Source organism: Pezoporus wallicus, unplaced genomic scaffold (assembly GCF_028554395.1).
Source record: "Pezoporus wallicus isolate ANWC-B61680 ecotype Strahan unplaced genomic scaffold, APGP_CSIRO_Pwel_v1 scaffold_3294, whole genome shotgun sequence".
In the NCBI taxonomy this organism is placed as follows: Eukaryota; Metazoa; Chordata; class Aves; order Psittaciformes; family Psittacidae; genus Pezoporus; species Pezoporus wallicus.
The window spans coordinates 8,861,195-9,005,373 of NW_026635478.1; the positions used below are offsets into that span (position 1 = coordinate 8,861,195).

At 42.0% G+C, this 144,179-nt stretch overlaps 1 protein-coding gene across 8 annotated transcripts; it reads right to left on the reverse strand.

The window, feature by feature from the left end:
• Window positions 1–9,255: 9,255 nt before the first annotated feature.
• PRR5 (proline rich 5) lies at window positions 9,256–102,671 on the reverse strand. 8 transcript variants are annotated; one of them, XM_057427050.1, is made up of 10 exons: window positions 102,539–102,671; window positions 79,799–79,935; window positions 64,452–64,565; window positions 53,841–53,921; window positions 47,363–47,411; window positions 46,597–46,654; window positions 40,114–40,205; window positions 37,795–37,935; window positions 13,272–13,410; window positions 9,256–10,624 (listed from the first exon to the last, which is right to left on the reverse strand). In XM_057427050.1, the coding sequence occupies exons 3-10, from the start codon at window positions 64,553–64,555 to the stop codon at window positions 10,074–10,076; spliced, it is 1,215 nt and encodes a 404-aa protein (XP_057283033.1). In that variant the 5' UTR covers window positions 64,556–64,565; window positions 79,799–79,935; window positions 102,539–102,671; the 3' UTR covers window positions 9,256–10,073. The 8 variants fall into 8 exon arrangements, with proteins under 8 accessions (XP_057283033.1, XP_057282994.1, XP_057283016.1 ...); XM_057427011.1 differs by having other exon boundaries at window positions 64,452–64,711; XM_057427033.1 differs by lacking the exon at window positions 102,539–102,671 and adding an exon at window positions 102,475–102,535 and having other exon boundaries at window positions 64,452–64,711.
• Window positions 102,672–144,179: the final 41,508 nt, after the last annotated feature.

Below are 144,179 nucleotides of genomic sequence, written 5' to 3' on the forward strand. Positions count from 1 at the left end.
ACAAGCTGTGGCAGGTCAGGTCTGGGGAAGCTCCCCCTAAGACTTCAGAGGAAACCTACTGGTGGACCTAGACAGTGATGGTAGAGGTTCCTGCCTTGCAGAGTACCTGAGGCAGAGTTGCTGTGTGGGAACGCAGGTCCAAATCTGTAGAAGGGTCATCTGATCTCTCTGCAGAAATGGATCTTGTAGTTACCGAGCTTTGGCAGCCCTGTGGCAGTGCCCCAGTCTCAGGCTGCTGGCTCCTGAGCTGGGGCATCATGAAGACATCAGCAACTCCAGGCACACCTAGGGTTAGAAAGCTGATGTATGGTATGAAAGCAAGACAGCTATTGCAAGAGCCATTTGCTCCAGCTCATTAAAAAGACCTTCTACATCCCAGCTCTCCACATGTCAGGAAATGGCCCTGCTGTGCTGGCTGTGATGGGCAGCCTGAACTCTGCCTTTCTGCTGCTATCCTGCTATCCATCTTCTCACCAATGTCTTTCAAACGATCAATTAGTTCTTCAAGTTGCTCAAGCTTCTCACCTTCACCATGAGATGAGAGACCATGGAAGGGGTGTTCTGAAATGCCACACAGCACCTTTTGCCCAGCTCATCCCCATACTGTGTGTGGCTGAGTATGCCACAGGAACCAGGTCCCAAGGAAATAAAAGGGTGCTAAGGTTGTCAGGTTTCTCAGTTCCCATCAGCTCTCAAATCATAGAATCATAAAATGGTTTACGTTGGAAGGGACCTTAAATCTCATCTTGTTCCAACCTCCCTGACATGGGCAGGGACACCTTCCACTCGACCAGGCTGCCCAAAGCCCCGTCCAATCTGTGGATGGGGCAGACACAGCTTCTCTGGCCAGCCTGTTCCATCCAGTACCTCACCACCCTCAAAATAAAGACATGAGTTTGATCAAAGACTGATCATTTTATAGCAAGCTCAGCATGTTTCTGCTGTTCTCTTAGAGGGACTTTGGAAAGTGAGAACACAGGGCATTTATATAAAGAGCTGTCTCCTCTGCTCTCAGATGCTACATTGGTTTCAGATGCATTTATTTGGAGCAATGGTGCAGTCCAGTGGCCAGTTGGGATAGTAGCACAATAATATTGTACAAGCTCTTAACCACTGCAAAACCAGGAAGCACCTAAAGTGAGCTGTGATACCACTAAGCCTGCAGAGAAGCAATGATGCATATCGATCAGCAATCTTAAGATGTACAGGAGATCCATGTCTCTTGGTAAGGCTCAGGAACAAGCTATTGGAATCAATAAATGGAGCTGTTGTTCTTTAGAGGCAGTAAGGCCCATCCTCAGAAAACTGTACAACCCTCACTTACACTTTTTCCTGAATACTATTTCCCTGTGGTGCCAAGCACAGGTGCTGTGCATGCTGACACCAGGACATAGAAACCCTGCAGGAATAGGCTGTAGAAAACCTTAGTCTGAAGGCTGACTGTTACACAGCCAGTTGTGAGAAAGGATCTCCCCTCTGAGAATTGCCTTTAGACTCCTGAACTGGGAAACATTGGCTTGTGGCAGTGATCTGAAAAAACCTTGCACTGTGCACCCCTCCTGAAAAACCTCTTCTGGAAGGGGGAGCATTTATGCTGAGTAGACTACTTACTCTGTGTAGTTTTTACACATGCTTTGGTCTGGAGAAGAGAGGGGAGGAGGTGCTGCTGGAGGAAGCTGTTCACCACTTCTGACCATGTAAGGGAGAAATCGTCTTCTGCAAGTCAGGCTACAATACAAGTACCTTCAAGGAGCTGCTCAGCTTGGTGCATCTCCTTGCCATCTTCACCTCCCTCATCAACAGGCTTCTTGGTCATACCAAAAGGAGCCTAAGAATTAGATCTTGAAGCCCAGGAAGTGTGTTCTGGTGTTTTCCTTTGTAGCTTGTAGAGTCAACAAGATTGGCCTGAGAGGCAACAGCAATTAGGTTAATGAGGGGAAAGTGAAATTCCAAGGTAAAGAGTAAACAGCATCGTCATTTTAAGTCAGTGCTGTTTACAGTTATGTTTCCCTTCTTAAACACACAGCCTAGCCACTGGCACATCTCCTTACATGAACCCAGTGGACAGCTTTCGTCAGAGTATCACAATGAGCTGGCTGGCAGGGCTACTGCACAAAAGAAGAAATAAAAGAGTATAGCCATCTGTATTGGAAAGACAGAGGAATAATCCTGGCATGTGCCAAGAGCAGAAAAGCAGGAATTCGTGTTTGATTTAAAACATCCTCTGGGAAAAACAAACCAGTAAAAAACCCACCCACCACACACATAAATCGCTAAGATCTACTCTAACCAGTAAGAGGGAAAAAATATGACAGTTTCAAGAGTAAGGGGAGGAAAAACCCAAACTTATATCTTTTTATGTATGAGACTGTTTAACAGTGACTAGGTGCTATATTTGAATACTCCTACAACCTGAACCAAGACTGACACGTTCACTGTGTTTAAAATGAAGCATTTGAACTGCAGCCTTATCAGCCAAGAACCCCCCCATACAGAGCATTTAAGGAACAGCTCTTGGAAGATGCAAAAGGTAGGACATCAAACTAGTTCTTCAACATGAGCAAATCAAGTGAGTCTTGCTGACAAAAAGTTGGATTCACTTGGCTCTGCACAGTAACCACGTGCTTGGTCCTTTGGGACTGCACATGCAAACATGATGTGCAGCTTCTTCCCTGCTAAGCATGGCATCAGATTTTCTGTTTCTTCATTTGCCAATTCCAGACTGACAGGGCAAGCTCCTCAGCTGCTCTGAATGCTTGCAGTTTCTGGTTGCAGAATGGTGCTCCATGGATGAGCTTAAAGTATCCGGATGGATCTATACAGTACAGATGCATCTATAGTATCTTTCAGGGCTTGACACATGCAAGACCAGTTCCAAAATATTGGAGCAGTTTGTAGATAACCAACAATTACTTGCCTTTAGAAGTCAAAGAAAAAGAGGAGGCAGGTGGACTAGCGCTGCCACAGATATGTTTGTCTGTGTCTAGATCTGACAGAGTAAAACTCCAGATGCCACCTTGGGTCTTGGCAACCAAATGCCATTTTCTGCATAAATAGAGTCCTTGGTGTTTGACCCAAGGGGGGGAGAAGTCAATCTGGAAAAGAACTAATGTCCCAAGCTTGTTTTTCCTTGGCGATGTTCATCATGTCCCAGGGAGTGCAGCTGATCACCTTCCCCCCAGCAGCAGCTGGAGAGTTGCAGGAAGGTTTGTCCAATAAAGCCTTTTCTTCCTCCTCTCAGTCAGCCTGCCCTGGTAATCTGGATCTTTCTTCACTTGAGTACTGCCTGGTTTGCCAGCAGTACGATGTACTCGACTGCCACCGCTCCTCACTCTGGGAGCGGGTGACACAAAAGGCAGTTAAAAATAATTTTAAAAGCAGTTTTACCAAAGATTGGGAACATTTGTGTGGCAAATCAGAACTGAAACTGAACGAGTGAAACTGAAAACACTTTCCACTCTTACCCTGACAAACGCCTCCCCTCACAAGCCTTACAAAATTCTCTGCTCAGAGCTGTGCACAGCCTTTTTCTTCAGAATAATTTCTGTTCTCTCCTCCCCCAGAGAGGCTTGAACAAGGCTTAAGAATAGTGAAATCACAAAGCTGCTGGCACACAGGTGAGGAGAGATCTTTGCTGAATTTGAAGTCAGCTCAGTTTTGCCTTTAAATAGGTTACATCTTTTGCCTGCACTCACATGACATTCTGCTCCCAATTTTTAGGTGCAGCATTTCCATTTCTACTATTACTACTCTATCTTACTGTGCAAAGAAGTTGCCTGTGGATACCCCAAGAGGTTACCAACTTCTTCAGCTTTCTGCAGTGTGTTACCATCCAAGATGACTGCATACCTATGAGGTTTAAGAATGAAGTAGCTTAATAATTCACAGCAAATAATAGAGTATTTATGAAGGACAGACATTGTCACAGAGAACTAGGGAATGCAAGTACCATACCTGTATTTTAGTATAACCCTGAGGGTATCATCCAAACGCTTACAAACTAGCAACCTTTACATCTGTATCTAGGAAAAAAACAGTTCAAGTGATCATGAACTGCTTTTCCACAAAACTATCGCAAGTGGGAAGATAAATTTTCCTCTTTGGAAATCAAGCCTAATGCCTTCCAGTTTTTTGATTGAAAGAGATGGATGAAGTGTGAAGGAGAGGTATTTGCTCCTGAGGATTACTAAGTATATTCAGGACAGAACATGAAGCATTTCACAGGGATCTAAAATATTTAGAGTAATGGGCAGTAAGAAGCTTGATGCTGATAAGAACAAAGTAACAAAGGCTGAGGGGAAAAACCCCACAAGGTGCTCAAAGCTCAGAGTATTAGAGGTAACATCAGCTGAAGAAACAGCCTAGTGTAATTGTAAACATGTCAGCAAAGATTGCTGCTGAGGAGAAAAGCCAAACAAGGCATGTAGGCAGATAGGGAATGGATCATAAATAAGAATTAATTATCATGTATAGACCTAAATCAGTGATACAGCTATATTAAAAAATATGATTGCAACAAAGTTAAATACACAAGAATTAGGGTTGTATTGCTAATATTTGTTCAAACATTCTGTAATACACTGCCTCCTCTCCTCTTGTCATGCATGCTTTATCACAAAACCTTCAAGCAACAGACAATCCACTCAGCAATTTAAAATGTAGGAAAGACGGATAAGAACATTATCCCCATGTTCTGAAGAGATATAGAGCTATTATGTGACTTAAATCTATGCAAAAAGCCTGTGGAGGACATGGAATTAAGCCATCTCAGTTTCTGAGTTACAGCGCACCAACCTGATCCCAAGACTGATCTTCACTGTAAAGACACCAGTGCCTTAAGAACTCCCTTCAAATCCTGACTTCCAAACCCACAGTTCAGAGGGCTAGGACTTATTTTAGAAGTCACAGAATAATTAGGAACTAAATATATTCTGAAACAGTTAGCAACCTGAGGGTGAAAATGCTGATGCAGACCCTCAGCAACAGAAATACAACTTTAGCCTCCAATACCTAATTTTATGAAGGTAACTAGCAAAAACCTCTGGGAGGTTATTACCCCAGCAGTCCCATGGCTGTTCACACACCCAGTTTTCCCTTCCCTCTCTCCTCTGGCTTTGGCAGGGCATCCTGGCAGTTCCTCACTCAGGTAGGCAATGCTGCTATAAGGAGGCAAGCAGCCAACTTGCTAATCCAATTATGCAACACAAGACCTGAGGGGTGCACCCTTTGTGAATGAATAAGCTATTTTCATTATTTAATTACCAGTCAAGTTAGTTGCCTGAAGAATACTAAAATGCCAGTGTAATTATGACATTAAGATACTCAGTCAAAGCAAGCTCCTTTCTGCTGATCACCCCAAAAAGTGGCTTCTGAGAGTGATACACAGGAGTAAGCAGCAGCTTTAAACCACATATGTGATTCAGGGAGATGATGCATTAGCTTGACTCTGATGAAACCAGTGAGTTTAAACATCAGTTTTGATGGAGCAACTAGGCCAACATACAGCATGTGGAAGAGTTCACGTCCACTTGTTTGCAGTATCCTGGGGCCATAAAAAATATTTGAACCACTGTCTGGGCCTTCTCTCAATAGCTTGAGGAGTTCAATCAGTTGGTATAATCTCCATCCCTCAGAGATAACTATTCTGTCTGATTTTGCCAGAAAACAGACAAGAGCCTGACGTCCTTCAGGCCATACATAGGGACCAGGAGCCACACTGGATGACTACAGCAGCTGTTCCCTGGCAGCTCTTCTCTGCATCATGCTCCTGGGAAGGGTAGGCTGGCAAGTGAGCCACAGCAGCCCAAAAAACCCCAGGTGGTCTGTGGTTTCCTGAGGCCTGCTGCCAGTTAAGGCGAACTGTCTTGAGCAGCTCTAATCCAAGTTTGATTTTAGGGAACACAATGGCACCGCTGCTTTCTTGGCACTTTCCACCCTGTGCCCAGCTCAAGATGCTGGTCTGCTCTTCCAGCCTCAAGCACCTTCTCCTCCCTTTGTACAGGAAGAGTAGTCTAGGAACTTCCAAACCACTCAGCACAGCAATCTGCTGCTGTTGCTACCACAGCATGTGAAGACAAAGGGATGTTAGAAAGCTCTTCAAGGCGAAATATACTTATTCCCCCTCTTAGAAGCAGATTTTCCTTTGTGCAAAAAAGACTCCAATTGTAAAGCTAGCATTTTATTCTCCTGGAGAGCATGGTAGCAAGGATTTCTGTATTATTAAGATAGCTGCATATGTTATTTGCAGCAGTGCCAGCTCAACCGATATCTGGCTTTTCCCTCCCCACCTCCAAATTTTGATACTTTGAGAAAAGTTCTAGCATGACAGTCACACCTCTGCAGACCAGAGCTCAAAAAAAAAACCACTAAGAGCTTTCCGACATCTTTATTTCCAAGGTGTTCTCACAGCATATTATCCTAATAAAGAGGTAATCCATGCATCTCTAACCAGAACATGAGAGGTATCCAGTATTTTCGTATTGTCATATGTCGACATGGTGGCCCTAGGAGAACACAGCCCATAGTCTCTGTCACCACAGCTTAGTGCTTCAGATGGTATGGGCTTGTGCATTTATTTTAGTCAAAAAGCACTACCAAAACCAGCCTGCCAGGAGCTAATTGAATAATGTAAAGTCATTTTCCCCCTTTCTTAGGAAAAAAAGCCCTGTATTTGGGCAGCACTATTTGCAGCCAATTATTCCGTTATCTGCAGTTGTGCTCCAGGGAGCTGTATTACACAGAGCTCAGAAGCTGTTCATTAGGTTAGTCTCCCAGTTCCTTTTGCTTGCATAATGCTCACCCTGCAGTGCCATATGACAGGAGCTTTAAGTGCTATCTGTTGCTCTGTATTATCTCTCGTAGGATTTTGGAAGCCATCCCAACCAGGAAAATTGCAGAGAGCTTTTGATTTTTTTTGGATTAGAATACAAAATGCCACAGTTTATCATAACAAAGAAAGGGTGGAGAGGAATAACTGGCATACAGAGAATGGAATAACTAGCATACAGAGAATGCCCCTTAGCAACAAAGCTTGAGTACCACTGGTGAATTGGAACACTTCATGTAGCAGTATTTGAAAGCTGAAAGCCATCACTTCATAAATATATTTTGGCAAGAACCTGCGCTATTCTTTGACCCACATATTTGTAATGACTTCATGATTTGCCTCTTAGACCACCACATCTGGGACCTGCCTGCATTGGGATTACTAATAGATGAATCACAAATCAGGTTAGTCTCATGTCTGTGCAGAATTTAAGTCACTGAACACTGGGCTTTGATTGCCTGCACACTCCTGGCTCAGCATCACTCGCATGATTGGTCCTCCCAGGGCCAGGTCTGATTACACCACTCCACACCTTGCACATTCACACACATGAGCTCTTGCAGCTACAAACCAGACATACCTCAAAGCACAGAGGTAAAGCACAGCTGCACTTGCATCTGCCTACGGAGAACACATTGCCCCAAGTCATGCTACTTCTTGGGGAACAAGATGATGAGAAACATCATCTCTGAGGACAATGGAGATGGTGGCTTTCACAGGCATCAGATAGACCATCACACCCAGTTTTTCAATTTACAGTTGTATCTGCCTACATATTTTAATATAAACTTGAGGGACAGACAAAATGCCACCCTATCACCATTGCAGTAAGGAACTTAACTCTTGACTTCAGAATTTTAGGCTCTTCATAAGCAACCCCACCAAGATAATAACATTTTCTTTAATTAAAAAAGACCCCTGAAACTTCAGCTGCAACCGCTAAGTTGGAATTCATTTGCTCCTTCCTTAGCATTACCCCAGTATGGGAACTTTAGCATAGCAGACAAAACACTTGTGATACCACATTTGCCAGCAAAGACAAGCTTAGTTCAGCAAGCTCTAAACCACAGCAAGAGCAGAGCTCAGCCTGCTCCATTACACCATCATCAGGTTAACTTACTTTAAGCCAATTTAAAGCCTCTTCATCCCCCAAAATACAAGCCTTTTACTTCAGCTCAGCAGCCCTCACAGGACATCTCAACATCAAGTAATGAATCCTAACAGGTCCGAACCCAACTTCCTTAAATACTCATTTAACCCTATCATAGCTGGTAGTCACAGTTCTGTGGGTGGGGTGAGGCAGGACTAGGTTTGATTTGGTTTTGATTTGCTTTTCTGCCCTTCTCCAGTGCAGTCCTGGACCTTGGTCGGTATCTTTTGAAGGGTTTACATGCTGCTGCTGCTGCTGTTGCTCCTGAAAGGTTACAGAAGATTTTTCTGCTGCTTGAGCTTTGACCCAAAAGAGCCCACTTAAGGGATGCCATGCAGGCATCCAAGCTGCTCTTGCTGAGGGCGTGTTCTGCTGCACCTGTGTTTCTGCCAGTTGCTGTTAAGTCCCTCCCCACTGACTTTGCCCCACATCCAATGGTCTCATCCAAGAGTGTTCCCCGACTGTTAGGTTTGAGACTGTTGGAACATAGAAGCAATTATCTCTGTCTGAAGGAAACTATGAAATATGACGTAACTTATGTGCCTACCTGTAGGGGAGGCTGCCCAGCTGAACATGCCAAACACAAAGAAACGAAGCAGACAATAACCCCCTGCCTCATTTACGGGGCTTCTTCCACAGCTGGCTTCTGTAGTTCTCAAATCTCTGTGTTATGGGGAGCCTGCACATCTCTCTGGAAGCTGAAATCTGCAGCAGTGAAGTAGGGTGGTTGCAAAAGATTGAGCTAACACTTTCCGAAAGATCAAGTAGCGAGGCCAAAAGAAATCAAGTATCAGAAGTGGGGCCCCGAGCCTAGAAATGTAATCAAAGCCTGCGGAAGAGTTTGGCGAATGCTGGGGTCAGCCATGCAAGTGTGGAGCAAAACTGGAGAGTCCTTGAGCATCTGAACTAAGCAGCAGGTGCTGCCAGACTGAACTGATGATGAGTCTCTGCTGAGCATCTCAGGAGTTACCACCAGACTCTTTCCTCCAGAGGAGATGCCTAGGATGGAGTGATCTGAAGGAGCTCTTTATTCACTGGAAAATCACCTAATAAAAAAATCTATAATGCATCAGGATTTCTACTTTACCCATGTATATCAATCTTCTGTAAAACCATTGACACCGCTCTTACAACAGCATGTTACTGTGAGGGAGGATCAAAGAGCTGGGAGCGCTCAGGAAGAGAAGAGCTCCAAGGTTCACAATCCCCAAATATCAATACATAATTGGCAATATATGCATTATTGTATTTCTTTAAGAATATAAATATATAATGAGAATTTCCACCAAGAGGCCATATTTTTATTTATTTAGGAAACAAGTTGAATTCTGCTGGAATTGCTCCATACAATGGATGTTCCAGGAGTTAACAGTGCACAGATTTCTTCGAAGTGCCACATTCAGAGCAAATTAACATGGTCTTAAAAGCCAGTTTCAAGACAACTCTCCCACAGACACAAGGTATTGGCTGTGAAACAGAACATGAGACATGAGGCATCGCGTGACATCAGGTAGCACATTTCTGTTTATTTGCCTTTCTTCAAGAAATCTTAACTCACCATTAGGCAAAGGAGTGCATACAAGATGTACTAGATTAAAATAGGCTTCTTTATCACTGGATTCTGTGGCATGAAGGCCCACAGCCTCTGGGCTTTTTTGTTTTTTTAAAAGGATATTTTTTTTACTTTGGCTGAGGTGTTACAGTTCAGAGAACAACCTGCCGTCTACAGGAAATCTCCTGAGAAAATTAAAAGTGAACACAGCTATTTGCTAGGCTGTTTTACTGAACAAACACTGCCAGCTGTACTAATAGCTTTTCACCAGACACTTGTCAGCTTCCGAACCCCTACGTTTATAAAGACAACAGGAAATCCAACTGCAAAGTGATGGAGACAGGGAGAAATGGCACTGAAGTTTCTTCCCTCTTGCAGCAGATTCCTGCCAGCTGTCAACTTGTGTCTGTGTACTTCAGTACAGATGTGATGACCTACAACAGAGGTTCTGCCCTAGACATACATAGCTTGCCCGTAGTCCAACTCAGTGCGCTAGTAACTTTCATATATTACATTAAACTCCGAGGTTTGTCTCCTAATGTCCTTCACATGATGCTCTGTCTGTTCACGTCCACATTGTACGCTGATGAATTGGAGCAGCCTCGGCCAAAATCAATAAAAATGCCTTCAGAATCAGAGTCAATTGACTCCAAAATCTGATCCACTATGTTCTCAGGGCTGGAAGAGGGAACTGGAATCAAGGAAGGGTCCCTGTCCAGCTCAAAAGACCTATGTGGGTCGTCCATTGAGTGGAAGTGTCCTTTCTGTTGCTCAGCTGTGCTGAGTTTGCTAGAGCATTGCACTGACCCGGTGCTGGGCCTCTCCTGGTCTCCTGACAGCGAGCTTTTCGTGGCTGTCATGGAGCTCTTGGAACCGTTGTCCATGATGGTGGTGAGGTTGGAGTACCCCTGGAGCTCCAGGCAGGAGGTCATTTCCGAAACAGAGTGCCTTCGGATGCCTGTTCCATTGGCAGCCATGCCCTCGGTTTCATACTCGGCCACTGGAGTCAGCAGCGGATTATTGTAGCTTTTCGATCGCACCACGGGGTTCTTGGCAAGGATGTCACCTGATTTTGAACGCCTGAAGAACCGCTTTTCTGTGAAGAGAGAAAGATCCAGAGTAATATTTTCAAAGCTGCCTGTTATCATGGTAGTAATAATTACCAGTGTTAAAAAGAAAAGTCATATCCCTGAGCTTTTGCTGTATGACAGACCCTTTTATAAGAGAATACATTTTCCTAGTTTAGTAGATCAATGGGCTTCAGATTTCCTAGATTTCTTTAGCATATTGAAGACCTCAAACCTGTCTTTACAAATAATAGCTGAGATTTCCTTATATTCATACATCTTCAGCAGCTGGAGTAAACCAGTAAATATTGTGGGGGACCTGACATACAATTGCAAATACTTTCTTCAGGCAAGACCAGAAAGTGCAATTCTGTTCTTATTCAGGCTGTGAAGCTCATCACTAATTTATAGTAGTTGAAATTTTAACTTTTCTACCATCTCAGGAAAATCAGGTGTCTTCAAATCTAGGGCACAAGGATTAATACAGGCATTTTTACTAAAGAACTTAGATTCAAAGCATCATTCAGAGACCACAGAATGAGAGAGCACCAAGAGTGTTTGGAGATGTTAACTGGAGGGCAGTGCCCACAGCAGCTTTTCTGGGGAGCAAACCTGCACTCAATGTGGCAGTGACTGTATGACTACTTCTGTTAGCCAAGTGGGTTCTTTCCAAAGAATGAGCAGCAGGTGGCAGCAAGTCAGCACGGAGATCCTCCACCGGTGGTTTAGGGCTGGGGTGCCCTCTAGCAGCTAGACCAAAATGATCATCATGCAAACTTACTGCAGACCTCAATGCTCAGACTCACTTGTACCACAGAAAAAAGCAGTGTGAAGAATAGGTCTCACTTTTGAAGCTTTCTTCCTACTATTCACACTTTGCCATTTCCATGAAAGGGGTACAGCTGGAGAAGGGAACCTAATTACACTCTGAAAGTCAACCACGGCCACTACATACAAATTGCCTGCTTTAAGTCAGGCTGAAACCCACACTATTTCCTTTACAAATGCCAGTCTCATCTAAAATGATGTATAAATTGGACACAAATTCCAGTTGTATGCTGTACTACTAAACCCACCAGTTTCTGTATTTAAGATTGCATTTTGCAGTTGTGTCTGCCTCAGTAGTGAAATCAACTGAGCCAAGTTCACTTTTTGGACTTTTTCTTTGTTAGGAATTTGACCTGGCAAACAGAAAAGGTTCCCTGGGGCTGTCCTGCCACAGGAACACTGGCTTTTTGCTCACACCAAGGCCTGAGTGGAAGGAAAGCCTGGGTGCGCTGGCCAGACAGGGAAGAAAAGAGGTCAGCGACCTCATCAGTCCAAAGGATGGTATGTCACAGCTTTAAATCATTCTACCAAAAGAGCGGGACAGAACAAGATGTGCTAGTTTAAATGCAGCACTTAGGCACTCCACAGTCATGTAATACTACATGTATTTTCTAACAATAAATTTCACTGGGGTTTTATTCTTTTTTTGAGTGCATTTTTTCTGCCCTAACATACAAAAGCTTGTATTCTGAAAACACCAATTTGGGCTCCTTTTAAATGCGTGTGGCCTTTTAATGGCAAGCAATGAATACAAAGTAGTAATCCCAAGCCATTTTCCATAAATAATTGGCCTCTTTTTACTCATGTAAAACTGATTTATTTCTTTAACACCAAATGCAATACAACCATTTTTCCACTCGGCTTCAAGGGAAAATCATCTACCTTATTGACCATTTCTGACAAGCAAACAGATTAAATTGACTGCACAGGAAACACACAATTGAACTTATTTTCCCCTCTGTTTTCTCTATTCAAGCAGGACATCACAGTATTTACACTGAATTACTCAGGGACTACCACATTTCCTTTTTGATTTACGCTGGTAGTGTCCCCTTGCAATTTCAACAGATTGAATTACTACATGGGATATTCAAAAAACCTTCATCTTCACCAAATCTTGCCTTCACTGAATGCTTCAGAGCTCAAAGAATCACAGAAAATAAGCTGGAAGGGACTCAAGAGGGTCCATCACTCAGCTTCTGCCACCAGGCAGGACCACGTTTCCCCACCTTGTTCCTTACAGATGCCTATGTATGTGACATGCATACAGTGCAGTGAAGATCTAACAGCCTCCAGAGGTGTTTTATGTGGCATTAGAGATTTTCCTTCCATGTAATCTGAATTTCCTCTGCTATGTGTGGTCTACTTTGTTGTTTTGTCTCCAGTGGGTTGAAGAACAGCTTATTACTCTGGAGAAAGCTTTTACATGTTGGAAGGCTTATCCGTTAGTCTTCTCTAAGACTATTTCCTGTTTTAAACAGTCTTGTATGATCTTTGAGCACTAATGCACAGGTACTACTCAGTGCTCTAGAAATGGCTTCTTGCTTCTTCTTCTCACTGTTCATAAAGCATCCTGTGTTAAAGCTCTCTCACTAAAAGGAAATGCTAAACACACTCCAGAATCAGATTCATTTATGTGCACTGTTATGATGATCCTTTGTCATTTTCTGCCTCTGTAAAGTTCCACTGTGGCTTTGCACATTGCAAAGAGCATGACCTTAGAAAAGGAGCCTGACCATATTGAGTTATTACTGGCAGTCTCCACCTGCATGGGCCCTGGCCCTGTGTGAGCCAATGTTTTGGTGAAGCCCCCTGTGCTGTGTCAGATCAAGCCTCTGTCATTCTTACCCAAGATACAGGAAGAGTGCGTGAAGGGTCCATCACTGGAATACAGACCATATGTGCCCAAGTAAGGAGAAACGACTTTCTGGATTAGGGATTCCAGTTTCAAATAATCTTCAGTCACACCTTTTGACTCGTGAACCCCCTGGAAGAGAGAAAATACCCAGATGAGCACTGTCCCCTCCAACCATCAGCATTCATTGCTCAGCAAGGCAAACGTAATGGCAGCAAGCATTTTCACTGAGTTGTATAGCAAAGGTGCACTGTGATGTGATAATGGTTTGTTACTACAGCTGATTCCTCCTACTGTAAAGGCAAGAGATGTGAGTCAAAACAGAGAGACTCACCACACAGGCACTACACAAATGCTCGGAAAGAGGCAGTAGCTATTTCTAGGACATTTAAATCCAGAAAGGTACATCCTGCTTAGTGCAAAGGCACTCAGGGAGGAAGGAGGATGTGGTCTGTGAAGGTGAATTAAAAACATCCCTGTTGTGTTTTTTTTTTTTTGTTCAGGACGACTTCCTGAAGAAACCACCGCCGAGGGCTGCACCAGCGGCTGGTACCACAGGGTGTCACTGCCATCTAAGCAATACCAACACTGGCGCTCTGAGACACCCGGAAATGCTTCTTCCAGGATATTTTCAGCAAGAAATATTTATAGTGAAGAGGCTTCTCTCTCTTTCCGCACCTCCTCCCCGGCACTTGCCATTATCCAGGCAAAAGCGACATTATAATTATCATGGTAAGATTCACCCACAGGCAACATCTTTTGTCCTTAGCTGTTAACTCCGCCCTTCCACACAAATGGGCTTACAAGGCTGCAGAGGTGACAGGAAAACCCTGTGGAACTGTAGTCTCCCTTCCACTTTTACAGCTGCAGTGCATGCTCCTGCATTGTCTCAGTACAGCCCTGTATTACTCATGTGTAGGATTGTTCTTGCAACCCCAAGTAAATTCACATTTTAGAGTGTTGCTATGTAGGCATATATTTGACATATCTTCTTCAGAATTAAGATCCTAAATGTCATACTCAGCAAGAAGTTTGCTTGAATTTAGCAGAATTTCAGATTTCATAATACGTCCCTGAATTATTGTAAAAAGAAGCAAGCTGGGATGAAAGCCTCCACGGAGCAACGTGCAGATCAGATGAGTAAAACTGCAACACTTCCTTCAGCATGTGAAAGGATCCTGATGTTCAGGGTGTATTCACTGCTCAGTATGATTCACCAACCAGTGTCTGCAGGTGACTATCAGCCTGCAACGTGTTCGTGAAAAGCCTACTTCACCTCTTGGCTGCTGTGATGCCTGAATGCTGCCTGGCGCTACTTGCTGAAAGTTTATGAATGGAAAATAAATAACGGCCAGCAGTGAATGGATGGAATTTGGATTTCAGTTCAGTGGGTTTTAAATAACGAATAACAATCCTTGGAGATGTGCTATGTCCTGCAAAACTTTGGGAGAATCACAAATATAAATACAAACACAAGGGCATATGCAGTGAATCCGAAAGCTTGCAAACACCAAAATAACAGCAGAATGATCTCACAGCTATTCAACCGATTTAAATCAGACAGAAATAACACAGGAATAATTCAGAACCCTTAGTAAGGATGCATATATTATTTCCAAGTCATTGTTGTCCTATATCAGAGAAAATGTTTTAAGTAACAGAAGGAAGGGTCTCAATTTTTATCATGTTGAAATCTGCTCCTGGGTTTTCCCTCATGTCTTGCTGGGATTTAGCCAAGATCTTTTCAGCCCTCAGAAAGGTGACATGCCTGCTACCTTACTACATATTCATGATTGCATCAAGCTCATAACCTACTGGCAAATGCCAGTATGTTAGGCCATCTGCTCCAGGCTCCCATACCAATTACATCTAGAACTAGTCTCCTAAATGTGATACATACTACTAGTGGCAAAAGCCAGTGATATTTAGCATTGTTCATGCTTACACTTCGTGGTAAGGTTTTATTTACTTTTCTGACATTAAAGTATTTTTGATACTTGTGAAATAGGATAACTAAATGTCAGCTGTGGAGAATGAAACCCTGTAAATCACTAGTACCACACTGCCCATAAAATGACTTTTACCACTAGCAGAACTACGACAGTGTATGAGTGATGAAAGTGTCCTTGCCCAGTCGTAAGGCTGATTTCCTATCAGCCTTACATGCCTGAAAAGTTCTTTTAGTTTCCCTCTTGCCTGTGACTTATCTGTTCTGGTACACAATCTTGCTTCTGTGATGAATGCTTCAAAAGCCCAAGCTGTTTTCTGCATTGACTGATGCTCAGGCAGGAATCCATGGAGGCTTTCAGCAGCTATGTTGGGTTGGGAAAGGTTCCTGGGGTGAGCTTAGAGGATGAAAACTTGACCCCCAAGGTTCAGCTGCTGCAACACTCCCATCACAGGGCACAGATTTGCCTTGTTCCCACCACTGCTGCCCTGCAGTTGCTGTGCCTGGAGAGCCCATCAGCTCAGTGCTCCTGAGGAACATCTTATTCTCTCAAAATCCCAACTCCCTAACCACTTGCATCAGCTTTTTCTTCAGCCTTGCCCTAAACCTTCAATCCTGGTCTCCCAAGAGTAGAGCTAATCTCCACCCCACTTTTCACTTCAGCCTCTTTCAGTTCCCACCTTCAAGGTGAAGAGGCTACAAAACATCACCTTTACTATGTACAGCTCCAAGTATTAACACAGTCTGCCATTAGTCTTATTCCTCAGCTCTGTGATCATCCATGGGATGCTTTTCAAAACATACTGAAAAGTCATAAAACATCTGGTGTCTGCTGGAGCCATGGTGACTTCTCTTCTGCCATTGCACCTTGGCACAGATGTGCTATATCCACCTGTGATATCCTTCCTGTGTTGGCCATTGTTCCAGGCCTTCCTGCAGGAGCCCAATGGGACGGTTCCCTTAAACCATTTTCTCAGTGCGGAGCTCCTGTGAGAGCAGGAATGTAACAAGCTGCAGACCACGTCCTGAACTTGTAAAAGAGTGTTTTTCCTGCATTCCTTTCTGCTGTGTTATTCAATGACAAACATCCTCCAGGCCTCTATTTAACCAAACACAAGTACATCCCAATAATCAGCAAGGACTTTCTCAGCTTTCCAGACCTAAACCATTCCACACCATAACACCATCACTTATTTATTAATTACTCCAGTGGAAATGGCCCAGAGGAGTGTCTCAGAGCAAGCTCAGAGCAAGCTGGGGCCACCTCTGCCTGGCTGCAGCCCCTGCCCAGGGGCAGAGTAGCACCATCACTGCATGCCACTCACAAAGCCACATGTCCCCTAATCTAGAGCCAGCTGGTCCTCGCTGCAGCTGTGTTAACATGACACGCCTGGGAAGTGTCCTGACCCAGGGGTCTGGGATGTAGGCTGTCAAAGGTTGGGTCACAGAGTGTAAGGCAGCCCCTTGCTCCTCTTCATAAGCTCTTAAGGTCATGGACCAGAAAGAAGGTAGCTGCAGGTTCACACATCAGCTCACAACAGGTTAGCTGAGATATACCAAAGGTAGTAACAATGTCAGGGGTGCTTCACAACCCTATCGAGAATGAGGGGCTTTACAATTCAGCAATTCTTCCAGTTTCACTTCTTTAGTGAAACCCAGGCATGGCTGGGCTGCCCTTGGCGCAGCTGAAGGGTGGCCAGAGCAGGGGCTTGCTGTGACACTGGCACTTCTGAACCAACTGGTAGTTGGGCATGAGGAACAGCAAGTGTCTGAAATGGTGACTGACCTGACAATTCTTGTTACCACAGCAGCATGCAAACCTCACTTCAGAGGGTACTGTAATTTAGCACCATATGAGGCTGAAGCAGGCAAGGAGCATCAAGGGAAAGGATGAACACCTCTTAAAGCAGACCAGCTGTAAGAGGGTGGGGGAAGCTTTTGCTTTGCTTTAGCTGCCAGCTCCAAGGGTGCATTTAAACTTTTCTCTCCACCAGAGGTTTCCACCCCATGCATTGTGCCATATGTAAAATCCCTTGCTCATGTGACACCATATTCAGTGGAAGGTACTTCTGGTGGAAGTTTAGTATGAAGCAAAGCATGGTTATAAATGCCTCATATATCTCTGTGTAAATATATATAGATATACATGTATAGATATCTATGAATCTATCTATATGGTTATCTACATATATTTAAAGATACATGGAGTCCTTTTTAGACCCTTTCTCAAATTTGTAAGTGATTGTGCTTAAACAGGCAAATTAGCTTCATTGTATAGCCAACTTGTGATTGCTATCCATGTCACAATAGTTTCCGAAAAACTGATGGCAAGACTTAAAAGCCACCAACAAAATAATAAAAAGTATTTTCTTGTTATTGTGGCCGCTCATGGTTCTTCACATACTTACTACTTGATGCCTGACTAGTCTGGCATGTCACTATACAGCAATAAAGCAAAAGTCAAATCTAGCAGGCTGGCTGCTTAGCTTGCACGAAGCTATATCATAATCTGGAGGAAAGAAGAAAACTTGTAATATTACCAGTAAAACAGACTCTAACCTTGCCTTTAATGCAATATTTACTCTTCAGACATGCAAAAATCTTACTTTAAAAGATAACTGTGACCTTTCATGAACCCAATTTCATTTTAGCAGTAGAGTTTCATGCTTCTCTGCAAGTATGAGATGTACCTATTAAATTCCTTTCAAAGGCCTTGCCTGACCTATTTATTTCTCAATTGAGGGACAAAATAGCTCAATATCAAATAGCTGCAAGTATCTTAGTACTTCTGGAGGAATGTAGCTGCTGGATCAAATGCTCATCTTGGTCATGCTGTTTTGAAATGCAACAACAGTCACCTCATTATCTTTGGAAGGATTATAATATAATATTATGACAAGAGTCTGCCCTACTCTCAAGGCATGGATAATGGTGATTTCAGTCCTGAATATGTGAATACCATTGCAAATGGAAAAGGTCTATGCTCAGCATGAAGAGCAGAGAAAGATTATTTCTCCGTGTAACACGGTATCCAAGTCCGTTACTTCATTAACCTGTAATTAAATCATTTAGAAACAGAATTGTATGTAGTAGTCTCAAAGCATTAAAAGGACCCTATACACTACTATTTTTGATATGTAAATCTGTACACACTCTCAGAAGGGTCTTATACCCTAAAGACTACTGAAGTAACTACTCTGTGAAGTTACTGTTCTGTCTGCTGCACTTTGGCACCAACCACATGCAAACCCCCCATTACCACGCTCAAGTATGTTGCTGGAACAAACATTCCTTGTGTTTGGGAACAAAACCCCATGAGTCAAAACTGTAAGTCATTCCAGCAAGAATGGACACACTGAACCACCCAGGTTTCCATCCCTGTTAATTAAGTCAGTTAACCACAACCTCCTTCCTACTGAGTTTTTAAAGGGCACAAGGTTTCTTATAAAAGCACAGAAGAAAGAACACATTTGTCTTTTGGCACTGAAAATAAACAAATGTGTTCAGAAGAATAGCTGGGGTTTTTGTAAACCCACATAAGGCTACAGCCTCCTTTTTCAATATATAGAACTTCTCTAAGCCTCAAAATGGTCCTAAAGCAAAGGCCACGCTAAACAGGCATTTAAGGACTTGATGAGTCCTCCTCAAGCACAACTTTAAACACTCCCTGAGGCTAAGGGGAGTTATTGATCTCCCTAGCCTTTTGAATGCTGCACAACAAAGATGAATCGCTTTGGCCATTTTTTAATGAACGTATGTTTTAACAAAAAATACTACTAAGCCATTATCAACCTCGTATCTAAGCACAGCGTACATGACTTGCAAATCTGACAGAAACTGAAACTATTTTGGTAACACTTGCCACAACTTTTCTTAAGAAGAAATACAAAAAGTTAAAAAAAAAAGTATCAAACATCCTTCATTTTACCATGGCAATGAAACAACCACAGTCATAACCCTTGATTTCTATATCATATCATTTTTTAACACCCTCTTCTCTTTACAGGGAGTGAACAGTGACAGTAGTAGGTAGAACTGCCATCGATCCAACTCGGGGTAAGATGCAAGCCTGCCTGCTGCCTCTGCCCCTCTGCACCAAGATCGGCATTGCTACACGGCCCTCAAGGCTCAAGCTCTGTCTTTTTATTCATTACCATAACTAGAGACCCTTAATTTGTGGTAAAAAAAAAAAAAAAGAAAAGAAGACACCTAAAATGTAACCGGATAGTATCAGCACTTCCAGACAAATGCTCTGAAATGACCATAAACTGGGCTGCACTGAGCCCAGCCCATCTTGAAGGAATTCAGACTGTGAGTTGCAAAGGAGTGCAGAAATTAATCATCTGCCTTCTACCACTTTTCACCTGGTGTTGGCTACTTCACTTCCTCAGGCTCTGGTAAAAAACCCAGACAAGAAGCGACCCCCAAAGACAGTCACACCACAAAAAACTGTTTAGGCTGCTGTTGGTCTGGTATGTCACTAGACAGCGCAGCTAAATTAGGATCCAGAATTGTAGGCTTCCCATGCTCCTGTGTGCAGATGTAGGACATCTTACAGAAAAGACCTGGCTTGTGAAACCCTGGCATGTGGCAGAAAGGGAGCTTGTGTATCATTTGCTGCTTATGCTTCTTTCTTCTCACCCCAAAAACTGGATGCAAAGCTGAACATCTCCTTTTTACCTGCATTAGGGAGCAAAGAGGTGGCAAACCCCCGCTGTTAACAGCCTGCCCAGGGAGATCAATAACAAAATACAGCCCTAGAAACAGTCTGTTCTTGGGCCACTGAACAGGTTGCTTCATTTTCTATCCCACTGCTCTGCGAATTACAGCCTGCTCACAAGTGCTTGCTAGCACAGTACTAAGTAGAACAAAGATGAAATTTTCTTCCCAAGTGGGAAGAGCAGGCAGCAGAACAATGGTACCTTCACCACTGCACCCAACTGTCTTGAAATCTTGGGAATTGTTGGGTTACATTGACTTAAAAATTATTTACCAAAAAATCCTGAAATGCATCACCCTCTTGATGGCAGGCAAGGCACCAGACCAGAGAACTGAGCACGTAAATCACAACAGTTGGATACAAAATTGCTACAGCTAAAACTGTCACGTCCTCTGGCCATCAGGCACACTTCAAGGGTGATGTCTCATGCAGGCCAAGAGGCAGAAATAAACCTAGCTGCTGGCTGTTCTTTTTGCTACCTACCTGCTTTCCATTGATGCTTGGCTCATGTTATTCTACTTTGGTTTTATAGCTGGATTTCCACATGGCCATCACTCTCTCATGCCTGACTCCTTTTGTTTTAACCCTCTGCTTTGTCCCTTTGACATCTGCTGTTTCATAATACCTCACATTCATCCTGATCTCCTCTTTCAGGCCCTGGGCAAGCTCTCCATCATGGTGAGCTCCTCTGCTGTATGAGCCTCCCTGTATTCATCTTTACCACAGGCTGCTTCAATTCTGCTGAGACAACTGCAAGTTGCCCCAGGTAACTCCCCAGTCATTCATCTGAAAATACTCATAACCCTCTATTAAACACCAAACTGCTTTTAACTGACCAGCAGTAACTTAGGGTTTTGGTGAGTACTTAGAAAAGGTTGTAGGTCCTCTACAGTTTACAGTTATGACTAATGTTATTACTATGTTACCCCTAGTAATATCTAGAAATGGTGCTATCACCCAGTTTCTTTTCACTTGCTTCTTTAGCACAGAGTATTATAGGACCATTTACCTAATAAATTACACATTAAAAGATATCTCCCATTTTTAAGTGTACCTAACAACTGGATGTAACTGGGAACTACTGAATGCCCACCTGCAAATGTAGGTGTGCTGAAGTATACACTGGTCATTGATCAAATGATGTAGCACTCAACTTTAGCATTGATGCTTCAGCTGATCAGCATGTCTACATGAGTAAGTATTGGTGCACAAGACTGCCTTCTACGTCAACTGACAAACTGCTGGATGGCTTTTAAATGAAAAATAAAATATAATAGAATGTGAATAAGATAAAACATAAACAAAATATCTCTTCTCTGAGGTCAGGGTGGGCAAAGGAAGCAGGACCCAAGCCCAGCACCCTGCCAGGAGTGGACATGGCACTGAGGGAGGCGCAGCATGTCTTGGTGCTTTACATGGGAGTAGCTCTACCACAGGGGACACCAAGCAGGAACAGCCATGAGCTAGATCCTGTGTTACCAACTTCTAGATTCAGGGAAGAAAGGAGTAAAATCCAGACTTCTGGATTATTTAGTTGAGTCATTTCAGCGATGATTACTCTTGGTGACTTGATGGCCAAGAACAGTGAAGTTCTCTGCCCATGTGACAGGAAGTGGTTGTATACAACTCATGGCCAAATAACACACCCTGAACCTCAGTCTGCTGGGGCATCCCTGATGGCTGGCCTCCACCCTAGTCTACCTAGAAAGGTGTGATCTACCACCTGCTGAAGCAGTCCTGACCTAGTGCTATGTGAAAGAAAACACGCTGCCAGAAGAGTTTACAGGGTCAGACCCAAATGTAAAGTGAGGTCCTGGCCTCATGTACTGCCCTGCCTTAGCCACACAGGAAAACAGCTAAGAAACATAACTACTTCCTGCTTAAAAGCAGCAGATTCCTTGGAGGAAAGGAAAACTCATTAAGAACCACATTTCTTTCTTTAACTGACAACAGGTCAGATCAATACATCTGAAAGAAACACACATGCAGTGGTGTTAAACTAACAAACACTAGATAATAATAGCTGCTCAGCTACTCCCAGGTAAAACTGAAATTAGAAGTCACAAGACATACCGCAAGGCAGACACAAAATAATATCTATAGTGAAAACACACATCATTCAGCTAACACTGCTGGTGGAGAATTGGCAAGTGCACACCCTGGTGACCACATAAACAGCAAGATCTGCTTCTTATTTTAGTCAAAGGGATAGCAGCAGCCTTGCTTGTAAGAGATCTGGAAGACAGTGTCCTTACAGGCCATCACTATCCCATTTTGGTGCATGGAGCACCTTTCACTGCATCACATCTAGCCTTCCAAAACCTGACCGACACAGAGCAATCTGGTCACAGGGCAGGCATGAAATCACTGTGGGGAGGAATTGAGGACAAAGTCCTTTCCATATGCACCACTAGTGGCACAGCATGTGCTCCTGGTTTTGATACATGTGCATATTCTGGACTGAGGTCTGCATCCCTCCATCTTGCTTTGCACATACTCAATATCTAATAGCTAACCATCTAATCTTTACTGATATTGCAATGCTCAAACACAAACCTAAGGCAGTGAAGTTATGTTACCATTTGCTTGGTTGAGAAAAGGCTTCAGGGGTGGTCCCCAGGTGTGTAAAAAATTTGTTTTCTCTACACCACTGTGGCACTTTCACTGGCCAAACCCACACAGCCTCATGCTTTGGAGGAGACCACAGTGCTGTTTAGAGCTGCTGCTCTTACTGTACCATGGAGCATCATTGTGGGAGTCACACAGTATCACAGTATGCTAGAGATTGGAAGGGACCTCGAAAGATCATCTAGTCCAATCCCCCTGCCGGAGCAGGAACACCTAGATAATGTCATTTACTCTAGCTGACATGCACAACACTCTACTGGAAAACTCGAAGCTCTTGCTTTCATAACCCCTGCAGGAATCCCCTGAGTTCCAACACAAAATCAGGAAGCCCAAGTAGGTAGAGATATTGGGCCCTTTCACCCCCAATTGCCCAACTATTCCCTGGGAGTCAGCCCTGCAAAGCGAATCCCTAGTATTATACAAATTAATTACATTTGTAGAGCAGCAGAGTAAACCCATGGAGGTATCAGATGTGATAACAGACTCTTCTCAGTCTTTGCAGTCTTGACACCGATGGTAACCCACTGCACAGAATCAGCTGTGCAGTGTCAGACCAAATGTTAACTAAATTCAACATTTTCTTGCTAACAGTGGCAGCAGGAAAAGTGCACAGACAAAAAAAGGAAATAAGGCAGGCTCAGCGCAGGCTTTCCTGTAGAATACATTTGTGCTTCTGGGAAAGAGTGATGTAAAAAACTTGCTGCATGGGACTTTGCAGTAGCCCTTACGCATAAACAGTATGCGCTAGAAATTATTTAACCAACAAGATGAAGATGGTCAATAACTGATAGAATAACTAGCTTCCAGAAATAAGGAACCAACATAACTACCGAGCCCTCTGAACAGGGGAGAAGATGGATTTCTTTCATACTTTCACTAAGTGCTTTTCTTATGTAGTTGCAGCCTTCCAGGTGAGTGCAATGCTGAACCCTTCTGCTGTCTGACAGAGAAGAACCAGACTGTTAGTAAGAATTATTCAGCTTAACTCTGAATGCTAATTGCAGTTAACTATGCTGACTGGCATCAGCTGGCAGTCCAGCCCAAACCAGCAAGGGTGGAAACTGGGCGAAAACAGGTCCATGGAGAGAGTGATGAATTTTTCCACTTATATTGATGAAATCCTGATGCTCACAGTACCACAGAATGGCTGAGGCTGGAAGGGACCTCTGGAGTCACCTGGTCCAACCCTGCTGCTCAAGCAGAGCCACCCAGAGCAGTTGCCCAGAACCATGTCCAGGTGGCTTCTGAATGTCAACAAGCATGGAGATGCCTCCAGCTCTCTGGGCAACTTATGCCAGTGCTGAGTCACCCTCACAATAAGACTGTTTCCTTATGTTCAGAAACATCCTCCTGTGTTTATTTTGTACCATTTGCTTCTGTTCCCGTCACTGAGCACCACTGAGAAGAGCTTGGCTTCATCTTTACATTCCCATTTCAGGCATTTGTTGGATTAGTAAGATCTCCCTGACCCTTCTCCAGGCTGAACAGTCCCAGCTCTCTCATAACAGATGTTCCTGTCCCTTTATCATCTTCACGCTCCTTTGTTGGTCTCTCTCCAGAATATCCATGTCTCGTACTGAGGAGCCCAGAACTGGACATACATGTGACCTCAAGAGTACTGAGGGGAAAGATCACCTCCCTTGTCTAACGCAGACCAGCGTATCATTAGCGTTTTTTACAGCAAGACCACATTGTTAGCCCACGCTCTTCTACTAGCTTCAATGGGGCTCAGCATTTCTGGAGGGCTCTCCAACTGAGAGCTTCAAGTTCCATAAAAACATTGAGGAAACTCTGGCAGCTCACTAAGAGAGATTACAAGATCAGTCGATCCATTTTGAAGAGACATCTGGGTCAAAAGAAACACCCTCCAACAAAGTAACTGGGAGCAGAAAGGGGTCAAAGGACTGGAAGTTTAATCTTCCTGCTCCTGCTTCTAGCCCACTTGTCCATGTTTGCCAGGACAGACTATTTCAGGTACTTCCTCCTGGGTTTCCCTGGTGATTCATACCACTTTCATTCCAAGCAGACAACCTGGTCATTATTTTAACCTTTAGGAAACAGAATCAAAACTGCTTCAAGCAGGATGAGATTTTGTTTTGTTCAAGCCTGTGTTGACTAAGCTGAACCTGATCTGCTTAAACTACTTGTGCCCTCTATCCTGTGGAGGGTTTCTCTGCAGCAGTCCAAAGCAGAATGAGAAAATGTGCCTGAGTTGGGGGGAAATGGAGGACACATCTTTGCAGACTGGAACAAGCTGGAAGAAAGCAGTTTCCCCTCTCACAGGGCAATCTCAGTCCAATGGAGGAGGCTAAGAATTCATAATTGACTTATTTTCAATAAACCTGTAAGACTGCACTATGTGTGCCCACAAACAGGTATATCTCACAGTGGGAGGAAATGTGAGAAGCAGGACTTGTACGTCAAATTCTCAATTGCTTTTAGGCAGAATAATCCCTGTTAGGTTAACAATTTTATACTGGTTTAGAACCACAGGAAGCTGTGCCCTATGCATTACATGTCCACTCCTAGGCACCAGTATCCTTTTTGCAAAGTAAGGACAGATGCAGCTGCACAGTTCATGGCTGTATTGTTATGAGCCCTCGGTAGTGTTGCCTCACAATGTTTTTTTCCTCTCTTTATTTTATCCTAAGTTGCTGGCACACTGGTAAAGCCTAGAATATCTGAAGGGTTAAATCGTGTCTTGTCTCATCTCTGCTTCTTGTTTTTCTCATAGCAACAACGTTCACGGGAGGGAGAGGCAGAGAAGCTTGCCATTGCCATATTGACAGAAGTCAGCACTTCAGATCCTTGTGACTGCCTCAGAAATAAAGATCTTGTCATATTCACTTTAATCTCCAGCAAGTGCCAAGTTATGTCAATGTCAGCATGAGAAGCTGCTCTGTCTCTCTCTTTTCACTGGTGGCACTGAGACACAGACAAAAGATAAGGAAGACAAAACACCCAGATGCGGTTTGTGTTCCGCTGGTGAGAGAGTTTTTCAAATGGCTTGGCTGCAGAAAGATAGCAATAGGATTTTAGTTTCCAGAAAGGATCAAAGACTACAAACAGGCTAGTCTTCCTGTGACGCACAGAAATCCAATATATTATCTCCCTTTAAACTGTTACTAGATGTTTTATATGAGACTGCAAAAGACAAAGCAGAAGATGAAGACTGAAGATAAGTAAGATATGAAATGACTAAAAGTAAGGAAGTCCCTTTGAGGACTTAAGTACTGTGCTTAAGATCCTGCAGAAGCTGAACAGCCAGTTTGCTAATAAAGATCCTACAAAATAATGGTATGCACTTTTGTCTTTCATAGTTTTAGGGCTAGAGGTTGTCTGCTTCCCAGCTAAGTGACTCCCCTGGGCACAGATGAAAGCTGCAATCATCTCAGTCAAATAAGCTAAAATGACTTTGAAATAACCCACCAAATGAATCTATGCAGAGGTAAGTGTCTCTGAAGAGCAGTTTATGGAATAAATTTGACCTGGAGTTAGTTTATCTGCATTTACAAATGCTTTACCACTGCTACATTGCAATCACAGGCAAGCACACACGTGCACAAAAGTGCTTGTGCAGCCCCATGCAGAGATCACCCTGCGAGTTACCAAATAATTAGATGTGATGTTTAATGTCCAAGAGAATAAAGCGTCTCATTTGTTTTTAGGCTCCCTCTTGAAGTTCTTGCTGATCTATACACATTAAGCTCATCTAACCTTGCTGGGGAACTGATGACTTTTAACTCTGACCATTCAAGTCTTTGACCTACTCTTGGCTCTAAGTGTTTTCTCATTTAACATTTATTATCATTTATTACAAGAAAATCCATCTTGCATCTATTTTCAGGTGGGTACTCATACAGAAAAAGGGATGGCAGAGCTCTCCCTCAGTGTATCCAGGCTCTTTTGAGGAGACACTCAAGAAAGGCTTTTGAAGAGCTGCAAACGTTAACTTGACTGCTGTTGCCTAATTGCGAGGATTTCTGATACTGCCTTTCACAGCCACACTCCCCTTTTAAATCAGTAATGAAAATTCATCCCTCAGCATCCTCTTTGCTGCCTCATCCTTTACAGGTGACTGAATCTACTCCATGAGTTTTCTTCTTTTCTGAAATACCCTTGAATAGACTGAGCAGATGTGTCAGCTCTGCCTTCTGGATTTTTAAAGTATTTGCTATTTCTGACAGCAACACCATTTTCATCACCAGCAACTCATCCCCCTGAGCCAGAAAGCAGCAGATCACCTCCAGATCACCTATTTCTCCTGGCTTAAGAAGGTGCATGGCTCAGACACCAAACAATGGCTCAGGCAACCAAACTCTCAGGACATCTGCTTGCCCTCAGCCTGCTGCTTGTGTAGGCACAAGTAATGCACCACGGTAACTGGAAAATGAGCTGTGCTTCATGGTAATTTTCATGCACAAGTAGGTAGAGCTTCCATCAGTCCCACATCACCTAAGTTTTGGAGCACAGGTGCCTGGCATCCTGGGCCTGAGGGAGCCCTCCTGGCTTGCAGCAAAAGGTTTGCTGAAAGCAACACATTTGTACAGAATGATTTAATTTCAATAAAAATGTCTTTGCCAATTCAGAATACTTGGAAAATAACTGGATCTGGAGCAGAAACCTTCTCTCAGCAACCCAAGGAGTGGATAAAAAGAAACAAAAAAATACAAGCATACAAAATCTGAGTTTGCAGGCAGAGAGCACTGAGCAGAGCACTCCCCAGTTGCAAACAGTACACAGATTAGGGATGTGATTGCAGGAGTGGCTCTGAAGGACAGACCTTCCCTCCTTTGTCCCTACCACCCACTAGGGACATGCACTCTGGCAACTCCATGCTCTGGCAAAATTCAGCAGCATTCAGCAAGTCATGGAACAACTGTGCTAGGTCTTTACGTAATGGAAGCCTGTGTGGTTGAAACCAGCAGATGCCCTGACCTACCTCCTGTTGATATGACTCTAATGCTGAAATGAAAGTCCCTTTTTTTTTCTCTCAGTGCTGGCTGGTGCTTTAATCTAATTCACAGAATATCACACAGCCAGCTTCTTAGAGCAAGCCTTCTCCTTGGTTCTGTTTTAAATGTTAACACCACAGCCACATATGTAACCATGTTCTAGAGCTTTCCAGGCAAAGCTACTACGCAATTCCTCATCTACTATACACAGGCTTTACTACAAGCTGCATTAGCTTCATACTGCCTAAACATCTGTCCTCATGACATTCAGACATTTTGAGAAACAGTGGAAATACCCTGATGCTTCTTCCAAGGTTTTATTCTCTTCATCTAAACAAGGAAACCACAAGAAAGGCTCATGAGTGATACAGGAGGAATGAAGGATTTATTTTTTTTCTTGAAGACCAACAGGCAACCTACAAGAGGGCAAGAAGGACCACACTGTCTCTAGAGGACACCTAGACCACTAAGGCAAACAACATATTATATGTCATAAAATCACTTTTAGCATAGAATCATAGAATAGTTAGGGTTGGAAAGGACCTTAAGATCATCTAGTGCCAACCCACTGCTGTGGGCAGGAACACCTCACATTAAACCATGCCTCCCAAGGCTCTGTTCAACCTGGTCTTGAACACTGCCAGGGATGGAGCATTCACAAACTCCCTGGGCAACCTATTCCAGTGCCTCACCACTGGAACTTCTTCCTTATATCCAATCTAAACTTCCATGTTTAAGTTTTAACCCGTTACCCCGTGTCCTATCACTACAGTCCCTAGTGAAGATTCCCTCTCCAGCATCCTTGTAGGCCCCCTCTAGATACTGGAAGGCTGCTATGAGGTCTCCACGCAGCCTTCTCTTCTCCAGGCTGAACAGCCCCAACTTTCTCAGCCTGTCTTCATACAGGATGTGCTCCAGTCCCCTGATCATCCTCGTGGCTCTCCTCTGGACTTGTTCCAACAGTTCCATGTCCTTTTTACGTTGAGGACACCAGAACTGCATACAATACTCCAAGTGAGGTCTCACTCAGAGCAGAGTAGAGGGGCAGGATCACCTCCTTCGACCTGCTGGCCACACTCCTTTTGATGCAGCCCAGGATACGGTTGGCTTTCTGGGCTGCATGTTTGTCTTCTTGTTTCCTCCTGTTCCCTATTTGTCTGTCCAGATACATCTACCATCTCTGGCATCAAGCTACACAAACTTTAGTGCAGAGACTATTTTCATTGTGTTTATATAGTGCACAGTGCATGAAGGCTCTTGTCTACCCACACTAGAAAGAAGGGAGGCTTGGAGATATGTGGTGGTCAGCAACAGGAGCAGCTGGCAGCTCTCAGCTCCTTAAGGAGAAGAAATGTAATTGGTTTTATGTGAGAGCCACTCCAGCAGCTGTATTTTGCAAAATACCTTTCTGACAGATTCCAGCCAGGCTAAACAATGGCTTTTCCTCTTGCCAGCATCATCTGCTTGATTGCAGCATGCTTGCTTTTAGCTTTGCATTTGAATCAAGAGCACAGCAATCCCCTGGCTAATGACTTAAAACCAGAGGATCCATTGTGAAGAGCACATGAGTGAGGAGCGGTCCCCTCTACTCACTGCACCCATGGCTTGCCCACCACAGCTCTCACCCTCCTGATGGATGGCTGCTTCTCAGCAAAACTATACCACCAAGGCCAGCTGGTTCTCTCACAGCAAAACCATGTTGTACTGGGGATGCTCGGCATGACTGCCCACACGGCTGACTTGCAGTCATGACCTGTCACATAGCTGTCACCTTGTGCTGCAGAAGTTTTTCTGCAACCACCCGGTAGCTCACCAGAAACAGGAGAAGGCTGCCAACAGATAACAGTTTAAATCAAATAAAGTAATCTGACTCCTGCTCTGTCACATGATTAACTGTTTACCTTTTAATTGCTTGTAATAATTGGGTAGTGACAAGTTAATGAATTTCACAGTATGTGTCACATATCACTGTGCCACATGGTTGTTTCTTCCACAGCTGCAGCAGAGCTAAGGCTAAGTCTGTGAAATTACTGATAGAAGACAGTTAACCCTGTCCACTCACCATGGAAGAAAGGATGCCTCTGAGAGACTCATTCAATCACCGCCCTGTCTTTTCCAGACTGCAACACACAGCCTTTTTATTTTTGGAAGAAATAAACCACAAAGCCCCTTGTACAAGTCCCCATGCCACGAGCATGGTACATGCTGTCCCTGTGGGCTCCTGGTTCTGCCACTATCAACCACAGACCAGGAGAGGAATGGCTTGGGGTAGGCTTGGGTGGCACTACAGAGCAGAAGCTTCCGTACTTTTCACAATTCTTTCCCTTTTCAGTGCACCTTCTGGGGAGAAGGCAGAGGCTAAGGCATTTTATGTAACTTGTTTTAATCACCCTGTCAGCTTAAATAGGAACACATCTTTCCATAATAATAAAATTTTATAGTACAGACAGAGAAACAGGCAAGCACCAAAACCCCAGGAGAAATCACTCCTGACTGAAAGCAAACAGCTGCCAGAGTTGCTTACAAACAATTCATACAGGAAATAATTCATTTCGCTCCTCTCTAATTACAGGGGACTCTTCCACGAAGTTGCCATTCACACCAATGTGGGCAAACCACTCAGTGCCTGCTGCTGGGGGACACCTCCTTTCTAGGGAAAGGACCTCTGGCTGTGCCCTCGTCCGTCCCCAGACCAGATGGACAGATGGCTGCCTGCCAGAGTATGTAACCAGCTCCAGCTCCCACTGCCTGGATGGCAAACTGAGCTTCACAGCATCTGCATTTCCAACAGCTGCTGCCCACATCTCCATAACTTGCTCAGGTCATCAGTGCTTCCAGGAGGACTCTGCAGTTTGGACATTGCTGAGCGATGCTTGTCAGTTGAGACTGTCTAACAGGCCAGTGGCACAGTTAGTCCTCCATGTGACTAACATGCTGCCAGTTACTAGCTTCTCTGCTGTCTTCCCTTCTGTCCCATGAGAAAAGAAGATGGTGTTGGGAGGAGAAAAGAATCAGAAGGTAATGTATGGGAAGGTAAAAGGTGACACAGAAGCCTGCAAGATGATGGAAGAAGCTGTGCTGCCAGCAAGCACTGGTGTTAAAAATGCAGTAAGCACTTCGGAGCCCCATGTCTGCCACAAGAAGGGCTCAAGGAGCTGAATAAGCACATGGGCTGCCTCTGAAATCTCCTGGTGGGAAGTTTCTCTGCTAGCTGTGTGCTCAGCCAGAAAGCTTTAGGCAGTAAGAAGATGTAGGCATGGTGGTACCTGCACAGGGGACTATCGAAACCACTCCAAACCGAGCTGCAGATCCAACTGGAAAGTGACGTTGACTCGTCTCCAAAAAACCATGGGGAAGCATATGTATGCAACACTGCAAAGAACCCTGCAGCCTTTCTGTTGGACATTACTTGTGTTTTTCTTCTTGTGAGCAGGGACAGGTGAAACCCAGCAGGAAGAACAGGAGGTGCTGCACCAGTGACCCCAACTGCAGAATCGGCTCACCTGGCTACCTGCATGGACACAGTTCAGTCACAAAGAGCAAAAAGTCCTCCCCTTTTGTGCTGGGTACCATCACTGCCATAGCTGGTGGCACCTGGGATGGCTCCCAGGTCTGTGGTCACATACGACAGCCAAGAAGTGACTTGGGATCCCATCCTGTAAAGCTCTGGGCAACTAAACAGCCACAGTTCCTCTGTGGCTTTGTCTACCTGGGGACACTCAGGAAAACGAAATTATATTCACTAAATTAAGAAGAGAAAGCTGTTTAGATAAGTTGTGCTTAGGCCTCTGATGTAGAACTGAAGTGTGATTAATTTGTCTCCCTTCCTACCCCTTTAATTCTCAGAATGAGTGTCCATACAGAGTTTTAATGAGGTTTAATTAATTGTCTTTAAAAGGTAGCTTAGATTAACTTTCTTATGTTCCCCCTGTGGACAGCCCATGAATTACAGTATTAAAGCACCATGCCTCAAAGGATTCTTGCACCGTGGGAACCTTTCCTACTCAGAGTTTTTCGATAGTCAAAATTTCTAAGCTATCTTTTATGCCAGTTTTAGTCTACTGGCTCAAATGGGTCCACAAAAGACATTTGTACAAATTAATGCAATTAAGTTAAAACCTTCCCCTCTTATTTGATAAAATCACAAGTTCTGCAGGGACATTCTAATTCAAGTTAAGAATTGTTTTACAGATTTAACTCTGGGTTGTTAAAGATTAAGGATTTGCCTACCAATGAACTTATAGTGGTTTTAATAGGCCAGTTTCATTAATGGAGGCAAATTCCAGGAGACAGACATGTATTTTAGTATAGATAACCTGGTTGAGCTGAGGTTCAACATGCATCTAACTGACTTGAGCTGAAACAACTTACACTTAGGTTGCACAAGTAAATTATTATGGGCTAAGGCAGTCTCAGGTGCCACAGGCAGCAGCTACACCAGAACCCTATGCACACCCACTCTAGCCCCAAGGCAAGTGTTGAGTAATTTGAAGGAGGACAAGACCAAAGTGCAAGACAGCAAACTGGCAGTAACTGCGGGGAACCTGATGGATCATGTCAGGGCACTCTAAACAACTGCTGCAGTGTTTGATCAACTCCATCTGAAGCCATACCTTTGGTAACCTTCATACTTAAAGTGAGGTACTCTTAAAATGCAGTGTTAATGTACACCCAAATGGAGTTTGCACAATGCAAACTGCCTCCTAAAATTATTGTGTTTAATTGACATGGACAAAGTTATGGTCATGTTCCACTGAACACCGTCTTTCTGTTAAAGAGGAGGGACAAGGCACACATTTGAATTACTACACCACAGTGTTCATGAGACTGGTTCATATGTAACAAAGCAAAACAACTACAGTATTTTTATTTTGCTTTCCTGCTTTCCCACTGCTTAAGATTAGAGAAGTGGCAACACATAGCATTGGCAAATATGATGAGAGCTAGTTTTGGAGAGCACCTGATTTCAAAATGAAATCTGTTCTTTTCACATGGCAATGCACTTCCATTGGCCTTAGTTACAAAAAGGATCCACATGAGTGGAGATATTTCAACCTCTGTGGTGCAGAAATGGAGTCTATGTTGGAACTAATACTGATAAAGCCCCTGTCAGTCAGGCTTACAAAATGGTTAAGAGCAACCACACTCACCCCCCCAACACTGCCCCTAGAGAAAACACTCTTGTGGTGAGCCATGAAATAAGTGCCAAGTGGAAGCAAAGCTAAAAGCATTACAGAGGGAAAAAACCTCTGATGTGGTTTCCTTCCTCAACTATAAGCCTACAGCTTGTGAATGGAAAACAGATAGCCACTGACTGTCACTGACTCATGTTCTTACCACTTACACCAAGGTCCCCAGCTATGGCAGGGGAATTATTCTTGATTGACAATGAAGCAAGTCAGTTACTACTTTGGTGAGTACAAACAGTGCATTTAGTGCTCCTGCCTGGCACCATTGGCCAACCAAAGTGCCAGCCAATGGTTGGTACTTGCTCCCCTTCACTGCATTCTGGCTAGTGCTGCTGTCACTGTTCTGAACTTCCTGGTCAGTTCTCAGCTTCTTGTCTCATACTCATTAACACAGCACATCCTAACCTGCTCGAGGCAATACCCCACAATGTACATGAAATAGTTCTAGCATTTTTGCTGCCTCCATGTACAAATGATTCGCAGCACCAGAAAACTAGCACAACAATGAAAACCACATGAAGAAATTAAAAATCAAATATGAGTACTCAATAGCAAAAAGGTCAAGACTGTCCTTCAAAAATCTTTTTCTTACAACAAATGAATGTTATGCCTTGTTAAAAATGGTGGCAATACAAATTCATTCCAGGATAACAAACCTGTGTCAATTTAATTATTGCAAACTCCACTTGCTGGTAGAGACAGATACTTGCTGGTACTAAGGCAGACGAAGAGAGAGGATATTGCTTAGAAGTGAGTGCTTTTTCTACAAAATACTCTTAAGGTGCAAATCTTGAGGACCAGGTTCTCAGTTTTACGTATGTCAACACAAAGCAATGAAAGACTCTTCCTTTTGCGTCAGCCAGTGTCCCAGCTTTAAGATTTCCTACCTGACTCCTTATGTGCTTATGGGGCTGATGCAAATGACACAAACAAGCCACCCTCTCACCAGAAGGAAGAAAACGCATTCATGCACAACCCAAAGGAAGTGCATGTGGTTTATGGTGATTTATTGTAATTTTTTTTTTTTAAATGTATTTTAAAATACATTTATTGGTTTCTACTTTGTCTTATAAACCAGGAATTCAGAAAAAGGTAAAGAGAAATTAAAAGCATGTTAAAACATCAGGCCTGCACTGCTTTGTTCAACCTGTGCTTCAGGTCTAAGAGACTTAGTAAGACAACCTCTCAAAAGCAACCACCAAATTCGAAAGCCTATGGCTATAAAAATTTGACCCCAGCTGACACATATTGTAGTGTTACAGCAAATCTGTTTTCCACAGGCGGGACCCTGTAGTTTTCTCATAGCAAAGGGTGTTTTGTTTTTAACCACTACCCTGCCTTCAGTTTGCTATGTGGCTGCTGTGATGGAAAACTAGAAGTCTAGATTTTGCTTTCAGCTCTTTCAATGGGTTTTTCCACCCCTTTAAAGTACAAGTAACTGAACTTATATTTAGGAATTTTTTCAGAGATAACAAATTGGTCCCACTGTGCAGTTTTATGTATTTATTTTGTCTTCTTTTACAGAGAAAGACAACAGACAAGGGAGTTCAAACAAAGCTCAGAGAAGCCAAAAAGGAAACCACAGGTTTTATTTTTCTCTTCAGAGCTTATGTTTAGTGAGGCCTCATCCCTCAGCACGAAAGATACTATGCTGTGCTCTTCTAGGGTTTTTAAATACCATGGGTTACCCAGAGAGATTCTGTGAATGCAAATAAACCTGATGGTAACTGAAAGACACAGATAAACACTCTTAAATGCTTCTCCTCCAATATTCTCAGACCTCAGGAGAGATACCTGGAGAAAAGATGTTCCGATTTCAGTGGCAAATGTCGTCTTTGACAACATCCTTTGGGAAGTAAGTCAGATTTTTTACCCTCTAGTGGTAGTTTTGCACTCTTTGGTTCGCAAAAGCACAAAGGAGAAAATTCTTTTCCAATCTCTACTTCTGTTTATCCTTCTCCCTCCAGCTTCTTAATTTCACCCAAAGAGAAAGGTCATCAAGGCAAGACCAACTACTTGGCATAGTCATGTGAGCTCTACCTAGAGCCTTGGGCAACGTGGTATAGGGTGAGGCAACCCTGCCCATGGCAGGGGAGTTGGAACTAGATGATCTTAAGGTACTTTCCAAATGAAACCATTCTATGATTCTATAATTCTTTACTCAGCCATGACTCTGCTCTTGAAGACCCTGCAACTTAAAACAGGAATATCCTGAAGGCACTTCATCTTATGTTGCCTGTAAAGCTGCCACAAAGGATTAACATTTCAGTTTGTGCATTGTAATTGGGTCAGGCTATGCTGGCCCATTTACAGTGGACAACAAAAAAGGATACAAAGAAGGAAAAAAAAAATAAGTCACCCAAACAATGAAGTTCAGGCCCTTCTATTCAGGAGGTCTTCGGCAGAGTGCAGCCCGCTGAGCAAGCAAGGAACGTGTGCAACTTGCAATAGGTCAGTAACTTCACAGGAGTCAATGAAATTACTCACATGCTGAAACCAGTAAAGCTAACACAAGCTCAGGTAAAATGTGTGCTTACTGAGTTTTGCCAAATCAGCAACTACCTCCTGAATTCAAAGTCCAAGGATTGCTGCAGCTTCCATTTCCTCTTTAAAAAAGCTTCCTTTCCACTCCATAACGAAATTGTCTTTACCTGACAAACTGACAGATCTTTTCCTGTACACTACAAGAAACTAAAACATGAGCAATACCAGATGCACCCTGCATTAGTTGCCAAATCTCTGCCACTTTAATCCAGTCTAACAGGACAGACTGGTGATTGTCAGCACGGGCCTTTGTCAACCTGTGACCTTCAGCTGACATTACAACTGCTGTCTTGAAGAACATGGCCTACTCCTTAATTAGGTAATACAGCTGCACGAGGCTCTCCAGAACAAAAATAGTTCAACTTAGCACTAAGTTCAATACTTGGTCCAGGGTCAGCATCACTAGACTCATTTTCCAGCCATAGGAGTCCAATCCAGTGTCACTGAGATTCTAATGGAAGAGATACACAAGGTAGATAGAAACAGGGATTAGACAATGCCCACACTGAGACACCATCTCCCAGTCTGGAAAGTCCCCACACATAATTCCACCATATGCTCTTTTGACAGCTGAATTGTCATCTCTTTTCCAGCACTACTCACATGTTCAGTTAAACTAAGACAAGAAAATTCCATTATTATGCCATAAATGTATAAAACCTGTTTTTGTTTAATGTGACATTTGAGCCTGGGAAAAAGCCTTTGCTCTGAAATCCAATTATTGACTAACACTGCTAAGCATGTAAACAGCTAATTCTCAGATCTTCTTTTGACCTTTTCCTGTAATTTCCATTAGATTTTAAACCACAAGTTTGGCAGAGCTATTGCCAAGAAAGGGCTTTCACCATCCCCACCACATGTAGGTAACGTATGCAGAAATAAACGCCCGGGGCAAACTCCCTTTCACTTCATTATTGATTTCCATCAGTATATCTGCAATGAGAATGGATTTGGTCTTTTACCCTAAGCAGGCATCCATCTTGTTAACACTTCTGGTTGTTGAAGAAAGCAGATGTGCAAAGCAACAGTTTCTTGTAGCACTGATCCTGCCAAATGACTCCATATCACCTCTTATGAACTTTCTAAATCAGGATGTTATTCAGTTCCCAGCTCACCACTGAATTCATTCGAAGCCGGATCCTGCCCATAGCCAACAGACTCTCCAATAAAGAAACCACAAAAAAAGCCTGTAGATCTGTTAGTAATGACACTGCTGAAGCCTGGTTTAGAATGCATCTAAGAAGGGATGAGGCCTGATAGACAACCCTCCTGGGATTAAGTTTTTTGCGATGGTGCTCTCTCTCATGTGGTGTCTCTGGTGTCTATTAACACAGCTGGGTTCACAGTTCAATTATGTGAATTCTTTGATGATTCATTATGCAGTTAAAACCATACTCCAGTTTTACCCTGAGGCTCCTCTCCTCTCTCCAGATACTAATTTCCATGAAGCTCCTAGGAATCTTAATATCTCTGATACTACTGTCATTGTGCCACAGTCAGCCAGCAGTTTCAAGAAGCATTTGGCAAGATGGAGGGTAGGGAGAAGTGAGACATGAGGCAAGATGGCAGTCCTATCATATAAGTATCTTTTTCTGAGAAAACTAGGTTCAACGCACCATTATACACACTCCAACAAGTATACTGTGATAGCAGGGGTGAAATACCGTTTCTTCACGCAGCAAAGAGAATCTTACTCCTTGCTCTATTTTCATCACTGAACTTTAGATTATCCTGTTATTTAAAACAATTTCAAACACAGAACTAATTCATATGGAAATGTAGAGCAAAGAAACATTTTAAATGTGAGAAACTATATCCTTTCATTTGCTGTAAATCAAATTGTTTATTAAAAAAATCACCAGCCAAGAAAATCTCAACTTCCTCACTTCCGAAGAATCTGCTTCTGACTTTCTCCCTTCATTCTGCCTTTCTCCCTTCATTCTGCCTCAACCTTTCTTCTCCTCAACACAAACTCATGTTTTCTTTAATTAAGCAAAAAAATCTTAAACTTGCTTTTTGCCTGGAATTCCCCATTTTGTTTCTCCTCAATACTACTACTGAAAAAAAAAACTCTAACACTTAAGACAAATAACTGTATCTGGTCTTAATGGTTTTATATCAACAGCTTTGACAGAATTTGGTTCTAGTGACCAAATATGACCATGATTCAAACATAAACTGCCTACTCCAGATGTGAAGGTTCATATCCAGAACTGCTAATGCAATAACACACATTTAATGTAAGTCACGTTATTACCACATACACTGATCTGCTTGCAAAATTTTGTATTTCAAGGCCCAAGTTTCAAAACAAGTCTTTACTCCCAGGCTCTCTGGATCTTTAGGCGTGAGATCTGAACCTCTGCAGTCTCTACTTTTAGGTATCAGGACCACAGTTAATTGCACAGAAGCTCTGTAATTCTGCGTAAGAAGTGTTCAATGAATGCGCAAAATCAGAGACTGCTTAAGAAGGCTTCAGCAATACAGTACAAAAAGATAAAGAAAACAGACTGAGAAAAGTAGCCAATTTACCTGGAGTATTAACAGCATCTGAATAATAGAAGGTGGAACTCTGGCCCGAGAACGTGATAATGCATCTTCCAACTTAATATTGAGGGTAATTATATTCCTAAAGTGCAGAAGAGCCAGCTGCCGAACTGAGGGCTCCTTCCCCTTAGAAACAGAAACAAAGCAAGACAGATTATGAGCAGCGTGAAAATGAGTTTCAATATCCACTGTCAAAATTCCTTCCTCCACTTCTGAGGGATTACAAGAATGGTAAACCTAAATGAAAAGCAAAGGAAACATACAAAGGACACAGAGCAGCCCACAAGTCTGAACAGTGAATTTGATTTGGCAGTAATGAATGTTGCACACAATGACTGAGCCTGACTGTGTGCGAAAATGGCAGGGTGCAGTGTTGGGGATTATATCTGAGCACAGGATATATATGAATATTTTGTACTTTAATGAAAAGTATCATATATGTTTGGTTTGGGGGTTGTTTTTTTTTGGGTTGGTTGTTTTTTTTTTAAAGCAGGGTTGAAAAAGAGAATTTCTATTGCTTCTAAAGATTTTTAGTACTGTCTGGTTACTGTCTTCAAATTACAATGGGAATCCCAACTCAGCCCACCTATGGATCCCCCTTTTCTCTACAGTCTGGAAGACTTCACTATAAGGCATGAGCAGAGCTAAAGTTTCATAATGCATTTTCAAAGACATCTTTTTGCAGGTCAAGAATACATTCTCATTGAAGAAAATCTCACCTGAAGAATACAATGCTAGGTCTGCCTGCAGAGATTAACACTGCATGCCTTATGAAGGGCTGTAAAACTGTTCCTGTGTCTCGCATCAAGGTTTTTACTTGGGTGTATATGGCTGTACATACATACTCTTGCCTGCAGTTATGAGTGCTGCCAGCCAAATATTAGCACTTCCGGAAAGTCTGGTACACAGCTAGTACTGACTTATCTTAGTTTGGAATAAAGAAGCCTGACCCAATTCCACTCCACCTCACCCATTCCTTTTCACTTTGTTAGCAATTTATACTGAAGGCCGCAAATTTGCTACAATTTCTAATGAATTGAATTCACAAGAGCACCAGCTGGGCTCCTGGAAGTAACCTCAGAGCATCAGGTACCCAGATCTATTTGAAATTGCATGGGATTTAAGGTTCTTACCCCCTCTAGGCTCCTTTGAAAATTCTAGCAATTATTTCCATCTCAATGGTGAGGAGACTTCTGTTGCTAAATTATTTTCAAAGGCTTCAGGAACACAACAGTGAAAAGGAGTATTTGATGCATTTTTCAGAAACATCTGACTTCTAATTTAGTCAAGTGCTTTGGAAAACCAGGTTGAGAGCCTACCCATATCTCTAGGTGTTCAAATGCCTTATATTTGAATTATGCGGAACACAAAAACTCCCATTGTGTTCTAATACCATCTTATTTCTATCATTTTTGAAGCTTCTGTTAGTGAGACACAAGTGAATGGGTGAAGTAGCCCTGCCTGTTTTTAGAGGTCTTCCCCTTCAGAATCAAATTCTGTGTAAAGCTGAAGATTTTCCACTGAATTCATGCCTGTATGATCTGCAAATAGTAATACCATTAACATTGGCACAATTGTTTTAGGCATAAAGTCCACCTGGAAAAATGGGAGAAGGTTTCTGAAGTTTCCTCAAATATGTTTAGGCACCAATCTCCTACTAAAATCCTTAGGCATATAGGAGCAACTCCAGAAGGTCACTTGTACCTATCTGGTACAAGGATTTCCTTGGGATTTAAGTGACAAACAACACTCTATGGCCATCACTAAATTAGAAGATTGATCCTTCATCTGAATCAGATCAAGTACCTATTGTGCATCTAAAATTACCAGGGTCAAATTCTGTGCTCATGTAAATTGGTCTTACTCCACTGACTATTGCTGTGCACTTGCAATAGCATAGAGTTCAATCTTGGAAATACAATTCCTTTTCAAAAATGGAGATTCTTCCAGTACAAATTCATATGCAGATATTTAAGTCAACACAGCTCCACTTACTTCACAGTGTGCATAGTAGACCTTATCATTCATAACCTTTTTTGACTTTTAGTGTCAGTTGGCAGAAGGAATCACCATCCTCTCTGCAGTCCACTTTGGTTTTCAAAGTTCCCCTTCATCTTTTTCACACAAGCACTTCAAACCTGTTTGCATAAATAACTTATTTGCATGACATGGCTATACAGAACAGCTGCACTGGGAGGTTGGCCCAAGGAGAGAGACTTAAGGATTGCATCAATCTGTTGATGAACCAGTAAGGCTGCTTTTTCCAGTTTTTCAAGATTCTATAGTGACAGAGTGAGTTTTCACCTGCACAGGATAGAAAATAGCCTGAAGCATGGGCAGGACATCACTGAAAAAAAAGTCCCAGGTTTCAGCTAAGGTATCCAGTAGTTTCTGCCCTGCAAAAAAACAAAACAAAACAGTGAACTATTTATGTTGCAATAAGTAACTGTGACAACTAAGACATGTAGGAAACAACCTGAGTATGCTACTATACACAAAGATGAATCATGTAACAGCTCCTACTAGCAGTATGGAAATAGTATTCCTTTTGTGTATCAGATCATTCAGTATTTGTGTCTTTTCAGGTGACACATCTGATGTTCTTAGTAAACTCAAAGACTTTCAGGTTAGAGCTTACTCAAATTTTCTGAGTATGAAGAACAAACAGTAATAGCCCAGGTTGCCTCCTCCTCCTCTTCTTGCAGTTAATACCTTGTGAACAAGGAGAGCAGTAGGAGGAGGACACAGCATGTTAAACATGGAAGCATTCCTGCAGAGAAATCCCTCCCCCACCACTCTCCCCTCCGTCCTCCAAGCAGCAAGGCAGCAGAGCAAACCACTCTTTGTGGAGATGCTCTACAAAGCAACCTCTTAAATCAACCCCTTAAGTTCCCTGTATCTCTGGCTACACAGAAAGTCTCACCCAAGATCTATGGAAAAAGACGGTGTGTTGAGGCTCTAGTTTTTACTGTAACTTTCAAAGGATGCAGACAAAATCTGGATTCTGGCTTCAAATCTCTGTTCCCCAGAATAGCCTGTGGGACCTTGGGCAAGCTCTTTAGCATCACTGTGTCCCTAATCCAACTGTGAATGGAGAGCAATGCCACTGCACCTCCACCAGCAAGTATTATGGAGATATATGCATCAATGATTATGAGGCATTCATAGGAGACAATATGGCTTATCAGGAAGCAAATTCAATAGCAACCAATCAATATTACTATTGGTGTCAGAATCAGATACTATTCTTAATTTCTGTATTACAGCATTACTTAGGGACTCAGCCAAGGAACATTTTGCCCAGAATTACACACATATCACAAAGAAACTATGCATGAAAGCATCTCCTACTCAAAGTTAGCCAAGTGCCAATCTTTATTATGGGATACTTGATCTCCCTGCATTTTTAAGTACATGACAAATAGCACCAGCTCTGGCCCATCTGCAACTCCTGAATTATTCCTGGGTTAATGACTTTAAGTGCTTTCAGTGACAAATGTGGATCACCATGCTATACTGCAGCTGCAGGCGTGTGAACCACGCCAAGGTCTTTGTTTCTGTACCACCAGGCAGGAGCTCTCTCTGTCCTACACACTTGCGCACAAGACTGAAAAGGGTGTTCTTGGTTTCAATTCTTTCCTAAATTTGCCTTGCATTAATTCCAGTGAAACACAGCAGGGAATCTGGTCCAAAACTGCCTAGCAACTGTAGCAGTAATAATAATAATTAATAATAATAATAATAATAATAATAAGTACCTGTGCTAGTTTTGGCTGGGATAGAGTTAATTTTCTTCGTAGTTGCTTGTATGGGGCTGTGTTTTGGGTTTGTGCTGGAAATAGTGTTGATAACACAGGGATGTTTTAGTTATAGCCCAGCAGTGCTTGCACAGAGCCAAAGCTTTTTTTTCTGCTTCTTACCCCACCAGCAAGGAGGCTGGGGGTGCACAAGAAGCTGGGAGGGGACACAGCCAGGACAGCTGACCCCCACTGACCCAAGGGATATCCCAGACCATATCACATTATGCTCAGTATACAAACCCGGGGAAAGAGAGAGAAAGGGGGGGGACATTCGGACTGATGGCATTTGCCTTCCCAAGTAACTGTTACACATGATGGAGCCTTGTTGTCCTGGGGATGGCTGAACACCTGCCTGTGACAGGAAGTGATGAATGAATTCCTTGTTTTGCTTTGCTTGTGTGCACAGCTTTTCCTTTACCTAATAAACTGTCTTTTCTCACTTTTACCTTTCCAAGTCTCTCCCCCAGACCACCAGGGGAGAGTGATTGAGTGGCTGTGGTGTGCTTAGTTGCCAGCTGGGGTTAAACCACGACAATGCTGTTGCATTATAACCTCCATACTAGTGTCTGAAATATGAAGGTGTTCCAAAAAGATAAATCTGATCATGAAGGAGAAGCCAAATCCCTGTATGCCTTGAGGGCAGTTTTAAAAAGAGTTAAATATGCTAGTTACCCATAAGCTAAGGTTAAGTGGAAACTAAGCCCTTACAAATCTGGCTGTAGATGTGGGTGTTGAACATCAGTCATTTTCAAATCTCGCTGCTAGAATTGCATGAAATCAAATTACCCTGTTGAGATAAACATGCATTTACTATCGTACATTCCTTTCATCTTGTGGCCAGCTTACTTTGTGAACTGACGGATTTCTGTACAATGGCTCAGAAAGGCTGCAGGGTGAAGTGCCTTTGCCAGGCAGGCCTTTTACAGGGGGCTCTGGAAGAATTCCTGTGGTTTGTTGATGAACATCTTTCACATGGAGGAATGTGACTTTCACTTCCACTCAAGGATATGTTTGTTTTGCCATCAGGCAAAGATCCCTACATTTACCAGAAGCATTTGCCAGATTTTAGGAACCTGAGTTACTCTAAATGCTCATTTCAGTGATGCACGATATAGTCAATTTTGTATGACATAAAAATACATGCAGTACTTTTCACAGTGCTTCTAAAAGCTGAGACTCCTGTAAGAAATACAAGAATAAAAAAAACCCACTGCAGGACAAAAACCCTCTAAAGTGTGCTCTGAAGTGATCATTTTTCACTTTTGAAAACTTCAACACCAACCGGATAGGGAAACTCAAACCCTGGGATGTGGGACAACCTGAGATTTGAGGGCAGGACTGCTGCTGCTGCCCCAGGAAGGGAGCCCTGCTCAGGATGGAAGCTCCCAAAATTTCTGTGCTCCCAACTTTGTCTTGGGTGTTTTTGGAGCCATCACTGACTACAGGATGGACTCTGCAGTGCTGCTGCCTCTGCTGCAAAGAACCCCAAATTCAGCCCTGGAAACTCACATCCATCTACAGCTCCCCAGGCAAGTTACCAAACAGCTGTCTGTCAGAAAGACCTCTGCCTCTTGCCAGTTTTAGTGAGCTCACATTTCTGAGGGTGGACATGGAAAAAACATCGTCACCTTACCAGGATTTCTGACCATATTTTAAGGGGCAACCACAAAATGATATATTAAATTAAACCCAAAATAAACATAACAGCTTGATGATTTTTTTTTATTTGCTAAACATGCTCCTACATTTGAAAACTATTTAGTGGTCTCATATTTCAGTTTTTCATCTCAGCTTTGATCTCAAACTTTAGAGATAGTATATTTTTGATTTTCAAACTAGCAAAACCAAAAGAAAAATGGGTTGGATTTTGGTAGGTCTCCCCATTTAATTTGCTGATTTGATACTTTAAACGCAGCTTCCTTTGTGATTTATACAGAGCAGCTATGAAGGCCTTGACATCCTTATAGCTCCCCTTATGCTCTGCAAGCTGGTATTTTATATAATGGAAGAATTCTGTATTCAGCTAAAGAGTGCGTACTCTTTGGGGGTATTCTTTTAATGTGAAACTTGTTGTCTTTTTGCAGTTTAGGGCTACTGTCTTCTCATCAGAAAAGCTGTGTCCCATAGCACCATCTTAATCTGACCAACTGTACTGTCAGTGATGAAAGGTCACATCTAGAATTTATAGATAGCTGAAACTAATGGAAATAGTTGTCTCTAGGATAAATATACTGCTTAAACAGCATATTTAGACTAAGTGGTATTATGACTGCAGCTTTGGAAAAGATGCACTTCTTTAAAATCGCCTCAAGACTCCCCAAAGATATTCAGGCTGTTTACATAGCAATAATTCTTCAAGATATGCCAAAACCATTTCATCCTTTGATGTTGTATAGAATCAAAAAATCATTTAGCGTGGAAAAGACCTTTAAGATCAATGAGTCCAATCGCTAATCCAGCACCGTCAAGTCCACCATTAAACCAGGTCCCTAAGCGCCACATCTACACATCTTTTACATACCTCCAGGGATGGTGATTCAACCACTTCCCTAGGCAGCTTGTTCCATGGCTTGACAACCTTTCTGGTGAAGAAATTTTTCCTAATATCCAATCTAAACCCCCCTTGGTGCAACTTGTATGCCCACATCTAGGACAAAACAGCATATTTAAGAGCACATCTAAATGCCACACAATAGCATAAGACATGAAATGAGGGTGATTGTAAAATGACACTTCGGGTGGAGGTTATCACAGAATGGTTTTGTTTGGAAGGGACTTTCAAGATCATCCAGTTCCAATTCCCCTGCCATGGCAGGGACAACTTTGACTAGGCCAGGTTGCTCAAAGCCCCATCCAGCCTGGCCTTAGATGCTTCCAGGAATGGGGCAGCCACAGTTTCTCTGGGCAACCTGTGACAGTGCCTCACCACCCTCACAGTAAAGAATTTTTTCCTAGTATCTAATCTAAATCTCCCCTCTGCCAGTTTAAAGCCATTCCGCCTTGTCCTATCCCTACATGTCCTTGTAAAAAGTCCCTCTCAGATTTCTTGTAGGCCCCCTTTAGGTACTGGAAGACCTTATATTGTTATAAGGTCTCTCGGAAGCCTTCTCTTTTTCAGGCTGAACAAGACCAACTCTCTCAGCCTGCCTTCGTAAGAGAGGTGCTTCAGCCCTCTCCTTGATGTTTACTTCCATAAGGTGACACTTAAAGAAGGTGCAGACAGACAAATGGCTCCTTGACCTGTCTGACTCCATTAGGTATACATGAATCCAGAGTAACTCTTAAAAAAACCTACAACATTATTTTGGACATAGCCAGGCACTTCAAATAACTGGGATCTTAGTGCTTAGTTTTTGTTTATTAAGAAATTTTAGTCTATTTTTCTACTTTTCCTTAATTGAGCAGGCTATAACCGAACGAGAAGGAAGTGTCCATGCTGCAGTTAGTCTTTCCTTTACTTTCTTTCTGCTCCTCTAGGCAGTCACCTCTCCTTTGATGAAAATCAATGGGAACACCAAGGCAGGACAAAAAACTGCAGGAACAAAATGATACAAACTAATCCATAGTCCCAGGAAGATAGCTGAATGCATCACACTGCCTCCAAAATAGAATCATACAATCATAGAACAGTTAGGGTTGGAAAGGACTTAAGATCATCAAGTTCCAACCCCCCTGCCATGGGCAGGGACACCTCACACTGAACCATATCACCCAAGGCCTCGTCCAACCTGGTCTTGAACACTGCCAGGGATGGAGCATTCACAACATCCCTGGGCAACCTATTCCAGTGCCTCACCACCCTAACAGGAAAGAATTTCCTCCTTATAGCCAATCTAAACTTCCATGTTTAAGTTTTAACTCACTACCCTTTGTCCTATCACTGCAGTCCCTAATGAACAGTTCATCCCCAGAATCCCTATAGGCCCCCTTCAGATACTGGAAGGCTGCTATGAGGTCTCCACGCAGCCTTCTCTTCTCCAGGCTGAGCAGCCCCAACTTTCTCAGCCTATCTTCACACAGAAGGTGCTCCAGTACCCTGATCATCCTCGTGGCCCTTCTCTGGACTATGTTCCAACAGTTCCATGCCCTTTTCATGTTGAGGATACCAGAACTGCACACAATACCCCAAGTGAGGTCTCACAAGAGCAAAGGGGCAGGATCACCTCCTATGACCTGCTGGTCACACTCCTTTTGATGCAGCCCAGGATACGGTTGGCTTTCTGGGCTGCAAGCGCACACTGCCGGCTCATGTTCATTTTCTCATCGACCAGCACCCCCAAGTCCTCCTCTGCAGGGCTGCTCTGAATCTCTTCTCTGCCCAGCCAGTAGCTATGCCTGGGATTGCTCCAACCCAGGTGTAGGACCTTGCACTTGGCATGGTTAAACTTCATGAGGTTGGCATCAGCCCACCTCACAAGCGTGTCAAGGTCCCTCTGGATGGCATTCCCTCCCTCCAGGGTATCAACCAAACCACACAGCTTGCTGTCATCGGCAAACTTGCTGAGGGTGCACTCAATCCCACTGTCCATGTCAGCGACAAAGATGTTAAACAAGACCGGTCCCAACACCAATCCCTGAGGGACACCACTCGTTACTGGTCTCCAGCTGGACCAGTAACCAGCCACTGACCACAGCAATTTGTGTGCGGCCATCCAGCCAGTTCTTTATCCACCAAGTGGTCCATCCATCAAATTGATGTCTCTCCAATTTAGAGACAAGGATGTCATGTGGGACAGTGTCGAACGCTTTGCACAAGTCCAGGTAGATGACATCAACTGCCCTAGCCCTGTCCATCAGTTCTGTAGCCCCATCATAGAAGGCCACCAAATTGGTCAGGCAGGATTGCCCCTTAGTGAAGCCATGCTGACTGTCAGCAAGCACCTTGTTGATTTTCATGTGCCTTAGCATGCCTTTGCTGCATGCTGAAAAATGCATTTGCTGAAACTCCTGCGACAGATATAGGTAGCCATGCCAAAATCCAAGTTACCTTCATAAAACCGGATCTTGTCCCTTAGGATCACCATGCCTTTTGTGAGCAGCTGATTCTGTAAAATAAAATACAGACTACCTTTACTCAATTCTGTACTTCCTTACAGCCATCACATTACACATTTTGTTCTTTCTTAACTTTTGACAGTGAAGGGGGTCTTTTGTTTTAATGATCACTCATCAAAGGACTCCTCCTGTGTCCACCTTGCTTAAATCACTTGGGACACTTGTCAAACACTAAAATAATCACCGGCTGATTTCAGGATACAGTACATATTCTGTGCAGTACAAAGTGCTTCTCAAACTTCAAATGGCTTACCTACAAAGCATGTACTGTCTTAGAGAAGCAGAAAAATACTGCTTCAACAGATGGCATGTACTTATTGCTAAATGTCTTTCCTATTAACTATACTACAAGGAACTTAACTGATTTATTCAAGAACTTACAATTTTAAGCTAAAAGAGAATGTCTGAAAGTCTACTGAAAGACAGCAATGTCATCCAGCAATACAGGACTGCATAAATCCATTCCATGGTTTGGGCTTCCACTATCTAACTAGATATACATATATATAAAATTCAAATCTCGTTAGTCCATAAATAACACAACACAGAGAAGTCAGTGAACACACAACACAGAGAAGTCAGTGAACATCTCTGAATGGTTTCAAGGATCTCCAAATCAGCATTTAGAGCGGGTGAAATGGTTTTGCTTAGTAGCATATTAGGAAATCTGATTTAAATTAAAGAAGACACATGCCTACCTGTAGATATTCAGTAAAGAAGGATCCCAGTTCTGTTTTCAATAATTGCCTGTATTAAAAGAATAAGAAAAGGCTCTGCATAATTGGCAAATTGTATTAGTTATGCACTGCATGGAAAAGGTGAGGTCACTAATAGCAAAATATTTTCATATGAACACAGAGCCTGTCAACAATGCCTAACTACAAATAGAGCAAACAGGTTCAACAATACCAAGACTCCCAACCAGCATTCTATGTGATCAAAAACATCTGCTGTGCTTTTAGATGGCTCAGTTCCACAAATACATATGAAAGAAATTAAGATTTGACAAAAAGAGGATGCTTTCCCTCTCACATCTAATCCTTTTACAAATGCTGGAATTGTTTTCCTGCTGTGCTAGGGCTTCAGTGGTGCCTGGCATTGCAGACATGGGAGAACTCCTGGTGCTCTCTGCCCATCTGTGGGTCTAGGCCAAAAACTGAGCATGTGACTTGGCTGGCATGTTCACAGCCAAAACATCCCTGTCCTGCTTGAGGCTGAAAAAAAGAGCTGTGCCAAAATATTTAGAGAGAAACCCAAAGCAGGATGACAATTCTGTGGGTTTTGTTGTGGGTGTGAAACTTGGCCAGTTTCCACTGAAAGGGTCATGATTTTCCACTCAGGAGACTCAGAACAGCTTAAGTTTCATACATTTTCAGTCAAAAAGCAGGTAGGAATTTAACAGCTTAGCTCTGCCTATTATGACTCCTTTACACTAAAACCTACAAAGCAAACTCACTGAGCAAACCAAACTCATAAGCAAAAAAATTCCCACAAACAACCCTCAAATTTGAAAACAGAATTCAATCCGATTCCCGAGCCCAATGTTTGTATCCAGATAAAACTCACTACACATTGCCAAAAAGCTGTATTAATGTCTCACACATTGGGTCCTAGATATACTTCTCTGCACTCAGGTTGCTATTTAGATGCATAAATGAGAGGTTGGACCTTATAGAAGTGTAGTCCCAGCTGGGTTTTCTAAACACATGAAAATCTGGCCTGGAGCTCCTTTGAAAACCTGACTCTATGATCACCTCAGGTCTCATGAAGAGTGGTATGAAATTCAACTTAAAATCTAAATACCTACTTCACTTTGGGTAGTTCTGTAAGTTATAGTTTCAGTAGCATGTTATAATCTATCTCTTTGGGTTATGTCTTTAACAAATAACTAATCAAGTTTTTTAAGTAGTAAATAAATACATGTGGTTTAGTTAGTCCAGCATATCCATACGCTCCATGAAAAAGTCTGCAGGAGCTGGATCTGATGTTTTTAGCACCACATGCTTCAGCACAGCCTCTTGAGATCTTCTGAAAGTTCAGGGAAAAGAGAAGAAGGTCAATCTTTCGGAGGCTGAAATACAGTATCTTATTTATTTATCTATACTGCCTCATAGCACCTTATGTAAACACTCCAGGCATAAATGAAATAGAAAATAAACAAAAGGAAGGAGTTTTTCAGATGTTCTTAAGCATCAAAATCCTTTTCAGCTAGAGACAAACTATATACGGACCAAAATTTTCAAAGCCAGCTCAGGCTTTAGCCATAGACCTTTCCACGGATGGTCATTGTATGGCTAGGCTCCTTGGCCTGCTCTTACAACATATGGGAGAGAACAAGCCCTGCAGTGCCCAGAGACTCCATCCTCAATGTTACTCACTGATAACCTCTTAGCAGGGGTTAAAACTCACTTCCCCCAAAGACTGTTAAAGTCTTAAAGCCTTAAGAGTACGTCAGCGAGTACAAGAATGTTACAGACAAATTGTAGTAATGCTCACCCAAAGTAAAAATTTACTGTCCAGGTGGTGTGATTTTTTTTCTGGATCAGAAGCAATGGCAATGAAGGTTTTTCTCACTTTTAACATAAATAATAACTATTTTTAGGGTTAAAGTAACAAGAAAGGTTTTTTTTTTCAGTTTTGAGTTTTCCTATGATAGAGACAATTTATTCCCATATATCTCTTTGTGCCACTGATTCAAAAAAAAATCTTGATACTTTATACTGACAGGTTTTGCTTAATCTTCTACCCTCTCCTCAAGCTAGCAACTCACTGAAATCTAGTCCCAGATTCCTCATTGTCTTGAACAGGCAATTTGCAAATACCTTAGCTTTTCATATTTTAGGTTCTACTGATAATTCCTGGTATTTAGGGCAGGAAATACAGAATTATGTTCTACTTGTCCAATAACTAGTCCTCTGATAAAATCCCACCACATTTTCATTTTTTCAACTGTAAGTGAACTAAACAACCCCCTTGTAGCTAATTATATGCACTGGACTGCATCACACCAACCAGTACTTAGCTACATTAGCATCTCTATTTACAGGGTAGAGGAAGAACTGACAGCACAATTAATGTGTCTTGCTTTGTGAATCCCTAATAACACAAATACTTCATGCTACTTAATTAATTTCTAGTGAAATAGTGAGGCCCTCAGGCCACATCAGAGCACTGGTGTTTGATGTCCTCTGCACCCAGATTCATCTCAGATTCATTTAAAAGAGATCCACAACAAAACTGGGTCCAAGACATTGCTTGTAATTTTGTTTTTTCAGCCTTGCAAAATTTTTCTCAACAAAAATCAGCTAGGTTGTCACCTGTCAGATCTTGGATCATTCAGATTACTGAATAATCATAGATACATGGGCACCATGATAGAATCCAGGTAAAAATCTGATTAAACCTAAATGAGATCCCTGATCAGATAGAAGACCTCACTTCAAGCACATCTGATTTTGAAGCCAGTCAAGGGCTCTTATGAAGCTTTTCTGTCATTGGTATCAGGTGTTTGCCTGAAGTTTAATAACTACATAAATTAAGATGAGAATATACATTCACACAAAATATGATAAAATAGCTCCTGAGTTTTCTGCAACCTCCTGCTGCTGCTTCTTTGGTTTATTTTGAAATTAACTCTTGCAACATTACTCAGAATAGAAAGTCTAACACTGTATAATATCTGTTAAATTAAATGAAGCAAATGCAAACATGCAATTTTACTAGATTTGAACTCTTGCTGTGAAAGAGGAAATGCCACTAAAATGTGCTTTGTTTGCATCAAATCAGTATCCTGAAACTCAGAAAAGAGGCAGCTATAAATATGTATTAGCTTAATACAGGACATCCGGCTTCCACTGTGTTTCCCTTTCCTTCTTTTTCTTCCTTGATTTACAAGTGGTGTAAATAAACACTTTGAAATGACATAAGGTACATGAAATGAAAAAGGAAAAAACACTATACAATTCCTATACAGTTATAATCACATGCACCAAGAGAAACACTGAACAGTAAGTATATGCATATAGATCTTTATTACATGACTTTTGAATCAATCCCTATTAAATCACCTAGTAAGGGCTCATAAGAAGTAATGTACAGGCCATACACTGGTGATACTCCCAGTTACTGGAGTATCTTCTCATCACTTCACTATACTTCATTAGCTTGAGCAGTTATTCAGGAGTTACAGTAATATGAGAGAGACACAAATCTCACACTGTTTTTCTGTAGTAGGGCTTCTGAGAGCTATGAAACTCCATATTTAAGGCCACTTTCTAATTCCAGAAGAGTGCAAATGGTGTCAGAAGACATTGGTGTACAAGTGGCAGCTTTTGAGAATCAAACCTAGAAAAGTAAATGGTATTGTACAATTTGTACCCACTGATATTTTCTTAAATAATTAGTGCATACATAACCAGGGTTCAAAGCCTCGAGATGTGTGTTCAGAAAAGGAAGTTATACATATTCGTTTGCATGTATGTGACATGCAATAGTTGAATATATGTGACATTCCTGAGTCAAAATGGTGATGTGCAAATATTGCAGGTTAAGCTGTTTATAAATATTTACACCTGGTCTGTGAGTCAACTTGGATATTCATGGTTTAATTATGAAAGTATCCCAGAATATACTGTAATTAAAGTGGTAAAATAAAATAACTTCTTTTATTCCTGTTATTGTTGGAAAAAAACTGTTTACCTGAACGCTTCTGCACTCAAATTCTGCCCAGCGGAAATAATGGCTATTTGTTTCTTTGCATTTATGTACTTGTGGGAAAAATGCATCTAAGGCAATCATGAGGCAAAATACACTTGTTCCAATTCTGAGGTCATGTTTATGAATCAGGTATTTTTGTATTCAATAATAACACTAACCCAAAGAAAGTTATTTTGAATTAAATAACAATAGCAGTAAGCCAGATATTTTTGGCTTGTGTCAAATCAGTATTTCTTAGTTATGCTTTGAGCTGAATTTAAGTGAGGCAAAAGGGCTTTGTATGCAAATCGTTAGGAGGCCCTAAAATGTTATTGACTGTAATCAGCAATAAAATGAAGCAAACACCAGGAATGCAGTAGCTTCTGGCAAGAGGCCATGGCTGAGCATGTGAACAGGCATACTTAAAAAATACCACTACTATGCTCTCATTTACAGACAGATCTTCTGGCTGTTGCATCCTGTTTGCTCACTCGCAGTTTTCTCAGCTTAACTTTTCTATGAATGAAGCAAGCAGGACACACATGAAAACACAAAAACAAACTCAGAATTGTCTCTTGAGAGGGTGGACAGCTTTTGGCAGTAAATTAGAAGGCTGTTCAGGCCAAGTTGGACACGAGAGGGAACAACCTCAAAGCAGCAGTAGAAAAGAACCATCCCTGAAAGCCATGCTGCATCTCTCCACTCACTCATCCCAGGACAGCTACGCTGCTGGTGCCTCATTTATGACAGCAGCTTGCTAGCTCAGTCTAAATTTCACAGTATTTTGTGCATCAGTTCAGGTAAAAGTCACCAGTCATTCCCCCAAAGTGAGTGATCAGCTGAGGTAACAAGAAAGCAGTGTTATCCTTACCCTAACAAAAAGAAATGGGTCTATCATGTGGAAGCAAAGCCTATCATAAAATGGAAAAAAAGAACAATCTATTTGTAATGTCTGTCTTCTGTTTGTTGGTTCATACAAGACTGCATTTGTCTCTGTCACATCAGCAGATAATTTTTTCTCTTCTCCCTCACCAGCAGATGAGCATCCTGAGGCAAATGCATTGGGCCAGGAAATCTCAGCCCAGAACCATCTTTTTTTGTCATTCAGATAAAGCTAAAGAATCCTAACTACACTTCCAGTAACAATGATTAACTATTATTCCAATAACTAACTTGAAATGATTGATGGATCATGCTAACTGACAGCCATCCTAGAAAAGCTATTCTTTATGTGTCACTTTCTCCCCAGAGAAGCAAGAAATAGCTGGAGAATAAGTTTCTTTTAATTTCAAAAGACAGAGAGAGCAGGAAAAAGAGAAATCACAGACTAAATGTCATTTGCCTGGATATTTCCACAAACAAAGGAACCAGACAGGGCCAGCTATTCCAGACTGAGAACCAAACAGGGAGAGATAATCCCAGAATATCTGGATATTCTATGGATATTGTCAGATTCTGGAACATGGATTGAGTGGGAATAAGCAGTAAGGGAAAGGGAATCACTGAGGCTCTTATCTGAAGACAGCTAGGAAGGTAATAAGCTGTCTGTCTTTTGGAAGTGCATATTCTTTCCTACCTTTATTCTACGGTGTTGGGCATTGGGCCAAATTTGTAAAATGAAATCTGCTACACATTGCCCTTGTCAAGGAGAGAGGGTTTAGTAAGCAACTAGAAGTGCTAGAAACGTAGTAAAAAGTGAAGTGCTGTAAATCCAGGTATCAGCTTATCTCTTGGTAAGCTTATCTTTACAATTATAATGTAAATAATTGGAATGGTAGGATTTTCAGCTTCTCTCTTGGGGGGTTTTTTTGGTTGGGGTTTTTTTTTTGGTGGGGTTTTTATTTTTATTGGTTGGTTGGTTTGGTTTTGGGTTTTTTTTTCAGTTTAGTTTTTCAGGAAGAAGAGTTCCCATTATACATCTCACTCCTATTTAGTCTGTTGCAAACGGTATCATCAAAGTATGAGAAAGAAGTAGGAACCTTAAACTGTGTTACTAAGGTCACTGTGTTGAGAAGACAGCTTTATAACACAACATATTCAGCTTGTGCAGAAGAAGCAGCTAGATGTTAGGGACCACCAGGCTTTACATCCTTTGCAGATGAAAGGGAAGGACTTCAGAGCTAGGCCTGACACCTATGGAAAGGGCATCGTTGTTGCAGCAGAATAGGGCTGCATTACTAGAGGGGGTCCCCATTTTCCTTTCCTTAATTTCAATCTGGTATGTCAAGATAGACTAAAACAATCCATCCTCCACACATCTGAGTATCTCTCTTGCAGAAGGAGGAACTCAGTTCCTACTGTGCAATGAGGTGTTGACACACACATCAGCAAAAACTATGCACTGAGGCCAAATTGACAATACTGGTTGAAACTACCACTGGGAAAAAAATCCGCTGTAATACTGCTGTAGGAGCTTTCTAGCGCAAGTGCCAGCAGACAGTTCTGTGCTAAAGACATCTTGTGTAAAGGCAAGTCTCTTACCTGACTCCTTCATTGAGGTTGTAAAGTTCATGGTCCGGGAGACCCTTACGCTGGAACACCGATATTACTCCATTGTGGATACTGAAAGAGGACATCAGGAATCATTAGCAATCAATCACATTTTAGAAGGGTATCACTTCCATAATAAGTCTAACATCTCTGCGTAGGCACTTCAAGACCTAAAGTCATAGATGACTGCAGGTACCCCATCTCAGATGCCTTAAAGGGAATTACTGCCTAGAAAATAGATGGCATCTTTAAAAATCAGTTCTTTTTTATTTGCTCCAACTTCAATATTTGCACATCTGAAACCACCAATTTCAAAAAACTTAAGCTTATTTATTTATTTTAGATACTTTAAGCATATTAAGTAAACTTCTTATATATATATTATGTTAAGTATTTTAAAGTTTATTTTTGTCCCTATGGCTCACTACAGATACAAGTAACAGCTTCACTATGAGATCGGTGATGATATTCCTGCAATTGTCGGCATATATTTGAACTATGGTTACTTGATTTCTTTGTCAACAAATCAGCATTTATCCAGGCTAGACACTGTACCTGAAGTTTAACCCACAATACAGAATCAAATTACCAGAAAGCAATCTCAAGAATGGTTAGTTCTTAAAAAAAGAATAACAAAGAAACACTGGACAATTATGAATTTTAAGTCAATTTAACCAATCTCTCATTTACTTTCAAAAATGAAACAAAAGACAATGGATAATTGGTTACAAAGACTGATTCCTATCACTGCTAAGTCATTTTTCAAAGATGCACACTCTTGCTTCAGCTAAAGGAAAGGAAAACTAAGTCTGTGCTAAAAGAACAAGTCTAGAGTTCCTAACGCAGACAGCAAGAGAGGCAGTGATATGCTCAGCATAGGCCAACCATCTGTCCTACAAAAATGTTCCCTTTTCATTTTCAATGACATTTTAAACTGTTCTGCAAGCAGGAGTTCCTTAGAGGTGATGACTTTCTTTTGCAATCAGATGCAACCAAAGACAGGATTGAAACCACAAAATTCTCTAGCTCAACAGAAAGTCACATACCCAACACTGCCTGTTTCTGGGGCACGTAGTCACCAGCCCTGTAAATTCAAGGATGCTCAATGGCAAAAGTCTTCAAGGTACTCTAGGTATCTGGCAATCCACATGCTTAACAGGGGTGCTTACCAGTCCCATGAACTCAACAAGGCTGCACCTCAAAGTGAGCATGTGCTTCAGATGAAAGTCTGAAATGCTCCTGAAATACACCTGACACAATTAGTGTGATGACACACCAGCCTAAATCACTAAGCTTAGGTCTGAGGACAGTGGTAAAGAAATGCCAGTGAAAGGTGAGACCAAACCTGTTTCCAGCATTAGTAGAAAGGAGCAGAAGCCTTACTCCCCTTCCTCAACATGGTGCCACCTTTCATAACCTCACAACTTTGACTCCAAAAGGAAAGAAGATTCATGTGGTCCCTCCATCAGCCCATCGCCACTCCTTCACTCTTGGAGCTGCCTGGGAACTTCTACCACATTTAACTATGGAATGGAAGCTCCAAAACCAGGTCTTTAAGGTTTCAGCTGGCATAGAGGAGCATCTTTCAGTGATTAAGAACGTACTGCAGGATAAGCTCAGCCTTTATTCAACATGCACACAGATGCTTCAGATTCCCGAAGATAGCACACAGCCTTCATCCACTCTACTGTTCATACTACTGCTACTCAATTTCCAGTATGCCAGCCTTTACTAAATTGACCATTCCCACTGCTGGCAGTGACAGCAAGTTACTTCATTTCTGTCTGACTCAGTTACCCCATGTGTAAAATAAAGATGATGGCACTGATCACTAAAGGTTATTTTAAGATGTATTCAAGAAAATCGTAACAATGAGTGTGATTACCAATAGCAGTATTAGATGCCATCATTGTCACTGTTTTTTCTTCTTCACTCACAATCCTATCTGCAAAGGGAAAATTGACATTTTTGGCATGTGGCTCTCCCTATTCAAGGCTGCAACTGAGGAGATGACATCTTAAGGCATATTACAAAAAAAAAAACAGGGAAGAAGTCTTCCTGCTCTGTGCCATTTCTCATTCTGTGTCTCTCATTCTGCATGCCTCCTCCCAGCCTGTACTCCACAGTAGCAAGGAACAGCAACAACAAGCCTCAGGGACACTTGGGGAGATGCATTTAGGAGCCACTGAATTAAATCTTACCCCTAGAACATCTACTGAAAATAACTTCCAAGAATGAGAAGCTACAGCATGCATATCCCTCCTGGGGATGCAGTTTTACCAGTGACTCCACAGTGTCTTTTTTCTGAGCTTTGCATCTGACCCCCCTCTGCTCACACTGCACTGGAATATGGTGCAATGAAGCAATGAACTTGGCTCCAATGAACTTTGGAGCAATGGAAAGCAAAACAGGGACCAGATTTGCCCATCCTGGAGGTACCAGGATTTGGGGTTGCCCAGTCTTGTGAAGAAGAGCTAAAGGTGGCATCTGTTTATAAGGTCTCCAGAGGGAGGAAGCCTGATTCCTCCTGGTGAATGAGCTTGGTCAGCTCTGCCTGGTGTCAGCTCCAGGGCCAGATCCAGCCACAAGCAGCTGCTCCTATTGCAAGGGGATGTCACTGCAGGCACTATGCCAGGCAGCAGTGGAGTGTGCCTGGGGACCTCAGGTGCCCACATTAAACCTTCCCAGGTCCATGGTAAGACAGCTCCTTTCAATGCTTGCTGGGAGCAGAAGACTGGGCTGGAAGGTAAACCCAATGCTATGCACTGAGAGATGTGAAATGCAGGCACACAACAATGCTGAAGAGCAAAGAGATGCACTTTTAGACAAGCTCAGTCACATTCATCTGTGGAAAAAGGAAATTAAAAGTGGCAGGTGAAGGATATGACCTGCTGAGCAGAAATGCACAGGCAGATAAAAATAGGAACCACTATCTTCTTTTTTGCTCCTTTGACAACATTTCCAAGGTGTTAAGCATTCCTTCTGCCATGGCAGTCCCTCTTTCCCTCCACACCCCCATACTCAGACATAGATACATTTGTGATCTAACCCAGATTATTTTGGCTGGTTCAAACAGACACACTCAATTTACGACAATCTGAAAATTGGCAGCTAAATGTCCCTGGTATACGGTGAAGTGATTTGGATATTTTAGTATTATGAGTAATATGTGAAGTACAATTAATGTAGTGAATAAAACAAGCAGTCTTTACACACTCTTCTGGTTCGGAAATGAACTTTGCAATGTTCCCTGCCAGCCTTCCGCAGAAAAGAATGACTAAATATCTCTTCTAAAAGCCAATGTGCTCTCTCTCCTTCTCTCTGGCACTCCTTTCTAACAAGGGGGAGGTTTTCTCTTTCCAACTTAACAGGGCCATTATTATTCCTCGAAGAAGTAAGAGAGAGCAAGCTTTTTTAACAAGAATGAAGGGGATAGGTTGTGAGCATTTACGATATTGCATGTGTAGTAGAACTGCACCTACATAAAACACCCCCACGGCGATCTTTCAATCTGCCTGGGATCTCCCTTGTAGTGAGGGACAACTTCCTTGTCTGGAAAACAAGTCTTGGCTCCGCTACATTGACTGCCTGCCTGTCTTTCCTTCCCATTGCAGACAGCAACGCTTGCACGCAGGGTGCAGGCATGCAGTCCCAGGCTGCAGGTGATGTGTGAATGCCACTGTAATCTGGCCCTCCACACTTGCTGAAGAGGCAACAAAGACGAATTGGAATAACTGCAATGCATCGGTGGCATAAACTGGTGTCAGGGTAATAAAAAACTAGATTAAATCTTCCTAGTTACCTTAAGCTAATGAAAAACACAAACCCAGCCCTTACTTAAATCAAAGTAATGCTATGGTTTCTATAATGAGCGATTGTTTAAAAGGGTTTAGTCAGAAAGGTAAAACCTTTTGGTGTAAGGAAAATCTGAGCTGCTGCTTACAAACAGAAGTTCTGCAAGATGCTTGAGGTGGGTAAATCGGCTTTATTTGTGCCTGTGACCAACCTTCACTGAGGCTTAAGTCAATAATGTATGTAATTAAACTTTCATTTTAATAGTTAACCTGAACTAAAAATGCCTTGTAAACTCCCCTCTGTAACTCTTTTACATGGAAGTTAATAATGGGTGCACTCATGCACTGATACTATGCTGAACAACTTCCCTGTAACTGCTGTGTGTGTAAATGTTTGTACATGAGCACAGCACTTCAGAGGAGATAAAAAAAAAAAAAAAAGCCCAAAAGAAACACTCCTCCCAAATCAGTTCCAGAAATGCCCCTGCTCAGTACTGAACAAGGTTCCCGTCTCCACTCAAGGACAGACCTTACACTGTATGGCCAGGGTTTGCTGGATTGTACCAACAGACACGTCTTCCACAGAAGCGCAGATGTAACCTCCTACTCCTGCAGTGCTGCACTTCCTCCTGCTTAAGAAAATGAGCAGTTTCTAATGTTTCTCCCCCCAGTATCTTCTGCTGGAACATGGCACACTGGGAAGAAATGAGCACCTGAGCAGTGCACCTTCACAGCCCCCTTCACACGGGAAGGAAATGCAAACCTCCCAGTCACGGGATTATGGTATTTCTTGAAAGCACAGAACAAGTTCATTAGCCAGCTCCTCAACTCATATGAATAAGGTAAGTTGCTATGAAGGTATTATTTAACCTGAGTCCAAGCAAAAGATATGTTGTGCAGGCAGCTTTCCATCAAAACCTATGCCACAGGTCACTCTTGGTCTGTAGACTATAGCTGGAAGAAGACACTTTGACAGACCAGGAGCAGGGGCATGAAGAAGCCTTTGAGGAGGCTTCCACAGGCCACTGAGTAGGCAGGGAAGAGACAGCATGACTAAAGCAGGCTGGCTGTAGGAAGGGAAATTAGGATTGGAAAACTGCAGATACTAGGTTTTTTTTTTGGGGGTTGCCTTTAGAATTAAGACAAAATGTCAGGCAGCTCCAGCAATGTATTGAATTTATCCATCCCACAGTGTCCACAGATTGCCAGAAGAAAACTACCTACAACCAAGAAGGCACTCAGAGCAACAAAAATCAATTCAGCAGCTTAAGAAACTTCACCTCTTTGGACGCTCATTATAGATTTGCCTGATACTCCAGAGGAGGTGGTTGCTCCAGGACTTAGTATTCAGCCGCCTGAAACATGGGGAATGGAACTCCAGCATACCCAGTGCAGACCTTCCCCACTGTTTGCCTCAGCATTAAGGGATCTGGGAGATGTAAATCCCCCGAGCACAAAGTTGGATGCTCACTGAGGGCACTCCCAGCCAACCTAACAGCATGAACAGCAAGACAAGGAAGATGAGAGTTATTATTCTGATTTCTGCATAATAGAAAACCACCGCCTATTTAGCTCAATACCACCAAAACACACATTCCTCTTGAGCATCTAATTGTACACCTGGACACCACTGGCTTCTGTGGATGGGAAGCTGGCTCCCTCTAGCACTAAAGTACCACTCAGCCTGGCTCTTCACTGACCTTTTTAAGAAGCCAAGAAGGAAAAACTGCTGTGAATAAAACACCGTTTTCTGCCAGGTCAGAATCAGTTTGTCCACAGAGTTGAGGAACAACTAAAAAGTTGAGCTCACAAGTCTCTGTCTGAATCCTGACCTTATGGTTTGCTTTGACCATGGTCATGGTCCTCCCAGCTCAGCATTTCTTGGCAAAGCAGGAGGAGCAGCCCACATTTTCATTTGTGCACAACACACAGGTAATGTAGGTTGTTTAAAACACTCACTACATTTGCATGCAAACAACAACATGCGTAAAAATATCATGGTGGTTTTTATTTTCTGTTTGCAAATTCTCCCCTTTCCAGAACTCCAGGTGAAGTCCATGAGCAAAAACAACGTTGTGTGAATAGTCACACCCTGTAAGTACTGGGTAGTTAAAGGCAACATTCTCCTTTTCAAAAGGGACTAAGTGATTTAGGCCTCGTTTCCTCTGAACAGTTATGGGAATAGCTAATTAACAATAATTAACCTGATATACTTGCATCAAAACGTCCTTGAAGGCACTCTTTTTCCAGAATAAAGCCTCATTTTTCTGAATTAGCTTAATCCGATAGGGAAGACACCATTTCCAGCACAGCTTCAGGCCAGCTGCAACTCCACAGGCTTTCCATGAGGCCCTGACCCTTTCAAAATCAGCTTGCAGCTGCTAGATCGGTTATGTTTCTGAAATTTCTACCCAAGGTAAAGCAATCTGCAGTGAGGGATAAGCTGCAATTATGCACTGGATCATACAAGTGAAAATAAGCTGGTCTGCAAAACTCCTGTCTTCAAAGAGTTTGAGAGGAATTAGTTCACTAACTTCACCAACTATAAACACTACTATTGCATATGAAGAAGTTGAGAAAGACAGGTAAAGGGACTTCCCTGAGGTGTTACTCAGAGTTAGTACATCTACAGAGTGTAGGACTAAGGACATTTTGGCTTCCAATTACACCTGCATTCAATCAAGTATGAATATGTCTGGAGGGCTATGGGGAGCAGCAATTCTCCACCACCACCACCACTTCCTATTACTGTCGAGGCTGACATGTTCCACGGTGCCGCGGTGGCTTGACCAGCTGGTAAATCCCCTTCACCCCCCAACAGCTCAGCTCTGTTTGCCCCCCATGCACACATATAGCCAAATTTTCTGAAAAGAGAGCCAAATTAAGGGTGAGGAAAAAGAATATGATCCTGACACAGGCAGAAGTACTTCAAAATATTTAGAATCATAGAACCAACTAGGTTGGAAAAGACCTTTAAGACCATCTAAATAAACACTAAATATTGGAAGAAAGAAAATTTCCAAGTAGAAATCACAGATAAATATTCTGGTCTGGAATGTTTTTTTCCACTAGAAAAGCCTCCCTGTGATCTAAAGAAACATTCATTTTTAATTAGAAGATGAAATGTGGCTCCCACGACTGTAAAACTTACTTTACAGAAAGTTGTTGTGCTTATCAAAACACTGTAAAAATTAGCCCAAACCATAAATCCATATGCCTCCTTAGATTTCCTGCTGATCTCACTAATGTCACAGGCATCTTATTCTTCACCTTTTCTTTGCTATCTCCTACTCCATGTTTCTGTGAATTTTCCCCACTTTCTTATACCAGAGAGGATGGAAGTGCCTTTGACGAGAGGCTTTGCACAGCACAACTCAGACGGTATCAGCTCCTGATTAGGCATCCTGGGCTAGCTCAGTCAGAACGAAAACCTCACAAAGGATTTTATTTGCCCTGAGAAGGGCCCCCCTGGCTTGCAAGCTCAAGATTAAAAGCCCTGGGTTTCTCAGTCCAATTGGTTTAGTCAGCATTCAGCCCTCATTTTTTTGCCTGAAGCAGAAAGGGGGGGGGGGGGAGAGAGAGAGAAAGAGAAGGAATTGAAGACAATGCTAGTGAAAAAATCTAAGCTATTTTAATCCAATGCAAATTCTGTGAGCTGTAATGAAACTGTATTGTTCCACTATGTTGCTGTTGGTTGCTAGTTAATGTGCTCTGCTGGTGTGTTGCTGTACAGATCTTTTGGGGTTCATGGGAAAGCAACCTCAGAAAAAGCTGTGATATCTAATTTGCATAGTAGCAGACAGAAGCTCACCACTGATTTCCTTTTGATCTAACAGTGTCAAGAAGCTTCACAGCAATCTAGTTTGGAGGTGAAGGAAAGGAATCGGGGAGAAAGAGACCTTCCTTGCTAGTACTGAGCGCTACGTGCCTCTTTCACACCAAACCCCGAGATTAAGCCCCTGCAGTCTGCCCTCCCCTGCTGTCAGAAAGCAGCAGGCATCCTCTGCTATAAACAGTCTGAGGGCTGAGACCGGTCTGAGCAGAGCAGAGGTGGTGGAGAGGACACTGGCAGCCAGACTGCAGCCACACACAAACCAACTGCAGGAGGGGAGCCACATATCCCATCCTCCTCAAACAAAGCCCACAGTGGCAGAGCTGCTACCTTACAGAAGACCCCACCAGAGCAAAACTCTGGCTCTGCAGCGTTCCAGCACAGTCCCCAGCAGGACAGAGGCAGCATCCTTGCTCATCCTCACTCAACTTCACATCTGAACATGGGATTGGCAGTCTCATGTGGGGCAGGGCCTGCCATGCGGTTGTGCTTTAACTCTCCCCACATCAGTTTTGGTGAATTTGGTTCAAAGCCTCTTTCAAAAGCAGATACACAAACGCCACATCCAGGCACAGCTGCTAACATTGGGCGAGAAACCAGCAGACATTCAAATATAGAACAGCTAGGCTTGGTGATAGGGAAAAGCTCTGATGGTGCATCTCGACTTCCTTGATCAGAAAGCTCTTGCGCTCGATACTGCACAGAATGAAACAGCACAGGCAATCCCTTAATTTGGAAGAACAAATGTTCCCATTAACCAAAGTACAGTATGCTAGTCCTCTCTTGGGAAGCTTTAATTTTGCAGGGTGAAAATAAAAAGCCTTCCACAGCCCAAGATTTCCAAAACCCACCAGGTATTCCTGGCGAATCAAAGTTTAGACATCCAGTTTCCAACACTGACATTGTGGTCTCACCAGGAGAGCTGAATATTGACTCCCCTCAAGATAAGACCCTGTTACACGTGCCAAGATGGGCATGCTCTGGTGATAGGCAGGAGCTACAGTGGATAACTTCTTAATACAACTAATCCAACGTCACTTAAGCCCTGGCTTTCCTGAGGATAAACTCCAGTTTTACATACTGTAGAATATCTGAGTTTCTTAAAACCAATAGAGGATACAGGCATGAAAGAATTACCCTCACTCTCTCTTCCACTCAGGACAAAGGCTTGCACTCTCAAATAAGTAATAAAGGGCCTTTGCCCATGCCCATGTTTACAAGCATGTTGCTTGTAATCTGCCATCCTTGCCATAGCTTTAAGCAACAGTTAGTGCCGCAGTACACAATGCCCACTTGACTTGCCACTGCAGGCAGCACCAACCTGCCCTGCCAGCACTCCCAAGATGTCTTGAAGGCCCATGCCACCAAACAGCAGGGATGGCTCAGCGATCCCTGCACAGGCAAAAGGCAACCCGTGGCAGGAAAGCACAGTTAGGCCTGAGTTCATACAGACCAATGACAGGATGACTTGCAGACACCTATGTCAGAAACAGGCAACAGGAGAGTTGTCTAATCATCTGGATGAAACCTGCAGATGTCTAGCTCAATAACTGTCAACTACGTCTAGCCAGAGCTATACCTGACCTGTCCAAGTAAAAAGTAAAACCCATACTCCAGCTCACTTAGGAAAACCCTCTGGTTTGACTGCCTTTAGTTCTCCCCTCTCCCATCAAGCCAGGTAACTGACCTACTCTCCATTCACATCTGTCTCCACAGCTCCCTCCCCACAAGCAAGACATAGAAATGCTAATCCATGCCAATAAAAGCTGTCAGCCCACCATCACAAAAAGGTTTTGTGGACTATATTTTGTCACCTTGGTTCACACTATGGAATATCATACACCCTGTTGTTTTACATCGGACTACGGATCAAGTGAAGTCACAACTGGCAAGAGCCAAGGTGGCCCCAGTCCAGCCTTTAATTAGCACCACCATCCAGATCTCAGGTGCAACTCCAGGTCATATAAAATGCAGATATTTGAGCAGAAACCAAGTCTCTTCTGTGACTAGTACACAGTTTCAGTGCTTGGTGTGCTGCCTGCATTCAACAACTAATTCATAATGAAAACATAAAACCATAAATTGAGTGGTGAGAGGGACAGAGAGGTGATTATTTTATAATTCTATTTTTTCCCCTCGAAGCTGAAATATCTTTAACAAATGTGTCTATAGGTCACTGTTGGTTTTCTTCCTACAGCTCTACTACCATACAACTATAAAACATTACAAATGACAGTTTCCGACCTGTGACCAAGGGGGGATGACATTCGATTTTCAAAAAGGACATAAGAATATAATTCCTAACGACTCAGACTCGTCTTTAAGAGTGTCACCAAATAGTCATTAAGATGCTTTCTGAGTATCTGTGGTAAGTGACAAAACAACAAAATGTTTGCATGTGTTTTTTTTTTTTGTTAAACAGTAATAAAATTCAAATGTATAAACACAATAAAGGAAACAATCAGGGCTTATTTCTCTCTGTCCAAAGTGTGTGTGCTTGTGTTCGCACATACACACACACATATCTGCATTAACGTAAGAAGACTGAGTAGACTTTGTCATATCTGTTTCAACAAACAGCAATATATATAGTTATGCAGATAATGTAATTTAATAGCTATGTATATTTAAACCTTTTATAACTAAAATAAACCAAATCAACCTCGAATGAGAGTATTTAGATAGACACAAAGACTATTTGTAGCAGGGCCTTTTGAAATAAGTCCTTATCCATCACAAGGAAGAGCAGGCTGAGCCATCTGCAGGAAGGGCTCTCTGCTATCAGCCTTGAAGAGGAAGGTTAAGAGCAATGGGGAGAAAAGCCGCTCCCATCTTTTACTTGAACACAAACTCTGATATGTGGAACACACAAATGCAGAAGCCTGACATACTGTAACCTTTCTGAGCTGGGGGCAAGGCAGCCTAAATAATCACAGAGAGGCTTCAGGGGAGTTGGCACATGGCGTGAGACCTTACCTGTTCCAGGTAGCGTTGGAGCAGGCCCGTCGCTGCTGGGTCCCCCGCTCATCCAAGGCTGCCTGCTCTCTCTTGCCCAGATCACTGAGGCTGGGCGAACTCATGAACTTCAACCTGCGAAGAGTCCTCATGGTCAAATGTGTGTTTGCGCGTGGCAGCTACAGATACACCATCCTGTTTACACACACACACACGCAGCTGGAGCAGCAGCAGTGGCAGCAGTGCGAGCAGTTCCCTCCGTTTGCTGTTCAAAAAAGAAACTTAAAAAAAAAAGAAGAGAGAACCAGTCTCTACGGAGCACACCTCTGCCAGCAAGAAAACAAACCTTTAATCAGATCAACTCTGACGTCATCAACTGTGGTTAATAATTTCTCCAGTCCTTTCAAAAAATAAAAGTCAAACTTCTGGCTGCTGCTGCAGCACTTGGAAGGGGCCCCTTGCAACTGCAGCTGCCCCAAGTGCGAGGGCTTGCCCTCCCCCTGTCCCTGGGCACCATGACCTGGGAATCTCGCTCAGAGCCGCGGCGGCGTGCTCCACCTGTCGTGGGAACTGCTCGGCTCCTCCAGCAGCGTGAGGGGCTCCGCGAGCATTTCTCGCCCTTTCCCTCCCTCTCTCTGCACTCGGAAATGAAACTGGAGGGCAACGGACAGGAAAAAAAAAAAAAAAAACAACACCCAAGCAACCAATACTGACGCACTGAGAGTATTGGAAAGTTTCATAACTGCTTGTGCCCTGCCACGTTACGACACTGCACACACGCGCTCTCGCTCCCTCGCTCATACATATACATAGGCACACTACCGCACTCCTGCTCTCCTGTACGCACTCAGCACAGCCTCACGGCTTGCCTGAGAGCCTGTTTCCGCTGGAAGTGTCACATAAGCCATGAGATGGGAAGCATTCGCAAGCGACACAAGTGCAGAATGAAAAGCTCTGGTTTGGGTTTTAGCATTTTGAGGAATTTTTGGTGATGCATGGAAGAGCCAGACGCTTTGTCTTTCTCTGCCTTTTTATTTTTAAATCAAGATAACAGCTGCACAACTCGGGGCATACTTGGTTTCTACAAAAGCCCCAGGTGTCTTATCTTCAAAGGAAAAATCTCTCTCTCTGACTGCAGCACTGGAGCTGAAGGATGTGCTGCTACAAGACTCTAGCCTGTGCTTAGCTCGCTGTCACTCACTTGTGGTTCTGTTTTAAATTCAGGATTGCCTGGCTCATCTGCTGGGATGTAATGCAACAAAACAGCGATTAGCTTTCTCAGAAACAAAATTGTTTGCAATAGACTGAGCCAGAGCATAAGAACTGCTCTTCTGTTGCTACTTCATTGGTCTGCAAATTAAAAGCCACAAGGGCTCCCTGCAGAGTAACCTTGCACTCACTGGAAAGGGGGCTGCAATACAGAACTTACACCTTCTTTTTTTTTTTTTCCCCACTTTCTACTTACTGTTTTCATCTGATCACCTATTGTCTAGACTCAGGCTATAATTGGATTTGTTTGTGTCCAAATAATATGGCAAAGCTTACATTACAGGAGAACTGAATTTCTCACAGCAAGATCTGCCCTGTGTGCCCTATGTGCATCATTTACTGATACATCTTAGTGAAAACTGATTCCTCTCACTACTCACCCAAACCCACCTAAATTTACTGCATATAAATATTTACTTCCAAAATTTATAATTGGTATTACCTTCACTGGAACCAGCTGCAGAACCACCTAGGAACTAGATGCATTTTAACCTTCAGCGGCAGTAGTTTTACCCAGCCCCTTGGATTAGCATCATATTGATTGTCCTTCCCACATCAAAACCCTCAAATACACAAATAAGCATCACAGTAGATGGCACATAGATACCACTTCACTTTGGAAGGGACCTGCAGATCCACATCTAACCTATGCACAAAGACATCACTATCCCTGGTCTCTTCCAGATGTTTAAATCCCTCAAACAAACAAACAACAATCCACTATGTATACAGCAGCAAAAGGAAAACAAACATAACAATATATGGCTGTATTCTAAGGAATGAGACAGCTTCTACAGCATACAAATCAGCACCCAAAAATAGATACAGCAGAACACTGCTTTGTTCAAATCGGATGAAGGGCACTCCATTTCTGAGGATAATACAGCCAAGGAGAACAAGGGAGCACAACTGGGTCTGAGCTTCTGCTGCGTGCTCAGATAAACGTGTGTCTAGCCTGTTAAGTGAAACAACTAGCTAGATAAACCTGTGGCAATATAATTCCATCTAGCTTCATTTTCCAGCTAGCTCAGTTGCTTCTCTGCTTCTTAGTTACTGCAAACTCACAAAATATTATTGAGACCTCACAAAATATTATTATACTGGATTAAAACCTTGGAATTTTTAACTCCTTGATCTCTCAGCAGCACCAGAGATGGTACAAACCATACCCTCATGATATCTCTATGTCAGCAGCTATGTAATAATATTTCATCTGCTTTTTTTCCTAAAATCCTCCACTAGCTACTTGACTGAACTAAATGAGCTGCTGTATCAACCTTGGATATGCCAGACAACAGCTGCAAAAAGCAGTACTTCACTTCCTCATAAAATGCCAAATCCCAAAAGATGAAAAAAAAAAAAGGACCTCTTTCCATCTGTACATTAAAATATTACACCTTTAGAAATCAGACTATTTTTATGCCACTCCATCAATCTCAGCAACCAGTACTAGATTCAGAGTCGACACATGAACGAAACACGTGGGAGAGGCAGCATTCCAGCTTCCTAGCTTCCTGAAAAATTTTAGATTGAGGTAAGAGAGAACAGGCTTTCTCTACACTTCTTCCTTCTTCCTATGATTCCACCTAATCAAATGTTGATTTATGATAAAATAAATAATTTTCAACAAGGTTTACCTCTACCCATAATTACAGAGTAATACTTCACATTTACATTGTGCTGTGCATCCACGGGCATCGCTGACTTCACAGCATTCATTAATTCAGCTTGAATTGCTCTTGGATATGAAGGTAAAAGATATGATCCACACTTCAGCATTAACAGTGAAGAAGAGAAAGGCAATGTGACTTGCTCAGGCCACCCCATGAGCAGGCAGCAGAGATGACAAGAGATTCCAGGACCTCTGCCTCCTGTTCCAGCACGTTACTGAGGGGATGCGGCAGTGATTGGGTAGCCAGGGACACCTTGGGCCTGGGCAGCTGCAGGGCGATGCAGAAGACAGAGCTCCTCACCAGGGCTTGCGGTGCAGTCGCTTTCAGCAGCCACTTGTGAAGAGAGTTGTCACAATACAGCACTGCTTCAGGATTGAGAGGCTAAGTGCAGAGATTGCTCACTATTGGTCATGGAGAGGGAATAAGAGCACTGACCGAACTAATTGGGAGGGAGGGGAGGACAGGAGATTGGTGGGGGCCCTCCTGTAGGCTCAATAACGAGCACTTCAAGGTTCTTAAATAGAACAGCTGCACTCAGCACATTTACAGATCTGAGACTGTAAAGTACTATTACGTTAATTCATTTAATCCCAGCATGCCATACACAGTGCTAATACCACTATTTCACTCACTCGAAACCTGCAGCTCAAAGGTTAAGTGATTTAATCAAAGCCACACAACCACCTCAGTGTGGAAGGCACATCCAGCCCTAGCTCCTGCTCCCTCCCTTTCCTTTCAACATCTCTCCTCATAAAAGCAGGCCTGTCTCTACTAGACACCATTCTTTCATCTGTGGGGCCCACATCCTGCGGGTGACTGCATGGTAAGTCCTGGAGCTGCCACGGTGCAGGAGACGGAGGGGAATTCTGTTCACCTAGACTTACTTGCTATCTTGAGGCCTAAACCAAAGTACAGGTACACGAATACAGGCTGACAGCCCAAGAGGATTTATGCTGTTATTGCATGAAAACATTAGCATATAGATCCAGGACCTTGTAGCAAACATGGCTTTTAAAATAATCACCAAAGGTAATTCCATAGTTACCTCCTGGTATGCTGGTAATGCCTGCCACGTTCTCACTGGGAGCTGTGGTTTAAAAATCATGTTGCTGCTCCTAGCAAATGTCAAAAAAATCCAGGCAGACCTCCCCAGGCATACACTTGGTTTCAAAAGAATGAGATTTGGGAGAAAAAATAAACCAACCCAAAACAACCAAACCCAAAACAACAACAAACCAACACCCTGTATTTTATCTACATAATGCTATGTTAATTTTGACAGTAAAATCATATTGTCTTCTTACAAGTTTCTTTCTGACTGTGATAAGTGGGGAAAGGAAGCAAAATGTATTGTTCAAGAATGAGACCATTAAGAAATTCACAATATGTAAAATTTGTAATAAAACTGCCATTGCTGTGACTGCTACAGGTCAATTTGTCTTTGGCTACTCCATGCTGCTACTGCAATGATAGGTTAACACTGCAGCATTATTGGTGCCAGTGGGAGGGTATAATCAGCTAGGGAATTTGCCATCTCAGCTTTACTCACCAGAGCTTTGTTGTGTAAAAAATAACTCAATAAATATAAATTTTAATTAAAGGAATAATAAAAAAAGGCCTGCTACTTCACTTTATCTCCCCTCCCCTTTTGGAAAAGAGAGCAGAAGTCCCTATGGAAATGGTGAATGGTGAGCATTCTGCAAGCAAAGAACAAAGAAGTAAAGTGTATCTATGGCAGAAAGGAGTTAAAAGCCTCCTTCAACAAATGCACTTCAGTTTTTCATAAACCACACCACAAAACTTAGGGCATGCCTTGACACATGCCAAAGCTCAGGAATTAGTCTTCTGAAAAACTAGGCTTCTTAAAGGCACAGCACGTCCTGCTGTGCCAGCAGAGGAGGGGCAAGGCAGAAAGGAAGAAGGAGATGCAACTATCAGGAAAAAAAACAGAAAGGGCAGAGGGGGAACTGAAGTTGCAAACCTTATGACTCACCAATTCCTTTGCTACAATATCTACATAGAGCTCCTTTATCATCAGAAAACAAAGAATAAAGAGAATAAAGAAAGCATGAAACTAAACAGGCACTATTTACACCCTTCCCCCTCCATCCCACTGACTGTTTGCAACCTCTGGAGATAAAGCCACTCTCAATGACAGTTTCTGGATGTTGTTTATTGAGACTGGTTACAGGACAGCCTTGGTTTTGCTAGTCCTTTGCTTTATTTCTGCCCTCACTGTGGCCAAGCACCGATTTATGGGAGGGTACGTGGGCTTACTAGGCCATCTCCCCAATCTCTGAACCACCTCCTGTGTATTTCCTGTACCTCTGCACCCTGTGTCTGCATGACCACAGTGCCTCCCTTTAGACAGAGCTGGCCTTTCTTCTCCTTCAACTGCATGTACAACTCTCACATGAGGTGTTTTTTTTATATATTGTCAAAAAGAAGAAATGCTCAAGATAGTATCTCCTTCCCAGGCAAGCAGAAGGTGAAACCTGAGTCCTTTGACTACCACTAGAAAGGAATGCTCTGTCCCCCTCACCATTCCTGCAGTACCACCTGCAAGTGCAGCCCATCCTACAAAGTTTCAGACCTGATCTGCAGGCAGCCATGGCTGCTGCAGTTCCACTGCCTGCCTTGGAGATAATGCTGGCTTGCACCAAACATGGACACCCATAATCACTGCAAGCTGTAGAGCATCATGGCCAATTTCCTGGACCTTCCTTTCCCAGTGCTGTTTGGTGAGAGGCAGAGCAGCATGAATATGCCTAGAAGCCTTTCTCAGCAGAAACAGAAACAAGCATCTGACCAAAAGGACCATGCAGTCTGCAGCAACCATCTGTGTCTATTTTCTTATTACAGTTTTTTGATGGATGACACTTCTTATCTATTCACTGTCTGTTTGAGCTTCCCAGCCTCCGTACCTTGCTCCCTCCCTGCTCCTCCATCGCCCTTTGCTTTTCTGCTCCCTCTTCCTTTTTTGTTTTTCTTGGGCAGCTAATTCTTCCTCAGGTAAAGTTTTTAAATATAAAGGAAAGGGAAAGGAAAAAGGAGATCAGAATGCTGGTGCTAGCAGTGTTTGTAAACCATTCTTCAGCTGTCTGTAAGGGAATCAAGTCTTTGTCTTGCCTGCCTGGACTGTGAGCTTTTCTTCAGCTCTTCTTTACCCTTTCTACTTGGTGTTTATATTCCAACTAGCAAAACAGGGCCCCGAGCGCGGAATAACTCCCCAGTCACCAGCCTAATCTAATACAGGTCATAAATCTAGCAACACCTGTAAGGAAACCTTAGCTCAAAGCATGCATGAAATACTGTCCCCTTTGTGAGCAGCAGGTTTTGGTCTACAGAACATAACGATAGAAGCAGTTCTTAAAATACAGTATACAGCTAAATCTTTTGTCCTTGAAATTAGGAGAGAATTAGGATGGGAATAGGCCAGTTACACCCCCATCCAAAATATCAAGCTTTCCATCAACTGGCATTTCCCCTCGCTTGCAGTATCATTCCTCATTATGTCTTTAGAGGTTCTGGGAATTAAAGACAGTGATCTGAATAAGCGTGATGGTTATGCTGGAGTAGGAGATAATCAGTGCTCTGGATTATAGGACCTGCAGCATTATCACCTTCCATTCACATTACTTCCAGGTAAGGAGGTGCATTTCTGAGCACCAGACATGCCTGTTGCAGCTTTCACTGTTGGCTACTCACCAAATTCACTACCCACTGCAACCAGCGTATACTCCAAGGCAAGCCCACAGCTTTGCTGTTAAATGGAAGTCAAACCCATAACTGTGATTTAGAAAGCAAGGTCTCAAGAGTTCTGATCAATAAGCAAATCAAGCATTTAAAATGCTTTGTGCTCTTATTGCAAGATCATGAGATAGTGGAAAATTAATCTTACAAAGTAACTGAGCTCATAACACATACAATTTTTTTCCTTCCTGAGCAATATGTGAATTCTTTCCTAAATTGCCTATCTTGCATAATTTTAATTGGATCCTAGTACATCATGACCTTGATACTGCATCTACAGTATCTCAGTGCTGTCTTCTACAGTTATATATGGTACAGTGCCTTCCAACTCTGTGAACCCTGGGAGATCAGAATTGTGTTCTGCACAGTGCTATTTTTCTTACATCCAAACATTTCTGATTCAAGGTCTTCCAAGAAGGCTTTGATTGCCTTGGAAGGTCACCAAGATAAAGAACCCAGTTTGGTAGCTAGCTTGAGTTTCTAATAAACTGCACTGGTGGCCAGCTGTTAGTTACGAGTGATATCCTGACTTCACTCTCAAAGCCAGGATATTACTTGCGTGATGTTCTCTCTAAGAACGTGAGCATGGCTGGATATATGAACCATGTCTTGAGATTACTGCCACCTCCTCTGTATAAGTCAGGGAGGTCACTTCAGTAGTGAAAAATGCAATACAAGGAACAGCTCTGCAAATCTGGGGGATCCTTCACTCTGGTGGTTCTATGCTGCTGTTACTTCACATGGTGCTAGAGCTCTCTGGCACAAATCGTGTAGTATTGTAAAAGTCACAAAAGCCTGGCCTTCACTACAAATGGATTCTTTCAGAAAATTTATCATTCTCCCTTTGTATCACAAGGCTAATTTTCTGAATGGAAAAGCTGCCAGAAAGATTTTAAAGATAATCCAAAATAGCAACATCTAATGTTGTAGTTGGACTCTGTAGTGTTGGTGGAACTTTTGTTAGGAACATAAAAGTGGGGACCTTTTGCCATCTTTGCATACACACATGCTGAGACACTCCCTGAGGACTGAGATACCAGGAAGTGGAAACAGCAAGGATAAAAAAAGACTTCATCACACAAATTATTTTACACTTGTACTTTTCAATCTTCACCAGGTCAGCGGGTCCAGTGCTATGACTTCACAGTATGTATCATGCCAGTATTTTCTCAGGATGCTCTGGGAAATAACTTATCTAGAAGGGCAGAGTGCTGGAATTATTTAGACTCCACAGCAAGGTTTGGAAAAACCTTCATTCTCACTCCAGCTCATTAGCCAGTCTCAATCTTCAATAAGACATCAACATGACATCACCACTGGAGTTATCACCTGGGAGAAATGCCTCATTATCAAGGAGGTCAGGCAAATTCCATTACATTTCCTTCCAGAAAACATTTTCCTTCCTCCACAAGGTAGCAACAACAATGCAACTAGTGGAGGTAGTCCTCCTTCTCTAGGTCAGCATAAACAACAGCCTCCTCAAGCTACCAAGAGGTGCGGTGGAAGAACAGAGATAGCATTCAGCACGTTTGTGCATCTTCAGCAGCTTTGTGGTATCTTTCCTGTTTCCCTTTCCTGATGGATCCTGCTGCTCCAGCTTTCTTGTTCACCAGGCTTTCCTTTAGTCATTTCAAATGATCTGTTCTCCAAACTCAGGCTATATTGCAGAATACTTCAAATTCTCTACATGTAAGGAAAACTAAAATTCCTCCACGCCCATCCTCAGAAAACTGCTGGGACAATAAAGGTTTCAGTTTTCGGCTTCATGGCATCGAAAGCCATGAGCCATCCATGGTCTTTCAGGTTTGCTGCTCTTGGGCCCGCAGTTTGAAAGCCCATGCAGACTGAGCTCTCGCACTCCAAAGCCGAATAGTTGAAGGAATTATCTCAAGCAAGACTCCCAGATGCTCTGCTGGACCACTGGGATCTTGGTACCAAAAGTCATGGACCCTGTTTCTAGGATGTATGGCTCCTTCACAGAGAAAGCTGTAGGCCAGCTAGACCCAGGCTTGCAGCCAGCACTTGCTTGAATCACTCCCTGCAGAGAATACTCCATTTGGGAAACCCTATTGGGAAAAAATTAATGTCAAACCTCTTGTGAGCAGGGAAGCTTGAACTGTGCTGAGCTCCATGCTCAAATCTGTCCCATGTCCTTTTAAGATTCTTTAGTCTGTATGAATAGGTTGGTACCAAACTTCACCAACTCGATGTTTTCACAGTGAGACAGGGTGACCGCTGAGGAGAGAATCACAGGAGGATGGACAAACCTCAGGCTCACAGAGAAATTCCAGCCTTTGCTCAGCCTGACCCTTAAAATCTTACAAACTTATTTGTGTCAGCCAGCTAGTTTTGGTAATTATTTATTTATTTCAGGCCCATCTGAGCCACATGCCAGGTTTCACCCTGATGATACCTGAGGGGCTGAAGACCTGAGGTAATGAGGATACCTAGGAGGCCAGCCAGGCTGGGTTGGGCTTGGGTGTCCCCCTCAGATGCACCCCTCAGGGTGTGTGGGGAGGAAGACTTGAAATCAGCCATGTAAAACACGCACACAAATGCACCATAGCGAAGGCATGCTCCCAGGCACGTTGCTTTCAACCAGATTTTAACTTGCTGACAGAGCCCCTCACGACTTGTTCCGGCTCCTTCGGGCGGGATGCACGTTACCGCAGCCACCCTGAGGAGGAGCTGCCAAGGAAGAGGTGCCGCCAGCCGAACCGGGAACGGGCACCGGGCAGTGCCGGCCGCTGCTGCGCCCCCTGCCGGCCGCGGCGGGCTCAGGGAAGGGCACACAAAATGGCAGCCAAGGTGGTCGGCTGAGACCCGGCCGCCCCTGACTGAAACAAATTCACCCTTGCAAACACCTAGAAATAGCCCACCCTTCCATAGAATCACTGGGTGGTTTGGGTTGGAAGGGACCTTAAAGATCATTCAGTTCCAACCCCCTGCCATGGGCAGGGACACCTTCCGCTAGACCAGGTTTCTCAAAGCCCCATCCTGTCTGGCCTTGAACACTGCCAGCGATAGGGCAGCCACAGCTTCTCTGGGCAACCTGTGCCAGCGTCTCACCATGCTCACAGAAAAGAGTATTTTCCTAATATCTTATCTAAATCTCCCCTCTGTCAGTTTAAAGACATTCCCCCGTGTCCTGTCACTACATGTCCTTGTAAAAAATCCCTCTCCACATTTCTTCGTGTCCCCCTTTAGGTACTGGAAGGCTGGTATAAGGTCTCGCCCGAGCCTTCTCTTCTCCAGGCTGAAAAAGCAGAGCTCTCTCAGCCTGTTTCGGTGGGAGGTGCTCCAGCCCTCTGATCATCTTCATGGCCTCCTCTGGACTCACCCCAACAGGTCCTGTCCCTCTTGTGTTGGGGGCCCTAGAACTGAACGCGGTACTGAAGGTGCAGTCCATCATGTGTGGGTTTTTTTATAAAAGATGTCCAACTTTTGATTTTTCAGATGGCATGAAAGAGGCCACAGCAGCAGGGCAATACAACAGGCAGGGTCCATCCCTGGTCCCCTGGTACCTGAGGCAGCTTGCAGGAGCAGTGGTGTGTCACCTCCTGTTTAAAGGGGGACAAAAGACTTAGGCCACTACCCTTCCCTGGCAGGAGATGCTTCCAGTGGGACACACTCGTGTCAGGCAAATAGAACTTCCTTGCCGTGCACTTTTGCTCAGTTCTCCACAGCCCAGCATCAAATGGGGGGCAAAACAGCATGATATTTCTAAGTGCTGTTTCTAATGTTTCCTGCTCTTTTGAGTCCCAGCCACCACAAGCTGTGGTGGTGAGGTGGATTGGAGTGGCATAGCATCCCAACAGCTTCAAACCAGCCAGGGTACCTGGGCATTCCCAGGCAGATGCAGGAGCTCCCCCACCACAGTGGACCCACAGTCTCGGGGTGTTCCTAAGAAGTGGGCATAGCCCTGGGAGTCTTCCAGTTTTGCCACTGTTCTGCTTTTTACCAGGCCACACATTCATAAAGCCTGTGTCCCTGCTGAGATATTTTGGTGCTTGCAAATTGTAGGCACTAGTGAAAAGATAAGAGACACACAACCTTTTTTCTTTTCTTCCTCTGTCTAAGACTCTCAAAGGTCAGATTTGGAATTAACTTCATCCTGTGTAATGTTTTGGCTTGGTTTGTATTTATTCGAAATGAGTTCACCCGTTTCTAGTGCAGAAATAAAAGGTCATGAAACCAGTGAATTCTCTTTCTCCTAAAAGGGGTGAATCCCTGTTAGGTTGTGAATCACCAGTGAAGTGTAGCAAAAGAAAAGAATCCACAAAAATATATTCTGTGGGACTGCAATCACAGCTGGGTACAATTAAAAAATGCACAAGGGCACATTGGATGCCATTTGTTTGCATCAAGGTGGGGAGGGAAATAAACCAAAACTTTTACCTTTCTGCTAAAGAAAAAAAAAAACAAAACCCATGAAAGAAAACCAAATCATTTTCTTTTCTGCAGTTTTTGGCTATGCAACAGTAGGAGCCAGCACAAACATCTGGCCAGACTGGAAGAAGGGAGGACAGGGAAAGGAGAGTTGAATCACTTTATACATAAAATAGATCTAAACCAATCCTGCCCCTCAGCTAATTCTCCGCATGTTAAAAAGGAGAGATGCGTGTGTATATATGTGTGTGTCATTATGTTAGTTTTATTAGCCATCTGTTTTAGATATTGGATTTTAACAGAAAGTTTTGGATCCAGATTTGAACACTTTGAGGAAGGAGTGTATCCAGAACTGAACTTTTGACTCAGACTGGCATAAAGATAAATGGCCTTTTGAATTCAGGTTTTTGGTTCATTAACTCCATTTGAGTTTCCTTGCTTTGTTTAGTACAAGAATTTAGTGTCTCATATGGAAAAAAGCATCTAAACTTAGTCTGCTGGAATAAAAATGAAAGTTTCAGTGTTTGTTTACTGTAGTGTATTGCTTCCTTCCTAATGCTTTCAACAGAAAATCTTCTTGGTTCAAATGTTTTGAAATAATTTTTTTAAAGGCAAAAGGCTTTCCAACTCTACTGCTGGTACTCGAGTGCTTAAAAAAAACCAAAACTATAGCAGCAGCACAGTGACTTGGGAGGTCCGAACGGGAAGTTGCAATTTAGACGCTCTTGTGCTAAAGTTCACTTTAGCCTAGCCTTCCATTTTTAAGCTCATTCAGCACTACCTACTAGGTACCTAGATACGAGGTATCTTAGAAAATCTTAGAAATATATCTTAGAAATAAGATAATGGACATCAGGAGCAGGACATATACATCTCACAAGCAGATGTACAGGAAAATCTGGACCTGATTCTGTAGTTGCTGGAGAAACCTGGGCACGTCCAGGGAGCACTTCATCACATCCTATAAGAGATATTTAAACCTGATCACGAAAGTCATGCTGGGAATGTGCCTGTTCTCTCCACTGACTATAAAGAGAACATAATGTGAGCAGTTCAGATATGGATACAGTATTCCAAGCTGCAAATATCTAAAATTAGATGAGATGAATGTCATCCCCAGTCTCTGATTGCCTTATTGATCATGATACAAATGTAAATAATCTGGCATCCAACTAATGAATGTTTCATTTCCTCAAGTACATGCTCTGACCCTATATGAAGAGACCTCCGGGAGCTATCTTTGGTTTACAAGCTCAGTTGGTATTTCAAGTAGGGAGATATTAAATAAGGAATATTTCTAGGAGAGTCTGCTGCTGACCAAAGGCATTGAGGGAAAAGGAAAGGGAAAAGGACACAGTTCACAGCCTTCATGGGACAGCCTCAATAGAAAGGCAAATCAGATTTGCTGGCTAACAGCATCTTCTGGCTAGGGAATCAGCTGAAGTTTTAGGGAAGAGATGAGCTGACAGTAACACCCACTGCAACAGTGGACAAGGAGAATTAAACAATAAATAAAAATAGTCAGGTTCTTCTGTTTGTATTGGAGGACTAAAAAGGGAGCAAAGAGTTACATCTTCGTCAGGAACTTCTGTAATGCTAATTATGAAAAGACTGAGTGCTTATCAGCTGTGACACAGTAAACATCGCTAACCTCCTTTATTATCTCAACACCCTCCTACTGACTTCTGTCTCCCTGTAAGTGCAGCAAATGTATTATTTTGCTGCTTCTGATTAGGCCCCTGCCATGCCAAGGTTTCTGTATGTGCTGGATTTGAAACCTGTGACATTTCTATGGGCTAACAGGGGAAACTTCCAGGAAGTAAAACCTGTGTACAATCATTTACATAGGCTGTGGCCTGCAGATGTAAATTAACGGGGAGCTACAATCTTCAAGATGTGTTTCCTATGGTCCCTGCTAGAGTAGGACTAAACTCCGAAGACCTTTAAACTATACCATACCACAGTGAAGAGCAAATAATAAATGTAACTGAAAATATGCACATTGTTGGAATATAAAATTTGAATACAATAAAACCATAAGCCTAACTTAAAGTCTGTTATATTACCAGCAAATTATGGCTTTTGCAATGAAAAAACCCAGGTGGCTATAAAATGCTGGGTTAGGAGCCACTAGGCAGCATTTTTTCATTTCATTCGTTAGTATTTTCAGTCAGCAAACACCCAATCAGTGTGGTGGCAAGTTCCTCAAGGCCTACTGTTTAGCCTCCTTGTGTGGTGGAAAATCTGATCTGACTGTCCATCACAGTAAGGTTACAGATTACTCAGTAATCTATAACTAGTTTACAGTGAGATAGTTTTTAAGTGCTCTGCTAGAAACAGAAGGCATTCACGTGCGTCTCCGTTTACTCTGAGGGGCAATTATTTAGAATACCAAGAATAAAAAGTTTAACAAACAGAGTGTTCACAGTGAACTTTAAAGTATTCCAGTGAAGCATTAGAGCAGCTTTTAGTTCTACTGGCAGTGGCTGAATCCTCCTAGCAGCTGTATTTGGAGCTGCTGCTGACAGAACTCATGTTTGCTAACAGATTAGTTGGTAGACTAACTTAGTTAACAGCAGGTGTATTTGTTTTACAGAAGGTTCCAGAGCAGAAATTTTCTGTGTATGCGTGAAATAACATGGGCAGAGGTAGTAGGGATTTCCTAAATTATATGCAGATTCTCCCCTCAACTTTTCCAGAGGAATTTCTTATACAGAGAAAAGCAACGCCCGTACCCGTACTCTCTTCATGACCTGGAATTATCAAGTTCCCATTTTACAATACTCCCTTCTCTGCTACAGATACCACTAACTCACTTCTCAGGGAATCCAGAGAGGCAGTAGCTAACATCCTAGAAATTCTCAGGGAAAGACTGCAGTGCAAGTGAAAATGATTTCTCTTACTTTCAAGCATCTGTGCCCAGTTTACAAAACAAGCTAAATTCTGCTGGAGGTCCCAGCCTTGCACCGGCTATGGTGGGAGGCCCCAGTGGGAGCTGTAGATTATAAGAAACCATTTCCCCCTGTAGCCTAAAATGAAACTAAGTAACCACTGCAAGCAAAATCCAGCTACCACTGCAATGAAGCTGCATGGAATAAGCATTGCCATCATTTACCACTTGCTACAAATTGGGAACAAAGCATATGTTACTGGCAAGTAAATCAAAACAGAAGTTTCCAAGAGCAAACCCTTTAGAAAAAATTACTTAAAAAACACAGGAAAAATAAAATGAAGCCATAGCAGAGGTTAAATTCTGCAGCTTACTGATAAAGTACATACATTTTGAGAGAAAATAAGTATCTTAGTATGTTCAGAAAGAAAATTCTTTTAGAGGAGGAAACCCGCAGTTGTCTTCTGAGAAAATTTCTAGGTTGCTTTGAAAAAGAGCTGCTACATGCCACGATAATGTTAAAAGGAAAACTGAACAAAGACAGATTAAGCGCATTTACTTTCCTTTCACATAAATGCACGCACACAACCCCATACACACTCTCCTTTAATGACTAGCATTTACTGAAAGTGATTTCAAGGAATCTGTATAAAACTCCTCCTTCCTAAAACCCCTGAATCTCAAATGTGGATCCAGCTCTAGCAATGAATATTGTGGAGGAACTCTAGAAGGTTGTGCCAAGCACCTCAGCAGAAATAGCTGCAGCTGTGCAAGATACTACTACCGCTCAGCTGTCCAGTGCCACTTCTTGCCACACCCACATACACATCAATCATATATAGGTCATTTGAGAATTCCTCATATGCTTCAATACACTGTCAGCCAGGGTAGATTAATCTGTTTCTGCAGTGGTTGCCCGACTATGATCTTGGTGAACACTATCTGAACCCTCTCATTCACCTTAAGGTTGCCATGATGGCTAACACCCATCACCAATTCTGGCTCCCTGCTTCAGGGCTTTTTTTTTTTCCCCAAGGACATAAAGTTATTTAGAGACTCCTCTCAGAGAGCAGAAATTCAAGCAATTTTCTACATTGCATGCGTACAAACCTGATTCAGCTGTAAATAGATTCACAGCTGAAAGTTCCCGCATACCATTTTTTAAGCTGCACTAAAGCTAGAGGGATGTAGACTGACATGAGCTGATGCTAAAATCCCCAAAGTACTGCATTGTTACTCAGATATTTTTCTATGGTAGTAAATACAGTAGATTCTGTGGAAAATTTTGGAAGAGTGATGTTAATCCTACTGAGTCCAACAGAATGAACTCACGAGGTATTTGAAATTGGATACATTTTCCACTTGCAAACAGCATTGCAGAAACATGTGCTTACCTGCTACAGGAAGAAGAAAACAGGACAGAATAGCAAATAGGGAAGACTCTGCACCAGGTTTCCAAGAGTCACGTGAACATTCTTGACAGGCGATATAATTTGGTTGAAAAAAGCCAGCCCTTGCAAATAAAGCACCTCTGTAACAGAAGATGAACAAAAAGTAGTATTGCAAATATTGCTATTCTAGCAATTGTTTCTTAAGAGTGAGCTAATAAGCCCGTACATGACACACACAGAAGTAAAATAAGCACAATAAGGAATGCTGTTCTACCTCATCGCTGACAGAATTAAACATTTCTTCTTGAACTTTTCCCATTTCTGTTTTATTTTCTTCTGGGAGAAACAACACCAACACCAAGAGCTACACTTACCACTAAAGACTCTAAGAGAGTTTCCATGAGCAGACATAGTGAAAGCAATTCTATGTTCAGCACTAAAGAGGTGACAGAAGAAGGTTTTAAATATGCTGCATGATCTGCAGTGATTACCTTTGGAGAGCAGCTGTCCTGTAAGGCCCAGGAAATTCTGAAACGCATAATTTACAAATACGGAAATTCTTTCATCATCTTCAAATGATGGCCATAATATTATTGCCCGGTCAGCTCTTAAAGTGCATCTACGAGATGGCTGTTAACACAATAAACAACCCCAGAGTGGATATCTTGGTGCAGCACAGAATTTATATGACTTCTAACCCCAATACAAACATCTTCAGAATGTAAAGATTTTTTTTTTAATCACTTGTCAATAAATATAAAACAGTATTAGGAAAACATATACATATACACATACAGATAGACACACCGTGGTATTCACACACATTCGGATCCACATTCTAAGAATGGTTCTTCATACCTTGCACTTTGCAGAGTCATTAGTACCAGCTCTAACACACTGCTAAATTTAACTAGGAATATATAGATGTCCTTTTTGGCTCAGTTTATCCTGGGTACAAACTGCTCTTGCTTTTGTTTTGTGGCATTTCATACCCACTTTGCAAGGATGTAAATAACTACGCGTGTTTAAAAATACACATTTTAAGGTTAATCTTTCCTGTGTTTGACAGAACTAAATAATCCCCTTTTACTCCCACCTTTTGTCTGCTCTAGGGGTGTGAGCTTCATTCTGTTACCACTTATTTTAGTCAAAGTCAGAGGTGTTAGTTTAAATAACAGTGTGGTGTGAAGTCAGTGCATTTTGACTGCAATGCGTTAAGAAGCGCACACATAAGCAGCTCAGCAGACAGCCTGCAGAATGGGAGAAATTACCTGCAGCTTGTAGGCTACAGAGCCACGAACTGGTATTTTGAGTACAAGGCAGGGAAAGCAACCTTTTCAGTGACACATGTGCATCTTGCAGATGACACATGATGAAATGTGAACTGAGGGATGTATAGCAAAACCACAGGATATGAGCACAGGACACTGGACATACCAAGAAAAACTCCTGTGGACACAGCTAGATGCTGTACTCCTATGTGAAAAAACGCTGTAAGCAAAGCAAGCAGTATCAGAGTACAGCTTTCCTGATACAGCTGGATTTATATTAAAAGTGTCTGCCAAAACTGCCAGAGTGGTCAGGACACTGAGGTCTTCTAAAAGCTCAGCTGGAAGTAGATACTATTAGAGCACATATCTAAAATAATAGGACCTGTAATGAATTCTGGCGTTTTCCCCCCTCCCTGTTTAAAAGGCACATTGAAGAAGATTCTTAATCTTCTAATGTAAAGTATATGAGAAGTCCCACTGATTTTAGACAGATATTATGGGCAAAAAATGTAATAGTAGCTATTTGGTTCTCAAAAGATTATGGGTATGAAAATAGTGTTTTGCTTAGAGATCAAGCTTTGACATTTCTATGCGAGCAGATGAAAAATAAAAACAATCTCCATTTTGCCTATAACCTGTGATAATTCGATTAGCTGGAACAATAAACCAACATCACAGTGCTATTCTTCAGGACTTAAGGGGGTTACTTTGTAATAAATCTCCACTGTCTTTTTCACTTAAATCGACATAACTCTGATGATCAAAGCTCAGTTATTTCACCAATGCATGCATGAAGTATAAATTATTTTTTTAAAAAACTTCTGAATGACATTTACCTTGCTTTCATCTAATATCCTGTATATCTTAAACTATTAATAGGTTCAGGGAAAAGGAAAAAAAGAGAATGCCTGAAAATAAGAAAAACCAACCTAACCCATGATGCTGTTGTCCAGAAGTTCCAGGAGACTGTAGTTAAGCATTTACCTCACACCAGCTGAGCAATCAGTATGTTATTTTAGCAGGTAAAGCAAAACAAGAAGTCATATAGACTTTTGTTGTAAAATATTGATACCATGCTTTAAATCAGGCATTCCCCAGAGACAGAATTTCAGAACTGCTTTACCATTTTCTCAGGCACATATTACTTACCCATCCCTCCACCTCATCAATAGGGAAAGCAGCAATACAAGTCTGTGAGGAGAATCACTGTGAACAACCCAGACGTAACAGTCATGTTGCAGCTTTAGAGACATCCTCACCCTCATAGAAAGAAACATGACTCCACAAGATTTTGGACCCCAAAGCTGCCAGAAATTCAGATTCAGCTCACACTGCCCTGAACTGCAGGGCAATGTGCCTTCCAAATTCTGCATGAAAGGCAGAGGAGGGAAGGGTGCAGCATGGCTGGTGATGCTGCTTTTAAAAACAGGTATTCTGGAATTTGTTCAACACCAAAATGTCACTTCTGTCCAAATGCAAAAGCCTGTTCAGAAATCTAGGGTAAATTGCAGGATCATGCATTGCAAGTGCATTATAAATAATACATTAATGCAACTACCCTCTTTTTCTAAGTGACTGTACTTTAAAAATATTTGTGAGTGTGGATGAAATTAATTTCTCATACAGCATGAACTTGCTCAGGGAAGGGAATGACAGTTCCTCCTCAGGACTGACAATGAAAGCTGCTGTAAATCAGTATTTCAGTGGAACTGACACAGTTGCCCCACTTAAACCTACAGCTCAGACAGCTATGGCCAGAGAAATCAGTCACACGACTCTAATTTTGGGTATTACTGCACGTCTTTCAATTCAGCTGTGAGTGGCCAGCAAATAAGCTGTATCATTTCAGTGACTGCAGTCTACTAAGGTACAAGCCAAGAATCAGCACAGTGGCTGGAAATGGCGATTGCAATCAAAGTGCTATCAGCCTGTCAGGCTGACGTGATCAAAATCTGACATGTAAAAACCCACAGCAGCACCATTATGGACCTTTTTCTACTGGAAGGTTTTAATTTGAGACTGCTATGACTGAGAAGCATACTGATGGCTGGAAATTGCAAAGGCTTCGTCATTACTTTCTGACTTTTGCTAGCTCAGCTCAATCAACCAGAAGTGTGGAAAAAAGTGCATGGGAAGAATGATGTGAGAAGACATCAATGAAAAATGCACCATCTGTATTTTTAGCTTTATTCATCGAGTTACACACATGTAGATTTTCCTTTGGGCAGGCTAGCCTTATTTCAGTAAGCGTCCTTTAGAACTTTTGGCCTTCCCCTCCCCAGCCATTAAAAAAGCCATTCTACAACTGCTCCCAACAAGCAAAACCATGGGCTTCAGCCTATATTATACCTGGCTTCCCAAGCACCTTGATTCACTCTTCTTTCAGACCTGTAAAAGATTTGCAGGTTTAAAACATTTTTTCTTCTTTTTTGTTTTGCCAGAGATGAAAAGATGGCAGTATGTCTTCTGGGTTGTATGACCCTGATCTTCCTCATTTAAAAAGACATTTCACTTTAATCAAATCTAAGCTCATACTTTAAATTATAACCAAAGGATGAATTCTGATAAATTCTGTCTACAGAAATGGATAGGAAAACCCCTGTTGACTTTGAGGCAACACTGTACCTCAGACAAATAAGAAGATTGTTTTTAATGCTGACTTCTCATAGCTGATTTTTTTTCCTGACAGTCTGTTTCTGTTTCATGTATTGCTGTTTCTTTTCTGCTGCAATAGTGACATTTAATCTGTTTTTATATCTCTGGGGACATAAACTTACAAAGATAGAAACCTAAAGGCGGTAATTTCTCCTGAAAATCCTTGGTGTCACTCTTAAAAGAAGTTGGATGCAAAACTTACAGAAAGCTCTACATTAAAAGGTATCAAATTGTACTCCATGGAGACAGAGAAAAAGCTAGAACCTTCCAAAACCAAAACGTGTAACTTTAAGAGGCTAATTACAAGTTTAACATAGTCTAAAAGCACCCAAAGTTCTCCCCTCTTAGATCATGACTTTCTCCACACTCTAAACTCCAATAATTCATATTTTAAATCTCTCCCATTCTTTATTTCCCGTAGACCAAATCCTACGTGTAAGGATCATAAGACCAAATGGCACACAGATTACAATTTCAGCAGGCAAAGACTGGAAAATCCTATTCATAACTTGCATCATCTTCAGCTAAATTCATATTTGATATATTAGTGCCTTGGTTTTACAGGCCTCACATAAAAGTCAACAACAGTGATTTCAGTTTAAAAAAAAAAGCTTCAGGTCACTCAGGGAGAAAAGTTCTTGGGTAGGTAAATGCAGCATAACTAAATACTTCAAAGGGAACTTTTGAACTTTCCACAGGCTCTTTCAGGACAAATCAGAAAAGTCTTTCATTTGCTTCCATTAAAGCATGCAAACTTATGAATTTTTGAAGCAGCAATTGAAGGCTTTTACTGGGAAAGGATGCAGCGAGTGTAAATGAGGACATTTCGGAAGAATTTCACTTCAGCACCTGCTGGGTCTCCTTTGCTGGCTTAGTCACTTCTGGCAATCTCATGGACAGGGACTGTCAACTCCTTTACTTCCGTAAGTAAACCCAGACAGGATCTTTTGTACAGCAGCCTGGCACTATATCTGCAGCAACACTTCCCAGAAATATAATAATAACAAAATAAGAGGCCTTTCCCTTCAGCTGCCTTTGCTTTTCACTAAAATGCCAACATTTCTTGCTGGCCTCCTTCCTTATTCCCAAGAACTGTGGGAGGTGGAAAAACAAAAAGGGAACATTTCAATTTGTTCTCCTATTTATAAGTAATTCCTGCACTGTAGGGAGGTCCTGCCCACAGCCATCCTCACCCCAGTCCCTCTCCAAGACCAGTGCTCAGCCTCTGCCTGCAGAGGTGCCAGACCACATTTAAGGCAGCTGCTTCTGAAGCCTATGTGAAAAACATCCACCATGAACCTTAGCTTCCTATTAAAAACAGCAGCAACCCTCTATGGAGAGATTAACAGACTGATGGATCCTGGGCAACTGAGACTCATAGCCATCTTAGAGAAACAAGTCACACCCTTCTCATCTGATCCATCACTCCTGGCAGAGACAGCAATAAGCAAGCTTTGGAAGAAACAACAGAAGAAGGGGAGAGAGGCATCTGACAGAGGAGCAGAGCCAAAAGTTATTCTAGTGCAACAAGAATTTAAAGTCTGCATGGCAAAAAGGAATGACAAGGTCACAACCCACAAGCCCCTTTGGCAACTTCATCTGTCTCTCTTCAGATCTGTGGAGTTTGAACATGCTCCAAGGCCCACCAACATTAAGGTGGACATCTCCACTTAAACCACCATACTTCTGGGTCAGCACCTTCCAGCATACACCAGAGCAAAAAACCCACTCAGATTTCTTTATTTTTAAAGTAGAGCTGGGGTTACTTATGGCCACAGCAGGGATAACTAAGCCTAACAATGCCAGCATTGGCACCAGATTAGAGGCATATGCAAAGACTTGTAGAGGAGCTTTGGAAGAGATGCTCACAAGGCTCTGGCTGCAGAAGAAACTTTTGGTTGGGTGGCATCGGTTGGGCAAAAGGAATGTGAAACATCGTAATTCTCCATTTACAGAATCACTGTGACTGCAGGGAAGAAAAAAAAGGGAAAAAATAAAAAGAGTCCAGTCCTTACATGGGTAGCACTCTGCAGTCATGCATCCTGAAAACAAAAGTAATTGCCACTTGCATTTCATAACGAGGGAAAAGGGGAAAAAATTTAAAAAAACAGTAAGAACAGTAAGTGGGCAGCTCATCCTAAACTCATTACTGATGGCTTCCAAGTCTGCAGAGAGAAATGAAAGAAATTATAACATTACTACCCCTTTTGCCCCTTCTCCTGCTCTACCAAAGGGAAGCTGGCAGAGGAGATAAGTTATGCTCTCTTTCTGTGCAAAATCCAGTGTTGTCAGCTCTGCTGCCAAGGAAGGTGACATTCCGGTCAAGCTGCCAGATGCAATACAGAGATACTTTCTGCTCTGCCAGCCTTGCAGATTTTGAAGAAAGGTAGAAAATAGCTGGAGGCAGTGACTTCTCATATTTCCTTTGACGTTTCTACTACACCCAGACTCAGCTTCTCACTACGCATGAGACAGCAGCTGCTTAGTCAAAAGCTTCCTGAGGAAACTCAGTAACATGAGAATACAGCTCCACCGCCTAACATCTGCTGCCATTCTTAGAGCAGGTACTACTGCCTGAACCCTCTGAGAATAAAAGGAGAAAAAACATAAAAGTTTTTTACTCCTCTCTAGTGAGGACAATATGCCTGGATAACAGAGGATAAAGTACTATTCAGAGAAGACAGACCAGATCTCTGATCTCTCAGTTGCCAAAGTTCAGGCCTTAAACAGATGCCGGCATGTTCATGGCTCCATCAGTCCTCCATCACTAAAACCAGCCAGAGGCTAGGTAGACTGTGCAGCAATGTCAGGACTTTGTGTGCTGGAGGTAGTAAGTAGGGAACGGTTTTGTGGAAAATAAACTGACTTCAAAAAAGAAGAGGTAAATAGAAATAGCAGCAATTACAGGACCATCACAAAAAAGCACTTTGATTCAACTCAGCTTTTTTTCACTCCTCCCATCAATAATTTAAAGTCCTAAAGTGCAAATACTAGTCATGTAAAAACTGACATCCCATCATCACCTCTCTGAATAGTTGCGAGATACACCTTGAGCCTCTGAACAATATCCAATTTTTCAGGAATGCCTGAAGTGCAGACCTATACTTAGGGATTAACAACTGCCTGAATGGACCTTCAGGCTCAGGAAGGCACACTTGCCAGTGACTATCTCTGGAAAATCTCTAGGATCATTAGTAATCAGGACAGAAAAAACAAAAAACAGTGTTGTGCTGGATTTTATTATATTGAATACACAAGGTATTTTTCTATTGATGTCAACAGCCACGGATCAGAACCCAGGTGGCTATGAGACCACGTGAAGAGCCTGCGGCTCCTGAAGTGGTGGACTCTATGCCCTCTTGAGCACCCAACTGAGTTTTCGAGAAAGATACCTAAAGACATTCAGAAAAGCACACTACACCCTTGATATTGCTGTTTAGTTTTGAGAATGTGCTACCCCTAAGTCCATGTTTGCCTGTTTTCCATATCCAAAGCTATTGATGCAAAATACATATTCTTCACAAATAAAAGAAGGGCATCTTCCACATGCCCTAGAGTTGGGAACGTCAGAAACTGCTCAGCCCCAGGTAGCAGATGGAAGCCCTAAGCTAATAAAGCATTTAAGCACATCCTTAACTAATTATAAGCACAGAAGTACGCCTGCTATAGCTCCAACTGGTCATTACCCTTTGGGTCTACACAAGCTTTTAATGTTCCAAAACTGATGGTGCTGCATTCAGAGGCATGGGACTTGATCCAGAAAAGGCATGTGTACTGAATTTATGTTTGGCTTCCAAATTCTGGGAAAATCTTCTGTGGAGAGAAAGGAGAAATGAAGAGAGGAGAGAATAGCTAAGGTTTTTGAGCAGCTAGGTGCTCTGCCTCACGGTACAGTTTATTCTGACCAGGCTACTTACTAGCATTAATCTTTAGTGATTTGTGTTCACGATGCAAGTCATTTGGCTGTCTGCACTGGGTGGAGAGACAGCAACCTGTCAGTGGCAGAGCAGCTGCACAAGTCCAAGTGGACAGATTGCGAGAATGCAGCTCAATTCTTTCCTCTCTGTATTTCCCTCCTATCATTTTTCCTTCCTTCCCTGCCTCCCCTCAAGCCCCAGATTCTTTCAGCAGGGGAAGAGAGAGCTACTTGGACCTCCACGTGCTCTAAGAGCAAATTAAATTTGCCTTCTAATTACTTCCTGAGTCTCTGTACCAGCAATCTGTCCTCACTCTTGACAGATGGCAACTGCTGCTGCACAGCTGGTCTGGCACCAGCAAAGCCAGCGGATGCACCCACACGGCAGGTGTGATGCTGGTTTGGCTCACAAGATGCAAAGAAATCATGGAAGAAAACCCTGCCTATCAGCCGAGGAAAAAGGTATTTGGAAGCTGTTCCTGCAGGACGGCTGGTAGTTAATCAGAGAAAAATTCAGCCTGAACAAGCCTGAATACTACAGCCTCCTTCAATTTTCCCGAAGGAGGCTGTAGCATCCCCTCACTGGAGCTGGCTCTAGCTGTCTTCTCATTCCAAGGAGTTCTTCACAGACCTCTTATTTGTTATTAACTTAGAACACATTTAATTATATGCGCATTTGAAGTGTCCACTTCCATGAACTTATTCAAAGTCTGATATAGTGGTTCTGCTAATAAGGTGCTTAAGTTGCTGAAGTACAATCATGATTAAATAACTGCAACAGCATTGGTATCACTAAAAGTCTACCTTTAGTCAATCTACAGCCAGAATACAATATCACTCAATCAACCATCATGGCACTGCTTTGTCCCAACTTGCCACTATTGTGAGCATACAAACATGAAAGCCTCAGTACCATCTTGAGGGCTAAACTGGTATCAGCTGAACTTGAAAGAAACATCCTTATTCCAAAAAACAAGGAGGAGGAGAAAAAAGAAAAGAACCCTGATGCATCAATAAAAAAGGAAAACCTAAAAGCTCTTCCCCATTCTCCCCTGTTTGTTAAAAGCAATGAGCTATCCTGAACTACCCAACTAGTCCCCAGCTGGGTTCAAGTTCTACAGAACTTTAAACTTTTTAAAATATGACCCTTTTCAGCCTAGGTGGTGGTGTTTTCTCCATTTTAATTTGCCACGTTATCCTGAGAGACTTTCATTGTCATGTCTTCACTCCTACCAAAATTTCCATGACTGTTGAGGTTTCTGCAAATGAACGGTTGGATGAGTTTGTATCTAGCAAAGGAAGAGTTACCACCTGCTGAGAGACCAAACACAGCCTGCTACCTGCACTGCTCTCCCTGAGCTTTGGGAGCATGTATCAAGACAGGTGGACAAAACCCCTGCTCATAAATGAAAACGTCAAGTGTTGGCTTCTCACCAGGAAGCGAAGAGGAAAAGAGCTGCTAGAAAAAACAATACTGGGCAATTTCAAGTCAAAACTAACATGTTATCCAGGCTCACAGGAACACTCTAGTTCTGCCAAAACATGATGGCTGCACTTGTGTTAAATGGATTTATTTCAACTAGTCTAAGCTTCTTCTGAGATACTGTCACACTGTGCAAACAGATCCCTTTGTGGATGCAAGTGAGAGGGTTAAAGCAGTTGCCAGCCCAGGGATCCCTCCTGCCTGGGACAGAGGAGGAGCAGCCACCAGCACTAAGACAGCCATCCTCATTTAAGCATCCCCTATTCCCAGTTTAAACTGAGGTCTCTGTGCCTGAAGAGCTCCCATGGTCTGTTCTGTTAAGCAGACACAAGCAAGACTAACAGCTGGCAGAGGGGCACGAGCTGTATCAAACAGCTGGGACAAAGGGTGCTTCTCCATATTTCAACTGGAAACAGCTGTTTGCAAAGTGGATAGCAATGCAGCATTTTTGCTATGCTTTATCACAGTCATCCAGCAAAACCCCCAATGCAATTTTATTCTGGTGCAAGGAGAATACAAGCCTACACACTTTTCAAACGCTATTTCCACATTTTTATTAGCAGGTAACAACCCTATGCAAGCAGGAGTCATTTAAAACCTGAACAAAACTGCTTCCTCAACAAAAGATGATACAGTTGGAGAATTTTCAAGCTTCCATGAAAGCAGAGAAAGCACTGGAGATCCAGTATCACAAGCAGTTGAAGGGCAAGATGATTTAGATTTCAGATCCAGCAGCACAACCCAACCAGATCTTGCTACACATGAAACCAAACTTTGAGAAATCTTATGACGTTACAATAGCTAAAGTTAGGCAATAACCGGTTATCAAGGCATACTGTGGAGCTTGTTCAGTCTGTGCTGGCGGGCAGTACTGGCTGGTAAGTGTGTTGATGAGAAATTTCCATGGAGTCTTGTTTGTCACTGTTCTGCATTATACAGAGACAGAACCAGCTATATAGCTTTTACAATGAAGGGAGAGAGAGAGACTTTTGCCAGGGCCACAGTATTTACACTGGAGCATCACTTATTCCACTTATGCAACAAAAAAAAAAAAAGGAAAGAAAAATACGAAGAAGAAAAAGGTGATTCAGAAGAGACATCCTGAAGAGCAATGGCCAGCTTTGATAGATAAGAAGAGAGTAAGAAACAGGCATGTACAATAGGAAGAAACCACAAGCTGAGGCACATGAGTGGGTGGGTGACTCTGAACCTACCCTCAGCTGGCATCTTTAACCTTTACCAAATGTTATCACTCAATCTCTGCTGAATTAGAGGCAGGAGAGCACCACTCTGACACTCCTTCACAGCAGGTCGGAGAACAATGCTGGAAGGCTGCCAGGGGTTCAGACACAAAGAGAATAAAGAGGGGGAAACCCCCAAGAACCAAACCCCAAAGCTGAGAGGTGCTTGAGAGACTGCACAAGCCTAAGCATCATTTCTCAGACTTTTTAGTCAGGGGAAAGTCTCCTCGAGCTTCAAGGGCAGTTGCACCTTAATGAAAATTAACTACAGTAGGACAATTTTTCCTCCAAGCGTTATCAAGCAGGCTCCTAAGCCTCTACAAAGTAGCATAAAAGTAGCTGTATTTAAAGATTTCTAATTTGTATTTGTTGGGGTTTTTTTGCATTATTCCCAAACTCCAGAGCCTCAGACCAAAATCTGACTGAGGTAGGTGCTGTGGGAAGGCAGCACAGAAAAGGATAATTAAACAGAAACGAGCAGAAGCATATGTTCTCTCGGGACATGTTCTAGGCACAATCATTCATGGGTAACTAAAGAGCAGTGAAAGCGTTTCCACATAATCTCACAGCAGCATGCCAGACAAAAACAAACCCCAAGATTCCTCCTCGTTTCCCTTCATTTGCAAATGCTGAGGGAGTAAAAAGCTTTACAAGACACCACAAAAGGCTGTTGGACTCCATTTCTTTCACATCAAGTTGGTATGTGTCTGAATGCTGAAGACCTCACTGACATGACTATAAGGTAGCAGTCCCCAGAGAAAGATGGTCCGGGTTGTTGGTGCTCCCTTCCCCATGCAGAGTCAACACAGCTTTTTTCACTCCTCAGCATTCCATTTAAAGGTAATTAAAAATTACTTCCCTGTCTCAAAATTAATTTGGAAGCCTCAGAAAAGGTTGCAAGTCTACTATTAATATATATGGCTGCTGTAAAATCCTGGGGCATTTTCCCTCAATTTACCTTATGTATACACCAGGAACATCTTGGTTTTGTCAAAATGCTCTTCAGATGATGTTTGGTAGCTCTCATCCACTAAAGGCCAGGTTAGTTTCTAGTAAGTTAGTTTCCAACATGACAGTGATGCTCAAAAAAGAGAAAAAAAAAAACAAAACACACAAATAAAAATAGCTCTCAAAAGTGAAAAACAAAAATCAGAGACAAGAGAAAGCTCCCCTCTCCTCAAACCCCTCCATGCATATTTTCTTCAGTGATGGAGCAGTCTGCAGGCATGCTTTCAAAAGCTAACATAATTTGCTGCCTTTCTAATTAGTGGGAATTGACCAAAAGTCTACAGATTCTGCTGGGCTGGATCTGACTTTCTATTAGAAAAATAAACAGAAATTAAGAAGGGCTAAAGTCCACTTGGTTTCCTTCCACAGCAATTTTCAAGACTTGAAGACCTGGGTCGATCCCCCTTATACATATTTGTTCCTTGTTTTTACCAAATTTAACTTCCACCTTGGGAAAAAGGCTGAGGAGGCAGCCAGAGGCTCAAGAGAACACTGAATCGCCTGGGAAATGAAAGATTAACACAGATGCCTTTGTGTTCACCGAAAGCATACAATGAAATGCGACAGTGGAGAGCACTGCCAGGGAGCCACGAGAGCACAGCAAATAAGATGTTGCAGCAGTCAGCCTTCAAACACACTGGAAACAGGGATTTTGGATTATGTAAAGGCTCTGCTTGTTTTTATTGGAATATCAATGTCTTTTATGGAGCCAGAGGGCTCTCCAGGCTTGGTATCCCCTGTGAAAGGAAGGCTCTTCCCCCCCAGGAAGGCATTAACCAGACTGGCTTTTTAAAATAAACAGCTGGAATATCACCCTAAGGACCAAATACAAAGGGGCTTTGGTGGCTGGAAAAGATTTAACTGAAATGAAGACCAGATTTCTGCTCTCCAGCAGGGGTGGTGGGTTGATGTGGTGAGGTTTTTAACTGCTTTGGCTTCAGGGTGACTTCATGAGGCTCAGATTTTCCTGGGAAGGACAGGAGAAAACTGGAAGGTTGCTTCTCTCTTGTTCCTCATTCCCTGCTGCCACTGTCCCCTGTTGCACAGACTCACAACCTGGGACAAGGCACAAGGCACAGCTTCATGAAGCTGTGCTCTGCCAAATGTCCATCTTCGACTTAGCTACCAGGGTGCTGCACTGCATTTCACTTAGGTGTGCTGATATACAGTAGGGCTGGCAAATCTGCATCCTCCTCTGAAGTTATTCCATGCATAGAAGCTACAGTATTTCCCTTGTATATTTTCAAGCTTGCAGTATCTGCTCTTCCACTTGGCAGAAACTAGAAGACCCCAACGTGACCTAGTATCCTGATTCACAAGGTCTTACCTTTTAGGCTGTTACACAGCTCCAGTCAGTAAAATCAGCAACAGAAACATAACCGCAGAGAGTAATAGGTTTAGTGTAGCAATTTACAGTTCTTACATAGAAGAAACCAAAAAGTAATTGGAGAAGATGGGGAAGAAGGAAAGATGGGGAATAGGACAGCACAAAGACTTGGCTGTCAGTGCTGCAGGCATCAGCTACAGCACAAGACAGCACTGTTTGCATGGAAACACTCTAAGGAAGGGGGCACGTGGTGCTGCATATAGACAGGATTCATAACTAAAAACTCAATGCAAAATTAACTGCATTTGGCTGCTCTAAATACGCAGGCATTACTCAGCTTCTCTGCACTTGTTCATTTAAATGCTGCACTTGGATTTGTTACCCAAGTGCTCTCCCAGAATTCACCTAACTCTCTTACACAACACTGTTAGCCCCACTTATCAGCTACAAAGCAAGCTATGAGCACCCAGATTTGTTTGCAACAGCACTGGACTCACCATTCCCAGACACCTTCTCCTACCACACAAAGTGCCACAATCTCTTGGTAAACAAAAAACTATGATAAATTAAAAGCTTAACTGAGTGTTGGTCTATGGGGGACCTGCATCACCAGCATGCCAAAGGTTTTGTTCTTTGTTTCCAAAGTAGAAAGATAGGGGCTTTGCTGTAAAGTCAGCAAAAAGTGTATTCAACAACAGTGTTTTTAAAACATAAGCAAAGTGAATGGCTCTTAAATGACTTTGGACACCCTGACCAAGGACACCATCCTTCAGTTTTATTCCAGCACACCATGCTGTGCTCCTCGGAGGTCAGCACTGTCTTCAAATGCCATTAAATCCACTGTTATTTCTTGGTCTCTATCAGTTTAATAAATGTGCGCCACCAGTGTATCATTTGTAGAGGCAGGCAGGCGACTGTGCAACACAGCAGATGCAGGAGTTAAAAAAAAAAAAAAGAAAAAAAGCAGAGGGGAACTGAAGCAAATGGCTTTTATTACCTTGTACCTGGGGTCTCTCAATGCATGCATGGAGCTGCTGGGGCCAGCCAAAGCAGTACCAGTAGTTGCCTAAGCTCCCCGTACACTTCCAGGAAGAGTTGTCCCGATCACTGCGGCCATCTTAAACACACCTCTAGGCTTCACATAGGATCATACAGTGATAGAGCATTGGGTCATACCCAAAGACTAAGTGACAGGGGATCCTGCCCCAAGTTATGTAAATATTGCTCAGTAGGGCTTGTGGATAAAAAGCTATTCTGAGCTCTTCAGCACCAGACATTGGAAAGCTCAGGTTGAAAGAGCAGGAATCCCAATAGATGTGTCAGCTGTTTTACTGGTCTTCATGACTATGTAGTATTCCCCCGTAAAAGCATGAAACAAGGAGTATTCAAGGGTATGTCCTAGCAGCATGAAGCCACGTCAGTCCTTCAGGGTACCTGCTGGTGACAGGATCACCACACAGAAGCTGGCCCCAGGCCTGTCTGGGTATGCTTTCTCCTGGGTCAAAAGGATGGCAAGCCCCAGACACTTTTTCATCCAGGTGTGTCAGTACCAGGAAGGCTTAATCTAGATACACAATGTATCTTTCCAGGAGTCCTATTCCATTTAATTCCCCAAACAAGGTTACACAGGGCACTGGGGAGGACACGCTTCAAAACCTGCAAAGTAGTGCCTGCTGTTTTAAGAGCAGGTCAGCCTTCATGCTTGGTCTGTTAAACATGGTGTTACTGCAGCTCTATCTATATATATGTATGTGTACATATACATACCTGTATGGGAAACTAAAAGAAAGCCAAGCAATACTTAGAAAAGAACCTAGTTCGGTTAACTGCCCTGACATCCCTGCCTTTGAACCTCTGCTGCCTACAGGATCACACTCCAGGCTGCAGTCTTCCCAGGGTACAGAGTGCTCCACATACAAGAAAGAGTTTGCACTCAGCAATGCAATGATTTGTCATTTTCAGTGTGCTTTTACCATTCTTATTGCCATCACAGATTTAAGGGCGAGCAAGGAATCTTTCTAGTTTGACCACTTCTGAATGAAGCAGAACATCCTTCTTCACAGGATTATACAGTAATAGAATATCTTAATTTTTAGTAGGGTTTTTCTTCTCCTGTTGTTTAAAACTGAATAGAGAAGCTGTTGAAAGGTGGCAAGCAAACAAGACAGACAATGGGAGGGGCACATTGAGCCTAACTATTCATCAGCCTATTTGCTTGAATGAGGGAAAAAAGCAAGGCACAGAAGAAAGAGTAACACATTTTCGCCTAAGCACACAGATGATAGGGAGGCTTTATGAACTTGTATTTTTACAGCTTCCAACAAGCACAAGGCTTGTTTTTGCAACAGTGGTGCTCAATTTTAAAATGTTTTCCATAAGGTGGAGATTTACTTTCTAGGATATCTAAATGCTGCTAAAGTAGCAACTGACAGTCCGGAGAGGTCCGAGTACAGACCATTTAAGAGGAATCTCCCTCATTTAGTCATAAAAAGAAAAAGTTACCATGCAGGGCAAGGACTTAGGTTTGTGTTTGTCCTCTGGGGTGGTCTTAGATCCTCAAACCAAGGGTTTAAAGGAAAAAAAAATTAATAAAATCACCAATAAACAAACAAGACTAAGGCAGTTAAATGAGGGAACTATTTGTTAAGTAAGAATGACAAAAGCTTCCAGAATTAGCACCTACAGGACTTTCCATACGCTACAGAATAATTATGAGGGCCAGGATTAAAATGTGAATGATCAAAAAAACCTTCACGGGAATTCCAGACCTCAGTGTATTCAGGGGGAAAGAACAGCTCTGCAATTCAGTTGCGTCTCTCATTAAAAATTGTTAAAAACTCCACGAAAGGGAAATGAAGTTAATTGAATTTAAATCGGCTAATAAATATTCTTTTGGATGCTTTTTCCCAGCAAAAGAGTAAAAAGGGATAATGCCGGTAGTTTATAGCCAATGTTTAAAACTCAGCCCTAAAAACAGAAAGAGGAATTCGCTATACATAAGTATGCCAAATATAAACCTTGTATCTTGTTCCTGGCAGGGACCATTCTTCAAATTAAATCTTCTGGTAAATTCTGAGAAATCTGTGATGGCTGTAACAAGGTCTACACAGTGCTGTATATGACAAAAAATTATTCTCCAACCTGCATTAATGTTTTCTGTCCTGTCTGTATAACCACAGACAATTCTGCTAGTCATACAAACACATACTTAAGCCTGACTATCTCCAGGAAATTGTTTCATAATGATAAATGCACAAAAGTCACGCAGAATAAAACGGAGAACCGACTCATGATGGAATTACACATTGCAGAATTAATCTGGGAAGCATGCTGCAATGCCAAATTTGATCCACGCAAGCAAATCTCCCACATCTGGGCTAACATCTGACTTCTTATCTGAACTTTCCAAGATGCTTCTCAGTTATACAAAACTGCCTTGGATATTTTATGGAGAACAAGCTCTTTCTCAAATTTTCCAATACTTCCTATCTTCAGGGATGCCAGAATTACCACAAGAATGTCTCTTTCCTGGCGCTTTGAATTGGACTGATTCAGGCCTCACTGATAGGATACAGTACAGGATAATTTATACTACGAACAACACTTTATTTAGGAGTAGAGGTTTTGTTATGCCAAGCCAAACAAATCATCTGTTAAATCCAATAACATGCTGACAGAGGCCTTTGCCTCATCCTCCAGAGCAAAAATGGAAATAAATTTAAACAAAACAAAACAAATAAATCACAAAACCCCACCACAAGAACAACAAGACAAACAAGGAAAAACATGACCGCAAAGTCATGGTAACCACCAGTGGAGCAGTCAGGAGCAAATCGAGACTCTCTTTATGTAATCCATAGTACCTGCACTTTAAAAAGTAATTGATATTACAAACCATACCTATGAATCAGTGAAGATAACAGTGTGTGTTCCTTTTACAGGGACAGTTGGTTGTGAAGTTTACTCACTTGTTAGAATAAATGAACATTACCAAATTTAACCAGTTTGCTGGTTGAATTTCTCTGGATCAGGATATAAGTGCTTAATCAGAGCAAAAGAAGTAGCCCTCCATTCTACCTGGAGAGAACTTTAACAGAATATTTTACAGAAAGAAAAATTAATACAGTGGTGAAAAGAAAACCAGCAGCACTGGCTTACAGAGGGGCTGGATGAGTACATTTAAGCTGGAAGAACACTTCTCTCAGCTTTCTGATTTCCTTTGCAACCAAGACAACAAAATTTCATAGTTTCTTTTCTTCTGACTTTCTGCTTCAAATGGACAATGCAGGAAGTAAAAACCTGGTAGCAAGTCACCAGATAAGGCAATTTTGGACTCAGGGTACACTTAATTAAAGGAGAGTCATCCTTAAGCCAGTGTTATAAATGTTTCTCAATGTTTTCTCTGCCTGCCTTCCAATAAACCATTCCTGCTGAAGACAGTCAAACCATCTCCCATTTTTAAAGCAGCCACTAGGAATCAGAATAAAAATATTCCTCCTTATCCAGCAACAACATACCATCATGTTGGAGCACTTAAAACTCCACCTGTTCTGCACTAAAAGCATGTCTAATTTATATAAACTCCGGTTTATTCTGGGAAACAATAAGAAATCCAGTAGAGGAAAAATTATATGCTAAACCATCCAACCACCTGGGAGAGGTATGTTATTGTACTATTATACATCATACTATTCAGTGGTCTCTTTAATCACTCCTCATAAACTGACCCACCTTGTATCTCAAGAGAGGAACACAGTATCATGAGTAGACAGTACCACCATAAAACTAAGGAAGTTCAAAATTGCAACCTCTTTATATTCTTGGAACCACATTCTAAAAAAAAATACCTTAATCCGAAAGAAATTGATTAAATCCAAACATAAGCAAACACGAGCTCTTGGACTGAGGAACTGCTGGAGCTGATCCAAAGCAGCAGACTCCAACTGCGGTGCATTCTGAATCATGGCCATGGGCCCTTCTAATCTCTTTGTCCATCACCTACCACTTCAGCAGAGCTGAGCGCACTTTTGAAGTCGCTCTTCACATTTTGGCAAGTATGCAATGTTGTGTCTACTACAGGAGTCAGCAAAGGAAAAGGTAACTACTGTCAAAGGGCATTCAGTTTTGCCAATAATGGCTGGGACTTAAAGCAGGAAAACACTCCAAGCCTGTTGCTTTCTAGCTTTTCCTCAAGAGGAGGATTCAACATGGGCCCAAAGACTCAAATGAACAGAATCAATGTAAACTGAGCAGTATTTGTAGCCTGACCTACTGTGCTCACTACAGGAAAGCATCTTCCACCACTTCCCTCCTCCCATCCTTCCTCGCTGCATGATCAGAAAGGCATGCAAGATGCTATAGCATTTGTTTTACAGCATAACTGCATGCATGACAGTTGCCAGCAAGACAAGCACACATGTATTTTCTGGATCACATGCTAATGATGGAATAAGATCTACAAATTCAACCAGTCCATCACCCTCCCTGCAGGCATCTTATCCAAGCTAGCAAAGGATGACTTTGTCCCTTCCAGCAGGCCACACAGGATTGTTGAGAAGTTGATTCCCAGCAGAAGAGCTGGCCTGCTAACTAAAGAGCCTTGTCTCCAAAACCTCCAACCTAATCACCTTCAGCCAGAGGAGATGTGACCCTGAGCTGCCAACCTTACAGAACATTGCCCAGAGCTCTCTATGAGCTGTACAAACCGCCAACCAACAATGCTACCAACATTTTTCCATGGAAGATTCTTTAGCTTCATTACATCAGGAAGCTTTTTTTGATGTTCAAGTTACCATCTCTTTTGCAGCCCACTAAGTCTATAGTTGCACACTCTTGCAAATGCTAAGTGATTATCTCTTGAGTATCTCCCACCTGAAATTGATGGTATCTTTGCTTCTTGGATATCTATACTAAGCATTTTTAATCATTCCTCAGAAATCACCCCCTTTGCTCTCCTAAATGGCTCTCCTTTCTCAAACTTTCAAAGGCAAAGCCAGGGAGTCAGATGCATCCATGCTGCACATGCAAAGCCTGTTATTCTTGCATGCATAACCAGGATATCACAGATAACTGAGCTGCCTTGTTTCACTGCTTCACTGCAGCAGCAATGCCTGACCACAGGCCCTTGATTTGTTCCAGTCTTTGACTCTGCACGTGCTCTTTCACATCCAGTACACATGTTAACCTATCATTCATTTTATTTTCCCGTTTCCATCCCTCAGGCTCCACAGATTGTTCTGCACTGTCAAGTCTGTGTGCAGAAGGACAGTTCATTGCCAGTAACTGCAGATACCCAAGTTCTATACATAGAATATATCATAATCATAGAATATATGAAGTTGGACTTGATGATCCATATGGGTCCCTTCCAACTCCCTGCCTCTCTCAGGACAACCTAAACCATACAACCAAGACTGTTGTCCAGACGCTCCTTGAATATCAGTTCTGCTGTCTGCACCCTACCAGCGTTGTGCTGTCAGCTTCAGTGACCCTTACTGCTGTTTGAACTATGGCTGAATATTTTTTCTTAATTTGGTACCATTCAAGTATCAAAGGCCCAGAAATTCAGCTCAAATGTGAGTGCTAACAGCCTTGCACCTCACTTAACGCTGTGAATTATGAGGTTTAAAGATGGCAGCGAGAACTAAACTGAAACCAGACCCAAGTACAGGTATCATTAAGCAGATGAAAAGGTAAAACCCACCAAGCTCTTCTGATGCATTTTACATTCCTTCCTCAGTTGTGATCACCCTGGCTTCTACATCACCCCATCAACTGAGCATTAAATACGTTTTATTCTTGGAAAGGACATGCATCACCAAGTTCCCCAAAGGAGTTGCTGCTTTGTCTGCTTGAAAAAGCAGCATAAAGGTTACCTCTGTGGTGATACTCAATATCTTTCAGACCACAACTGTGCCCCGAAGGACTCATCAGCCTCCTGAGCAGATTGAATTTCAGCCTAAGAGACACAAAGGAGTATATTGTGGCTAGCTGATGGGCAAGAAGGATTTGGGGTTTACAGTTCCTGCAAGTCTTCCAGCAGTCACAAAGTAATGTGACAGAAAGTAAACAACTTCCAAGTGAAAACAGCCTGGAATGAAACCAATGTTCCTTTTCTTTGCTGCACCTGTCTTTGTTTCAGATCCATAATCATTACAAGAAATAATCTTCAAGGCAGTTGTCCAAGCAAGGGAATGCCCAGCATCATTATGTGGAGTTTCCCGAGCTAGCTGTCAGGTTTTGTTTAGCATTCTGCACTGGTCCTACAGTTTGGCTCGCCTGGAAATTTTAAATGCAAATGTATTTGCAGGGTGGCACAAGAGAACAGCATCAGAATTTTACCTCACACCACAGCTTCTCGCTCAGCTCCATTCGACTCCTTTCTCCTCCCTCTCATATACACAGATTTTTCAACCACCAAAAAAAAAAAAAAAACCCTAAAAGGCTTAAACAAGAAAATCTTTACCTCTTATTTCTTCCTAAGACTTTCCCTAGCCCTTCTGCTTAAACAGACCAAAACCAGAGTTTAAATAATGCTTTAAAATTGCTTACGACCCCAACTTGAGTGGAGCAGGCAAGTAATTTCTTTAATAGCAGGGAGTAACAGCACTTAATTCAAATGATCCCCATACAGTATTTTCCACCTTCTAAGGGCTAGCTGTGCACTAGTTAATTAACCACTGTCTTCTCCACACCCCAAACTTGCCAGTCTTGCCCTAATAAACCAGGGGGAAAGCAACCGCCATCAAGAGGACATACTTCTGGACAAGCATTTGTCATTTTCTTCTCTCCTTTGTGCTCAGTGTCAATGAGTCCTGAGCCACAGATATAGGCAGATAAATAATTACCAGCTCTTATAATTCAACAGCTCCTTGAGAGGCCACAACCAGGGCTTTCAAAGAGGCAAAATCTTCATTGACCTTAATATGAAAGCATTCATCTAGCAGTGATGTTGAAACACTACAAACACTGTTAAAGGATGAGAACCAGACCTAATTCTTTTCTTTATAGTGCACGGATGCTCTTGCCCATGTGCAAGACCAACCCCTTGTGTAAATCTAGGCACAACCTGAACACAGCTCAGCAGCTTGCATCAAGCTACAAAAGATCAGGATACATTTGAGGAATTACAGTACCACTGTGCTCTAATTTTCCCTTTAAAGACTAGCTTTTTGGTTTGCATTGTGGTTTACTGTCAAAAACACATGCAAGAGTGATACTTTAAAGGAAAATAAAGAAATAGGCCATGAGGTCAGCAGGTACAAATGGTCAAAGCCTCTAGCTCTGGACCAATCTACCTTGTTGCAGTTAATATCCATTACAATATTTAACTCTATTGTTCAAACAGGAAAAACTATTTTTAGCCATTACCTATTACGTTTGTCTAAAGATTAAGTGCCCCTTACAGTTCTATTACCAATCTTGCATTTTATCATGCGTATTTATAGAGCTGTTCATTAATCCCGCTGGCTCCTACATTGAAAAAAATCCCAATTAAAATAATTTTACTGGCTTGCTTTATTGTGGCTACATTTTACAGCTATAATTCTATCTGCTGTAAAAAATTAAAAGAGCCTCTATAATGGAAATAGGGAGAGGTATGACTGTAACTCAAGGATCAAAGTTTCTGAAGTGCTCAGGGACTCATTTTCTTAAGTGTTGAAGACTTAGAACTTGTCTTTCACAGACACATTTCCCTCAAGGTCCCCCAAAGAACTGTGGCTATAAAAGTCTGAGAACTGAAAAGAAAGACCTCAAAATCGAGCAATTTACTCTGGAGCCTAAACACAAGGTAAGATTGTCCAAAATGTGGCTCTGCCTTGTGTGATGAGCATTTCTGGGAATTCCTCTTACACTGTCTGCTTTGCAGTGTCTTTTTCACTGTGAATCCACTGGGAATTTGTCTCAATTCCATATTCCTTCCAGAGTCTTCCCCTAATTAGATTATTAATGAGAAAAAGAAAGATGAAGCATTAAGTCATTTAGTCAATGCTGCATATCGTAAATATGAAATCCTTGTCAATACATGTTTCATAGCAAGTCATGTATGAATAGTCTACCATAGACTAACTAGAGATATGCAGTATTCATGTGACTCCCAGAACTAAGTTTTAGAGACGCCATGCTTTGGCTATGACAGAAGTTATGAACAAAGAACAGTTTTGCCAGGCAGTACCACAGCTCCACAGCCAGCTATGCCCTCCATACCAAGCATGTCCATTTTTCTACAGCTGGCCTATACTGAACTATTTCTTTTATTCAAATTGTAAGAAAGCTGCCTAATCATCACCTAATTGTCACCTTTTTCCTGAAAGCTAATAGGTATGGAAGACAGAAGGAGAAGTGTTTATTTTACACGAAGCATCAAAATTTAGTGTCAGACTTCTCTTTCCATCATTCATCAACATGCTGGTAAAGACAAAACCTGATTGTTTCCTGTAATTTAAAATGAAATGCTTAAAAGTATGCTGGCTGGAAACGACGACCATCACAAAAGCTAAATCATTTCCTAGATCTTTTCTCCGAGACTCTTGCTGCTTCTACAGTATTAAAACACTGGCACGCATCCCACTTCACGTATTCTTGAAGAAAAGAAAGACACCGGACCTTTACCAGTGATCACTTACGAGCTGCCAAAATTCACAGCGACTGCACACACGCATATTGATACGGACAAGCCCATCTTCTGCCAAAGACACGAGAGATTATGCACTTCGGGGTGGAAACATGCAAAATCATTCTGCAAAAAAATTATCTTACTCATGCACATAGATCTTACTTGCGTGAATAAGGCTTAGAGCAGTCAACCCACAGGAATCACATTTAGAGTCAACTCCAGTTACCTGAGATAGCTATTTCAGACTGTAAAAAAAGGAGATGAGTGTCTGCACGAACGCTGATCTCACATTCTCCCAGGGTGCAGAAAATGCTACCTCGAGGTTTAGAATTAACAGAGAACCCCTAAACAGCTACAAAAGCTGCTATTTCATCGCACTTCGCAGGAAAAGACAAAGCCGGAGCCCCCTCGGACCCTGTCCCTGCGGACTCGCCCCTCTCGCTAACCCCCTCCGCCCCCCAGCCCTTGGGGGACAAAAGGAGTCCCTGGGGCCGCCCCCCAGCCCCTGGCACCGCACGCCCCTGCAGCTGCTGCGCGGGGACACAGGGGCAGAGCCGCCTTCCCTTCCCCCAGGTTTCCGGGCGAGCCCTGGGCTGAGGCGCCCAGTCCCCGCCGTCCCCCACTCACCGTGTGCAACCCCGGCCGGCGCCGCCCGGGGCGGGGGGAGCCGGAGGCTGGGGAGGGCGGTGGGATGGGGCGTCCGGCGGCTCCGCAGCGGAGAGCAGCCGGTGCCGGCACTGCCGCCCGGGGCAGCAGCGCGGTGCACAATGCGCGGCCGCGGGAGCCGCGCCGGCGGGGCGGGACCGGGCGGGGCGAGCGGGGCTGGGGGGGGGGGTGTCCGCCCGCCTCGCTGCCGGGAGGGAGGGAGCCATGGGGAGAGCAGGACCTCAGACACCCCGAACCCACCCAGCAGCACCCCGGTGTGCTGATGGGCAGCCCCTTCCCGCTGCGGCTCTGTGGGCAGGGACCCTGCAGGCAGGGAGCGGGGCTTGGCCAGCGCTGGCTGGTACGGGAGCAGCGGGCGGTGCGTGGTAGCTCCAAACCGAGCTTAGTAGTTCAGCCCCCGAGAAGCTCAGCGGGGCTGCAGCTGGCTGGCGAGCCCCCTCCCTGCGCCAGCGAGGTGCTGGGGTGGGGCTGAGGGAGGGGAAGGAATCGGGGGGCAGAGAAGGGAAAGGGGCAGGTGGAGGCAGGAGTGCAGGTGAGCCCTTCCACCTGTGTCTAGCGAAGGTGTCATTTCTGGGGGAAAGCCGGTGCTGCTCCAGGCACTACGGTGCTGGGGAAGCTGGAAGCCCAATTGGACGCACCAGGCCTTGTGTCATCAGCACTCGCATGTGCTGAGGTCCCAGGCCAGGGTGGTGTGGAGCTTGTAGTCCCAGGCAGGGACAGCAGCATAACGCTGGCAGGCTTAAGTTTGCTTTGTGGCTGTGTATCCGTCAAAACTTGTGGTTTTGTCTCGTCTGTAGCTGGTAGTTTTGATCTGAGTTATGGGATTTAAAGTGTACCCTGCAGGGATTTAAACCAAAGGAAGTTTTATACAAAGAAGTTTCACCATGACTTTCAGCCACATCAAATTGCATCTCATCTGGGGTATCTGGCAGGCACGCTGCTTTGGTTTTCTATCTACAGGAACGATGGTGCCAAGACGCAGACTCGAATGATGGCTGTGTTGGGGTGCTAATGCCACAACATCATGTCACAGCACCCTAGGCTTCAAAATACATGGTCTTCTGATCTCAGAAGGGGTTCACACTTCATTTCTTCCTATTTCAGAGGAAGCTGGACATCAGACTTTCTATATTGACTTGATCCGGTTTGCATTCAGACTATAATGATTTTGAATGGTATCACTAGGTGGAGGAATCTAATAGAGGAAAAGTAAAGATCATGCAAACAAGTCCTTTGCACTGTTCAGGGCACATTGTTACACTTCAAAAGCTGTTAATAAAGTATACTGTTGCCTGTTTCCTGATTGCAAAGACAACAACAGTGCATGAGTTGTCACTGGGCATTTATAGCCAGTGACAGAATTTAATGGTGAAACAGCCAAGTCCATGACAAAATAGTCCCAGAGTCATGTAATCTATAAAACTATACTCCTGCACAGAAGCAAGCCATGATTTCTTATCACCTTAACTAACCCAGAAATCTGGGGAAGACACCTTTGCCTTTCTAAACTTGCAGTGAGAGACTGAAAGGAATGTCCCCAGTTGACCCTGAACGCAAAGAAGAGTTAATCTGAGGACTGGGAAGCAGTTTCTTCTCCAGAACTGGCATTTTTTTCAAACAGCAGGTCTCTAGGACAAACTGAAGCCCATGGAAGAGACATTTTCATCTGTTTTCCTTCAAGTTACCTCCATTTTAGAAAATCTGAACCACATGATTAAAGCACAGCTAATTAACATGCAAAGGAACCTGAGTTGGGTCTTTGATCCATAAGTGTTACAGAATCACTATTAAGCAATGCTTTTTTAGTAGGAACTGGTATCTGAATTTGTCATCAGAAACAATGTATCATTCGTTTATTTAACAAAGCAAAACCACGCGGGTTGCTCTCCCTCTGGAAGTTTTCTGAAAGCTTTGCTTTAAAAAATGCATTCTCCCCAGCAAGTAAAAATGAGAAAATTGATACTTACAATGATTTTAACAATTACTGCCAGGTTTAAGCCTCATCTGAATGAGCAACCTCTCTGCACCCTGCCAGGGGCCAGCTGACTTCCATCAAAACTAGCATGGCCACAAAATTCCTTTTGTTGGAAACATATTAAGGGATCGGAGACTTGTTTTGTGCTGTTAATTTGGGATTACTCCGGGTAGGTGAAATACTACTCCTATATGGCATCTTGATGTGAGAAATAGTTATTTCACAAGAGGAAAAAATTACCGAAGGATTCAAATCACTCTGAGTGGCAGATGGAGTAACATCAGTCAGAATATGCTCAGATCCTTTGCTAACAGCCAACTGCATCCAGTTGTTTCAGAAAGAGAACCACATCACTAACAGCATCTTCCTACCAAGGTCTAATCTGCCTATGTACAAGTTTTACTCTTGTGAGTACAGATGATGTGCAGAGTTTAGGACAGTATAGCTACCCTGGTCACCGTTCTAACATGGATACAGCAAAAGTTCAGCAAAAGCATAATTTTATTGCTACCCATCAGTTCAATATCAATATAAGTACCTCAAGAAGCAGACTAGAAGTGTTAGAACTAGTCAGCCCAGGTACCCTGGGCAGCAAAACTATATAGTTATATACAGCATATATAGGCAGCATAACTGTATAAGTACACAGGAACAAATTCTTAATTTTTTCCCCTTTCTTAAAGGGCATAGCCAGAGAGAAAGCAAGTCCTCTTCAGCACCTGGATAAAACTAGAAATGCATGCTCAGGAAGGCAGCAAAACCAAATCAACAGGCAGCTCAGCCCTATTCTCTGTGTTTCAGTTCCTCCCTTCTCAGAGTCACTTTTATATCCCTGTCCAAAATTGTGCTTCCAGCAAAGCAGGAGGTGTGGGGAGCCAGCCAGCTGGGTGGTGATGCAGGAGGATCCCCTCACCACTCTTCACCTCCTTATAAAGACAGCTTTGCTAGCAGGCTGCACACAAGAGCAGGCAGGACACGCTCACACTGCCAAAGCCCAAACTGCTTGCTTGCACATGCAGATGCGCTCTTGATGTGCTGTCAAGGGAGGCAGGAGTTTGTACAGCCACAGTAGGAGGTTTCTCTACCTGAGGGAACTTGTGCAAAGCAGCAAGATAATTAAACCTTATAGGAGGGGCCAGGTCCTCGGGCCTGTCCTACTGACAAGACTAACTTCCATCTCACCTTGTTTTCCTGTACTAGATGACCAAAGGGAGCAGCAGCATCACACACAAGTAGCCTGAGATGTGGAGTGAGACAGCAGCAGCTTTTAAGTTAGACCACCAGGTTCGCGAGCTCCTTTTTCCTCCCCTGGTGATGTCACCAAGAAGACTTAACTGGATAGTAAAAGTCAACTGGAATATCTGCCAGGAGCATGGCCACTGCTGCCATTCATGTTAATCACTGGAGCAGCCTGAGTGGCAGCAGTAAAGTCTGAGGCAATTGGCAAGAGCATCTATAAAAGCCACACTGAGCCAGGCTGCCAAGCTCCGAGACAAGTCTGCAAGCGACACGGTCACCCACATATTGTTGGAGGCTCTGGTGCTCATATTCTCAGGCTGCCAAAAGAGACAGGAGATTGGTAAAGTGAATTTTAAGCAGGCATTTCCTGGTGCCTAGTACGCTGAGGTGGCACGTTTTTTGGATGTCTCAGCTATGGTAGCAGAAAGAATGTGTAGGCCTTTGGGAAATGTAGGGTGTTTGCTGTTAGCATTTTTTTTGTGTGTGCCCTCAGCAGTTCACAGTTGTCAAAACAAGGGCAAACCTCTTGCCTCATGAAGTAAAAGCTGTACAACAAATTTGTGGATGGAAGGAAATTCTCACTAGAACAAGCACAGGAAACCATAGAGCTGCAGAAAGGATGAGTTAATGGAAAAAAAGGTTGATGTCCTGATACTGTGTAAAGGCTGTGGAAAACTACCAGCTCACACTGTCGAAGTGTAGGACTGCCAGAGAGTGTCCTCAGTTAAGCCGTAGCATGCCCACTCCAGGCAACTTCATTCCACAGATATTACTGAAGGCAGAAATTTCCCTCCATCTGCAGGAACAATGCCTCGCCAACCATTTTTCTAAACAATGAAGTAAGAGCATGAAGAAAGCTCAGTTTTCACCAGCTGGTTAAAATTAATGCAAGGCCGGATTTACTTTATTGCTCACAGTTACGAGCTTTGTGTGCACACTTGTTTTACATGTCCCTGCTGTTGTATCTCCTCAAATTACACAAGGGTTTCTTGTCAGAGAAGCTGAGGATGGGAAGCTCAGGGGAAGTGAAAATGAACCATAATCACAACATTTTAGATAAGGCTTGTAGGACAATGATACGGTTGCAGAGAGTGGAAAAGGAAACCTACCTAAGCAATCAAGGCACAAGGAGGTGATTAAATAACTGTCTCAGCTATGCAGCAGCAAGGGATAAAGACATCTTCTGATTTTTAATGGAGCCATAGGAGTTTGGCCTCCTTCATAGCCTAAGCACCACAGAAGTGGGATGCTGGTCTTGGCCTTCTTCTCACACCCCTTCTCTAGCTCCAGAGTAATTACTACCTATTTAACTTAGCAGGTAGCCTTTTCTTTATTGTTGCTTGGCTAGTGAAATTGTTCAGTGTAGATGTCTTTTTCATCTGAAAAGGAAAGATATTCTCTGGTTAAGGATACCCTCAGGCAACTCCATCTTTTTTTTTTTTTAATGAGTTTGTTAGTTTTTGCTATCAGCCTTAGATAAAGCAAGTATTTAGGAATGGAGTGAAATCTGATTTACAGCATAAGGGATAATAATTCGGGTTTTTGTAGTGTCTTTTATGCAAGAATACCAAATGCTTCACTAACATTAATTAGCTCTCTCAAAGCATTCTGTTGAGGCACTGATAGCTATTTGGCAAAATAGCTGCAATAGGTAAAACACTAAAATACATTTAAGCATACTTACATCAAAACAGACGTAAAACCAGGTGTGAGTTCCTCAAGGGCATGTAGCAAATCAGCAGTGTATCACTGATATGTGTCTTAGAAATCCTACCTCCCATCTCGTAGTGCTTCTCAGTGGTCCAAGAGCTTTCCAACCTCAAGGTATTTCAAAGTGTTCTGCTAAGTTAAATGTAAGTACATGGGTAGATGGCTGGCACCAAGGACTCGGCATAAACAAATGGGTTTGAACATTAGAACCATATTTTGTTTTGGAGTTGTTTGGGCCAACATCAGAGCATATATGAAATAAACCAAGTTTCATCTTGAGAGTCAGCAGAGAAGGGAAAATAACCACAGTTCAGCTAACACTTCAAAAGAGAGCATCTTTGATGAAGCAGTTCAGTCCAATGTCAGCCCTGAGCACCGTTACCGGCAGTGGTACTGCAGTGCTCTGCAGAGGTACTGGCTGGGATCTCTGCTTTTGTATATTTAGCATTGCTTAAACACACACTTGGGTGAAGTCTGGCAGGAGCTCGCAGTCCCACATCCCCCATCCCAGATAGGAGATGGCTGTGAACCACAGAGGGAAAAGACAGACACTACCCTTCCTCCTTTTTTTTATCTTGCCTCGCTAACAAGGATTGGGTAATTTACGAATAAAGCTTTTGTTGGGAAAGAATCTCAAATCCAGGCTGAAACTTCTGATCAAAACTAGTGAGGCTTCCCTGGGAATGCATGATACACTGAAAACACTTGTCCAGGATGTCAGGGACTCAAGTTCCTGCTTTGCTTCAACTGTTGAATTTGCAGACGGGTCTTCCACAGCTTCTGTAGGAGTAAGACTACAGTTGTGACTTTGGATGCTTGAGACCTGTCTCTGTCTTGTCTTTGGAACTATTCAATTCAGTGTGAATCACTTGCTATGAAGTGGGCAAAGAAACAGGCTTCTGCCCAGTGAACTTCCTGTTGGATATCAGGGACCTGCACAATGATGACTTCCATCCCTAGCACATGAGATCTGCCAGCAAAGGGAATCTGTCCAAAAAGCTATTGAACTCTTTCTGCACATCTCTGCTGCAGGTACTGCAGGAAATGCTGCAGGTGGTTTGCTGCTGTCATGCTTCTGAATCAGTAGCTCTGGTCCAGGGAGCTAGGTTACAGGATTTCTCTGCACATCCTTTCTAGGATTTTAGGTGATCAGTAAGTTGGGACCACTTTTTATTTCACCACTGAAACAAATTCAACTGCTCCTTCCATTACCATGATGCCATGTAGCACCTTTGCCTTGCTACTGAGGGATTACCACACACCATGACAGCACTGGCTGTGTTTTCCTGACTGCAAAAGTGATTCTTACACCTCATATCATTAAAAGTTTGTTAAGTGCTAATAGTCTTTGTCAAAGAAGAGATGGTACGTAATTACCACAAATTTCCCAGGGCAATGAGACACTCAGAAGCAAGTGTGAAATGATACAGAGACTTTAAGAAAAACTATTTGGCTAAATAATGTGTATGTATCATTTACAGTGATTCTGGGGTTTTACAAAAATATTTTCATGTTAATGTTTTTCACTTTGTGTTTTCTGATGTGTTTAAACAATTTGTTTATTGCGCTTCTGAGGTTCTTCCTTAAGAGGGTCCGTTTTCTTTTTTAAGTAGTGGTTTTAATACCCTGAAGATCAAACTCACAGTAGTCCTATGTAACAGATTTTAAATATTAATAGCAGCATACTAGTAATGCCATAGGGAATAATAATATCTTCTTTAAAATATATATACCAAAATGACTTTAATAAATAACATTACAAATCTGATGCTAGACTAAAAGTAATAAAATTTTAATTCATACATATTTGCTCCCTTATGCCCACTGTTCTAGCAGTTCTTTCAGAAACATTACCATAAAAAGATCTGAAATTTCAGTAAGCCTCCAACAGCATATCATATTTGTCTTTTCACAGCCTCTGCTGTTTCCAAATAAAGAAATGTTTGATCTCTCTTAATGTATCCAGATACATTGCACAATGACTGTCTACCCAGGACTGTTTAGATCCGCTCTTTCTCTTTATACTTCGGCTAACACTTGTTTGCAGCAGCAACCGTAGCTTACCTTATCTGCGGGTTAGGAGTTTGGGTTTAAGCTGCTGGCCTCTACTGGCTGAGTAAGGCAGTGAGGTATCATTACAGGTGTCTTTATATGACACTCCTCGGGGAGAAGAGCAATAAAGGCAAACTGAGAAAAATCCAGCCGTTCATGAGCCTTATCTCTTCTGGAGAACGGCTGAAGACTTTTGGAATTGTATAGAGCAATGTCAGAAGGTAGTTTGCTACTCAGTCAAGATCCAAAGTCTGATGACCTTTATATTTTCAAAGGTCAAGTGGCATATCCACGTAGATAGGTACATACGTAGGTATGTATTGTTCCTGCATTTAAAAGAGAGCTTTTCTATCACAAGCAACTCAGCTCACTTGTCAAAACATCACACTGCCAAAGAACTGCTCTGCAGAAAGAGAAATGTCCTTGATCATGGAGCAGTGTGCACTCATTAAGGAGTTTTTATTGTTGAAACCTTGAAGAAAGACAGTTCCAGTTCAAGAGAAAAACATTTATTAATTCAGAAAGATGAACAACCTATGCAAGTAACTGGAAGAAAGGCTTGTGTGCCACCAGAATGGTTAACACTCCCTGTGTAATTCAGTTCATTTGGAGAAGGCCTTTGCCCCAATTCAGCCCTTAGCAGGCAGTCAAAACATACACGGGTGCAAGTACAATAATCCTTTCTGCTTTCATCTAAACTGGGATTTTCAATCTTCTTTTAACTGTGCAACTGTAAAGCCTTCCAAGTGACTCTACAGCCTCCCACGTGCCAAATGTAAGCCCACTTGCCAGCAGGATGGCTTTTTTGCTTGTACCTTTGGGTGGACCCCTTAAGATTGGAGACTCTCATAAGCACACACAGACAAAAAAGAGCAAAAGGCACCAATTTAGAAGGCTGCCCCTTAGGAGCAGCTGGAATCTCACTGCATGGAACACACAGAAAAACAAGGTAGAAAAGCATACTAAAAGCAACAGTCATAGATGAATGAGGTGGGAGGAAGCAGTAGTAGGGCATTTGCTGGCTCCCAACTGCTCTGACAGTGTAAATCCTCCATGTACTGCTCAGGAATACATTGTCCCTGCCACTGAAGGAGCATTACTAGCCATTCACTCAAAAGCAAGGTGTGTTCTAAAGAATGATTGGAACTTTTTTCCCCTTGCACTAGAGATGTTATCTATGCTATGTGCTGCAGTTTCTGCTCTAATAAATACCTTCGTTTAATGAATAATATGGAGGGGAAGATTCCATGATGTAAAAGACTGGTTAGACCAGCTACAAACCTACTGAAGAGTTTCAGAGTGATATCGTATAACAGATTTTCAAGTTCAGCTGCACACTGATGATGTTGGGAGGTATCTATTTTCCTTTTAATGTGCTTCTTTTTCACATGGACAGTGTGGACTTAATATACACCTGCATATTTGTGAATTTTGGGCAGAAAAGAACTTGCTCCTCCCTAGGAAATTTTCCACTGCCTTTGCCAAAACTTAAGCCTAAACCCAGATTGGGCAGGTTCAGTCCATAGAGAGCTGTGGAGAAGGGGAGAACAGTGCTGCTGAACCAACCTTTGGAGAGGTTTAATATTCACTCCTGCCATGCAGGGTTGACTTGCTGGTGAGTATCTGAAAGAGGCAATATGGCTAACGCATCCACCTGGCCCACCTGCGACAGCACAACAGCAGTACACCTGATCTGCCAAAGTCAGAGGAAAGAATTGCTCCTTTTTCCTCTTCAGAGCATCTTCCAGCAGCCTCAGTGCAGAGCAAAACCATCAAGGTGCATCTTACAGTCGCACAGGGTGAGACAGTCCCTGCCCCAAGGTGTGCCAGCTGAACAGAGGTGGGCAGAAAAAAAGCCACACAAGGCAGTGCTATTTTTCCATCACACACTTCGTCTGACTGCTAGTCCAAGCCCCTGCCAGTGACCTCTACCCCCAGGACAGAGGAAAACATAACCTACTGCAAAGCATTGCAAAACTTGAAGATACATATTTGAGAGGCAGTTTCTCAGTGGTGGAGATGCACAACACCCTGATGAAGAAGGGAATTGAAACATCCACTACTCTGCAAAGGTGATGTCCCTGCAGCCAGGCAGAGGCAGCCTGACCATGCACCTCAGAGCAGATCTGCAGAGACCAGGCACAGTGAATGGAAAATCACGTTATCTTCATGGTGATCTGATGATTCAGTCTTAGGATTTTCTGTTAAGTCTGGTAACATGAGAACAAAGTGTCATTTACTACTACTATGTGATTCAACTCAAATCAGGTCAGATTGCTAACTCATTCTATGAAAACCACCGTATTGGGTGATAGAATCCCAGAATAGTCCAAGGGCTGGTACAAATCTCAAGACCTGTTCTTTCACAGGGAGCTCAAAGACAACCTAGAAGGCATTAAGATTTAGGAAAAAGCTGTCTTTATTAGACCAAAAACCTGTTAGATCAGAAAATGCCAAGTGACTATGTAAAAAAGTAAGACAGAGGAGTAGCTTAAAAGGCTTATAAACAAATCTCTCCCTGCCCCTTGTATCCTAGAAAATCAGTCCATTGCTCTCAAGATACCATTTGGAGTTTATGGGTGGGTTGCAACTATCTGCTGGGTCTCCTCAGCTCTCTAAGAAGTTTTCTCTACATAGACATGGAGCTCAAAGTGTGCTTGCTGCATTTCTCAGTGCTCTCTACTGCTGTTCTACAAATTGCTGCCTTGCTAAAACCTTGCTGCTGCTCCCTCTGATCCACCTCATAATCCAAATGTCTCCTTCCCTTGGGCAGATTAAATTGCTCCCTAAGGGAAAGAGCATCCTTTCTCCTTCCAGAGGTCTCTTCTTACAGGGAGATAATCTATGAAGCAAGATCAAGAAAAACAGATACTGTCCATAATGAATAGCTATCACTGTTAGTCAGCAGATGGCAATCAATATTTTTTACTCTTTGAACTGTCCTAGGTGATCTGGTGACACGACTTGCCTTTCTGGCCTTTGCTTGTGGTAGCACCACAAGTGCCTCAGCTCAAGGGACCTGCTCTAAGGACCAGCACTGAGAAACATGCTTTGCAGCCTCTTTAGTACACACAGGCAGGCTAGAGGGGCGCATGCAGTGAGGAATCAGTCCTCAAGTCTGTGGGGCAACGGATATGATGCAGATGAATTAAAAAAGAGAAGACGTCATCAGATCCTCCCACAAGCTAGACTTCGTAAATCTGAAGAGGAACTTTCAGCATGCAAAACTTGGAAAGAGGACATTTCTAAAGAAAACCACTTGCTTTAACAGTATTTTGGGGGTGGTGGGTGTGAGATTCACAGTGTTGAGACACTGAATTTGTCAAAAGATTGGGAAGATTCTTTAGCCAAGAAGCCCCAACGAATATCTGTTTGGAACAGACTCCTTGTCAGATCTGATTGAAGCTATCAAGGGAGTCAACTTTAAAATGGTATCACTGTATCTGTTGCCAGTAAGTGTTCTCAGAGTGATATGAAACTAAAATACATGTATTTAAATGTAAAGAAATACAAGACATTCTATTAAATGTTATTTTCTGTCGCGTTGGATGTTAAGAGAAGGCTGCAGAAGCAAACACCGGCACATTCCTCTTTTTTTTTCAGGAGGTTGCATAAATGTGTGGTCAAACATTGTTTGTGTCTCTGTGTGTATGTGTGTATTATGCATGCCAAAGTAATTGTCAACAAAAGCCTGATGACTGAAGGAGTAAAGACAGGCTCTTCCTTGTTCTGCCAACAGTTCAAGATTTTAGTACTTCTGAGCCCATTTGTTCCAAAAAGCACTTTTTTCTTTTTCTTTTCTTTTTTTTTTTTTTAACCTATATTGCTCTTGTGCATGAGGAAATAATTCCCACCCAGGCACCCACCTCTTTGTCAACTCTTAACTACGCTATGAAAATCTCTGGAGCACCACCATGATAACTGCAAAGCATGTGGAAGCAGTTCCACATACACATGCTAGAATGTTATTAATGCAGGCAATAAACTCCCAGGCCCGATTAAGTGCTGTGACCTTCCTCCTGCCACTGTGCCCATTTCATCCATTTTGCCTCCTGTGGGTATGCAGTTTTCCAATGGGAAGATCTGTGGTGGTACTTTTAAGGAGGCATTTAATTGTCGGGCGGCCCGGAGCTAAAACTTCCATAACTAAATGAAAATCATCCATGATAGAAACTGGGCATACCCAAAAGTCAGGGAAGCTGGGACCAGGGGCTTCTCTGAGTTCCACCAGTCTTGTTCCTCCAGCATTTTCACCCAACAACACTAAATGAGTTGAAAAAGCTGTGGGAAAAACCTCAGCACAACCTCACTGCAGAAAAATATTCCTTGCTCAGCAAAAAAAAAAAAAGAAAAGAAAAAGGAAAGTGAGTAAAACAATGTGAACGATTTATATCATTCCACTTAAACAGCTTTTCAAGGGGTGGTGTGTGGGCATGCCACAATTATTCATTTTTAAGCTGTATCTCACTACTGTTATGAAGTGGATTCTGTGAACTGGCTGGCTGAGGCACCGTGAGGCTGAACCCACTGGCTCCCAACATCCTCCCCAGCCCTGCCTTGCTGAAAGTCTCTGAGTTTAAGCTCAGAACATCTCATTATATCGTGTGTGCCATTTTCACAGCAAAAGCAACCGCTATCCTAGCAATGACATTACAGCTGAAACAATGACCTGTGGGCACTTTGTGTGCAGAAGTGCCAGCCTCAGCTCTCACAGCATCCAAATTCAGCTTTTTATGTCAGGAGGTCATAAGACATGAGGATATAAGGTAAAGCTTTACTCTCAGAACTTTCTCAACGTACGATGTACCTACAATGGGTACAACACTGTGGAAGAACAAAAGACCATGGCCTTGAAAAGATCTTTTTCTAAATCTTGTCATATATTTGCTAACTCACACAGGTACAATTAAGCACACACATGTGCAAGTGCCTGGGCCCAGAGGGCTCAGTCCTCAGTAAAACCAACAGTGGAGAATATACACCCCCTTCTGAGCCCCTTTTCACTTTTGGAACAGTGCTTAATAACCCCAGTGTAAACAGAAGGTTTCTCTTTTCCTGAGTTGCTTGGGCCGTAGGTCACAACGTGTTATGTGAAGGGTGGTGAATACTTAATTTTCCTATATAAAGTCTTGGACACTCATGGGTGCCTCTTCTTGATCATCTGGACTTTCTGGAAGCACCCTCTAATGAGCCCCTCTGCTAACCAGTGCGGTTTAAGCGTACATGAAAGGACTTACCAGAATCTTAAATTTTTGCTTGAGCTTTAACTGATGTTTTGCCTAATTAGAGCATTCTTTCATTTTTGATTCTTTTTTTTCTAAATGTCAAAGCTGGTTGCTTCAAAGGATCATTTCAATCACCCCTGCAGGAAGAGAGAAAATTGCTCAGAAAGATAAAAGAGAGCACAAGAGAGGGAGGTGCAGACAGATAGACGGAGTGCAGAACAAAATATGTAACGAAAGCCTGATCCTACTCCCACTACAGTGAATCTGCAGAGAAAGTGAGAGATCAAATATAATTTTTGCATCTAAGACACATCCATGACAATATACCAGAATAGTAAATGTGACTTTTGTGACATTCATGAGAGGTATTTTGGATGAAGCTCCTCTCCTTCAACAAGGCAGATCATAGCAATTCTGTGCTCCAGGTATCATATTGCTGATACACATTCCAGCTCAGAAGAGCTCCACAACAGCTAATTTTAATTCTGCAATCTCAATTCCTTTCTTCTTTCCCCCAGCAATTTAACTTCAATGGGATAGGCCTTATATCACAATACCACAGCACGTTTTTCCCCTAAATACACACCATGTAATGTATTAAATCTTTGTGATAGAAACGTATTATTTGACATATATCTGTAATATTTTCATGCTCTGCAGTCACCTCAGTGTGTTTCTGTTCTAGGTCATACTGACAGAAATGTGTAAATGGAGAGGAATTCAGAAGAGTGAACTGCAGCTGCATCATCCCTAAGTATTCTATGATTCTATGATTCTATATCAATCTTGCTTTAGCCTAGGCTGAAGTGTCTTATCTATACATTTTATCTATACAGTGCCTTATCTATGTATTTTAACAAACAAAACTGAGGACCTGATGCTGCAAACAGTCTGTAAATACAGAACCACTGACTTCAATGGGGCTCTGCATGGAAATAAGAATATCTATGCAGCACTGCACCATGCCATGCAGCTATAGCCAAAGGGAAAATTCACACCAGCTTCTTCAGGCGTTTAGCTTAAGTTCCTCATTTTCAGAATAATGCTTATGCTGCCTGTGTATCTAGTGAATAACAGAAGCTAGATTTACTGGTGGGGAAAAGGGATGATTCAAAGCACTGAGGTTTAATACCAAAAGCAGGTGATTTGGTTAGCCTTTCCCAAAACCATCTAACTAAAGTTCTGTGAAGGACCAGGATCTTTCATGACACTGAATAGATACAGATAGGTCCTAGGATTTGGAGGAAGAACTTATCCACTATCAAAAATGTTCTTAGAAAAACATATCTGCAGTGTATCACACAGAGACACAAGTAAATCTAAGAACCATGGATATTTCTAGTCTAAATCTGGTATTATCCAATTACCCAGATTCCCGTGTGAAAGAAAAAGAGAAATCCAATGGCAAGAAATGAAAATGCTCAAAGATTGGTGTGTCTTGACTCTTCCCTTTCCAAATTACATGGCAGCAGATTATCTGCCAGTGTCCATATTTTAGAAAAATCAAAAAAGAAAGTATAAGGATAAGATGGGTGGCTTAAGGGCTGGAAAGCCTGCCTTCATTCCATCACACAAGATAAACACTTGAGGAGACCTGATAGTGATCTCCTAACAAGCTCCATACAGAAAAGACTTGTGATACCAGAGGGATAGTTAAGCTAGTAGCAAATAGTACTGCAAGATGCATTGACTGGAAGCTAAAAGAGTTCAGAGCCAAACAAAAGACATTTGTCTTTTTTTAACATATCACACCAGTAAAATGCTGACCAATTAGGGAACTACTGCACTGGCATCACCTCCCAGGTCCCAACTCTGCAGTGGCCAGAGCACACTCCAACCCCAAACACATGATTGGGATGTGATTTTTTTGGCTTACAATTAACTTTATGGATGTGTTATAGGTGTAAACATACACATGCAGTCCCATAGACACATACACAGAAATGTCATGTGAATCTCACAAGACTACCGCTTTTCTAGACTCTAGCCAAGGAATACAAGAAATGGTCTAAATAAAATAGTAAGTCCAGTAAACATCCTTGCCCTGACTTCTTTGTTGTCTTGTTGTTCTTTAGTTTGGACCTAGGTCCCCTGGATAGCCAGGGCCTCCTAGTCAAAGCTTTTCTTGTGACCCTTTGACAGTTCTTCTATTTCACCTAAGGATACCTGGCCCTCCAAAGAAGTCACAGGCTTCTTCACTGAGTTGAGAAGTCTCAACTCAGGGGATTTTTATTTATTTCGTTCAAACTATTGCCTACTAACAAAAACTTCAGATCATTAATTTATGTAATTAATTTGAGGGAGAAAAAGGAGTGCCAACATTTAAGACCTTTTCTTCTTTCTAGGGGTGGGTGTGCACGATCTGAACATAAACCTATTTATTAGATACTATACCCCTTGCTCTGGTCAGCTAGATAATTTGGGTTAACATTATCTTAGTACCTACTGCATGCACCTTGTCCCTGTAAAACATACAAGCAAGAACATCAAACCAGTTTAAACTATTCATTGTACCTTAGCATAACAACCATTATCTTAGTTCAAAGATTAACATTACTAGTAGAGATACTAGTAAATTCATAAATCCAGCAGGGCATTATCCAGGCCCCAAATGGATTGTGAACACTCTGCATAAGCCTGCACTGAGGGTAGCGATGCACTGAGGGTAGCAGCTCTCCTGGAGCTTGCTCCATGTCCTGAAGCATTAACTGAGCTCTCACCTTGCTTCAGCACTTGCAATCCCTTAACCTTCACCTTTTGAACTGTGAAGGGCTTTTTCTCTCACTTCATCATATCCCCCACCTCCCTTCAGGAATATGTGAATCCCTACACAGTAAAAATCCCTGTCAAACATATCAAAATTGCGAAGTGTTTACCTGCATTTACAATCTCTAGCTAAGGAGAGGTTAAAGAGGGAGCAGCTATGGAGTTCCATTTTACTCCATGTTATCCACTATTAAGATGAACATGCTAGAACCACACTTGCTTTATATAGGCTAGGCTCTGTTTCATTTGACATGCTTTAAGAAAGACATGTGCACATCTAGTTGACATTTGAGCTAAACCAAATGGGATGTTACAGAAAAAGCTCTGTAGAAGGCTACCCAAGCAATGCAATTAGGTTTAATTAGGTTTACAGCAGAAGAAAGCTACATAGGCATCACGCTAACACACATGCAAAAAAAGAACAATAATGGGGAGTGCAGGGGGAAGAACATAGAAAGCATGTCAGAAAAATAAATGGGAAGAACTGGTAGGGAGGGGGATGTCGGGGCTGGCCTGGAGCCTTGCCTAGTTGAACAGGACAGGGAGGGCCAGGCTCATTCAGAAATATTCCTAGGGCAAACATGAGCCTAACGCTACCAAGAAGCAACATCTTTAGCTCATCAGGGAATTCTGGGCGCAAGATGAAGACACATTCCTGGCTGGGATTCATAACGTATAATCTCTACATCTTCTTGGCCTCAGAAAGAATTGCATTGCATGGACAGGACAGGTTTGCTAGATTTTTTCCTTCTGCTAGTCTGAGGGCAGCACGCTTTTCACAAACTGACAAAAAATAAATAGGAGAAGCAGCTGTAGGTTATATAAGTACTAGCTGTGAACTTGAAAAATACTGAGGACTTTTGATCCATCCTCTTGTAAAAAAGTAGGCTATTCTGCTTGGGCACAAGACCTGAAACCATCTGCAGCCAGAGTGGAAATTCTAATGATATTTCAGTGAAATAATTGTTCTTTGCTCCACAGTTACCTGCATTTGTTTCTGCTAAGGAAGGAGACAAGTAATCAGTGAGGGCAATGGGCTTCATAGATCATTTTCTAAAGAAAAAATTTGACATGGCTGAAAACACAAATGTACCAGAGGAGAAGACAATGAAGATATTTGTCCTAAAAAAACCCCATAGTTAACAAGGCTGAAGCGCTTCACTGCGTTTCTTTACTTGGCACGCACATATGGCAAGTGACATTCCTAAATCTTTGCTACACTTACTGGTCTTTCACATGTGCCAGCTTTTTGCTTTTTCCTGTATTCATAGGAATTCTCTCTGAGGCAGCCCCATTTCCAATTTACCTCTTTTAGAAAGATTTGCCGATGAAAGGAACAAGGTATATTTTTAGGAGACCTAGGGCTCTTCCAAGCTCTGCTAAGTGAATGTATTCTTCACCTGAGCTGTTTGTCATTAGAGTAGGCAAAAAACAAACTGAGAAAAGCAAAGAAGAAATGTGACTGTGAATGGGAACGCTGACTTTGATCTGCTTGAAAGGTTGCACTGTACATCCCTTTGGAATATTTAGATGATGTGAGGGTATGCCTACTTATCTGAAGAAAGGCAAGTATTTGAGATAAATGAAATCTAGGTATGAGTCTAGATTATAATAGCAACAATAACGCTTGCTGATACAAAGCTTTCAAGAATCACAAAAGAAAGGACTTCCTACAAAATGAAGAAAGTCTTCTGTTCCCTGCTTGGGACAAAAATCTATATAAAATCTGGATTTCATACAATGTGCTCTCCAAAAAAAAAGCAGGTATACTGTACACAACCTTGATTTGGCAGGGGTTACAGTGAATAGGGATACCTGTATGCATATGCTTGCTGATACACATATTAAGAAGCCTTTTTGTCATACTGCAGTCTGTGACCAAAACCAGCCTTCAGCAGACTGGTACTCTGAGCTACAGCACACCTAGCAAATACGCCAATGAAGACCAATACCCTGTTTTGCGTTGCAGAAACAATGATTGTAACAAATCTATATTATTGAGGATAAATTTCTTCATCATTCATCTATAAACTGAAATGCAGAATTATGTGTTCAGTCCATTTCCAAGAAGGTGAATTAAAAGTTAATTGCTACAGCTGTTTTATGACTGTCTTGCATGTAATATATGCAGATATTTGTCTTTTATTTAAAGCCTTTCTAGAAATGTCTTTCTATTTTCAGACTGATTTTTCTAACAGTTCATATCAGGACAATCTGAAAATAAGCACAGAGGCACCTAACAATGAACAACCATGTGTACCTGATAAATTCTGGCCGATTAACTAATCTGTGACTTACACTACTTCACTTTGCATTGGTCGTTGTTGATTTGCTCTGGAAGATTTCCGGCTGCCCAAAATTAGAGCTCTGAAGAAGACAAAGAGACTTCATCGTCTTTTCTTCCAAAAGAAACCCAAACAACCAAAACAAAAAAAAATCCCACCTGTGAGAAAAAAAGCAACTCTGGGGACAAGAATCCGTAAGTAATTCAATTTTACTGTCTTGGCTGAAATTCGGATGAATTTTGAGTGGGTTGTCTGCCTGCATGCCACACAATGGTGATACTGCATCATGAGGACTTAGTGAGGTATGAATAGCATACAGTGTATATCAGTGTAGCTGTGATTGCACCAGGTACATGAGATTATCACTGGCACATCTTTCCTGTGTCTGCATCAATGAAAAGAAGTTGGCTGTGAATATCAGAACTTCTAGAACCACCATGGCAATATGAAAAGGCTGTAGAATATATATGAGATGTTCTAAGGGTAAACCTGATGCATTGCATTTTGACTAGTGACAGATAGTCAAGAGACCTCAAATTCTCATGTTTACCTTAAATATTTTGCAGTTTCTGCATGCTCAGTGAAGACAATCAGGCTGTTGATTAAAGTGTTGAGAGTCAGCTGGCGGGATGTAGCACCCTGTTGGAGTTGTGAATGTTACTTTGTTCTGTGTAAAGGAATGGTAGGCTAAAAATTGTTTACCCTACCTCTGTTTGGAAGCACAGAACAAAGATGTTAGAACTGAAACTTTGGCTATAGGTTCAGTAAGCCTAAGACAAAAGCCAAAAGAAACACAACACTTGGATCATGAATGGAATGCAATGGATGAGCAAGATGCCTGACTCAACTTGGAGAAAGTGAGGAACGGAGAAGTTCAGTTATAGCCCTATTAAATGAAAATAGACTTCTGTCTAGAGGAAAGGAGAAGAAAATCTGGGCTTTATTGGTGCCAATTTAGAGTCCTGCAATGCAGCACAAGTGTCAAAGCAGTGGTTCTGCCTCATCCTTTTGCTCATTTGCTACTTTAGCACTCCCTTTACTCACATATTTACAGCAAGTAATCAAACATTCCCAGCATTTGGCTGGATGGAGCTTTCTGCCTTTCTGAGGAGGTTTCTGGCAATCATTGGCACTTCCTTCCGAAAATGTTGGAACAAGTATTTGGCTAAACATCAAATTAGATGTCTGTCATCATTAAGACAGTGCGGTGGCTGATGTTTTTACTGCTTTTCTTGACTCCCATGGTCTCACATAATATGTACAGCTGACCTCTACCAGACACGTGGTTGCAAAACACAGACAGATTCATGTCATCTTCTAAAGTGTAAACAGTTATTTGGAAGGTAAAAATGAACAGCAGTAGCAGGAAAAAACAGCCACGTTTGCATGAGCTGGTACGGAAATGTCACTTGAAGCAATAAGATTTGTTCTGACAGAACATATGGAGAAAGAAGATAGTATCTTTGCATCGTACCAACATTAATAACAACTCTGGTACCCTATAATTACACAGTGAAATACTGAACCAGAATGAGTTCTTCTGAATCACCCGTATAAGAGCTAGTCAGCAATACTCAGCAGAGTTGGCTAGAGCAGAAATAGGTGTGGGAAGGGAGCAAGATGAAGCTAGAACAGTGAAAACACCTGACAAGTCCATCACTCTGCATAAACATCAGGAGTATCGCATTGACTGATTTTCCAGAGCCTTTCCCTATACAAAGGCAGGAATCAGTTGCAGAAAGAGAGCACAAGCTGGATAGAACACAGTACCATCAGCTGGAGAGTTTGTAGGAGATAAGTAGGGGCTATATACCCAATTTGCATTTGCTTTATTGCCTCTGGGATGTCTGGCATCTAGCCACCCTTAACACCTCTGGTCATTCTTTTCTGGATAAATTGTTTGAAAACTTGCAACTGTTTAAATACATCCCCGAAGGAAAGTCAATTGTAGATTACATTTTTTAAGATGCTCTCTTAGTACACTTATACAGGCTTTTTGCCAGCACTTTATTAGAGGCAACAGCTGCAGATCAGGTTTTAAAGTATCACTAATACAACACTGGCTCAAGTCTCATCCAGAGATCTAGAGAAGTTAAACTAAACATTCTAGTTCTGATGATTTCATGTTTTATTCAGGAGCCAGTCCTATCCCTCATGCCCCCAGAGAGACCAAGCAGGCTGATGCACAACAATTTATTTCTCAAGTACAGCTGTAAGTGTCCCAGAGCTCTTTTCTCTGGAGAGACAGCTACTATGATCAAGTCGTTTTCTTTCCCAACTCTACTTGTGGGAACTGCTCTACAGCCTGGGACTATCAAGCGTCACTTGGTATTGAGACCTGATCCAAGGTCTGGTGGCATGAGCTGTTTCTTCAGTGCTGCTCACTCCTATTTTGCTAGCCCATCTCACCCAGGAGTATCTGCAACGGCAGAACCACAGAGACAAGGCAGGTCTGAGGTCAAGCCAGGAAGCCAGTCTGTGGGTTGAGGTCCAGCTGAGTGGAAGGAGAAGCCTGAGACCTTTTATTATGGGATCTTGCCATGCATATGGAGTTGCATACAAAGATTTGGATTGAAAGCTAATTGAAACTAAAGGGAGCAGCAGGGCTAGTAAGTGAAAGTATTCAACTTCTTGCCAAAAGGATTACCCATTTTTTTGTCTCATTGGAATTCTAATTCAAAGTTTTGTTCAATTCCAATTGTTATTTTTATACCAAAATTCAAACAGCAATTTATCAGTCACTGAAATGTTGAGTTTTTTGTTTTTGTAGGCAAAAGCCATGAGAAGTACCAAATGAATTCCTACTGGCAATGAAAGTAACTCAGATGTAAAGCAGCCAAAGATACTTGGCTGTGACAAAAACGGATGTGTATCATTAGGTGACTATGGATTAGATATATTTTTCCCACCTGAAGGTAGGCAGTCAAAGAGTCCCCTTTCCTTTTTACCAGAGCAGCACAGTACTGATTCAACAGATTTTATTTGTGTGGTGTGGCATTTGTCAAGTTTCTCAGCTAATGCCCTGGGTCCAAAGATTTTGAGGGAATGTCTTTCATTCAAGATCTAGGTCTGCTTATCTTCAGCCATCAGGTGTGACTCTGGTGCGTTCAATCTGTATACTCAAGTCTAACCTCCCTAATTTTGTTTAGTGGTCCTGACTTTGTGGTTCTGTCCTAGACACTACATTTTTCCTATCTAGTACCTTGAGGAGCTATGATCTCCTTTACCTCAGCTGCTGAGATCTAGGCTTCTCAGCTGGTTCTCCTTCTGGGGACAGTTAGTGAAACAGTGGATGATGAAGCCTGTCCTTTCAGGAAAAGTCAAAGGATAACTGAAAATAAGTAAAGGGAAGGAGGGTATATACCTGGAAAAGATATTGTGGTTCAATGGTGATGAATGCTGAGATTCTCTCCAAGATTTTTTACTGTCTGTATTTGACCAAAATAGTTACAGCCACCCTTAAATGTGAAAATAGGGCACTGAAGTAAGAAAATCAAGCCTTTGGTCCAGACTGAAGTGTTTCAGCAAATTGGGAAAAAGCAAACGAATGAGAAAGCCAGTGAAGAGGAATAATTTTACTCCTAGGAACATTAAACATACTTGAAAAAGGAAGTCAGAAAGATCAGGTCACAGAGCTCAAACCATTTACAAAACAAACTCAGCAAACACATTGCTGAAGGTACCACTCCACTGAAATGCCTAATAAGATTGCAATGGGATTAAAAGTGTTTTGCAGGGAAAGATGAATAATTTATTCATGGGTTAAGAAGCACTTTCTGTCTAGGAGTGGAAATATGACAACAAAGACTTGGGAAGTGACAGCCGTTGTAGACTAAAAGACCTACAGGAACGATAAAATTCTGTCTGGATTTTCCTTATGTATAAAACAAGGGCCTGGATCATGTCTATGCTTTTAAATGCTTATTGAGCTTTTCCTCCCTCAATACCAAACTGAAAGGAACAGAAGGTTGAGCATGGCTCTTGCCATGGCTTCTTTTGTCATTTTGTGTGATGGTTTAGAGGGTTCAGGAACAATTGAGATCACAGAGAATCATCAGGTGAGATTCTCCTTCCCATCTTGGGAAGACCATTGCCTCACTCTGATATAGGACAAGTCTTTGTCATCAGTCTGTGCCTTTGCCTTGAATCTACTTTTCTGGGAGCAGTATTGAATAAAACCAGGATTGTCTTAGCTGTATTTGCCTTGGGATAACTCACCTGCACAAGCTATTACAATGTAAACGTAAGATAAATGTTTGCTAGTGCTGTGCTAGTGCTGAAGACAGAAATATGAGCTATTGTCATTACAATTTTATGGAGGTACCTTCTGCAACATCCTAAACCCATGTTTGATCTCATAATGTGTAAGGTTGAAGCTCATGCCAGCCTATCTCATTGTGAAAACCTTGCCTCTGTCAACTAAGGTATTAGAGCCGTCTCTAGGATGTAACACTGAAGCAATATAGCCAGTAGGGAAAACCCTACAGCTTTATGGCATGAGGTCTTGGACATTTTGAAAACCCTTCCAGTGTCAGAAATAAACCCACAGCTGCTAGATGTGATAGCTAATGCTACTGAACAAATACAAGGGACTGCAGAGTACTAGGGATCTACAAGGCTCTGCTTGCTGCAGAGGAAAAGAAATAGGCATGACAGTCACAGCTTGTCATAGTTAAGCAAATGAAAGACTAACTGAGAGCAATCAAAAGGAACTGTTTGCTATCAAACACCAACAAAAAGAGCAAAAATAAAACAATCCCTTAATATTTTCTCCAGAGATGGAGGTATAATCTGTCCCATTCTGTGCACTATCACCAGACTTCAAACCAAAATTAACTTAAATTGATCAATTTTCTACAAAAATCTGGTGTCACTGAGATGAGTTTCTTCATCTGTGCTAAGTGCTTATGTTGTTCTCATAAGGTCTTTTTGTTATCTCTGAAATATGCCAGTATCCTACCCAGCTTTGATTTTTCACCTTTAAGGGATTTCAGGGTACAATCTGCCATACTGTGAGACAACTGCCATGCTATAGGGGAAACCAAGGCAGCACCTCACATTGGTTGCTACCCCAGGCTGAATGCCATCATGGACAGTTGTGATTGTGGTTCTCCAGACTCTTCTAAGGTCTCTTCTTAGTTATTACTGCCCTGCCAATGTCAGCCCTTGTCTTTGTCTGGGGATCATCTTCACTTGGCCCAGCATGCACTGCTGACACTGTCCTTGGGACCTCCAGTACTGCCAAGCTCTGGTGTTTGAAATACCTCCCAGCCGTGGCCCCAGCAAACCTGGCTTCATGGCCATACCAAGCCTGAGACCTCAGCGTTGAGCACTGATTATTACACAGGGAGGTGAATGCATCCTCTTAGTACATGACAACAGCCCAACACATCAGCTGTGTTGCTTTCAGGTTGCTCCTGAACCATGTCCACCCACAGCTCAAACAGAGGACAGGTGACTTTGCCCTACAGCATAGTCAGGGAAAGAGCACTGTGAATCAGTCAGGGTACAAACCTCAGCAGAGCTGCCTAGCTGCACAGAGAACCAGTGCAAATGTTTGAAGGAAGAAAAGAGGATGTGACAGCACTATACTAAAACCAGGGAAGGAAATGTTTTGTGTGCTCACCCCACACAACCAAATATATGACTGCTTATCTCAAGATTAGGGTAGACTAAGTGCTAAGCATTGCACTCTTAGCCTGATGCAGGTATTGATAGTTTCCTTTATTACGGTACATCCCTCTGCTTTATATAGACTGGCCCACACAAAGTCCCAGGAGCTCCAGTCCCTCTTTCTCAGTCCCACTGGGGTGGTATGAGAAGGTCTTCTTTAGGATGAGGCCTTGGACCATGTAGCTTGGTCATGAATAGTGGTGTGTCCTAGCTCATGGACACTAAGGTACCTAATGATGAAGAGGAATGTTTCTTCACTCCCCAATGTGAAGCATCATATTACTCCAGGCCATTTCATTTTGTCATATATGCTTGTGCTTTTACATTTTGTCTTCCACCTTTTCCCTCCTACTGCCCCAGTTTTATTTCTCAAGATGTGCAGAGCTGAAGGCAGTCTGACTTTTGAATTTCAGCTGCTTTTGGCAGTGACACAAATATACAGCTGTTTTCCTAATAGTCAGGAAGTGCTGAGGAGCTGTGCTCAAAGGAGAAGTAGATTAGCAGGACTCCACTCTTTCCAAGCCCATCTACTGCTGGAGTGAGAAGCAGGCACTGGAACAGCTTGGTGTTGGATGGCTGCCACTCTGGGTCACCATGCAAGGGCTGTTCTCACCAAGGTGTGGCTATCTTTTTCCAGCAAGGTAAAATAGGACTCACTGCTCAAGTCCTTTTCCAAATTTCCCTCTTTCTGAAGTGATGCAATGAAGGGGCCTATCATTACTGACTGTAGCTGGGGAAGCCCTTTCATTCCCATGAACATGGTGGTAGTTCAGACCAGGTGACACATTATGAAGAGACTCAATCTCAATACAAATTGGCCCAGTGTCATACATTTCAGGGTAGTTTCATTTACTGAATATCAGAAGTAAATGGATAGTTATGCTATTTAGACTGGAAATGTACTAAAAAGATGAGAAAATAATGTCAGAGCTCTGATGAGGAAAGTTGGAGTCTCTATCACTATTACTATAAAGACAAAATATTATTTTTGATGGTAAAGATCATCACTTTTAGTAACAAAGCAATCAACAATAAAAACCCTATTCTTGTGTTTGCAAACTTCTGAACAACAGTTCTTCAAATGCAAAAAGTGCTTACAGTGCATGCAGTCCCATTCTTTTCTATGCACTCCCACGTGTGTCTTATGATCTGGACAAACAATTCTACACCACTGTTCAGCCAATCTGATTTCAAAAAGAATCAAACAGTATCTGCAGACTTATTTGTTCCATAAATTGAAGTCCATTTTCTTTTCATTCTAATGCTGTTAACTCTTCCTCAAGGGAAGACCTGTCCTTGCATAGCATTGAAGTCAAATGCATGTTGTTCACAACAAATTCCAAGACACAATGTCTAGCTTGCAGGTACCTGAACAAGCATATTGTCAAAATACAATAAGTAACTGCACACGAAGAATAATACAACTTACTATACATGTGATACATACAGAAAAATATGACCAGCTATAAACTGGTAATTACTGCATAATAATATATACAGTATATCATATATTGTTAAAATGGCCTTGAGGCAGCAATGGGTGTTGAGAGCCATTCCTGGGCAATGTCTCTGTCCCCATCTGCAGCTGGAGGGGAGACATGGCAGGGTCATGACTGTATTCTGTCTCCCATGGGTAGGTGCCCAAAGAAGTGGTGAATGCTCCATCCGTGGCAGTGTTCAAGGCCAGGGTGACACGGTTTAGTGTGAGGTGTCCCTGCCGTGGCAGGGGGGTTGGAACTTGATGATCTTAAGGTCCTTTCCAACCCCAACTATTCTATGATTCTATGATTCTGCGTTGCAGCCCAACTGCAAGAAGTAGGCCAGGGAGTGATACAGGGTTGCCCTGGTGCCTTTGGCCTCATGCTCAGGGAGGTCCATATGCATGTGTTGTGTGGTGGCAGTGGTGGCCACAAGGAGAACAGCACAGCTGTCCCAGACAGCTTTCCCATCATCCCTCTTCCTCTGGCTTTGTCTGGCTCATAGTGTGAGCCTTCTCTCACCACATGTCCTGGTCACAACTCTGGGAAAGCAGGCAGAGAAAACACAGTGAAGCCCCTGGGGGTGTCGTACCTGGTGTGATCCCCCAACACTAGTGGGATCCTTCTGAACTCTGCCCCATGACGGCATCCTCTGGCCTATGGGTGTCCTTTTCTGGTGGTGAGGGCTGATGGCTTCCCACCTGGGGAACCTTCTCGTGGGCCATGTCACTCCCAGAAGGGCTGCTCCCGCACCAGGAAAGTGCTCTTGCCCTCCCTGTGGGGGTCATGGGCTGTTGCCTAGGGTGCACCCCCTACTATCTTGAAATGATGACCAAGTCATTAATGGGTACAGGCCAGAGGACTGACCCTGAGGGGAGCCTGGTGTGGGGGGCTGAGTGCAGTATAGGCCATGTCATACCCTCACCCCTCTCAATGTGATTTTGGAAAATACAAAATCAATTTTGTTTTCTTAGTATAAGTCAGACACCTGAAGAAACCAGACTCTTGCAGTATATGCTTCTGCTTAATTTAAAAGTATTTACCTGTCTAATAAAAGTGACATTTATTTCATGCGAACTATTGGCTTCACACTCCTACTCCAATCCATGATAACATCTTTTCAGGGAGTTTATCTAATCATAACTCTTTTAACTAAATCAACAATGCAGTTGGATAATTACAGTGTAGCTGAGCTAGTTATATCAAAAGCATCTAAAAACAGTACTGCTGAAATCAGAAAACTGAGATAGTTTCAAGATACCTCCTATTTAGCAGTCAAAAACCAAATGAGAAAACGTCAGTTATTCTGGGTTCAGTAAACAGCCATCAAACACCATCCTGAAGAAATGGTTGTTGACTCTACCAGGAAATGAATAGAAGAGGGACAAGATTCAGCAGCTCAGAAGCATACAAACATTTACCATAGTCCTGAAACAAGAGCAGGGGACTTTTTGTGGAGACATTATATCTCTTTCTATCACCAGTCTTGAGAGACTTGAGTGAAAACATTTCCCACCATGCAACTCGTTCACCTCTCCTAAACAATCCAGCTTTTATAGTATTAGTTCTTTGAAATCACTGACTCCTTTATTGTGGATTTCCTTTCTCCCATCACTGGTGAGACTTCTGAGCACCAAAGCAAAGATAATGAAATGGAAAATACCTGCTCATGCCCCTTGAGGCAGAAGAATCAAATTTTTGGTGTGTTTATGGAAACTCATTTCTGAAATGACACCAGCTAATGATTTTACTTGTGCTTATGCTTCTGGGCGTCTGATTGTTCAGGTTTCAAAAAAAACGCTGCTCTAAGGCAAGCAAACTCTGATGCTTCAGTTCATTGTTCCCAACTCCAGCCAGCTGAAATGGCTGTTGTGGTGTACAGAAAAATGTTGTATGCTACATATTGAGGATCTAGGGATCAGATGGAAAATCTAGGGACAGATTAGTGCTGCTGGTATATATCTTTCAGAACAGTTTTCTGGAGTAGTCAGGATGGCTGGGAAAAGCCTGCAAAGGGGGAAACTAGTTAGCAGTATTTAGATGAGAACAATACAAATAGGAAAACAAAATGAATGAAAAAGGAAAAAAAAGGGAAGATATTTGGGCAGCATGTCTGTCCCCCTTCCACAGAGGATGATCTGTGAGCTGTGTCTATTGCCCGCCTGTGCATTACTTCTATGCATACTTCTGCAGGTCCCTGGCACAGGTCCTGGGGATGTTAGCCATATGAAGAGTTTTGACATGTGGCTTATAGGATGAAGAAGGCTGATTGTTCCATTGAACATACCATGTCTGTCCTTCCATCCTTCTTCCTACTTCCCCTCTCTACTAGATATATAAGGACATCCTCCCAAAAGTAAAGTACAATCGCACAAACAATGTGATTGCTCTTTGGGAAGTTATGTTTTCTCAAACTAGACAGATGGATCTCATTACATACTGTCTTCCACATTTCAAGTACTTGCAGCCAAAATTAATCAAATTAGGAGAAACAAAAATGCTGTCCCAAAAATGTTCATTATAGTCTTCAACCTCCTGATGTCTACAAAATCTCTCTTTTGCTGAGTCCAACCAGTCTACTGTTTTCTTGTGCTTGCTTGATGTAGGACTGCATGTTGTAAAGAAAGGGATATATTTTTAAACTAAGAAGAAAACTTCCTGCTCAGAAAAGAAAGAAATTCCAAATCTTATCAAGGGGTGTTTTTCCACTGACAGCACTGGGCATTTGAGCAGCTCTTCAGTTCCTCTGCTATGTTAATTCTGAAAGAACAAAGGTACAACTGCATTTCCCTACAGGCCTACTGTGGATTGATTAACTTCTGCTGCTTGAATCCAAGATCACAGAATAAAGAGAAGGCACTGAAGCAATGTAAAAACCTCACACCTGTAAACCTGCAAATGTAGTTATGTCTAGTATTACAAATGAGCTGACATAACGTTTTCTCCTTTTTATGTTATATATTCATAAACAAGAGCTTGAAATGGCTCCTTTATAAAATCAGTGGCAAACTGATTACTAATGCTTTCTAAGTATTAAACACACACAGAATGTCTTTGAATTTGTAGACTTATACAAAGTGTAGATCACATCCATGAAGCAGTTCCTCCAGCCCTGGGATTTACATGTACCTGAAAACTTGAAGTGCTTAAAAAAAAACAACTTGTGAAAGTGAAACAAGCAGAAACACTTGTTTAGCTGAAATTCACAACTACTGAGGATTTAATGCTCAATTCACCTCAGCAAGCTCAGGATTCTCCATATCCAAACCCTCCTTTTCCTTCCTATATTGCATGGAAAAACAAAATGCAAACTCATTTCCTGGGGATAACTGGGTTTGAACACGACAGACTGGAAGGTTACAAGCAGTATAACCCAGCAAATAGGAGCTTCCATGAGGAATTATTTTCTTGATGCCACAGAATTCAAGTACAGCAGACTTTGCCTTCTGACAATTTTTCTTCCCACTACATGCTGAGAAGAAAGCCTTCTATTACTCTGCTTACATAAAGGTATTCATTGTAACAGAACTGAAAGTCAAATCTAAACTACTACAGTGAAAATTTAAGCAAATTACAGAGCCCCGCAGTTCATGAGATCTGGAAAGCCACCAAGATTTCATAAACAAATACAATTTATTACTCTTGCTATTAGCAAACAATGCATCATAGTTAATACTGCAAAATACTCAGTAATTCTAACTTCCTGTTTTGACTTCCCTAAAACAGTCTTCAAAGGCTCAATTTCACATTTAATGTTTCTTAAGTTTAACAAATATTTTATCATTTATATCTGAACTGGTATTTCAGCAAATTATAACTTTAAACAATACTATTTTCCAAACTTTATGTGGATATGTTAAATATTAGAAATATTAGAAATAGATGGTTTCTGCAGTTGCTGTTAGCTGTAAAGCTTTGCACTAAATTAGAAAAAAGCAGAGGGACTTCCTCATTGCACACCCCTCAACCAAAGCACATCACTGACTACTGCTCAGCGAAAAAACCTTTAACTACATGAAGCGTATCAAAGGAATTTTTCCAAAAATAGTTAAAAATGGCAGAGATAGCAAAACTGTTTGTTCCTTCAGCCCATTCTAGTGATGCACAGGAGATACACACCAGATGAAATGATGAAGCAGCATGCAAACAATCAGGATGCTGAAAGTACAGATGTAGTCACATCAAGCTGCAAACTTCCCAGCACAATGCAAAAGAAGAAAACTAAATGTATCCAAGTCAAACAAAGCTAAAATAATGAGGCTGCATATTCCCAGTATTCCTACAGCAGTTCAGATTGCAAGCAGACTACCTGGAAAAGAGGCTGACATTTCACTCAGTGCTTACAACACAGAAGTTAGCGATGACAGCTGAAGTAAGTGAACTCTTCAATTTGGTGGCGCTGAAACTGGCACAAATGAGTCATAGAACGGATGCAGAAGGGAAACCAAAACATGTGCCCTTCACAGACAATGCATTGTCACATCCTTGCAAGAGTTGCTAAAAGATTATCAGGATGTTTTGCATAAAGAAGATAGTTTCCAAATACATTTCAGCTGGGATAAAATGACTCAGATGGTTAAACAGCTGCTGCTGAAAATAACAATTACATGCAAAGAAGTAAGTAATGGGAGTAATAAGGCCAGTGGAATAATTAGAAATATTCCCAAAGTGCTATGGCCAATGTTAACAGTGTATTAGATATTGAGGGGTCAGGAAGCTTCACCTTTGCAAAGATCAAGCAACTCTGAGTTGCTCCTTCCCAAAAGTCAAAGGAGTATTGCATAACTTGGCTCAAACCAGAATATTGCCAGGAGTTCATGCCAAAGAGTGTTATATCATCAAATCTGGACACCACTCGGTACATACAGATGGTTGAAAGTGTTGTTTAGAGATCAAATTGTTAGCAGAAGACTATCAAGAGTTGCCAGGAAGATCTGTTAATAGGTCTCACAGATATCAGCATCATGATTTATCGCATTCTTGTCTAAAGCCATAGAAAAAAGGAGCAGAAACTACAAAAGGTCACTATCATAGTACCACTTCTCCCACAGAAGAGCCAGGGGAACTAACCAGAAACTGAAGTGATAAAACTGCAATGAAATGTATAACAAAGCCATTCTGGCTCACTTTTGCATGTTATATTTTAGCCCCTCTTCCTCCCCCTCCAGTTTAAAAACTGCAGAACAGCTCTCTATACGTAATAATACTAAATCAGTTAGGGACCTTTGGAGTTTGTGAATTATCTGCCAACATCTCCACAGTCTCTTAGATATGTGTGATGACTGAAGCAACCCCTAGATGAAGGTGCTCTGATATAATTTGTTTAAATAAACACAACGCCTAGTAATAGCAACGAATTAGTGGCAAGACCATTTCATCAGAAGCTAAAGAAGACTTCAGTGAGAGGGGACATTTCTCGCAGGGGAGAGCAGATTATACATGTAGATCACTACTGTCAAAAGAGCCAGTGAAAATAACGAAGGGGTATCTGTAAAAAAATTGTACACCCAAAATTTGACTAGTATGTCAAAGATGTGATTTGAGGAAAGGAGCAGATATTGTAAATTACCACAGGGATTTTATAAAAACCATCTCCCACCAGGTGCCTTTGATGTATACTCCTGAGCTGTCAATGCACTGCTTAAGAGCATTGCCACTTCCTTACCGGCGCTACATGCAGCACAGAAATAACACAGTTGTACAGGTGTAAGATAAGTTTTGTCTGACGCCCTTAAATAAGCCTGTTATATGCCATTTTCATAGCAGGAGTCAGAATGAATCATTTATAATGCAGATTTTCGTAAGTTCATGCCCAGGGTGTCATGCCAGTAGGTCAAAATGCCTATTTGTCTCTCAAGAATACTTGGACTGTTTGAAACAAATTGAGCAAACAAGGCAAAAGTCATATAAAGGAGCTGTGGAAGACAGAGCACTGATAACTCTAGACATCCTAGAGTGTTCCTACAGTTGAAGAGTTTATCCTGAGAAGCAAGTCATGATTCAAGATCCTGGAGAAAAAGCCAAGTGGGGGAAATGCAGGCCAACTAAATAATGTCTCCAGCAGACCTCTGCACAAAGCAGAAATGTTCTTTTCCATTGAAAACTGATTAAGTGATTTCATTACTCTACTTTTGTTCTCAGATGCCTGGGAAACAGGAATTGGAGTGACCATGACTATTACAATGTTCACTCATTGTGGACAAAGCAACTACATATCCTACATGATGTAATTGTCAATCAATAAAGTTTTTCAAGACAGACAGAGGGATAGCTTTCGGGTAGTATTTTCTAGGGTGTAGGAGATAAGTCAAGTCCTCTCACCCCTAAGGCATTGTCAGTCATCAGGCTAGAACAAAACTAAACTAGTAGTTTTAATGACCTTATTTTAGAAAGCTTTAGGCTTCCTGTAGGAAGATGACCAATATTGCAGATTATTTGGTGAAAAGGAACAAATATACCTTGTTGCCTGTAAGAGCATTATGACTAAAGTGGCATTGATGGCTTGCTTATCAGGGAAGAGTAGCAAAGAGGTCTGTGCTGCACACAGCATGCTAATGGATAAGCAAATATCTCCAAAATCTTACTTTTCAGTTATGTATACAAGCAGAAATAGAAATATTATTATCCATGAAATATATATTCAGTTTAGCCTTATCGCTTATTGCAATCCATGAAATATACATTCAGTTTAATCTAACCGTTAGAAAGCAATGAAGAGAAAAAGAGGAATGAAGATACAAGGACCAAATACTGAAGAATTACAGAGCTGTGAATGCCTGCCATGACTGGGGCATAAGCAACTACCCATAAGTGTCACAGCTACCCACAGCTGTCACTACAGATCAAACACATAGATGCGGTTCCTATTTCAGCCTTCCATCATACAAGGAAGCAGTGCCCAGAGACGAAACCAGAGCAAAATTCTTTCTGACTCGTAACACTGTGTAGAGCCCTGGGCCAGGGTATTACACATCCATAATCTTCCCAGCTCTGTTACTATTGTGTTGGATCCTGGAGAGTTGCCTGTTTCTAACCTAAGGAGTTACACTGGTTTCAAGCATAAAATGCTCTGTTATCCACTGATGAAGAATCTGAGAGTCCCACGTTGTGATTCTGAGTTATGATGGTACAAAAAAACTTATTGTAAAATGCTCTGGTTTTGAATATCTGCAAAAATAGAAGAAGATTTAAAGTCTATAATATTCTAAGAAGTTTGTCGTTTGTAAGTTTTGATTTTCTTGAAACAAAACTACACAGAATTTTTTTTTTTCCCCCAACTTTTTTTCCCCCTATACTGCAAGCTCTGTGCATTTTTGTTTGTCTTCCAACTTGTGGCTGCAGCTGAAGCACTTTCCACAAGACAAAAGAGGAAGTCAGAAGCTGTAATGCTTCATGTTTTAACAGGGACACTAGCTCGGCTCTATTGCTCGTGAGAAAATCCATTACTTTTTCATCCTTCTGTAGTGTGGAAATACCTTTTCACCTTTGGTGATTTTTTTTGTGGCTCAGAGGCTAGTTTTCTCTTTGAAATACCTGTCTCTGCTGTAGATGTAGGTATTTCTTGGTGAGTGTTCCAAAAAGTGAACACGTCCGTCTCTCTCAGATGGGGTAGTAATGATTTGCAGCACAGACAGCTTTTCTTTTGCAGAAACTTCAGCTGAATGTTTCCACTTTCTCCTTAGAGCTGCTGCTTCATGCCACTTCTCAGTCTTCATGGCTTCTCTCCAGTGTGAACACTTTTCTCTCTGCTCCAGTGCTAAGGACATGACCGCGCAGCGCGTGCAGTACCTTGTAGACAATGGAGACACCTTCACACTGACCAGCCTCTGACTCTGGGAGAAGTCTGATCACAGCAATGCAGCATTCAGAAGAGGCCACCTCATCAGCATCTCCCCAGGGTCTCCAGCAGCTTTTGCCACGTGTATCCACAGTGATTTTACAGAGGGCAAGGAAAGAATAGGAAGAAGGTGGCACCAGCAGTCTGAGAAAACAGTAGCCTTCACTGGAATCCATGAACCCACCCTTTCTGCTAAATTTTTTTCCAGTTTTAATAAATGCAAAGCCATTTTTTGCTTCAGGTATATCACTGTTTACAATTTAAATAATGTGCTTCATATGAACAAAATTCAGGAGTACACATAAGAAGAAATTATACTAGAGGAACTGTATGTATGTTAGTGGTCAGAGATTTGTGAGAGTTGTACAAGTGATGTGACATAGTCAGCACAAGCAGACTAGCCAAATGATTTGTTAATGTAGCTCTTATAAGAGCTGCTAGAAAACAAACTAAAAATTAAAACCAAAAAGATTCTAGATACTTTCTCCTGCTTCAAAAAAAAATTAATAAAATTGTCATTTCCAAAGAAAATGTGAGTTTATGCGTAAAATTCAATCACAATACTCTTCTGAAATGTAGAAAGAATAAATCCTAAAGAAAACAGGCAATTGACAAAAAATAAAACAAAACTGATGCAGTTTTTTCTAAGTTTAGCAAAATCATTTCAAATGTGGCAAATTAACACTGCTCAGTGTTGTCTTTCCTCATAGGATTTCAACAGGCTTTCACAAACAGTAAACAGTAAGATGCCTCAGCATCTTAATGAAATTCATAAGGAACTGATAAAAATCTTTACACATACAGTAGAGCTAAATACAGCCATTTCTTGGGTGAGGTATGGCATGCTTTCCTCACATCTAATGAAAAGGCAGAATACCATGTCCTATTGAAATTTAAAAGGAAAGACATATAGGAAGATTACATTCTTCCTTGCTATTATTATGTGTTAGGTAGCTAATGTTAGCATTCTTGCTATTAGTAATGACTACAAAATCTCAGTTCTAGTTTCACTCTGGAAGACTAAACGCTGGCACCAGAATGAATATGTCATTCAGGAGAGACTCTGGTGGAAGCTGCGTCACTGCAAATACATCCTGCAAGAACAGATACTGTCCCAGGACCTCACCTGTCCGTCTCAACCTGCTTGTGCATATCCTAGACCATAGCTCAAGACATGAGATCACATATGCTTGCAGATCTTCCACCAGGAAACCCAGGTCTCATTAGTCTGCCACATCCTTACTCCAACCCTCCTGTGATTGCTTTCATCACATGGTTTGAGTTCTCCCCACTGCAAAAGTCAGGCTTACCTTCATTTGATCATTATTAATGGGTCAAAGAGGAGTAGATATGATCTACTAATCAGGCTAGGAAAAATCTGGGCCAGTTGTCCTAAGGGTCTGCAGCTAAACTTTCCAACTGTGAGCACACAAATGTTGAAGTTCCTTAGACAGATACAATCTATTGGTCTCCTTTTCATCTTCAGGAGAAAACGTGCAATTTAGACCTCCAAGCTCAGTGGAAATGACAATAAATAGGCATGCTTCTTTTCTCACAGCATGGGGACATTCTTTCTTTAGTGGGACAAAAAGCAGGGAAGGAGGCATGGTAATGCTTTGCTCCTGTTGTGTTTGAAGATAACGTATATGAGGGAAATACACATACATAAACACATGAACATTGCTAACCTTAGAAAAATAAAGTTTGGATTTGGAAAGCTTCCTGACTTCCCGCAGAAGTGCAGAAGTATCACAAAAGCTTCATCTACCTACACTCTTCTGGAACAGTGTGGAGGGGATGTAGATAAAACACTCATCTTATTGACTACTGTTGGGAACTTTGTAGCCCTGAAAAAAATGTGAATGTATTTCTTGTCCTCTTTCTAATGCTACAATATACAAGATGATGCCTATTTGCAGGTTAGAGGAAGCGTAGCTGCAAGTAGATGGTGAAGCAGCCATGCTGTGAAGCCCAGATACATTTCACATACTCACAATGTTTAGTTGTATGTTATTTTTATATTGAGTTAGAATGAAATCTGTCTTAAAAGTCATTGATATGCAGTTGCCATTGCAAATGTAGTAGTATGCTGACAGCATGCTTCAAAATACCCCTGAAAAGGAGCAGAATGTAGGAGGAAGAAGTAAGTTAGAAGGATACAAATGGCACAGAAAGGTGGCAGGCAGTCCAAGACAGTACTGAGAGCCTTCGTATGTGCTGCAGCATGATTTCTTTAATTGTAATGAAGAAGAAACTTGCAGCATGTGATCTGCTGTGTCCTGACATCTCAGGATGTGATTGTGGCCAACACAAAAACTTCCAATAACTTTAGCCAGATGAAGATTTTATCCCAAACCAATTTACAAGACAGATGAACTTTAAATTAAATGGGACTGAGGACAACATAAAATGACATGTCTCTACCATTAAGCAGATAGAACTGATGTCCAGCCACCTCGGAAGAACCAAGGAATAACCACCTCCCTTTTACATCAATGTACGTCTTAATTTAAAATGAAGGCAAGAAGAAAACTCTCTGCAAAAAATTAATCCCACAGAGCAACAAGAGGCATAAACAGAACTTTTCCAATTAAGATCTTCTGACTATTTTCTTCATTTTCTTCTTTCTGGTTTCAGAACCCCATAAATATAGTCTGTCAAATACAGTCTTTTGTCTGCACGGATAAAAACTTAGTTTGTTTTTTTTCCTGTGTGTATGTTCCTATTTAATTTAGCTTGGCATAAATTTAGGATGAGAAGACACAAATTATTTTCAGTATTAATACCTAGAATATGGAAAGTAATCACAACAGTCTTGCTGATAAAAAAAAAAGAAATCTGAAAAAGAAATACATGGACAGAATAACATTGGATAGAATTGCTAAAAATGAAAACTGAGAAGGTGTTTGCTTTCATAAAAATAGAAACTATTTTGATCAGAAAAAGGAAATATTCTCAGCTTTATTCTTGCCTTTGAACTCATTTTAATATCAGGAATGAAATACTGCACACTCCAAATGGCACCCAAGCACTGCACTGCTTGTTATATTTTCTCTATTTTCCTCACAGAAAACAACCCAGAAGCAGCTGAGAAAACAGCATAAGACAATACAGGCAGAAATACCATTTTATTCAGTTAAAATATGAGCTATGAGAGAAAGAAAATTTGTATTTGCTAAGAACCAATAAAAATGGCAGGTACTGTGCAATTATTTGAATGCCTACTGAAGTCTTCATCTTTCTGTTGCTGTTCCTTTTTTTTTTAATGTTCCTTGATTGATTTAGGCTTTTGTGTCTCATGAGTTGATGCTTAATGAGAGACACCTGATATTCTATATATGTAATGAAACGCATATTAGATTATTTGTATTATAATAAATAATGTTTAGGACAGCTCTTGGAAGAGATTTTTAAAGGCAACACTTCTGAAATCCATGCAGCATATAACTTGATCAGGTCAAAATTACACACATATCTTCTCCCTGCTGTTAGATGGGGCAAATTGGGAGATACTATCACATTAGAAAACAAAATGCTTACACTGGTCTTGTAGCACTCTTTTCCTTGCTAACAGGAGACAGGGGCAACTGCTATGGGGCTTTCTGCTCCTCTACTACTTGCTCCTGCATGACTGAAAGCCCTCACCCACAGCACACATTGGGAATCAAAAGCAGCCTAGATGCCTGCACAGTAAAGATGCAGTGAAGAGGAAGACACTGGAAGTGTGCTACCTGCAAGAAGTTTATTCAGGCCATAAGAAAGCATATCAGGATGCTAAGTTATTTAATGTGGATGCAAAGTGTAGCATGTAGCAGGTTTTGGGAAATAGAAGCTAACCTGTATACCTAGATCTGGGGTGTTGCAAGATCAAAGAAATCTGTTTTTCAAGGCCCTATGGAGTATTTCTTCTTATGATTGATTTTAAAAGAGGATATGTTTTCTGTGGAAGTCATAGTGTAAACCAGCCTTTTCTCATTAAATAATCCCCTTGTGCTTTACTCTTAAAAAAAAATGCATGGAGGTATTGCCACTGCCCTCTCACTGGTGATTACATTTTCCTACTGAAAAAATGAAGTTCCTCATTCTTACTTTTCCAGAGGTAAGCTGAGGTATTTATTGCTAACATGAAACTTAGGGTAAACATTAAATATAAATGTCAGTAATGATCCACAGCAGTATAAAATAGGAGTCACAAACAATTTTATAGTGGACTTCTGCATTTCCTCTTATTCTTCATTTTTACTCATATCTCAGATGCAGACCAGATAAATTTGCACCTCTCTTCTTTTGCTTTGCTGCTGTTAATGAAACATCACTGTCTACAATTTGTTAAAATCCTTTTGTTTAAAAAAACCTGTAGCTGGAATGTGATAGAAGCTTATAAATTTATTTTTCATATTTTCTACCATGTAATATTCACATAAGTAAGACAAGATATCTCATGCGACATTATAGACACTGAGAGGTTAGCAGTTTTTATTTAAAGAAAATAATAAATTGTTTCACTATAAGCCATCATTCATGTAATGACCTAGTTAACCATTTTTTTCCTTGTTTAACTACAGCAAGCTGTTTGCTTTATGATAGCCTTGGGAATATTTACTACTACAAGTTTCCTATTCTTTTCATGTTTCTGAAAAGAACCTTATGAAGTCTGGTGCAAGGAGTCACCTGATGAATTCACTGATCCCACTTCTGCTTGTAGGTCAAATAAACATTGTCAAGGGTAAAAAAGCTGTTTGTCTTCACCAAGCTATTGTGAAGTCTGCATGTTATCCAGTCTGGGGACATTAAACAGCACTTGCAATCTATAATACTAAAAGATATTGGGAGGATTTAAAAATAGCATGAAAATGGTGAGGAAGGATTTAATAGTTTATGGCATGTTTCATGGACATTTAGAAAGAGAAAGAAGGAAGGATGTGGAAACTTCAATCCATAAAGGATTCTTTTGCCAAAGAAAATACATTATTATGTATTATGCAGTATTATGTAAGGAACGGGATTGTGTGGGCTCTTTTAATGAGGGGGCAAATATACTAATATTCTGATAGAAGTGTTACTACTTATTCCAAATATAAATCCCTCTCTGGCATAAATCCAAGAAAACAATATGTCTTCCAAGCTTTGAAGATACTCCCCAGCAAGAAGGTATCAGTTCATAAATAGCAATAGCACCTCATATTCAACCGTTCACACCCAAATAGGAAAGCAAAATAACTAGTAGGAATTACTACATATTGCCAAGTCAAACGATTGAAAGTGTAAAAGGCCTCCTCATAAATAGAATGGAGTCAAAAATGTTTCTATTTAAGGTCATAGTTCTGAGCTTTCCAAGATTTATATTAGCAAGTTCTTCTCTATAACCATGGAAATAATTAGAATATTTTGATTTTAAAGGAAAGTTTGTGTTGCTGTATTAACGGAAACACTACAAAAATATCATACTTGTAAGATGTAATGTATAGCAAGGCAGGGATAGGCCTTGCTATATATGTAGATTCTCACGTTAAAAACCTTATTGTATCACATATACCCTGCAAGATACGTCTCTTTTATGTCATTGGGAAGAATTGCTCCCACATTCATTGCCATAAATGAAAAATACATGCTTTGATATTCACGACTCACAAAAAGCCCTCCAACACTAGTATCTGAAAATGGGGAAGGAATCAAAAGTATTTCAGTCCTCTCAAAAACACGTTTATCTTGGCTGCTGTTTGAAGGTGTCAAAGAGTCAGACATAATCCACCACTGTGTAGGTAGTCCTGCTGTGGTGGTCAGACACAGTCCATCACTGTGAAGACCAAGGAGGAAGGAGGTGAGCCATTTAAGACACGTGATGAATGGACTTATTCAGACAGATACAACCAACACATATAACTGTTCAACATGTGTATTTGGTCTGAGGTTCAGCTGGTCTACAGCTGTCATACTGCAGCTGAAGGCCCTCTAGAGTGATAGCACCCTTCACAACCCTGCTCCTGCTTCTGAACTCAGCCACCAAAAAATGTTGCTGAGGTGCCTTGAGTGCTTTTTCCAGATGTGACTTCTATAATTAATTCTTCCTGTGCACCCACCTGAAACTAGGACTACCACTCACATAAGCAAATGAAACTGGTGCACCTGTGAGCAGTTGGTTATTTTGTACATGATGGTGCATGAGAAATTGCTTTGGAAAATGAATCCTTTGCAAAAATTTTGTCTTCAAAATGGTTGTAAAGGCTGAACTAAAGGCTGGTGTTGAATTTTCATGTGTTTAAATTGGTCGTGTTCTGGTTCACTGCAGCGATTGTCATGATGAGTTTGCTTTCTAAAACCCATTCTAGTTCTTGATCTTTATGCTTAGTAGGGAATTTGTAGTGATTGCGGAAACCTGAGAACCTCAATTAGGAACAGAATAACACCTAACTAAGCATTTTCTCTTCTTTTTGCATAGAAGCTGTGTATGTAATATGACTGAAATGAGGCAGCCACTACGGTGTGCAAAACATTACACAGGCATAATTCATATTTCATGAGGTCCTTCACATAGAATGGAATGGTTAAAGGGAAAAGTATGTTATATTAAATATTTAAGAATCTGCCACATCCCAGAAACGCATTAGCAATGCAGTAAGCAGCTAGTAGATGCTTATAGTTGGGTTTGGGCTCTTAAATTACTCTTTAGCTATTCAGATTAGTATGAAAATAATGCAGACAGCAGGAATTGAGGGTAGAATCTAATGATGGAGAAGAATAAGGTCATATCTTCTTAAGAAGGAAGTTTGTTGTTGGGCAAATAATTGCTGTTCCTACATAAAAAGTTAAACAAGTGTATTTTTTTACTTAAATAATGAGATCCTTGACGGAGAATCAAGTCAAAGGATCCCACAGAGATCAAATACTCTACTAAAAGTAATTGACACTTTTGCTTCTATTCCACTTGGGCTTTGCGCAGAATGGAGATGTGACAGGTTCTATGGTGTTTTGAAAGTATCCTTGTTTTAACTGAAATACTTTCAGTATCAAAGACCAAAAAGAACAGTTCAGGTTTTAATAATAATTTCATCATCTTTTCCTCTATTGATCAAACTTTGTACTGAATCAATTTTTTCAGATCATGTCTTTTTCTAACTCAGGATGTAATTTAACTTCTTCATTAAATACTTCTAGTACTATCCTACAATGTTTGTTGTCCTTTAATAGTGTGTGTGTTATGAACATCAAACACATATGAAGAAAAGTATTGGCAACCAGAAAGTAAACATTTTTTAAATGAGCTAGGTATGGAGAAAAATAAACAAATCTCAGATGGGTGATTTTTCACATTTTCCTGTTAAAAAGTAACCAACCTGGAGCTAAAGAAATACACCTTTGCATTGCCGCAGCTCGTATGTATGAAACACAAGGAATGAAGTGGCTACGGTGTTTGTATGAAACAAGCTGCAGGAATTGTACACAGCTCTTCCTAGCAGCCTTGGGATAGTCACCGTGGCAGCTGTGCTCTTCTTTCCCTTATGCTGTTTGTTTGAAACCAGAATTAACTGAAAGCTAGAGCAAATGTCTGAGAAAGCATTAAACAAATTTCACACTCTTGTGAACTTAAGAAATGAATGTGGGATTTTCTAAATGCCAGCTTACTTCAAAATCTGAGAACCTTTCTTATTTCCCCAAAGGGCTTGTTTAGGTTTTTGCATTCCGCAGTTCTCTTCACTTGCTTCCTTCTCCCTTCCCTCCCTTTCTGCTTAGGTTACTACCACTCATCCATCTATCCTCCTCTCTTGTTTCCCCAAATCTCACCAACAGTAAACCATATAATTTGTAATAGCCTTGGTTTAACTGAATTTTGACTGCAGATAAAGCAATCCAGTATTGTGGGAGCATAACTGAGGTGATTTTGAGAACACTTCTTACATACACATAGAATCACATCATAGAATGGTTTGTGTTGGAAAGGACCTTAAGGTCATCTAGTTCCAACCTCCCTGCACATCACTTGATTTGATTAGCCCCAAATTCTAGATTCATATTTGTAGAAATAATACCTGCACCATGGTTATGTCAGTATCATAGGGTTAGTGCCACTTATGGCAATATTGTAGCTGGATTTCTAGAGTCACATATCACAGATAACAATGATACAGAAAAAAATTATTAACTGCTTCAGTGCACAAACTGTCATTTCTGTTGGAGCTGTGGAACCTGAGAGTTAATGTAAAGGAGATTAGAAAAGATGGGAATGAGCTAATATGCATTTATTACTGAGATACTGTAAGGAACTGAAAAGAAGGATTTTAATATATTTTTGTCCATATCAGAGATTTTACATTTTCTAAATAATTGAAATTATATTAACATTTTAGAAACTGATAGATGTAGGAAAACATATTCAGCAGTAGAAGTGTAATGTTGTATGATATCTAGGCTGGGGTGAAAAAAATTTGCACTTACCCTTGCTATTCTGCCCTGTAAATTGCCTGATGTACAATTGTGCAACCATTCACAGCATGAAAAAGTCTTTATAGGCTGAGGCTCCTCTTGCTGACAGGCAGAGCTGCAAATGAAGGAGTTTGTGTCCAAATGCAAATATGATTATATGCTCATTATTTCAATATTGCATGTGTATTCCTGGTGGCAAATGCTTCTTGTGTTTTTCTCAACTCTCAGTAACAGGAAGATGAGATCTCCCAGGGAAAGAACTGGCAGGTTTGTTTAACTCTTTAAAAATCCAGGGAATTTTTTTCCACAGAGATAACTTTTCTTTCTGATGTCAATAGACACAACTCTTCTGTTAACACCCCAGCAGACCTAACCCAACAGGGAAACACACAAGACAAATAATGCAATCAAGGAACAATCAAACCTATGTGACATAGTTTATGTGGAAAATTGAATTTTTTCCAGGTCTGTATTAGAAAGAAAGGTAGAATTTAAAAGATCTATCCTACAGTTGGAAAGGTGAGGCAAATGCCCCAAATC

Coding starts and splice junctions, on each gene's coding strand:
- PRR5 (XM_057427011.1), bottom strand. CDS start 64,582: ATGAGGACTCTTCGCAGGTTGAAGTTCATGAGTTCGCCCAGCCTCAGT. Junction 53,922..64,451: donor TCCAACGCTACCTGGAACAG/GTAAGGTCTCAC, acceptor GTCCTCTTTCAG/TATCCACAATGGAGTAATAT. Junction 40,206..46,596: donor CAAGATCCGGTTTTATGAAG/GTAACTTGGATT, acceptor GTTTTTTTGCAG/GGCAGAAACTACTGGATACC.